General features: G+C 38.8%; 1 protein-coding gene and 1 pseudogene across 1 annotated transcript; both read left to right on the forward strand.

The window, feature by feature from the left end:
• The first annotated feature begins 45,939 nt into the window (after positions 1 to 45,939).
• Positions 45,940 to 111,521, forward strand: LOC149829704 (actin-interacting protein 1-2-like). Its single transcript, XM_090015266.1, has 6 exons — positions 45,940 to 45,944; positions 47,042 to 47,203; positions 51,277 to 51,460; positions 69,586 to 70,008; positions 107,711 to 108,118; positions 111,264 to 111,521. The coding sequence occupies exons 1-6, from the start codon at positions 45,940 to 45,942 to the stop codon at positions 111,519 to 111,521; spliced, it is 1,440 nt and encodes a 479-aa protein (XP_089871392.1).
• Positions 111,522 to 127,904: 16,383 nt separating this feature from the next.
• LOC149829705 (actin-interacting protein 1-2 pseudogene) lies at positions 127,905 to 138,585 on the forward strand (annotated as a pseudogene).
• Positions 138,586 to 144,179: the final 5,594 nt, after the last annotated feature.

Here is a 144,179-nt window from a genome sequence, read left to right on the forward strand (position 1 = left end):
ATAGTCCCCGTATCTGGACCTGAATGTGGTCTTTAGAACATCCTCTGCCCTGATTCACAACTGATGGTACCCGAAACAAAGATCTATCTTACAGAACCAGCTCCTTCTTCAACTCAACCAGCTCTGCAAGTGCCATGTGATACGGTATTCAGGAAACTGGTGTCATGCCAGGCATTAGCTCGATTGAGAACTTGATCTTTCTGTGAGGTAGCAAACCTGGCAAGTCCTCGGGAAAGACGTTCAAAAACTCATGAACCGCGTCCAACTGCTCCAAATGTGTCACCTAACTGTCTGTCGCAGACACACTGGCCAAGAACACCATACAACCTTGCTTATGGTACTTGGAGATCTTCAATGTCGAGACAATCTTCACCTCGCTCGTTCATCAAATCGCCTAAAACACCAATACAGACAAATCAGGGCACTCTAACGGAACCTCATTTCTCCAACACTAAAGAGTAGCATTGTATTTAGACAACCAGTCTATACCCAAAATGACATCATAGAAAGTCATGTTCAGTATGATCAGGTCAGCAAACAACTCATGCCCCTCGATGATCACTCAGACTGTAGGAAAATATTTCTCGCAAGAAGAAGATGTACCCATCGGAGACATCACGTAAAAAGCCTTCTCGAGGCTAGATGTAACAAGATCAAGCAAACTCGCAAAGGAGGAGGATATAAAGAATGGGTAGCACCCAAATCAAACATCACACGAGCATAGTGTTCAAAGACTACGAAAATACCTTCGAGCAGGTCATTTTGATTACCCTGTGTGGAAGTTGTTGCAGCGTACACTCTCTTGTTGGTCCTCTGTTGCGCCTATTGTTGAGGCCTATGTTGCTACTATTGTTGTCCTCCATGAGTCGTTGGCTTGTTCGGACAATAGATAATGATATGTTCGGGCTGTTGGCACTAGTAGCAGACTCCCTTAAAGAGTGGACAAGAGCCCTAATGATGACTCTTGTTGCACCTTTGACACATGAACAAAGTCTTCCCCTATTGCTTCCTCTGTTGGGGTCGAGCCTTCTGATGCCCTTGTTGTGTCCTCTGCCTCTTTACCTTACCCCCTGCCACCCACAGGTGGGTTCTTCCTCGCTTCGCCACTGGTGATGCCCTGGTTACCCCCCACTCTTCTGTGATTCATCCTTGAACCTCTTCCACTCCTCATTCAAGATGGATGCAGACTTGATCACATCACTGAATATAGTAGGACAACTCGTCATCACACGAACCTGGAGTCCGTCTTTCAGCCCACGAACATACTTCGTTGCCCTTGCCTTATCATTAGTAAAAAGGTTCAAGTAGTAGCGCTCCAAACTCCTGAATTTGGTGGTATAGTTCACCAAACTCATGTTCCCCTGAACAAACCCAAAAAAATATTGCTACATACGTTCTCGTGCATAAGCAGGGAACTAAGCATCTAAGAAATTCTCATTGAAAGTCACTCAAGGAATTACCTCCACTCTGTCGTATTTCACTCATCACAGGGTGTCCCACAATTTCTTGGCATCACCCTTCAATTGGAACATGCCAAAATTAGTCTGCCTATCCTCAGGCACAGGCAGGATACAAAACGCCATTTTAGTCTCCTCAACCCAACTCTCAGCTGCCTCTGGGTCGGCCTTCACTGAGAAGGTTGGAGATTCAACCTAAGAAACTTCTTGAACATCACCACGGTGGGGTTTGGAGTGACCTCGGCAAGATAGACACACATGATCTGTTGCGCCACCTGTGCCTGGACGTATGTGGTCACTATCGTTGTCAAGGTGTTCAGGGCATTCAACATGAAGTCCCTTTGCTCCTGTCAATCAGCGGGAGCACCAGAAGTCAAAGCTCGGGAGCGGGTATACATCTAAAACATGAAAAATAGTTAAAAAATTTGCACCCTTATCAAACCTACCCCCTTAGGATTGATCCCCTCAACAATCATAATTGCATATTCACATCAAATTCCTAATTCACATAAAAAGGAATTAAATTAAGCCATTCTCACAGTCTATCATATGAAATTTAAATAAATTGATATTAGTAAAAAAAAATACCAGGTAGCCCTTACTAGTGATGGAGACTGCTCTAGAATACAAGTCATGACTTTCTGATAAAATTTGGACATGGCTTGATTATCAAAAGAAAATTATGGTACACAAAAATGATTAAAATATAATATTTTATGGTCGACTCTGATACCAAACCTGTAGCGACCTCAACTCATCCCTATTGAAAAGTAATTTTTTTTTAAAGCAATCAAAGGGACTCTTTTAGAGACCTCACTATTTGGTAACTACCATATATAACTAAAATTTGGAATTAATTAATTAATTAATAATTAATAAATATCTAGAAAATTTCATAGAGTGCCTTATCCATCTTGGAGTCTTTTTAACCTTAAATTTCCTTAAATTAAACCTTTATACCGAATTGAAAGCTTTAATTTCGTTGGACCTAGATTTTAGATCTGGGTCCAGATCCAAGATGCAAATTCATATCCAATATTTATATGGATCTTGAACTGGATCAGATCCTAATTAATATGGGTTTTGGATTGAGTTCAGATCCATATTAACTTGGATCATACAGATTGGATTCGGTTTGATCCAATCTGGACCCGGTCCCATCGAGACAGACCCTTTTTTAAAAAATATGATTTTCGAGCAGACCATAGCCTGAGTTCAGAAAAATAAAATATAGTTGAATTCAACATTTTAAGGTACATCTAATGATGTATAACTTGAATTTAACCTGAATTTTGCTCAAATTTTGCTTGATTTTAAAGGTCAAAAATAAAAGTTTTTATCATATCTTGTTTGGCTCATTTAGGTCTTATCAATGACCCATGGGTCAAACCCAAACTCAATTGACGCTACCTAAAATCGAGGATTTATCGATTTTTTTATGGCACTTAGCCAAAACCTCAAATATCTCTAAATTTAATACACGATATTACAAGATCTCGGCACTCAAGCACACCCTCATAATTGTTAGGGAAAAGTAATATGTTTGACTCTATATAATTAGGGGTGTCAACGGATTGGGTTTACTTCGACCAAACCCTATAGGGTTCGGGTTTGGTGACAAAAAAGAATACCCGATTAAGACTCATGTCCCGACTTGAAGAACCGATTAATATATGGACCCGAGTATAGTTTGTGAAATTTTATACCAGACCCAAGCTTGACTCAAGCTTTGATTAAGACCATAAATTTTCAATGTAAAAATGATAAAAAATTATTATTTTATCAGGTATGATCTGGGTCTGGTTCATGTAGTTCTTATTGGATCTAGGTATGATTTATCTTATAGTAGGCTCGATTAGACCTGGGTCTAGACCCGGTATCCTACCCAAAAATATGATCCAAGTTTGGTTCCACCTAGGTCGAACCAAAGCCGACCTATTGACACCCTTACATACAATGTCGTAAGCTTAAAGTAAAAACAACCACGATCTAACATTAATGTAAAAGGCTGACATGATTCCTGAATGAGTAGATGCATCATTACGAAGGGCAATATAAGATGGGGAAAGCATTTGACCCTCTAATTGGAACTCACAGGAGAAGGTTGGTTTGAGCAAATGTATTCAACATGGTCGAATTCGTAAGAATGAACACTTAGATCATATTTTTTTATGTAAAAATATTATTTTTTGAAGGTTGAAAGTTTGGTACATTGTAGGCCGTTGATTTTTTAACCCTGAAAAAATCTCACATGCATGTTATAATAACATGTTTCAAAGGTCCTTTTCTACTAAACTAAACATGTAGATCGTGTCAAATGTGCAAAAAATAATAAAAATATTACAGTTTTTCACTGAGGGGTTCCTTACCCACGAGGGGTAGCAAATATTGTCACATAAAATGGTCCTGGTTTTTTTGTGAGCAAACTTTCTTGGATGACATCCAATCACTAAAGTGTCATAGTGAGTTTCCACTTTCTCAGTAGGATAGAGTGTGCGCTTAATTGTTGGGTAGTTCTGGGGTAGGACCTTGTCTCTGTGTGCTGGAATAGGTCGCTAAGGACAAATTTCACCATTGTGCGCTCAAAAAGTGACTATTTAGAAAATATTTAAAAAATTTTAATGTTTAATTCTTTAGGATAATGACGGCATCTATTTTACAATTTAACAATATTTTAATCTAAACTTTATTTTTTAATGACAAGAAAACCCGTATCGAAGACCAGGTCGCTTAATGGGCTCGGCCCACTGCGATATAAGACCCTCAAAGATTAAGACACAACCACCCTATTTTGTCGATTCTGATCGGGTGCAATCACATGGCACAAAATTTGTGCATTATGCACTTGACTGCCCTCCATCAGGCCCTGGGCCCCACAACTGACAGGCTGTCCTTAAGATGGAGGGTGATCAGGTGCTTAATGTTGGTGCAATTATATTGTATCTGATATTTTCATTGTTTTTATGTCCCCCGTACACCTGACGCCCGAACCGGATAAGCAATTCAAATCTTGTGCAGGCCCCTGTCAATTCCTCTGAGTTTCGATCTCGCGACCCTATCGTTGAAGTAAACTTTTTAGTTCAAACTTGATAACTGACAAAATCAATATGCTTCCCAGAAAGTGAATCAACTCACCATGTCATCCAGCCATTAGAATAATTTGGCAATCAAATACTTAAATTGTAAACCATTTTAGATCTCGAATAATTTGGCAATCAAGTACTTAAATTGTAAACCATTTTAGATCTCTCTCTCTCTCTCTCTCTTGTAGGGGAGCAATTCTCGTGGTCAAATATGAGGTCTCGCCCTTGCTTGCGGATACTTGATCGCGTTTTTCTCTCCCCAGAACTATTTCACGCAGTTCTGGATGTCACTGCTTGTCTGCTGCCACGGACCATGTCCGATCATGGACAAATGACTGTTTCGTGGGGCGCAGGCTTCAAGGCATGTCGTAGGTTCTTCTTTGAGGAATGGTGGCTTCGGATGCCAGACTTTCAGCAGTTGGTAGGTCAATCGTGGGCGCAACCTGCTACGGGATCTTGGGTGGCCATCCGCATCCATGTTAAGCTTCTTCGTCTTCGGAAACGTATTAAGGAATGGCTAAGTTTTAATAACCTGAACAAGTTTAGGTTCATTGGCCAGTGGGAAGCTGAGCTCTCTGATTTGGCCCAACGTCAGGTCGATCTTGTTGGTGTACCGAAGGGTCAAGTGCTTCAATTGCAGGAGCGTATCGTCGTACTCTCTACTCTCGTTGCAGAATGGAGAGCACGAGATGAGCTTAGATGGAAGTTGAGGGCTAGAGTTGCATGGTTGGCTAATAGCGATGATAATACACATTTTTTTCATATGAACGCATCAAATAAATACAGTAAGAACTGTATACTCTCGATCGAGATCGATGGATGCCAGTTTGGTCCGCACAATTGCCTGCCAGCTATTACTTCTTATTTCTCCAGGTTGTATTCGGCTGACTTAGGCGTCAGGGGGGTCATCGGCGATATGTGCTATAAGCAGTTGGCGGCAAACCAATTTGTTTCTTTGCAGGTTAGATTCACTGAAGTGGAGATTTCGAATGCTATTAGCGAACTATCGGGATGGAAGGCACCAGGCCTTAATGGTTTTCACATTGACTTCTTTAAAGCATTTTGGTCAACTGTAAAAACTGACCTGCTCCACTTGTTCGATGAATTCTATCGTAATGCGAGGCTGCCTAAACCATATCATGTGGCAGTCATCTCTTTGATTTCTAAGAGGCAAGGGGCATCAGACATATCCAACTTTAGGCCGATTTCGGTGATGGGTGCTCTGTATCGCATTATATCTAAGGTGTTGGCTAATCGGTTGCGCGCTGTCATTGATCAACTTGTTTTGTCCGAACCAGGGTGCTTTTATTCCAGGTCGAAGTTTGCAAGGATCCTTTATTTGTGCAACTGAGCTTCTTCACTCTTTACAGTCGACTGGATCACCGCACTTCATGCTAAAATTGGATTTTCACAAGACTTATGACAGAATGGCATGGGATTTTCTGATTGAATCTCTAACAAATATGGGGCTTGGCAGCCGATTTATAGCATGGGTTAAGGAGTTGGTCACAAAATCCGTATCATCAGTTTGCATCAATGGAATGAGAGGGGAAGAATTCAAGTTGGCTAGAGGTGTACGACAGGGTTGTCCTCTAGCACCTATCATTTTTAATATCGCGGTAGATGGTTTACCTATTCTCATGAAAAGGGCAGAAGAAACAGGCTTCTTGGAATCCTTGGGCATTCCTGGTTTTGTTTGTCACACAATTCAATATGCAGACGATACTTTAATATTTGGACATGCGAATGTTAATCAAATGTCTAGGTTGTACTTCATTATTAAAGTCTTTGCTGCAATTTCAGACCTTCGCCTGAACGAGAGTAAGTGCGCTCTGGTCTTACTCAATGCTGACCCTCTTCTCCAATCGGCTGCTGCAAGGATCTTCAACTGCCCAATATCCGACTTCCTGTCAATTTCTTGGGTCCATCGTTGCACTCTCTACAATCAGCGGGAACTTCTACTTGGATGTCTACCATAGAGCGGGTGCAAGGAAGATTGCAGGCTTGGAAGGCTCAATATTTATCTTTTGCGGGACGAGTGATGCTCATTCGCCATGTTTTAGCCCGATTACCAGAGTTTCGAATGAGCATGTCTATTATACCGACGACAGTAGAGCAGACGATCAATCGTTTGCTTTCGCACTTCCTTTGGTCTGGGAATGTGTCGCACAAAAAGTACCTGCTTGTTTCTTGTCAACAGATCATGCTTCCGAGGCACCAAGGTGGCTTAGAGATTCCAACTATGAGAAAGAGGAGCATCGTTTTAGTCTTGAAGTGGGCTTGGGAAGCTTCCATATCTCAATCTTCTTGGGCTATGATTGTTAGGCAAAAATATGGTAGTCTACATGAATCCCTTCTTTCCACGCCCAGTTCAGTGTGTCATTCGTCCCTCTGGCTAGAGTGGCGGAAGACACTTCGATCCTTCAGTGGCAGAGATTTTAGGCCTGTCCATGGCATGACATGGCTTCACTGGGCCATGGCGAGCGGAGATAGGTTCTCCATTAAGCAAGTTTACCATTCCTTGTTGCCATCCGGGATGAACTGGTTTCCCAGTGATTGTATGTGGGGTAAGGGGCCAGCTCCAAGGGCAAAAGCTTTGGCATGACTTGTGGCTCTGGATCGTGTTCAAACCCAAATTAATGTCAGGAAACGGGGGATTCAATTTCCAAGCATGTGTGTTCTTTACGAGAAGGTTGTAGAGGACACGACTCACCTATTTTGGCTCTGCCCGGTCATTCTAGACTTATTTTTTTAAACTTGGGGTGCGCCACTTGTTCAAACTCGTCTGTGCTCCGTTATTTGGGACCTCTTGCTTGGTCCCAGGATTGTACGACACAAAAAAAATGGAGATTACTGTGGCGGGTTTGGTTGCTTTCAGCATGGTGGGTCATATGGACTGAAAGAAACGACATCTTCTTCAGGGGCATCAAATTCGATTTCGAAAGGCTTCGACAACGGGTCATGTCTGATGTGTATCTGGCTCTTAAATTACATAGTAGGGGGGAGGGGCTGATCGGCTTGTACTCTGAACTATGTACAATCGCCATCTAGATTGTGGCTGTTTTGCTCTTATGTTTCTCTTTTGTCTCTCCCATCCAATATTCTGTTGGATGTATTTTGGTAATGTTGAATGGTGAATGTTCTCTCTCTCTCTCTCTCTTGTACATGCGCTACAGAGTTTGTAACCCAAACTGAAACTACAACACCACACGTATATTTGTGCGGATGCATAAACATGAAATTTTGCCCATCCAAATGGATGGGTTTCATAGATTTAGGCGATGTTTGGAAACTAGTTGTCAGAAGTAGCCAGAGTGGGAATACCAACACCAGAATTGTTGGTGATGGATGGAGTTGTAAGAAATGATGCAAGTGAGATGGTATTTGACACGTCCAATTCCACATTTTACATCCCACTTACATGAGGTGGTAGTTACCAAATACTACACCAGATCTCACACAGGTAACTGCTTCAACAACCTTCCTAATGTTCTTTCAGTATTATTTCCAACTTTTTAGTTGCATTCCAAACAGATGCACATGTGGAAGTGGTAAATCTCCCGTAAAATCAAAGTGGGCGATAAAGTAGTCGGAAGTCATAGGAAAAAAGGTTTCATTTCAAAAAAATTGCCTAGACCGGATATGTCTTATTTGCAAAATGGGACACCAGTTGATATGGCATTCAATCCATTAAGAGTACCTTCACGAACGAATGTGGGACAAATATTTGAATGCTCACTCGAGTTAGCGGGAGACCTGTTGGGCAGATATTATAGAATAACACCCTTTGATGAGATGTATGTTGGGTTTCCCTCCTTTGTGGGATCCATTGGTTCGATGCACATTCAGTATCACTGCAGAATTTCAAGCACGATGCTTGATCTTTTCGAAGATGATTTAGAGTATTTGCTGGATAGCGATTTGTAGAAGTCCTCTCAGCTAAATGACTATTCAACTGTTCAGAGTTTGAGGTTCAGCGAGTTGTCGATGACGATTTGTGGTGAGTGCCTTCAGTTGCATAGCGATTTGTGGTTAGCGTTATGTGTTTCAGTCGGATGACGATTTGTGGTTATCGTTGGATAGCGATTTGTGGTATCGCTGGATAGCGATTTGTGATAAGGCGCATCGTAAGTTATGCAAGATATTTAGTCTTCCGCATTTAATGTGAGTCTTGTCTTCTATTTAAGGGATGAATGAGAGAGCAAAAGCAATGGGAGAGAGCAAAAAAGGCAGAATATTAGGGAGAGAGTGTGAGAAACACTTTTAGGGCACCGAAAGGGTGCGAAGGAAAAAAAAAACAAGAAGTGTTGCGACACTTCTTTCAAGACAGCTTCGTCAAGCTAGTTCTTCAAATCATTCGTTCTTTGTTCCTCAGTGAGGCATATCCTCTTGTTCATTTCGTTACACCTTGTGTGTTTGTAAGGCTTATGCCTTTTGGCCACTTTGTAATCTTTGTTTGAAGATAGTGGAAGTTGTTGACCTATTGGTCGTCGTGGACATACCTCAGTTGAGAGGGAACCACGTAGATCGTTGTGCGCTATTTTTATTTTCGCAGCTAGTTTGTTTTGGTTTATTTTTCTACCACTATCATCATCGTATTGTTTTTATCAATTCACACTTGTGGGGAGACCCGGTACGTCCATTTTAACCCCAACATATGGTATCAGAGATTTGGTTAGTATATTTGTGTGTGAAGTCATGGAGAATAACATTGGGCGTATGATCAGTTTGAATGGCACAAACTGGATGGCATAGAAAACTAAAATAGAAGACCTCTTGGGTTATAAAGATTTGGATGGACCCATAGACGGTGTGAGAGGCAAACAAGAAGAGATGAAAGATGTCGAATGAAAAAAACTAGACCGAAAGGCGATCAGTTTCATTCGACAATGGATAGATGATAGTGTCTTTCATCATGTATCCATAGAAACTTTGACGCATGGTCTTTGAACCAAACTAGAGAGCCTTTATGATAGAAAGGCAGCAGTGAATAAGGCCTTTCTATTTCGAAAGCTTGTGAACCTCAAGTATAAAGAGGGCGGCTCTATTGCAGAGCATTTGAATGAGATCAAAAGCATTGTAAATCAGTTGGCCACAATGAAAATCACTTTTGATGATGAGTTACAAACTTTGTTGCTCTTATTTCCCTTCCTGAGAGTTGGGAAACCTTGGTGGTCACAGTCAGTAACTCTGCACCTGATGGAATGGTAACGATGAGCCAAGTTACCAGCAGTCTGTTGAATGAAGAGTCCAGGAGAAAGTCATTAGGTCCTTCTACCTCAAAGGCACTTGTGATTGAAAACAAGGGGAGAAGCAGAAGTAAGAGCGGGGCTCTGCACTACCATGGCAAATCCAGAGGCCACTCACACTCGAGCTCAAAGAAAGACGTCGAGTATTATTATTGCCACAAGAAGGGGCATATGAAGCGACAGTGCAGGAAGCTCAAGCTTAAGGAGTAGAACAGAGAGAAGAGCTCAGAAGAAAAATAAGGTGCCACAGTCACAGATGGAGAGCTCATGGTTGTCTGTGATGGCACTAGCATAAATTTGATCGATCAGGAGACCGATTGGGTGATTGACTCTGGAGCTTCATTTCATGTTACCTCACGGGTTGATTTCTTCACTTCCTACTCGCAAGGTGATTTCGGTAATGTCTGAATGGGAAATGAAGATGTGTCAAAGATTGTTGGCATGGACGACATTTGCTTGGAAACAAGTGTAGGCTGTAAGTTGTTGCTGAAAAATGTGAGGCATGTACCAGACATCCGATTGAATCTGATCTCTGCTGGAAAGTTAGATGATGAGGGCTATAACAACAGCTAAAGTGATGGAAGGTGGAAGCTAACCAAAGGCTCATTGGTGATAGCCAGAGGAACAAAGGCTCGTTCCCTTTACACTTTGTAAGCGAAGATCTGGAAGAGTGTTGTGAATGTTGTGGAGACTGGCTCGTCCACAAAATTATGGCATAGAAGGCTTGGGCATATGAGCAAGAAGGGGTTGCAAGTCGTAGTTAAGAAAGAGTTCCTGACAGGTGCAGCAGGTACATCTTTGGAACCTTGTGTTCATTGCTTCCATGGTAAACAAAATAGAGTTTCTTTCCATAGATGCATTGCATCTAGAAAATCTCATGTTCTAAATCTTGTACATTCTGATGTGTGTGGACCTTTAAAGGTCAAGACACTTGGTGGTGCATTGTACTTTATGACTTTCATTGATGATCACTCTAGGAAAGTCTGGGCTTATACACTGAGGACTAAAGACCAAGTTCTAGATGTATTCAAGCACTTTCAGGCCATGGCTAAATAAGAAACTGGCAGGCAGTTGAAGTGTGTTCGCTCGGATAATGGTGGCAAATACATTGGGCCATTTAATCATTATTGCACCAATCATGGCATCAAGCATGAAAGAACTATAAGGATGACACCTCAATAGAATGGGGTTGCTGAGAGGATGAAGCACATCATTCTTAAGAGAGTCAGATGTTTGCTGTCACACTCTAAATTGCCAAGATCTTTCTGGGGTGAGACAATGAGGACAACAATTGATCTTATCAACTTGTCTCCTTTTATTCCCTTGAAGGGAGATGTTCCAGAGAAAGTTTGGATAGGAAAAGAACCTTTCTATGGACACTTAAGAGTGTTCGGCTGTAGAGCATTTATTCACATTCCGAAGGAAGAGAGGTCCAAGCTTGATCCAAAAGTCAAGCAATGCATATTCATTGGCTATGGACATGAAGAATTTGGCTACAGACTGTATGACCCTATTGATAAAAAGGTGGTTAGAAGTCAAGATGTTGTCTTATTGGAAGATTAGACCATTGAAGACATTGGTGAGTCTGAGCCATCAGAGTCCAGTACAGGTGATCTTATTGATTTAGATCCCCTAGATTCGCCGACTGTTCATGATTTCGTGGAGGAGATTCCACCTCCTCGCAATGATGCAAAGGAAGGAAGTGTTGAGTCAGAAATTGAGGGGGAGCCAACACCCCAAGAGTCACTTCCTCAGACTCCGATAAGGAGATCCACTAGAGACCAAACTAGCTTCTTAGAAGCTTTTCTTTAATAAAATCATATACTTTTGTCTTTTTATTGAGATTTATTGGATAATAGATATATGATGTGCCTTAGTGCACTTGTTTCTTGATTGGTGGATTCATGATTCCATTATCTTTTGAAAGATACTCTAACATCATAATTTCATCACATCTATGTAGATTATTTATATTGGGCATGATTCTTGTCCATTATTTGCTTGTCAAAGTTTGTAAAATTTGTCATGAGACATCTTGTGTTGGAAGTGATTGCATCAATTGACATATTGTTGTGCATATGATTGAACTATATTCATTCTAAGTCTTCATCTACCTTTATTGGATTTGATTTAAAACTTTGTTTTTTCAAATCGGTACTTTTTTATATGAACTCACTTATTTGAAAATCAATTTCCGTGAGTATTTTTTGCCTTCTTTTGGCATTGTTTTTTGTCCATCATAGATTTTTCTAGGATGCGCCATTTATTTTTGGCCTTGTTGTTGGGTCAGAGTTAGCCGTTGAGGTGAGTTATGTGTGCACCTCATGTCATCTTACTAGTCTAGATTCCCAAAGGTTATGAGTGATGTGTTGTCACTTGTCTTGGGTTTGATTGGTATCTACATCCATGTTGCTTTTGTTGAACAAGAGATGCTTGTTGGGGTGAGTTGTGTGCACCTTGGTTTTCTTATCAGTATAGATTGTCGCCTTATAGTTTGGCTCTAATTGACGGTTGTTTGATCTCTAGTTCTATGAGTGTGTTATATCACTCATTTGTTTATTTGGACAATGTTATTATGAATACTTATAATTATGTTTATCTGTGATGGTTATCTATTTTGAAAATATGGTGTTTGAAAGATTGTTAAAATTGATACATTTATCCTTCTTGATGACATTAGTTTGTTTTTATTACAAGCTCTCTTACTTCGTGTCTTCTCCTATTATGTCTCTTATTTAAAAGATATTTTTGTGGTGAGTTATATGCACCCATTGGTTATTCACATTTTGTGTGTTTGTATTATACTCTTATTCTAGTAGCTGATGCACTTGAATATTGAGGTTTGTCTCTTATTTAAGTGTCATTTTACGTAGACAAGAAAGATTTGTTTGCAATGAGTTAGGTGCACTCATTGGTTATTCATACTTTTTGTGTGTTTGTATTATGCTCTTTTTCTAGTAGCTGAAACATTGAGGTTTGTCTCTTATTTAAGTGTTATTTTATATAGATGAGATGTTCACACTTTTTATGTGTTTGTTAAGCTCATAAGTGGCATTGTCATTGATCTCTTGTTCTAGCAGCTATTACACTTGAATTTTGAGGTTTGAAGGTCAAGCGAGGTAAATTGCTTATGGTGGTCGAACTATTGTGAAGGTTTGCAAAATATCATTTCTTGATATTTGTGGGATTTTCAAATCTCTCCACAAAATTTCTAAAAAAAATTCACTCATTTACCCTTGTCTGGGAAATGGTTATTGAAAATTCTTCATGCATTTTGCATTGAATATGTTTTAATTGCATGCTTAAAGATATTTTAAATGTGTTCCATGATTAGTTATCTTGGGTGATTTACATCATGATATGCCTTGGTTGCATAGGATGCAATATTTTGAGTGTATTTATAGATATTGTTTCTATTGTTGAGATTTAAATTGTTATTAATATTTGTCATTATTACAAAATATCTCTTGTTATGATTTGTACGTGGGATTTTGAACTTCCCCATTATTTCTGTTGTACATTTAATATGGCTACTTGTTTTGAAAAACCCTTCTTTATGAATATTTTTTGTGTGGGTTAAACTCTTTTGTGAGTTATTTATTCATGGTATTGATGTTGTTTGAAAATTCATATTTCATGCATTAATGTGCTTTTCGAGATAGATGTGTGTATTGACTTTCAATAATGCATGTTTTCATGAATGTTTAAAGTGATGAATGATTTATACGTTTATCTTTGAGATATTTTATGCATGCATCTCTTCTTTTGATAATATGCAATTGTGTTCTCTTATAAATCAAGAACTATGATTTCGTAAAATTATCTATTGAGGTGAGACTCTCAATGAATATTGTGTATAAAAATTTAATGACTTTCAAAATTGATGTTGAAAAATTTTCTTACTATTAAAAGATTTTGAAAATTATTAAAATGTCTTATTAAATATGTATTGTATTTTTGGCGTGTTTGGTCATTTATATATATATATATATATATATATATATATATATATATATATATAGAGAGAGAGAGAGAGAGAGAGAGACAGAGAGATGGGTGTGTACGAAATGAAATATGCGAATGAAATGTGCTAAATGGGTTTTTCTGCTCTTTTGGTGTGGGTTTTTTTTTTGCAGTTCTGACCCCATAAATGTGTTGGGCATGGTCAATTTACGAGGAATCCACACTTGGATCATGTGTTTTCGATGAAAAAAATGATATTTGGAGCCTAAAAATTAACAAAGATTTTGGAATGGTGATTTTTTAAACGTTATAAAAACCCGCTCATATATCAGAATCGAACACTTAAAGAGTTGAACCCTATAAAATCAAGTACATAGATCACATTTGTATGATTAGAATTTAAAAATAAAACAAAAAAACCCTGAAAAACTCATTTAGCATGTTTCATCTAGCATATTTTATTTAGCACGTACCCATTACTCTCTCTCTCTCTCTTTATATATATATATATATATATATATATAGTTATTTTTAGTTGGATTGCTCCTTTTGTACTCTTTAAAATATTGGCATTATTGATGATTCTAGAGACCTTTCGAGCATATCAAGGAAGATCTAGAAGCTCCTTCAAGAATTTGTATTATAGAAGAACATGTCGATATCTTGTGTAATGGGATTCCTTTTGTAATTGCAAACTTATAGTGAGTCAATGTAAGTTTGAGCGGGGGCGTTAACATATATCATGGTTGCCAGTCGAGGAAGCAGGAGCAGGAATGAATATGATGATGTGTCTTTCTATTATCCAATATGATCACTGAAATGAATATATTTCAATTCAATCTTGCACCTTGATGGGGTAGGCAATTTACACACTAGCTAAAATTACTACTCAATGTTGAGTCAGGCATAGTAAGCCAACAAGATCTTGTGTTCTAAATAAAACATGTCTTGAGGGAAAAGACTGACTAGATGTTCATTGCAATTGAATAACAAGAAAATGAAATCTTGCGTTGATGGAGAAATGTTAGATCCCTCAATATAGAAATGGTACAAGAATGTGCTTCACAAAATGCCCTTATGTGATATTACAAAAATAATTTTGGCATTTTAGAGAACAATGGAGTGAAAAATATAAAATATATAAAGAATATGAAAAGTGAAGTTATTGATGACTAGTATAGTTTTGTGAACTCCATGTATAGTGAACTGTGATAGTGTTAATAATTTTCTCCTGTGGTAAAGGAGCTTGATTGTAAATTATATTTTTATCAATAAAAAATGTCACTGCCTTTAAAAGTAGAACTACAAACTGCAAAGATTTTGTCATAAAATATGACAAATATTGAGATTAGGGGTGGCAAAACCTGACAAGACCTCCCAACCCGACCCGCCAACCCGCCTTTTAGGCGGGTTCAGGTTGGGCTTAAACTAACCCGTTTAATAAACGGGTCGACCCACCTTGATAGAAATCATGGGTTCCTTTCTTCATCTACAAGCAACAGCACAACATGGGGAGAGAGGACGTGGCTGCAGCAAAAATCCCTAATCAGGGTATTCATTTTTGCTTCTCTGATTAAATACACACAAATACAATAGCTAGGGTATGCCCATTACATGTTATGATAAAATTACAGCATGCCATTAATGAAACATTAATGAGCATGTGTTTAAAATGAAAGGAATTGGGTCTGGATTCTGAGTTCCAGACCTTATACTAAATGACAGTATCTTTTCACCCCCCCTCCAGTTGTACATGGTTTTGGACCATGAACATCCAAAATCTGTCCTTGATAAGTCCTTTTGTAAACAAGTCAACAACTTGATCAGCAGTCCGCACGTATTCTGGTTCAATTTCCTTCTCTTCAACCTTTTGTCTTACAAAATGTTGATCAATTTCAATATGTTTGGCACGACTGTGGTAGATAGGATTGAATGACATGTTGATAGCACTTTGATTGTCACACAAGAGAATACTTTTAGAAATCGATTCTCTTCTGTCAACAGGTGTCTGATCCATGTTACTTAGGCTGTAGTAGCTGACATTGATCTATATTCATCTTCTGTGCTCGACCTGGCTATGGCTTTTTGTTTTCTACTGCTCCAGGAGACAAGATTTAGCCCAATGAAAATGCAGTATCCTGAGACAGACCTACGTTCATCTGGATCTCCTGCCCAATCTACATCTGTGTAAGTAAGGAGTTCATGCATGTGATGACCAGGCATACTCTTTCTGTACAGAAGACCATCTCCAATAGTACCCTTCAAATATCGAAGAATGCGTTTAACGGTTTTCATATGCCCAATATGTGGTTCATGCATGAACTGAGATACCTGATTGACAGAATAGACAATGTCAGGCCGAGTGAAGGTAAGATATTGAAGCATTCCTACTATCCTGCGATATCCTGTAGGATCCTCGTACAAATCTCCATCTTAGCAACTGAGTTTCTGATGAAGTACATTGGGTGTGCTGAGGGGCTTACAATCTGTCATACCTGCCTTGCTAAGAACATCAATGGTATACTTATGCTGAGTAAGCGTCATGCCTTAAGGAGTCCTGTCAACTTCTACTCCAAGAAAGTATCGCAGTTTACCAAGATCCTTCATCTTGAATTTATGATTCAAAAGTTCTTTAACCTGTTCAATATGTTCATTAGAGTTACCTGTAATGATAATGTCATCAACATATATCAATAACAGGGTAATTATATCTTTGCATTTAAATATGAAAAGAGAATGGTCAAGAAGAGACCGACTAAACCCATATTTTTCTACTTCAAGAGCGAAACTGTCAAACCAAGAACGAGATGCCTGCTTTAGACCATATATAGCTATCTTTAACCTGCACACGTATTCTTTAGAGTTCCCTTTTGCATACCCAGTGGGCTGCTCCATGTATACTTCTTCCTTCGGAGTTCCATGTAGAAACACATTCTTCACATCCAATTGGTTGAGAGTCCACTGGTGCTCAACAGCCAATGATACTATGATGCGGATAGTTCCCATTTTCACAACTAGAATAAAGGTCTCATCATAGTCTTGTCCTTGCTCCTGTGTGAATCCTTTGGCAACCAGCCTTGCCTTATATCGCTCGATAGCACCATCTAGCTTATACTTTATCTTATAGACCCATTTTGACCCAACCACATTCCGATTATATGGTCTGGGAACAATATCCCAAGTGCCAGACTCATGAAGAGCCGCCATTTCGTTGTTCATAGCTTCAATTCATCGCTTAGAATTTATTGCTTGATAAAATGTTGTCGGTTGATCTTCCTTGCCCAAAGAGGTTAAGAAAAGTTGAAAATCCATTGTGAAGTTCTCATAACTGACCCACCTATCAATAGGATGCCGAGGTCGGGTAGACCTTCTGTGAGCAAGTGATTGAGTGGAAACATAAGGAGAATTATGCTCCTGATTAAAGCTGGGAGGTATCTCCTTCTCACGTCGAGAGTAACCAATGCCTTTATACCTTTCGGGGGCCAATAGTGATTCAGACGTTACACTTTCTTGAGTTCTTTGCGCAACAGTAGATACGTTTCCCTAGTCTCTTTGATTACATTAAGAAGAACATACATTATCAATACTAGAAAAGAGATCTGAGTTCAACCAAGGGTGATAAACTTCAATTTCAGGAGGAGTGCTAGCATTATGACCAAAATTTGATTCGTCAAACACAACATTTCTGGATATTTTTATGTGCTTGTTCACGGGATCATAGCATTTGTAGCCTTTGTAATCATCAACATACCCCACAAATCTGCACTTTAAGGCCTTATCCTGAAACTTGTGCCGCATTGAACTGTCAACATGAACATAACATACACCCGAATACACGCAAATCGTGATAATTTGGATGCACACCATGCAAAGAGAAATAGGGTGATTTGTTCTCTAAGATGTTCATAGGCAATCAATTTATGACATAGACAGTTGTGTGAAAAGCCTCTGCCCAGAAGGTAACTGGAAGGTTACTATCATGCATCATGCTCATTGCACTCTTGACAATATGACAATGCTTCCGTTGAGTAATCCCATTATGTTGAGGTGTGTGAGGGCAAGACACATATCTACTTATTCCATTTGTTTGGAGGAAATTTATGAAGTCATTTGAAGAGAATTCACCCCCTCCATCACATTGGAAACAAATAATATTCTGAGAGAATTGGTTTTGAACAAAAGAATGAAAATTCTGAAATAACTTGAAGGTTTTAGATTTACTTTTCATAAAGAAGATCCATGTATATTGAGAATAACTGTCAACAAATATGAGATAATATCTAGTGCCATACATGGAAGGAACTGGAGCCGGGCCCCAAACATCAGAACATATAATTTCAAATGGTCTTGAAGCTCTTTTATTAATGGAATGAAAAGGAAGAACATGACTCTTACACTGAAGACAACTAGAACACTTTTTATTATCGACACTTAAGTCTAGACTTGACTTGGGAATAAGACTACTTGAAACAAGCTTATCAATAAAGCGACTACTACAATGACCCAGACGACCATGCCAAAGATTCGACTCAATACATTCAGAAAGATTAAAAACACTCTCAGTAGAAACTGAAGATGATGATGTGAGCTTCAAGATGGAATCAACAGGTTGAACACGAGAGGAAGGATTCTCTTGGAACACGTACATATTTCCTTGACGTTTTCCTTCAGTGAATGTTTCTCTCGTTTGAAGGTCCTTAACACAAACAGAAAAAGGAGTAAACTCAACTGAAGCATTAATGCCATCTACAAGTTTAGAGACAGAAACAATATTTTTCTTGATATTAGGAGCATGAATGACATTTGAAAGTGCAAGAGAATAGTTGGACATGGGGATTACAAAATTTTCAATGTGCGAAATATGGTGGTGAGACCCATCTCCAGTGACTATACTATTTCTACCAACATAAGAAACAAGATTTAGGAGCTTACCAGCATCACCAGTGACATGAGTGGCTGCACCCGAATCAACATACCAAGTACCTTGATTATTCTGTTTGATATTCAATTCAGCCAAGGCAAATAATAGTAACTCTTTGACTTCTCCACTATTTTTCAATGTATCTGTTCCCTTTCTTGTCTCCAATTGCTTTCCTCTATTTTGCGGGTTAAACCAGCAATTTGCCTTTATGTGTCCCTTTTTGTTGCAGAGAAAGCAGGTAGGTATTGTCCTTTGCCTTTGCCCATTGGGAGGAACATTGGGTGTAGGTAGTATTCCACGACTTCCTTGTCCATTTCTTTCTTGACCCCATTTGTCTCGAAAATCATACCTACCACGTCCTCGCCCATAGGCAACTCCTGTGGCAAGAACATTGTGTGCTCCAACATGAGCATGAGTATCTTCAGAAAATCCTTTCAACGTCATCTCATACTGTAAAAGCTTGACACGAAGATCTTCAAATGTAGGTAAATCTGGCAAACACAATAAGGAAGTAACCATCATATGATAGTCCGACCCCAGCCTACTCAAAGTTTGTCGCATCATATCTTTGTCACTAACAGGGCATCCCACAATGGCCAATTGATCTGTAATAGTCTTCATTTTGTTCAAATACTCCATAATAGTCATGGAGTCCTTTCTTAGCATTTGAAACTCTTTCTTTAAAAATAATACTCTGGCTTGAGAAACTTGAGAATATGTCTGAACCAGTCGATGCCATAATTGCATTGTTGAGCATGAAATGAAATGGGGATCTTCGAAACACGAGCTTAGATTAACAAGGGCAAGTGTCAAGAATGACACTAAAGCATAACCCTTAAAAAGGGTATAACCGGAAACAAAATAAAAACAAAAATGTATTATTTATTGATATGAAAAACCAATTGCTTAAGAAGCATTGGAATGAAATACAAGAGGGGCTGCACCCCTTTATATACACAGCTGAAAGAGGACTCAATAGAGCTGTTGGACACAGTCCAACAGCTCTATTTAGAGCTGTTGGAATGTGTCAGTCCAACAGCTCTATTAAGAGCTGTTGGAATGTGTCAGTCCAACAGCTCTATTGCTAGTCAAGTCTGGACAGGACTTGACTAGCAACAGTCATTCTAGTTCAAACTGAACTAGATGACATAAAGACAAAAAATAAAAATAAAGGAAAAAAAATACAGAAAAGAAAGAAATGAAAAATGTATTTATATATATATATAATAATAATAATATAATATTATTATATATACATATGTGTACAGTTTTACATTTTAACATTCCCCCTCAAACTTACGGTACAATGAGCGAAAGTTTGTCTAAGAGAAAGTGAAATCGGGGAGCAGCGAGAGGCTTTGTAAAGAAGTCTGCTAACTGATATTCTGAAGTGACATATGGCAGATCAATTATCCCGTGTAGATATTCCTCTCTGACGTAGTGACAATCCATTTCGATGTGTTTGGTGCGTTCGTGGAATGTTATGTTACTGGCAATGTAGATCGCACTTTTGTTGTCACAACTCATTTGTGAAGCCTTTGTTGCTTCAACTCCCATGTCAGCAAGCAGTCGTCGGAGCCAAACTACTTCCATGGTCGTGGTTGCCATGGCTCTGTATTCAGCTTCGGTGGATGAGAGAAATACCTTCTGCTGCTTTTTACACCTCCACGAGATCAATGATTCCCCTAAAAAGACACAAAAGCCAGTGGTTGAGTGTCTGTTATTGGGATCACCTCCCCAATCAGCATCAGTATATGCAATTAAATCAAGAGAAGAGGAGGAAGATAAGAAAAGTCCTTGTGAAAGAGAGGACTTGATGTATATGATAATACGCATGACTGCTCCCATATGAACAAAAGTAGGAGCATGTTGAAATTGACTTGCTGTATGAACAACATGTGCTATATCTGGTCTGGTAATGGATAGATAGGAAAGTGCCCCGACAAGCTGTCTATAAGGAGTAGGGTCTGCAAGAAGTTCTCCATCATCAATCTTCATTTTAACATTAACAACTTCTGGAGTGTCAACTTTCTTATCATCAGTAATACCAGACCTGAAAACAATATCAAAAGCAAATTTAGTCTGAGATAATAAATATCCTCTAGGAGAATAAGCAACTTCAATGCCTAAAAAGTATCTCAACAAGCCCAAATCAGTCATTTCAAAATGAGATTTAAGAAGTGTTTTGATTGTTTCAACTCCCTGTTTATCGCTTCCGGTGATGATCATATCATCCACATAGAGAAGAAGCACAATGATCCCTGCATCAGAATTCTTAATAAACAAAGCAGTGTCAGTTAAACAGAATTGAAAACCAATATCAATCATAACATGACTAAACCTATCATACCAAGCTTTTGGTGCTTGTTTAAGTCCGTAAAGAGTTTTTTCTAAGCGAAGGACTTTACCCTTAGGAATACTTAGACCAGGAGGGGGTTCCATGTATACTTCTTCAACTAGCTTTCCATTTAAAAAAACATTTTTGACATCCATTTGAAAAATAGACCATTTTTTGATAGAAGCTAAGGCAATTAAGGTTCGGACAGTAGTCATACGAGCCATCGGAGCAAAGGTTTCTTCATAATCAATCCCATATTCTTGGGCATAACCTTTGGCTACTAAACGGGCTTTATATCTTTCAAGAGTACCATCACTCTTGGTTTTAATTTTATAAACCCATCGACATCCTATAGTTTTCTTCCCTGAAGGAAGATCTTGAATATTCCATGTAGAAGCCTTTTCAAGTGCATCTAATTCAGCTTTCATGGCTTCTATCCATTTGATATCATTTTTTGCTTGAAAATATGTGGATGGTTCTTCATATGAGTGAATTAATGCAATAACTGCCCTATATGTGGGTGAGAAAGACTCGTATGATACAAACCAGTGGCGTAGCTAGGATTGACGTGGGGGATGGGCAAACAGGGGTGTAGCAAAAAAAAAAATGGCGTGATAGTCGGGGGCTCGGGGGCAGCGCCCTCGAAAAAAAAAATTTGAGATAAAATAAAAAATGGCTACAATTATTAATAAAAATCTATTTTATATGGACAAATGAAACTATTTGCTGCAGTCAGGGCTGAGCTGGGCTAGGACTGGGCTTTTAAAAAAAAAATATTTAACTGTTTCGAGAGGCAGGACTGGGCTACAGCCCATTCCTGCCCCCTCCCCCCCCCCAGCTCCGCCTCTGACCACCAAGATTGGCCGTAGAACCCCGAAAAAGCTTTAAGCTAAAAAATGAATACATTTTTTATGACACCGATGATGACCAACATGCACCATATGCAGAATTCAAGCAAAAAGAGTATAAAAATGCCTGTTAGACAAAAAATACAGACGCCCAATTATTAAAATCTGTCAATGGCCACAGTTACTCACTACAAGAATCCTAGACAATCGAGAACAAGCAATTCACTCACCAACTATCTGGTAGATAAAGATACGCTATCCGTTGCCTTCGTTACATTGATAGACATCCATACCTTGTTTTAGCAGCAGGCACAAAAGGAGAGTCCTATGCACGCACGATGACCAAGAAAGGATAGCAAGATTGACTCTTCCAATGAGGTTGCGCCCAAAAAGGAGGAAAGAAACTAGACCCACGTTCAGTTGTGCCCCAAAAAGAAAGGATCAAGAACCAAATTGAAGGATTGGCCTGTATTGCTCCTGTAGAATGGATAATTGGATACTGTATCACCAGAGCCATTGAACATGAACAAAACCCACCCTCAAATTTAGGAGATAAGAGGGTCTTCTTCAAACTGCTAGCGATGGTTGCCGGAGATTGGCAAAGGTCCGACTGACTGCGACACCGGTGCCTCGCGTCGCCGGAGATTGCAGCCGAGAGGGAGAAGCTCGGAGGGGGGCACCGCCACCGCGGGTTCACCGAAGGGAGGCCGGCGGCACTGCAGAGCACAAGGGTTGCCGGCGAATGGGGTTGCCGTCTTGCCTGTGACTGAAGGGGAATGCTGGAACGGAGGGGCAGAGCTTTAGAAAACTGGCTAGGGTTTTACCCCTCGCCTCTTTTGGCAGGCTCTAGACTCATCGAGAGCCCGGGTCTCGGTCGACTCGGTTTCACGAGTCCCGATTCGACTCGGTTTTCCGAGTCATGAGTCGACTCGGTTTCAAATTTTAGGGTGGGCGGCCGCCCACCCATGCCCACCCCTGGCTCCGCCACTGATATAAACTTTCCTGGAGGCCTCGAGATTCGGGATGATTGTCTAGTTGGAATGTTAGAATATTTTTCAAGTGCACATGGAGGATTAGACTCTTGTCGCCTGGAATATTGAATACTAGTATCTCTATGAACTTCTTCATTTTCAACATTAAGATCAATAATTCTTTGATCATCATCAAAGTTACAATCAAGGTCATATTCATCAGATGTTGATATTAGATCTAGCAAAAAGGAGTACTCAGTGACGTCTTTTAATTTTCTAAAATCAAAGAAGCTCTCCTTTTTAAGAAAGGAAACATTTCTAGACACATATAGTTTATTATTTTTGAAGTCAAAACATCTATAACCTTTCTGGTTTTCAGCATATCCTAAAAAGGCACAGGGAATCACACGAGGAGAAAGTTTATCATTTTTGTCAGTAAATATGAAACATTTGCACAGTTTTACATTTTAACAGAGCAGTCATCTGGAATTGCCACAAGCACTTCTTGTGACAATGTAGAAGTGATATAGGCAACCAACGCCTGATCTCACTTCATCCAGGATACATACTCAAGATTTCTTACATAGGTAATAGAAAGATCTTTCTCACCATTCTTTTCTTCTTGTGGTATGAATTCTGGAGGAACAGGAACAGAACCATCCAGATGTCCAGAAAGGTCCTGACTTCTTATGAATGGTATGATTTGTTGCTTCCAAGTTAGGAAATTGGAATTGTTCAGTTTCTCAGACACGAGTTGGCTGAGAAAGTTTGAGGAAAGACCAGACTGAGAATGAGGGAATGAGTCCATATTCTTTTGAAGCCAAAAACAAGAAGGAATAAGATCCAACCAAGAGAAGGAATAAAAAATAAGAAATGGCCTTACGACAAAGACCCAACCACAATTGAATTCTAGTATAATTCAGAACATAAATTTTAGTATCAGAGAAGTCTAAAGACCAGACTAGTTTTTTTTTTTTTAACTGATGAACACGAGGCAGAAAAACAGGACTGCACAGTAAAGAATCTGTTCTGAATAAAATTCAATCAGTAATAGGTACGTTATTTTGAAAATAATGTGTTTTCCTTTTAGAATAATGAGAAAACAGGCAAAACAGAGATGAAAATGAATTCGAAGATGAAATTATTTTAATCAAGATAGATCTGGGCGTGCAGATCACAATCTGATCTGACGTCAATATGCAAATGAGTTGGGAGTGATCCTTTTCAACTCTTGTAATCACACATAGATCAAAAAAATTGATCTTGCTTGATTATTTTGCTTATGGATGGGTAAGATCACGTGCAGCAATGTGAAAGAAGTAGTAGATATGACAGAAGAACAACAGGGAATGAAAGAAGGAGGAAATATGCCAACGTGACCAAATTTCAGTTTTGGATTTTGGAAATAAGAGAAACACGTTGGCTTAAATAAAAAAGGGGAATCAAAAGAGGTACTTGAAGAAGACAATAAGCAGATTAATGATGTATTTCAAAAGAGCAAAAAGAAAGAGGAGAGTACGAAGAAGAGATTTCAGTCCGGACTGCAGATTTAAATACAAGAGAAATCGATAGGAAAAATGAGAAAACAGGTACCTTAGAAGGAGACAAATCAGTCATAGAAGGAACCGATCTTCAATATTGAACCTGCTGCTCTGATACCATGATAGAAATCATGGGTTCCTTTCTTCATCTACAAGCAACAACACAGCATGGGGAGAGAGAACGAGGCTGCAACAAAAATCCCTAATCAGGGTATTCATTTTTGCTTCTCTGATTAAATACACACAGATACAATAGCTAGGGTACGAAAATACCCATTACATGTTATGATAAAATTATAGCATGTCATTAAGGAAACATTAATGAGCATGTGTTTAAAATGAATTGGGTCTGGATCCTGAGATCCAGACTTTATACTAAATGACAGTATCTTTTCACGCTTAACCCGTTTATTAAACGGGTCGGGTTCGTGTTAGGGGTATGCCAACCCAGCTGACCCGTTTAATAAACGGGTTAGGCGGGCGGGTCAACCTGCTAACCTGCCAATCCGTTTACCCGACCCAACCCGTTTATAAACGGGTTGGCGGGTCGTGTTGGGTTACCCGTTTAATAAACGGGTCGGGTTCGTGTTTGCCACAGCCGACCCGTTTAATAAACGGGTCGGGTTGAGGTATGCTGACCAGCCAACCCGCCGGGTCGACCTGCCAACCCGACCCGATTGCCACCCCTAATTGAGATAGGCAACAATGCTTCATCTTGAGGTGTTGCAAAGATATCTATCGAATTGATTTATGAAGTCAAGCCTTGAACTCTCTTGGAGAATTTGCAATTCTGTTCAGAAAATTTGAAGTGCTAAACATCTTGAATGCAACTCTTTCTTATTAAAGTGGCAAGTCACCAATATATGGTTGCTTCTTTTCATAGATATTATTTATCACCATAAAGCTTCCTAGAAGTTTCACCTGAATCTCTGCCTTTTGTAATATTGCTTTTATATGAATTCTTTTCAAATGGCCCAAAAGACATGGCTTTGTAATTTGGCTTCAACATTTAAGCTTATGATCATTTGTCTCTTTTCTATTCAATGGTACGGAATTCACTCTCAAAGAAAATAAAACCAGAGGCGGTTCTTTTATGCACATACATGCAGGTCATCTATTTTGTACTTCAAAGGAATTGGCATAGAAGATTCCTTTTTGATGAGTAGCCTTCAATTTTTTGAATATTCATGGCCCATCTCAGTATCATTTCATTGTGCATGAATTGATTAATCAGGCTAATCGGATAACAGATATGTTAGTTAATTCACAAGGCTCCAAACTGACTAATAACAGTATCTTCCAACATATTCTCTCTAAAAGATAAATATACTCTTTGTTGTTCTTGTAACTTCAATCTCTAAGAGGTACGTAAATGAGACCAATTTCTTGATGTCAAATTCTTGAATTAGAAACTTAAATAGCCTTTGAAATTCTATATAATATTCCATTGAAATAGTTTGACCAAAATATGCAAGTAATATCATTTTCAATACTCCTTGAGAAGAAATAAAAAATGAATTGAGATTTGTTCACGCCCATGCTTGAAATGAGCAGTACTACATCTTTTAAGCAAGTAATTCAACTTTATGTTCATGTGGTGAAGACGAAGAATAGAGAAGAGATAACAGGAGGTACCACAGGGCTGTAAAGTGCCTCATATGGTGGGTGATGTCGCAGTCAACTCTCTTGTATGTTATGTCTAACTTTAGGTTAACCTAATTACACATATACCTTTTGAAAGGTACACCTTGCCATGTAATGATATAATATGACGAGCAGTGCTTCATTGGCCTAATCATAGCACTATGGATATTGTTTTGTTCTGACATTGTTACCGTGCCAGTTGTAATTTTGACATATAAAATGTCATGAGCGGAAATTCTCTTGATCCAATGTTCACAGCATAAGGAATTGATTTGTATGTGACAGTTGACACTATTTGTTATTCATTATGTAAGTTGTACAAGTGGAATTTGATTTTCGCACGTGCATGGTATAGTCAACCTCTCTCACGCTCTCTATAAACAGGCAACTAACTACAATTTGTATTCATACATGTGCATATATGTATTGGATAAACTGGGAGCTATGTCACATAGGTACGGGTGCAGATGCGGGGGCGGCGATGCGGCACTTTAAAAGAACTTGGGTGTGGGGGTGCGGGAGGGTATATATATATATATATATATTTTAACACCACCCCTTTACCCTTTCTCGCGGTACCCCATTCTCAAGCCCCATCCCTCTTTACCCCTTCTCGAGGTACCCCCTTATTTTTTTAATTGGGGGGGGGGGGGGGAGGGGGGTGCTCGAGGTAACCTTACCCATTATCGAGCCCTGTCCCTTTTTTTAATGGACAAAGTTAACCAAGTCCATTTTGGACAATGATAACCTTGGGTGCGGGTTGACCGAATTGGGTGCCACACCCGCGTCGCATCGACGTGGGTGCAGAGGCCTCTTTGGTGAGTCCCTGTGACATAGACTGGGAGCATGTCTGTGCTCGCTAGTATGTCTAATGGCAATAACATGTGAAAGATTTCCAAAGGCTATTCGGTTGGAGATTTTCTCCTCGTTTTTAAGTTATATTGTCCTAGTCCAATTTGATGATTTTATCAGGTGTTCTCCAAATATTTGGTCCTCTTCTTTGATGTTCGGATAGTAAATATCAGGGATAGTCCATATATTCTTGTCTGGAAAGCTTTCCAGCCAATTATAAAAGTTCAATACACGGTAGTATTGCTCACCAAGTCTGATGAATAGCATATTCCTTTAATAAGGAACAATTTCTTAATCTACCTGCCAAATTCCAATTGATGATATCCTGCTGTGGGGCTTATATTTTGCTGACTGTACAACAATTGTAGCTATGTACAATATGTTCAACTTGCTTTTGCTACAAGAGATGATCCTTTTCCCAAAATTTTACAGGTAAGGAGAATTTCGCTGCATGCTGATCAGTGTGGTGATGAAGAACAAATTGATATTGGTGCACAACCAAAGGACTTAAATATTGCACTTGATAAGCCCGAGCTGGCATTGCTTTCAACTGATTCAGGAGTAATCATGCTTCGTGGATCCAAAGTGTTGTCAACTCTGAATCTTGGGTTTGCTGTGACGGCATCTGCAATTTCACCTGATGGAAGTGAGGCCATTGTTGGTGGCCAAGATGGGAAACTCCACGTCTATTCTGTCAATGGGGACACTCTCACTGAAGAGTCAGTCCTTGAGAAGCATCGTGGTGCTATTAACGTCATTCGTTTCTCCCCAGATGCCTCTATGTTTATTTCTGGTGATCTCAATCGAGAAGCTGTTGTATGGGACCATGTCACTCGAGAGGTACCATCTCTCTCTCTCTCTCTCTCTCTCTCTCTCTCTATATATATATATATATATATATATATATATATATATATATATATATATATATATATATATATATATATGTGTGTGTGTGTGTGTGTCTGTGTGTGTGTGTGTGTGTGTGTGTGTGTGTGTGTGTGTGTGTGTGTGTGTGTGTATTTTCCATATGGGATTCTATCTCCAACCTCCTTTCCTAATCTTTCTAGATTTTTTTTGTTGACTTTTCCAACTCCTTCCTCTTTCTAATTACTTACTTTTTTTTTAAAGCAACCAAAGGGGCTCTTATAGAGACCCCACTATTTGGTAACTACTATATCTAACTGAAATTTCAAATTAATTAATTTTTAATAATTAATTAATTAATTAATAATTAATAATTAATAATTAATAATTATTCAAAAAATCTAGAGGGTGTCTTATCCCTCTAGGAGTCTTTTTAACCTTAAATTTTCTTAAATTAAACCTTTATACTAAATTTAAAGCTTTGATTTCGTTGGACCTAGATTTTGGATCTGAATTTGGATCCAAGATCCAAATCCATATTCAATATTCATATGGATCTTGAATTGAATCAGATCCTAATTAATATAGGTCTTCGACTGAGTCTAGATCTATATTAACTTGGATCATGCAGATCGGATCTAGTTTGATCCAACCTGAACCCGATCCTATCGAGATGGGCACCTTTTAAAAAAATGTAATTTTTGGGCGAACTATAGTTCGAATTCAGGAAAATAAAATATCATTGAATTCAATATTTCAAGGTGCATCCAATGATGTATAACTTGAATTTTGCCTCCGATTTTCACATGAATTTAACTCAAATTTTGCTTAAATTTTACTTGATTTTAAAGGTAAAAAATAAAAGTTTTTATCATATCTTGTTTAGCTCGTTCAGGTCTTGTCAATGAGACTTGAGCCAAACCCAAACTCAATTGACACCACCTAAAATTGAGGATTTATCAATTTTTCTGCAACACAACCAAAATCTTTGAATTTGACTGTGTAAAAACACACGATATTACATCCCTACCTTCTTAAAAGAATTTCATTCACAAAATTAGAACGTACTGAATAGGTGTGGGTAGTGCTCACGCATATCGACCTTGGGCTCCCAAGTGCACTCATCCAATCTGTGATGTTGCCAACACACCTTCACGAATAGAATCGTCCTACTGTGCAGTGTCCTCTCCTGGCGATCGACAATTTTCATCAGCTTCTCCTATGTCATCAAGTCAGGTTGTACATCAACCGCCTCATAGTGGATCACATGTGAGGGGTCAGTCACATACTTCTTCAAGATCGAGACGTGAAAGACATTATGAATCTAAGAAAACTAAGGGAGAAGTGTCACACGGTATGCGGTCTACCCAACACTCTCAAGGATCTCTAAGGGTCCAACATATTGAGGACTCAACTTCCCCTTCTTCCCGAACCGGAAGACACTCTTCGTGGGCGAGATCTGTACAAACACGTGGTCACCCATGGCAAAGTTGAGCTTCCTACGCCGCTGATTGGCATAGCTCTTCTGCCTGCTTTGTGCTGCGACCAACCTCTGTCGGATCAACCGTACCTGGTCTGAGTAGTGCTTGATGGCCTCCGGTGACTCCACTGCTCTCACTCTAACCTTATTTCAGCACACTGGGGATCTACATGGTCTGCCATACAGAGCTTCGTATGAGGCCATACCAATGCTGGCAGGGTGACTATTGTTATATGAAAACTCTACAAGCTTTACAGCCTATCTCACTCTCCTGCCCAATCTAACGCGCATGCTCTAAGCATATCCTCTAGTGTTTGTATCATGCGCTTTGTCTGACCATCAGTTTGTGGGTGAAAAGTCGTGTTGAACTTCAATGTGGCACCAAGGGCCTTCTACAACTGGTGCCAAAAACGAGACATAAAATGAGGGTATCGATCTGACATGATCGAATGTGGCACCCCGTGAAGCCAGACTATCTCATCCACATAGAGGTCTGCTAGACTCTCCAAGCTTTGACTGATCCTGATCGGTAGAAAGTGGGCACTCTTCGTTAACATGTTCACTATCACCTAGATGGCATCGTGTTGACAATGGGTCCACGGCAACCCTATGATGAAGTCCATTAAGTTGTCATCCCACTTTCACTCTGGAATGTTTAATGACTGAGGAAGTCCACCAGGTCTCTAATGCTTGATCTTCACCTACTGGTAGGTAGACACCGAGACACAAACTCTGCTACGTCCTGCTTTATCTTGTTCCACCAATACATCCGTTGGAGGTCCTTGAACATCTTAGTAGAACTTGGGTGAACAAAATACCTCGACCGGTATGCCTCACTCATCAGCTCCTTCTGCAGTGCCTTTGGAACCCACCATTTGTCTTTGAACATGATGGTTTCATCCTCCTCACGACAAAACTATGCATCATGCTTCTGGGCAGTCATGCACAACCTCTCAAACTCTAGATCGATTGACTGAAGCTCCTCAATGTGGTCTATAATCTTAGGTTACGCCTGCATCCCCGCATAAAGGATGCATCCAGAATCATCTGCAAATGGTTGTCATCTCACAAACTCTTTGATCATATCCCAAATATGCCCTATTAAGCTAAGTATCATGACTAAAGCCTTCTGCTAAGCGTGTCTGCCACTACATTTGCCTTACCATGGTGGTAGGTGATGGAGAACTTGTAGTCCTTCAGGAACTCCAAACACTTGTGTTGCCTCAAATTAAAATCACATTGTGTGAATATGTACTTGAGGCTCTTATGATCAGAGAGGACCTCAAACTATTTCGCATACATGTAGTGACACAAGATCTTCAGTGCAAAGACAATTGCCGCTAACTCCAAGTCATACGTGGGGTAATTCTTCTCATGCACCTTTAGTTGTCGAGAAGCGTACGCGATCACCTTTCTGTGCTGCATCAAGACACAGTCCAGTCCGGTCCCTGAAGCATCATTGTACACAATGAATCTACCTGTCCCAAAAGGTAAAGTTAATATTGGGGCCGTGGTCAACCTCCTCTTCAGCTTCTGAAAGCTCTCCTCACATCGAGGTGACCAAACCAACTTTATCTTCTTCTATAAAAGTCGAGTCATTGGAGCTGCTATACGAGAGAAGTTCTCAATGAATTGATAGTAGTAGCTCACCAATCCCAAGAAACTCTTGATCTCTAAAATTGTCTTCGGTTGCTTCCAAGACAACATTGCCTCCACCTTGGCTGGATCGACCTCAATGCCCTTCTTAGAGATCACGTGGCTGAGAAACATCACCCTGTGGAGCCAAAACTCACACTTCAAGAACTTAACATAAAGTTGATGTTCTCTCAGTGTCTGCAACACAATCCACAGATGCTCTCAGTGCTCCTCCACGCTCTCAGAGTAGATAAGAATGCCATCGGTGAATATAATGACAAAAGAATCCAACCATAAACTGAAGACCCGATTCATCAGGTCCATGAATGTTGCAGGGGCATTGGTAAGTCTAAAAGACATCACCAAAAACTTATAGTCCCCGTATCTGGACCTGAATGTGGTCTTTAGAACATCCTCTGCCCTGATTCACAACTGATGGTACCCGAAACAAAGATCTATCTTACAGAACCAGCTCCTTCTTCAACTCAACCAGCTCTGCAAGTGCCATGTGATACGGTATTCAGGAAACTGGTGTCATGCCAGGCATTAGCTCGATTGAGAACTTGATCTTCCTGTGAGGTAGCAAACCTGGAAAGTCCTCGGGAAAGACGTTCAAAAACTCATGAACCGCGTCCAACTGCTCCAAATGTGTCACCTAACTGTCTGTCGCAGACACACTGGCCAAGAACACCATACAACCTTGCTTATGGTACTTGGAGATCTTCAATGTCGAGACAATCTTCACCTCGCTCATTCATCAAATCGCCTAAAACACCAATACAGACAAATCAGGGCGCTCTAACGGAACCTCATTTCTCCAACACTAAAGAGTAGCATTGTATTTAGACAACCAGTCTATACCCAAAATGACATCATAGAAAGTCATGTTCAGTATGATCAGGTCAGCAAACAACTCATGCCCCTCGATGATCACTCAGACTGTAGGAAAATATTTCTCGCAAGAAGAAGATGTACCCATCGGAGACATCACGTAAAAAGCCTTCTCGAGGCTAGATGTAACAAGATCAAGCAAACTCGCAAAGGAGGAGGATATAAAGAATGGGTAGCACCCAAATCAAACATCACACGAGCATAGTGTTCAAAGACTACGAAAATACCTTCGAGCAGGTCATTTTGATTACCCTGTGTGGCAGTTGTTGCAGCGTACACTCTCCTGTTGGTCCTCTGTTGCGCCTATTGTTGAGGCCTATGTTGCTACTATTGTTGTCCTCCATGAGTCGTTGGCTTGTTCGGACAATAGATAACGATATGTTCGGGCTGTTGGCACTAGTAGCAGACTCCCTTAAAGAGTGGACAAGAGCCCTAATGATGACTCTTGTTGCACCTTTGACACATGAACAAAGTCTTCCCCTATTGCTTCCTCTGTTGGGGTCGACCCTTCTGATGCCCTTGTTGTGTCCTCTGCCTCTTTACCTTACCCCCTGCCACCCACAGGTGGGTTCTTCCTCGCTTCGCCACTGGTGATGCCCTGGTTACCCCCCACTCTTCTGTGATTCATCCTTGATCCTCTTCCACTCCTCATTCAAGATGGATGCAGACTTGATCACATCACTGAATATAGTAGGACAACTCGTCATCACACGAACCTGGAGTCCGTCTTTCAGCCCACGAACATACTTCGTTGCCCTTGCCTTATCATTAGTAAAAAGGTTCAAGTAGTAGCGCTCCAAACTCCTGAATTTGGTGGTATAGTTCACCAAACTCATGTTCCCCTGAACAAACCCAAAAAAATATTGCTACATACGTTCTCGTGCATAAGCAGGGAACTAAGCATCTAAGAAATTCTCATTGAAAGTCACTCAAGGAATTACCTCCACTCTGTCGTATTTCACTCATCACAGGGTGTCCGACAATTTCTTGGCATCACCCTTCAATTGGAACATGCCAAAATTAGTCTGCCTATCCTCAGGCACAGGCAGGATACAAAACGCCCTTTTAGTCTCCTCAACCCAACTCTCAGCTGCCTCTGGGTCGGCCTTCACTGAGAAGGTTGGAGATTCAACCTAAGAAACTTCTTGAACATCACCACGGTGGGGTTTGGAGTGACCTCGGCAAGATAGACACACATGATCTGTTGCGCCACCTGTGCCTGGACGTATGTGGTCACTATCGTTGTCAAGGTGTTCAGGGCATTCAACATGAAGTCCCTTTGCTCTTGTCAATCAGCGGGAGCACCAGAAGTCAAAGCTCGGGAGCGGGTATACATCTAAAACATGAAAAATAGTTAAAAAATTTGCACCCTTATCAAACCTACCCCCTTAGGATTGATCCCCTCAACAATCATAATTGCATATTCACATCAAATTCCTAATTCACATAAAAAGGAATTAAATTAAGCCATTCTCACAGTCTATCATATGAAATTTAAATAAATTGATATTAGTAAAAAAAAATACTAGGTAGCCCTTACTAGTGATGGAGACTGCTCTAGAATACAAGTCATGACTTTCTGATAAAATTTGGACATGGCTTGATTATCAAAAGAAAATTATGGTACACAAAAATGATTAAAATATAATATTTTATGGTCGACTCTGATACCAAACCTGTAGCGACCTCAACTCATCCCTATTGAAAAGTAATTTTTTTTTAAAGCAATCAAAGGGACTCTTTTAGAGACCTCACTATTTGGTAACTACCATATATAACTAAAATTTGGAATTAATTAATTAATTAATAATTAATAAATATCTAGAAAATTTCATAGAGTGCCTTATCCATCTTGGAGTCTTTTTAACCTTAAATTTCCTTAAATTAAACCTTTATACCGAATTGAAAGCTTTAATTTCGTTGGACCTAGATTTTAGATCTGGGTCCAGATCCAAGATGCAAATTCATATCCAATATTTATATGGATCTTGAACTGGATCAGATCCTAATTAATATGGGTTTTGGATTGAGTTCAGATCCATATTAACTTGGATCATACAGATTGGATTCAGTTTGATCCAATCTGGACCCGGTCCCATCGAGACAGACCCTTTTTTAAAAAATATGATTTTCGAGCAGACCATAGCCTGAGTTCAGAAAAATAAAATATAGTTGAATTCAACATTTTGAGGTACATCTAATGATGTATAACTTGAATTTAACCTGAATTTTGCTCAAATTTTGCTTGATTTTAAAGGTCAAAAATAAAAGTTTTTATCATATCTTGTTTGGCTCATTTAGGTCTTATCAATGACCCATGGGTCAAACCCAAACTCAATTGACGCTACCTAAAATCGAGGATTTATCGATTTTTTTATGGCACTTAGCCAAAACCTCAAATATCTCTAAATTTAATACACGATATTACAAGATCTCGGCACTCAAGCACACCCTCATAATTGTTAGGGAAAAGTAATATGTTTGACTCTATATAATTAGGGGCGTCAACGGGTTGGGTTTACTTCGACCAAACCCTATAGGGTTCGGGTTTGGTGACAAAAAAGAATACCCGATTAAGACTCATGTCCCGACTTGAAGAACCGATTAATATATGGACCCGAGTATAGTTTGTGAAATTTTATACCAGACCCAAGCTTGACTCAAGCTTTGATTAAGACCATAAATTTTCAATGTAAAAATGATAAAAAATTATTATTTTATCAGGTATGATCTGGGTCTGGTTCATGTAGTTCTTATTGGATCTAGGTATGATTTATCTTATAGTAGGCTCGATTAGACCTGGGTCTAGACCCGGTATCCTACCCAAAAATATGATCCAAGTTTGGTTCCACCTAGGTCGAACCAAAGCCGACCTATTGACACCCTTACATACAATGTCGTAAGCTTAAAGTAAAAACAACCATGATCTAACATTAATGTAAAAGGCTGACATGATTCCTGAATGAGTAGATGCATCATTACAAAGGGCAATATAAGATGGGGAAAGCATTTGACCCTCTAATTGGAACTCACAGAAGAAGGTTGGTTTGAGCAAATGTATTCAACATGGTCAAATTCGTAAGAATGAACACTTAGATCATATTTTTTTATGTAAAAATATTATTTTTTGAAGGTTGAAAGTTTGGTACATTGTAGGCCGTTGATTTTTTAACCCTGAAAAAATCTCACATGCATGTTATAATAACATGTTTCAAAGGTCCTTTTCTACTAAACTAAACATGTAGATCGTGTCAAATGTGCAAAAAATAATAAAAATATTACAGTTTTTCACTGAGGGGTTCCTTACCCACGAGGGGTAGCAAATATTGTCCCATAAAATGGTCCTGGTTTTTTTGTGAGCAAACTTTCTTGGATGACATCCAATCACTAAAGTGTCATAGTGAGTTTCCACTTTCTCAGTAGGATAGAGTGTGTGCTTAATTGTTGGGTAGTTCTGGGGTAGGACCTTGTCTCTGTGTGCTGGAACAGGTCGCTAAGGACAAATTTCACCATTGTGCGCTCAAAAAGTGACTATTTAGAAAATATTTAAAAAATTTTAATGTTTAATTCTTTAGGATAATGACGGCATCTATTTTACAATTTAACAATATTTTAATCTAAACTTTATTTTTTAATGACAAGAAAACCCGTATCGAAGACCAGGTCGCTTAATGGGCTCGGCCCACTGCGATATAAGACCCTCAAAGATTAAGACACAACCACCCTATTTTGTGGATTCTGATCGGGTGCAATCACATGGCACAAAATTTGTGCATTATGCACTTGACTGCCCTCCATCAGGCCCTGGGCCCCACAACTGACAGGCTGTCCTCAAGATGGAGGGTGATCAGGTGCTTAATGTTGGTGCAATTATATTGTATCTGATATTTTCATTGTTTTTATGTCCCCCGTACACCTGACGCCCGAACCGGATAAGCAATTCAAATCTTGTGCAGGCCCCTGTCAATTCCTCTGAGTTTCGATCTCGCGACCCTATCGTTGAAGTAAACTTTTCAGTTCAAACTTGATAACTGACAAAATCAATATGCTTCCCAGAAAGTGAATCAACTCACCATGTCATCCAGCCATTAGAATAATTTAGCAATCAAATACTTAAATTGTAAACCATTTTAGATCTCGAATAATTTGGCAATCAAGTACTTAAATTGTAAACCATTTTAGATCTCTCTCTCTCTCTCTCTTGTAGGGGAGCAATTCTCGTGGTCAAATATGAGGTCTCGCCCTTGCTTGCGGATACTTGATCGCGTTTTTCTCTCCCCAGAACTATTTCACGCAGTTCCGGATGTCACTGCTTGTCTGTGTCCACGGACCATGTCCGATCATGGACAAATGACTGTTTCGTGGGGCGCAGGCTTCAAGGCATGTCGTAGGTTCTTCTTTGAGGAATGGTGGCTTCGGGTGCCAGACTTTCAGCAGTTGGTAGGTCAATCGTGGGCGCAACCTGCTACGGGATCTTGGGTGGCCATCCGCATCCATGTTAAGCTTCTTCGTCTTCGGAAACGTATTAAGGAATGGCTAAGTTTTAATAACCTGAACAAGTTTAGGTTCATCGGCCAGTGGGAAGCTGAGCTCTCCGATTTGGCCCAACGTCAGGTCGATCTTGTTGGTGTACCGAAGGGTCAAGTGCTTCAATTGCAGGAGCGTATCGTCGTACTCTCTACTCTCGTTGCAGAATGGAGAGCACGAGATGAGCTTAGATGGAAGTTGAGGGCTAGAGTTGCATGGTTGGCTAATAGCGATGATAATACACATTTTTTTCATATGAACGCATCAAATAAATACAGTAAGAACTGTATACTCTCGATCGAGATCGATGGATGCCAGTTTGGTCCGCACAATTGCCTGCCAGCTATTACTTCTTATTTCTCCAGGTTGTATTCGGCCGACTTAGGCGTCAGGGGGGTCATCGGCGATATGGGCTATAAGCAGTTGGCGGCAAACCAATTTGTTTCTTTGCAGGTTAGATTCACTGAAGTGGAGATTTCGAATGCTATTAGCGAACTATCGGGATGGAAGGCACCAGGCCTTAATGGTTTTCACATTGACTTCTTTAAAGCATTTTGGTCAATTGTAAAAACTGACCTGCTCCACTTGTTCGATGAATTCTATCGTAATGCGAGGCTGCCTAAACCATATCATGTGGCAGTCATCTCTTTGATTTCTATGAGGCAAGGGGCATCAGACATATCCAACTTTAGGCCGATTTCGGTGATGGGTGCTCTGTATCGCATTATATCTAAGGTGTTGGCTAATCGGTTGCGCGCTGTCATTGATCAACTTGTTTTGTCCGAACCAGGGTGCTTTTGATCCAGGTCGAAGTTTGCAAGGATCCTTTATTTGTGCAACTGAGCTTCTTCACTCTTTACAGTCGACTGGATCACCGCACTTCATGCTAAAATTGGATTTTCACAAGACTTATGACAGAATGGCATGGGATTTTCTGATTGAATCTCTAACAAATATGGGGCTTGGCAGCCGATTTATAGCATGGGTTAAGGAGTTGGTCACAAAATCCGTATCATCAGTTTGCATCAATGGAATGAGAGGGGAAGAATTCAAGTTGGCTAGAGGTGTACGACAGGGTTGTCCTCTAGCACCTATCATTTTTAATATCGCGGTAGATGGTTTACCTATTCTCATGAAAAGGGCAGAAGAAACAGGCTTCTTGGAATCCTTGGGCATTCTTGGTTTTGTTTGTCACACAATTCAATATGCAGACGATACTTTAATATTTGGACATGCGAATGTTAATCAAATGTCTAGGTTGTACTTCATTATTAAAGTCTTTGCTGCAATTTCAGACCTTCGCCTGAACGAGAGTAAGTGCGCTCTGGTCTTACTCAATGCTGACCCTCTTCTCCAATCGGCTGCTGCAAGGATCTTCAACTGCCCAATATCCGACTTCCTGTCAATTTCTTGGGTCCATCGTTGCACTCTCTACAATCAGCGGGAACTTCTACTTGGATGTCTACCATAGAGCGGGTGCAAGAAAGATTGCAGGCTTGGAAGGCTCAATATTTATCTTTTGCGGGACGAGTGATGCTCATTCGCCATGTTTTAGCCCGATTACCAGAGTTTCGAATGAGCATGTCTATTATACCGACGACAGTAGAGCAGACGATCAATCGTTTGCTTTCGCACTTCCTTTGGTCTGGGAATGTGTCGCACAAAAAGTACCTGCTTGTTTCTTGTCAACAGATCGTGCTTCCGAGGCACCAAGGTGGCTTAGAGATTCCAACTATGAGAAAGAGGAGCATCGTTTTAGTCTTGAAGTGGGCTTGGGAAGCTTCCATATCTCAATCTTCTTGGGCTATGATTGTTAGGCAAAAATATGGTAGTCTACATGAATCCCTTCTTTCCACGCCCAGTTCAGTGTGTCATTCGTCCCTCTGGCTAGAGTGGCGGAAGACACTTCGATCCTTCAGTGGCAGAGATTTTAGGCCTGTCCATGGCATGACATGGCTTCACTGGGCCATGGCGAGCGGAGATAGGTTCTCCATTAAGCAAGTTTACCATTCCTTGTTGCCATCCGGGATGAACTGGTTTCCCAGTGATTGTATATGGGGTAAGGGGCCAGCTCCAAGGGCAAAAGCTTTGGCGTGACTTGTGGCTCTGGATCGTGTTCAAACCCAAATTAATGTCAGGAAACGGGGGATTCAATTTCCAAGCATGTGTGTTCTTTACAAGAAGGTTGTAGAGGACACGACTCACCTATTTTGGCTCTGCCCGGTCATTCTAGACTTATTTTTTTAAACTTGGGGTGCGCCACTTGTTCAAACTCGTCCGTGCTCCGTTATTTGGGACCTCTTGCTTGGTCCCAGGATTGTACGACACAAAAAAAATGGAGATTACTGTGGCGGGTTTGGTTGCTTTCAGCATGGTGGGTCATATGGACTGAAAGAAACGACATCTTCTTCAGGGGCATCAAATTCGATTTCGGAAGGCTTCGACAACGGGTCATGTCTGATGTGTATCTGGCTCTTAAATTACATAGTAGGGGGGAGGGGCTGATCGGCTTGTACTCTGAACTATGTACAATCGCCATCTAGATTGTGGCTGTTTTGCTCTTATGTTTCTCTTTTGTCTCTCCCATCCAATATTCTGTTGGATGTATTTTGGTAATGTTGAATGGTGAATGTTCTCTCTCTCTCTCTCTCTTGTACATGCGCTACAGAGTTTGTAACCCAAACTGAAACTACAACACCACACGTATATTTGTGCGGATGCATAAACATGAAATTTTGCCCATCCAAATGGATGGGTTTCATAGATTTAGGCGATGTTTGGAAACTAGTTGTCAGAAGTAGCCAGAGTGGGAATACCAACACCAGAATTGTTGGTGATGGATGGAGTTGTAAGAAATGATGCAAGTGAGATGGTATTTGACACGTCCAATTCCACATTTTACATCCCACTTACATGAGGTGGTAGTTACCAAATACTACACCAGATATCACACAGGTAACTGCTTCAACAACCTTCCTAATGTTCTTTCAGTATTATTTCCAACTTTTTAGTTGCATTCCAAACAGATGCACATGTGGAAGTGGTAAATCTCCCGTAAAATCAAAGTGGGCGATAAAGTAGTCGGAAGTCATAGGAAAAAAGGTTTCATTTCAAAAAAATTGCCTAGACCGGATATGTCTTATTTGCAAAATGGGACACCAGTTGATATGGCATTCAATCCATTAAGAGTACCTTCACGAACGAATGTGGGACAAATATTTGAATGCTCACTCGAGTTAGCAGGAGACCTGTTGGGCAGATATTATAGAATAACACCCTTTGATGAGATGTATGTTGGGTTTCCCTCCTTTGTGGGATCCATTGGTTCGATGCACATTCAGTATCACTGCAGAATTTCAAGCACGATGCTTGATCTTTTCGAAGATGATTTGGAGTATTTGCTGGATAGCGATTTGTAGAAGTCCTCTCAGCTAAATGACTATTCAACTGTTCAGAGTTTGAGGTTCAGCGAGTTGTCGATGACGATTTGTGGTGAGTGCCTTCAGTTGCATAGCGATTTGTGGTTAGCGTTATGTGTTTCAGTCGGATGACGATTTGTGGTTATCGTTGGATAGCGATTTGTGGTATCGCTGGATAGCGATTTGTGATAAGGCGCATCGTAAGTTATGCAAGATATTTAGTCTTCCGCATTTAATGTGAGTCTTGTCTTCTATTTAAGGGATGAATGAGAGAGCAAAAGCAATGGGAGAGAGCAAAAAAGGCAGAATATTAGGAAGAGAGTGTGAGAAACACTTTTAGGGCACCGAAAGGGTGCGAAGGAAAAAAAAAACAAGAAGTTTTGCGACACTTCTTTCAAGACAACTTCGTCAAGCTAGTTCTTCAAATCATTCGTTCTTTGTTCCTCAGTGAGGCATATCCTCTTGTTCATTTCGTTACACCTTGTGTGTTTGTAAGGCTTATGCCTTTTGGCCACTTTGTAATCTTTGTTTGAAGATAGTGGAAGTTGTTGACCTATTGGTCGTCGTGGACATACCTCAGTTGAGAGGGAACCACGTAGATCGTTGTGCACTATTTTTATTTTCGCAGCTAGTTTGTTTTGGTTTATTTTTCTACCACTATCATCATCGTATTGTTTTCATCAATTCACACTTGTGGGGAGACCCGGTACGTCCATTTTAACTCCAACATATGGTATCAGAAATTTGGTTAGTATATTTGTGTGTGAAGTCATGGAGAATAACATTGGGCGTATGATCAGTTTGAATGGCACAAACTGGATGGCATAGAAAACTAAAATAAAAGACCTCTTGGGTTATAAAGATTTGGATGGACCCATAGACGGTGTGAGAGGCAAACAAGAAGAGATGAAAGATGTCGAATGAAAAAAACTAGACCGAAAGGCGATCAGTTTCATTCGACAATGGATAGATGATAGTGTCTTTCATCATGTATCCATAGAAACTTTGACGCATGGTCTTTGAACCAAACTAGAGAGCCTTTATGATAGAAAGGCAGCAGTGAATAAGGCCTTTCTATTTCGAAAGCTTGTGAACCTCAAGTATAAAGAGGGCGGCTCTATTGCAGAGCATTTGAATGAGATCAAAAGCATTGTAAATCAGTTGGCCACAATGAAAATCACTTTTGATGATGAGTTACAAACTTTGTTGCTCTTATTTCCCTTCCTGAGAGTTGGGAAACCTTGGTGGTCACAGTCAGTAACTCTGCACCTGATGGAATGGTAACGATGAGCCAAGTTACCAGCAGTCTGTTGAATGAAGAGTCCAGGAGAAAGTCATTAGGTCCTTCTACCTCAAAGGCACTTGTGATTGAAAACAGGGGGAGAAGCAGAAGTAAGAGCGGGGCTCTGCACTACCATGGCAAATCCAGAGGCCACTCACACTCGAGCTCAAAGAAAGACGTCGAGTATTATTATTGCCACAAGAAGGGGCATATGAAGCGACAGTGCAGGAAGCTCAAGCTTAAGGAGTAGAACAGAGAGAAGAGCTCAGAAGAAGAATAAGGTGCCACAGTCACAGATGGAGAGCTCATGGTTGTCTGTGATGGCACTAGCATAAATTTGATCGATCAGGAGACCGATTGGGTGATTGACTCTGGAGCTTCATTTCATGTTACCTCACGGGTTGATTTCTTCACTTCCTACTCGCAAGGTGATTTCGGTAATGTCTGAATGGGAAATGAAGATGTGTCAAAGATTGTTGGCATGGACGACATTTGCTTGGAAACAAGTGTAGGCTGTAAGTTGTTGCTGAAAAATGTGAGGCATGTACCAGACATCCGATTGAATCTGATCTCTGCTAGAAAGTTAGATGATGAGGGCTATAACAACACCTAAAGTGATGGAAGGTGGAAGCTAACCAAAGGCTCATTGGTGATAGCCAGAGGAACAAAGGCTCGTTCCCTTTACACTTTGTAAGCGAAGATCTGGAAGAGTGTTGTGAATGTTGTGGAGACTGGCTCGTCCACAAAATTATGGCATAGAAGGCTTGGGCATATGAGCAAGAAGGGGCTGCAAGTCGTAGTTAAGAAAGAGTTCCTGACAGGTGCAGCAGGTACATCTTTGGAACCTTGTGTTCATTGCTTCCATGGTAAACAAAATAGAGTTTCTTTCCATAGATGCATTGCATCTAGAAAATCTCATGTTCTAAATCTTGTACATTCTGATGTGTGTGGACCTGTAAAGGTCAAGACACTTGGTGGTGCATTGTACTTTATGACTTTCATTGATGATCACTCTAGGAAAGTCTGGGCTTATACACTGAGGACTAAAGACCAAGTTCTAGATGTATTCAAGCACTTTCAGGCCATGGCTAAATAAGAAACTGGCAGGCAGTTGAAGTGTGTTCGCTCGGATAATGGTGGCAAATACATTGGGCCATTTAATCATTATTGCACCAATCATGGCATCAAGCATGAAAGAACTATAAGGATGACACCTCAATAGAATGGGGTTGCTGAGAGGATGAAGCACATCATTCTTAAGAGAGTCAGATGTTTGCTGTCACACTCTAAATTGCCAAGATCTTTCTGGGGTGAGACAATGAGGACAACAATTGATCTTATCAACTTGTCTCCTTTTATTCCCTTGAAGGGAGATGTTCCAGAGAAAGTTTGGATAGGAAAAGAACCTTTCTATGGACACTTAAGAGTGTTCGGCTGTAGAGCATTTATTCACATTCCGAAGGAAGAGAGGTCCAAGCTTGATCCAAAAGTCAAGCAATGCATATTCATTGGCTATGGACATGAAGAATTTGGCTACAGACTGTATGACCCTATTGATAAAAAGGTGGTCAGAAGTCAAGATGTTGTCTTATTGGAAGATTAGACCATTGAAGACATTGGTGAGTCTGAGCCATCAGAGTCCAGTACAGGTGATCTTATTGATTTAGATCCCCTAGATGCGCCGACTGTTCATGATTTCGTGGAGGAGATTCCACCTCCTCGCAATGATGCAAAGGAAGGAAGTGTTGAGTCAGAAATTGAGGGGGAGCCAACACCCCAAGAGTCACTTCCTCAGACTCCGATAAGGAGATCCACTAGAGAAAAACAGTCATCCAGAAAATACTCATCAAATGAGTATGTGATGATTACAGATCAAGGTGAGCCAGAAACTTTTGAAGAAGTTTTGGAGGATGAAAACAAGTCTGAGTGGTTTAAGGCAATGAAAGAAGAAATGGATTCATTGCATGCGAATCACACCTTTGATCTGGTAAAGACAACTAAAGGGAAGAAGGTGTTAAAGAACAAATGGGTCTTCAAGTAGAAGACTGATGAAAACAACTCTCAACCTAGATACAAGGCACGTCTTGTTGTGAAAGGTTTTGCTCAGAAGAAAAGAGTTGACTTTGATGAGATCTTCTCACCACTTGTGAAGATGCCCTCCATCTGAACTGTGCTCGATATAGCTGCAAGCATGAATTTGGAAGTTGAGCAGCTTGATGTGAAGACTGCATTTCTATATGGTGACTTGGAAGAAGAAATTTATATGGAGCAACCTGAGAGTTTCATTGACAAGGGTAAAAAGCACCTAGCTTGCAAGTTGAAGAAGAGCTTGTATGGATTGAAGCAAGACCAAGACAGTGGTATAAGAAATTTGATTTCTTTATGAATGAGCATGGATACTCAAGAACCTCCACAGACCATTGTGTGTTTGTGAAGAAATTTCCAGATGGTAATTTTATCATTCTCTTGCTTTATATGGATGATATACTGATTGTGAGCCAAGACATCAGCAAGATTAGCAAGTTAAAGTTGGAGCTAAGTGAGACATTTGCCATGAAGGATTTAGGTCCAGCAAAGCAGATTCTTGGGATGAGAATCGTTCATGACAGATCACATGAGATGATATGGTTATCTTAAGAAAAGTATATCAGAAAGGTTCTTGAGAGGTTCAACATGGACAAAGCAAAGCCTGTTAATTGTCCACTTGCAAGCCATTTCAAACTTAGCTCAAGACAATGTCCTACAAATGATGAAGAAGGAACAAAGATGCAGAAAATTCCCTATGCTTCGGCAGTAGGTTCGTTGATGTATGCTATATATATATAAAGTAATGCTAAGCTGCTTCGGGATTACCTACACACATAGTAAAATCATAGATGTAGTATCTTCTCAATCGGACTCCGTGTTCAACATAGTTATTTGATAAGAATCATGTTCAGATCATGTTTTTGGACATAAAATAAGATTTTTTAAATCATGAAACTTTGCTACATTTTAGGCCGTTGACTTTTTTAAGGTCTTAAAAAACCTATACAATGATTACAATAGCATGATCTAAAACTTGTTTTCTGTTTAAAAATGCATATAGATCACATTTATAAGGTCTTATCAACTAAAAAAAAAACTACAAGATTTGGAAAACCCAAACCTTTTACTAGATGGGAGTAGGTGCTCTATATATAGGAAGAGGGACAGTCCAACTAAAAGAAGGTCCAAAATCTACAACCAATGATAATCCACGGTGTTCTTTTTCTAACAACCGAGTTTTATATCGATCACATTTTTTCAACAAAAGAAACTTTTTTTAAGCTATGAAAAAATTAAGCATTTGTGACCATTGATTTTTGAATCACCAAAAAAAAAACACTTGCATAAACTGGATTCCCATGAAACAAAAAATTTGATCCCAACCAAATAGACCATGTAGATCATATCTATAAAGATTCACATAAAATAACACGAGCTATGAGATATTGCTCATTTCAACTCATTAATATTGTATGCACATCCCCACTAACTAACTAACTAACTATGTATATATTGTATGCACATCTCCACTAACTAACTAACTAACTAACTAACTATATATATATAAAAGGAAGACTCTATTAAACATCAAGAAGTCTTTTTTTTATGAGGAATGTTGAAACCACCTGCGAAATCAGACCCTGCGCTGGCTATGCATATCGCACATTCAGCCGTTGATACCACGGTGTAAACCCCCTGAGACACACCTTGTCTTTAGGGAGTCGTCTTGCTTCGGCACGAGCTAAAGGCATGATACCCTTACCCTTCATAATGCAAGGGGCTGACATTTGTGAGAAACTCTAACCACCCGCCTAGCAGCCAAGGGCCCTTCCATTACACAAAACCCTTTGGGGCTACCAATCCACGTCTCCATGACTTGCTACTTACTATATTTGTATCCATGACTTACCACCCAAGGAATTGGCATCCACGCCATCTTGTCCGTTGAAGGGCATGACCAGTCTCCCTAAGGATATAAATTAATGAGACATGATCAACTAGGCTAAGAGACTAATGGCTCTCACTTCTTTTTTTTGAAAGGCAAGGTGGGGTTTGGCAGACCCCATCAGTTATTCAACCTACCATTGGGTTTTGAACCTGCAACTTCCCACTACAAGGAGACATGCACTGACAGCTCCTACCAACAACACAGCTTTGGCTACTAATGACTCACTTAATTAGGAGCAAATATGTATTTTGGCAACGTCTTAACATAATCTTACTTAGGACAAGAAATAAATAGGAAGAGTTTGACTAGCCCTGAACCCATCATCTAGCTTGACTTGACCCATTGCTTGGTTAACTTTGAGTTTCTCATAGCTACATTTACAAACATAAAAAATGAACCAGAAGAGACAAATAAGCTGTGTTGATTGAGGGAGAATTGTCTTTTTCTTTTTATTTTTTTTTGCTGTTTGATGAGCAAGTTGAGGGATAACGCCATGAACCTGAGACCCCAATTTGTATATATTACATAATAATATTTTGTCAAAAAATAATGTTTTTTATATTTCAAAGACCTGTTTGTTCCATTTTCATGGATGGGAATGATCTATCATACAAAAATAGGCATCGATTTTTAAAAGCTCTTGCCAGTTCAATTTAATTGAGAGAAGTATGAAAGGATTAATAAAAGGTAACCAACGGGGGCTCTGCTTGTTTGGTAGGAGCTGTTAGTGCAAGTCACCATGTGATGGAACGTTGCAAGTTCAAAACCCAATGGTATGTAGTGTAACGGGTGGAGTCGGCCTAACCCCATCTTGCTTATTAAAAATAAGAAAGAAAAGGTAACAAAAAAAAAACTGAGACTCACCGATGCCAACATGACAATTTTAACTGTGATGTTTAAGGGGGTGTTTGTGTGTCATGGAAAATTCAAGTTTTTTCGCAAAAAATGCATCGATGGGCGTGCGTTTCTGCAGAACTTACAATGCCAAAACAAACATGGCGTATGGAAAAATGCCTCGACGGGTGTGTCATTTTACACACTTAACTCTCATTTTTCTCGAAAAACTGTTCTCATGTGGGTCCCATTTAGTTTCCGCCGCAGAAGAATCCACTAAAGAAGTGCCGCAGAACCCTATTCCTTGACAAGAAAACGCCGCTAAATGTTTGTTTCATCGTAGCCAAAAGACTAGAAAAAGAGGCGTCACATTTTTTAAATGCGGCCCAACTTTGACAATCCATGCAGCAAACGTCTGGTCGACTCGGAATCGTAGCTTTCTTAAAAGCCAGTCTGGTAAAAGGTCCCTCAAGGACAGAGTAGGACGCCGGACCCACTTGAATCCAGACCGAGTTCGTCCTATCGTTTATGAATGCCAATGGATTCACATAAATGAATGCACCATCTAAATCTAACCCATGGCCTAGTCTCAGAGTGCAAGCAAAATATGAGGGACCGACAATCTGCCGTCGGTGATGATTTTTTATTCTTCTTTGGATTATAAAAAAATATAATAGAAAAAAAATAGATACCAATGGGAGATCCGCTTATCTGGCAAGAGCAGTTAGTGCACGTCACTTGTGTTGGTTGTAAGTTCGAATCCCAATGGTACTGTCGAAAAAAAGGGAAAAAAAAAGTAAATGCGTGTGACCCTGTCCACTAATAACCTAACAGGCTTACACGTTTGGCACTCAGAACCGAACAAACTTTTTTCTCTTAAACAGTTTAATGTTGCTAATTCCATTTAGTGCACGTCACATGTAGTTTTTTTATTATTTATAATTGAATCATTTGCACACAATTAAAAAATGACAAAGCAAGCATGCATAATGTTGCTAATTCCATTTTCTTTTGATACCTCAAAGAGTAAGGAAAGGGTGATTTTTTTGTCTTTCTATCATTGACATTCTGTTTATGATAGAGATAATATCTTTTTTTTTTCTAGCATTATTTACCATATGTGAAGTTTGATTGAGATTGCCTTGATATTTTACATTTAAATTTGTTTCGGTTGTATTTTGTGCTTTGCACAATTTATAGTTTAATCCATCTTTGTCATGGTGATCTCCTTCTCTTTGTTGTATTTTTTGTTTTTGTTTGTAGGTGGGATTCAGGATCAACTGTTGGTGAGTTTGACGGTCATTCAAGACATGTCTTAAGTTGTGCATTCAAGCCTACAAGACCTTTTCGTATTGTTACATGTGGAGAAGATTACTTGGTGAATTTCTATGAGGGACCACCATTTAGGTTCAAACTGTCACAAAGGTTAGTCTTGTTTATGGTATTAAGAGATTGATTTATACTATATTAGGTCAATGATAGTGCAAATTTGCTAAAGGTTCAGCTGTTTTAACATAATTGTTTTGTATGAAGAATCCTTTGGTACATTGTCTTTCTTTTTTGGTAAAGGTATGAGGATCCAATGCAGGAACTGAAGCGTGACATGTTAGCCTGTCGAAGCAAATGAAATTCTAATAGCTATTCAGTATATGATTTGTTAGCTTTTAAGTAAATAATGACCATTCTCAAACTTTAGGAGTGCACTCTAGCTTGAAACATTACTATAACGTTTAACTTGCAATGGAATATAAAATCATGGTATAAATAAGTGTTCCTAGTATCTTCATGCTTGAATGACATTTTCCAAAAGCAATGCACATGATGTAAATAATATTTTCTCCAAATTGTAAGGAATTATGTGCTCTAGTGAGGGAGATGTATACCTGCCCTTTATCTGATGTGTAGTCTGTTTAGAACTAGTAAGAGAATTAACTAATAACATCCAAGGGGAATATATCAGGGTATTGAAGATAACATTTAAACTATTATTCCTAAAATGGCCAACACAGGTTTAAATTAACTGCACCGTCTAGGTAAATGTTTTAATATAATTGATCTTTGTTCTTGTAGGGACAGGACTACCACTTTTTCTACCAAAAATCTAAACAGATTTTTCAAGCCATAACTAGAGAGCTTTTCTGTCCTAGAGGATGGGCCCTGCTGGTTTCCAGATCACAGTTCATATCTTGATAATATTGCTTCAAAATACATTATAACTGCCAAGCCCCCTTCATGAGAGCGATATAGTTATGAATCTAGTCTGAGCACATCAGGAACACTTACTAATTTAGGTCTCTCTCCCTCTGTGTTTAAGGCTGGAAGGTTATAAAAATGGCAAAAAGCAGAAAATATGACAAGAACATGAGGGGCTTGGCAAACTTTCCTTTTCTTAACAGTTAACATAGGTTATGGATATATAAATGATAAAAGAGTAAGTTAACCGATAAGGGAAAAGGCTACTAACAAATGACGCTTCTCTAGAAAATCTAATTGCACATTCATAAAGGTTTAAGTTTCATATATACATATGGATTCATACAGTTTGAGGATTTGATTAACATATTTGTTAGATTTGAAATTAGATCAAACTAGATTAGCTTTCTATTCAAAGTAATTTAAACATGTATCTCTATTTGAATCTTTATGGCTATGGCCACATATGAGAAAAAATGGAAAGAATGGAGAATGGGGCATGCCAAGATTATGTCTTGGGTCATTAGTAGTCTTGATATCAAGAAGTGCTTGAGTCTAGCTAAATTTGAACATGCAAATAAATATTTGCATGAGACTATCTTAAGAAAATGTATTCTCTTAAATCTATGTCACATGGGTGCAGGTGCAGGGGCAGGGGTGCGACACTTTAAAAAAACTTGGGTGCGGGGATGCGGCAAAAAGTTGGACATAAATGACCCTGGGTGCATTGACTGCACCCAGGGTCAGGTTGATCGCATCGGGTGCGGGTGCGATGTGAGTGCGGCACCTAGTTGAAGAGTCCCTGTGACATAGTCTTAAAGATATTACCCACATTTGCAACTTGTAAGACAAGGTACACACTATGATTCAAGGAGAAAAATGTATTAGAGAATATTTTAGTAAGTTGTTCGACCTTTGGAATGAGTTTGCTCTTCTTGAGTCACAAGGACATTATCCCAAAGACATAGAACTCCGTCAAAGACAAATTGATGTGAAACATTTCTTTCAATTCATCAATGGTCTAAGACCGGAGTTTGAGTCTACTAAATCGGCTTTTCTTCATAAAGGAGAAGTTCTCTCTATTGAAGAGCTAAGTATAAAAGAAAATAGACTAAAAAAAAGACATTTAAAGATGATGATAATTCGGTCATAGCCGTGTCTAGGCTGAGAAACCATGTCCATGCTTACCAACTACTACATTATAACTATCACATTATAAGAGACCAAACAATGATAGCTATGGAAAGCAAGACAATGAGTTTGAAAAAAAAATAAATTATTTGCTATTATTGTCGTGAACCGGGGTATGTCAAGATATATTGTCCTAAACTAAAGATACCCTATGAGAAGAAGGTAGCCTCCGTTGCTCAACAGTCAAGTGAATTCAAAGCTACACAAGAATCAACTATTGAGAGCATGTCCTTGACTCAAATTGTAGAAGCTCTTCAACCTCTATTCAAAGGAGCTTCACCAACCGAAGCTACGGTCTCTTCTGTTGGCATCTTTGATCCCAGTAAGTCTCTTTGGCTTCTTGGCTTATGTGCCTCATTTCATATGACACTAAATTGTGATATTTTATTTGGATGTCATAACTCAAGCGAGTCAAATGTTTTTTATTGTTGATAGAATATCTCTTGAGATAAAGGGAATAAGAAATTTTGAAAATATTTTAAAGAGATTTTTTATTCAAAAAATTAGATATATTCCCAAGTTAAGCCTAAATCTTTTATTTGTCTCTTAATTATGTGACCTTTGGTATAATGTTTCTTTCTCTTCTATTGGTTTATGAGTGCGGGATCGTCTCTCAGGGAAGCTGATTGGAGAAGGCTGTAAAGAAGGAGGTTTATACTACATAGATTTTTTGGAAATACCTAAGAATACTTTTTGTTATAATGTTTAAAAACTGAATTTTGGATTTTGGAGCTCCCTAACCAAAATCTTCTGAAATATTATTTGCATGAATGCAACCAAAATTGATTGGAGCTCCCATGTGGCAGGTCATGAATCCCCTTGTCATTTTGTGGTTGATGTATGCTTCAAAATTTCCCTTCATATCTTCATCTGATCTGATACCATCTTCAGATTGATGGTAACATGATTATGTTCCTTTGATGTGTGAAAGAATATGTGGTGTGTGCGAACTGTGAAACAAGGTGAGAGAAATGAGTGAGTGAGGAGGAAGAAGAAGATATAGGAAAAGAGAGGAAGTGAGAAAAGACAAGGGAGAAAGAGAATAGGGGCTGGAATCGTGCCCTATCCCTCTCATATTGACCCTTATAAAGGTAATTTAAGTCAGTTTACAAAAATGCCCTTCATAACTATATCTTTTGACCTATTGGGTCTTGAATACAAAAAAGGACTTCACTAGCCAATCAATTTTGACTCTCATGTAATGCTTCCTTATAACATATTGTACTTCAAAGGATAAACCAGAGTTGCCAGTTGGGGAAGCGATTCGGGTAGCGGAAGCGAAAAAAGGAAAAAACAAAAAAAGGAAAAAACAAAAAAAGGAAAAAACAAAAAAAGGAAAAAAAGATACATTTTGGAAGCGCCACGTTTCGCGCCTCCGAAATACGCTTCGGAGAAGCATGCTTCCCCATGTCCTATGGTACTTCCGGTAACCCTGGGATAAACCTCTAAACTGGTCATCATGATGTATATGAACCCTTTATTTTTGTTACCTCATTAATTCACTGGTCTGCACTCCAGTTAGGCTAACCAAAACAGAAAAAGTGAAAAAGTGGAAAACTTCCCTTAAGTATCCACTAAACCTGCCATCTTCTGATCGATGCAATTGGATTGAGTGTTAGATGTCTTCATCCTTCTAAGATTTTAATTCATGGTAGCCTCTTGGTTCAAGATAGAACGCAGAAACATAACATTTATTCAAGTTTCCTTGCATTGCTTGTTTGGCCCATCAAATATTGTGCATTGGTGTGATTTGGCTACATTGTTTACAAGATGCCTTTCCCCATTAATTGTTGAAGCATACTCTTTATTTTGGAGCAACAGTCGTGTCCTTGATTTGCAGAGTCCAATGCAAAACTTCTGGAAAAATGTTCTAGGGTTCATATTAATTAACATCGAGTGCTTGGTATTTTTTCTTTTTTTTTTTCAAAATTTCTTGTAAGAGAAATGTAGTCATTATTTTAATTTTATGTCAATGATAAAAAACTCATTCATGACATTGTAGCAATGTAGGCTTGTGGCCATAATAAAATATAATGTGCTGAGGAAGATGTTCTTGATTGTGTCTTACCGAACAGAGGTTGTATGTAAAGGAAACATTATTGTTTGAAGTGCAGGGAACATTCCAACTTTGTCAATTGTGTAAGGTTTTCTCCTGATGGAAGCAAGTTTATCAATGTAAGTTCAGATAAGAAAGGTATACTATATGATGGGAGGACAGGAGAAAAGATTGGGGAGCTATCTGCTGAAGGTCACAATGGTAGCATCTATGCTGTTAGTTGGAGTCCTGACAGTAAAGCGGTATTTATGATATTCCTATGCTATTTTCATTATTGATTAATAATTATACTTCCAGTGGTGGACTTAGGATGCAAATATCTACATTGAATGATATCTACTTTTTCCTTTTTCAGATTCTTAGATTGATAATATGAACATTTTAATTGGAACACAATTAAATTTAAATGTTACTTATATAATCAAATGCCTGACTAATGGAGAGTTTTTCTTCTACTTTTTTGTTTTTTGGTTGATCGAAGAAGCACATTCATTTATCTGTTGAATGAAAGTTTTATACAATCTGGTTTACCTATATTCTAATGGTCTCCAGCACCATACTGGTTCTGATGGGGCTGTACTTGTCTGTATTACAGGTGTGAGTGGAAGTGTTAATCCAAAGTTTCATTGTGTGCTTTAGTCTGCTTTACTTTGGTATTGATAGAAATTCTTTCATATTTTCTGTGCAGTTGGATAAACCTGGTTGAGGTTATATTTGTCACAAAATGGCACGGATCCCAATACCCTCCATAATGGACTCCGAGGGTCAAAACATAATGCATTTGAACAAAAACATAAGAACTAAAATGAAACACAATAGAATGTGAGTAAATAACTTCATTAATAAAGAACAGTAAAAATACAAAAAAAATACATTTTAATCCTCATTACAATACACTAAAAAACACACAAGAAGCCTAAAACCATGGTTGCCAGTCGAGGAAGCGGGAAGCGATATGTGAAGTGGAAGCGGGAAGCGTGGCACTTTCAAAATTTTAGGAAGCGGGAAGCATGGGACGACTTAAAAGCGAATCAAGAATCGTCTCGAAAGCGAACCAGAAGCGAATCTGGAAGCGACCTAGGAAGCGAGGGGGAAGCGAAAAATAAAATAAAAATAAAAATACAAAAAAAGGGAGGAAATGCAGGGAAAGCGAAGGAGAAGCGTGCTTCCCATAAATGGGAAGCATGTTTCCCATAAAAGAGAAACGTGCTTCCCATAAATGGGAAATGCGCTTTTCAAAAAAATTGGCGCTTCTCAGTGCGTTTTGGAAGCGCGACGTTTTACGCTTCCGAAACATGCTTCCCCACTAGGCTAGGTGCTTCGAGTAACTCTGCCTAAAACTACTCATCACTCCCTCACCTTACAAAGGCACCCACCCACCCATATTTATAGAGAAAAGAAGGAAGAAGAGAGAGATTAAAGGAGAGAAAAAGGGAGACCACACTAACCATTGGACCATAAGTCAAACAACTAGTCCAAGTCAACCAAAGTTGACTTAACTTTAAAGTATATATATCAGAGTTACCGAAAGCACCTAGCCTAGTGGAAGCACGAAATGTTGTGCTTCCGAAACGCGTTGGGAAGCGCCATTTTTTTTGAGAAGCGTGCTTTCCCGTTGCTTACCCCGCGCTTCTCCTGCGCTTCCTCCCTTTTTTCATTTTTTTTTATTTTTATTTTTTCGCTTCCCCCTCGCTTCGTAGGTCGCTTCCGGTTCGCTTCCTAGGTCGCTTCCAAGATGATTCTTGATTCGCTTTTAAGTAGTCTCACGTTTCTCGCTTCCTAAAATTTTGAAAGTGCCACGCTTCCTGCTCCTGCTTCCTCGACTGGCAACCATGATATATGTTAACGCCCCCGCTCAAACTTACATTGACTCACTATAAGTTTGCAATTACAAAAGGAATCCCATTACACAAGATATCGACATGTTCTTCTATAATACAAATTCTTGAAGGAGCTTCTAGATCTTCCTTGATATGCTCGAAAGGTCTCTAGAATCATCAATAATGCCAATATTTTAAAGAGTGCAAAAGGAGCAATCCAACTAAAAATAACTATATATATATATATATATATATATATATATATATATATAGAGAGAGAGAGAGAGAGAGAGAGAGAGAGAGAGAGAGAGAGAGAGAGAGAGTAATGGGTACGTGCTAAATAAAATATGCTAGATGAAACATGCTAAATGAGTTTTTCAGGGATTTTTTGTTTTATTTTTAAATTCTAATCGTACAAATGTGATCTATGTACTTGATTTTATAGGGTTCAACTCTTTAAGTGTTCGATTCTGACACATGAGCGGGTTTTTATAACGTTTAAAAAATCACCATTCCAAAATCTTTGTTAATTTTTAGGCTCCAAATATCATTTTTTTCATCGAAAACACATGATCCAAGTGTGGATTCCTCGTAAATTGACCATGCCCAACACATTTATGGGTCAGAACTGCAAAAAAAAAACCCACACCAAAAGAGCAGAAAAACCCATTTAGCACATTTCATTCGCATATTTCATTTCGTACACACCCATCTCTCTGTCTCTCTCTCTCTCTCTCTCTCTATATATATATATATATATATATATATATATATATATAAATGACCAAACACGCCAAAAATACAATACATATTTAATAAGACATTTTAATAATTTTCAAAATCTTTTAATAGTAAGAAAATTTTTCAACATCAATTTTGAAAGTCATTAAATTTTTATACACAATATTCATTGAGAGTCTCACCTCAATAGATAATTTTACGAAATCATAGTTCTTGATTTATAAGAGAACACAATTGCATATTATCAAAAGAAGAGATGCATGCATAAAATATCTCAAAGATAAACGTATAAATCATTCATCACTTTAAACATTCATGAAAACATGCATTATTGAAAGTCAATACACACATCTATCTCGAAAAGCACATTAATGCATGAAATATGAATTTTCAAACAACATCAATACCATGAATAAATAACTCACAAAAGAGTTTAACCCACACAAAAAATATTCATAAAGCAGGGTTTTTCAAAACAAGTAGCCATATTAAATGTACAACAGAAATAATGGGGAAGTTCAAAATCCCACGTACAAATCATAACAAGAGATATTTTGTAATAATGACAAATATTAATAACAATTTAAATCTCAACAATAGAAACAATATCTATAAATACACTCAAAATATTGCATCCTATGCAACCAAGGCATATCATGATGTAAATCACCCAAGATAACTAATCATGGAACACATTTAAAATATCTTTAAGCATGCAATTAAAACATATTCAATGCAAAATGCATGAAGAATTTTCAATAACCATTTCCCAGACAAGGGTAAATGAGTGATTTTTTTTTAGAAATTTTGTGGAGAGATTTGAAAATCCCACAAATATCAAGAAATGATATTTTGCAAACCTTCACAATAGTTCGACCACCATAAGCAATTTACCTCGCTTGACCTTCAAACCTCAAAATTCAAGTGTAATAGCTGCTAGAACAAGAGATCAATGACAATGCCACTTATGAGCTTAACAAACACACAAAAAGTGTGAACATCTCATCTATATAAAATAACACTTAAATAAGAGACAAACCTCAATGTTTCAGCTACTAGAAAAAGAGCATAATACAAACACACAAAAAGTATGAATAACCAATGGGTGCACCTAACTCATTGCAAACAAATCTTTCTTGTCTACGTAAAATGACACTTAAATAAGAGACAAACCTCAATATTCAAGTGCATCAGCTACTAGAATAAGAGTATAATACAAACACACAAAATGTGAATAACCAATGGGTGCATATAACTCACCACAAAAATATCTTTTAAATAAGAGACATAATAGGAGAAGACACGAAGTAAGAGAGCTTGTAATAAAAACAAACTAATGTCATCAAGAAGGATAAATGTATCAATTTTAACAATCTTTCAAACACCATATTTTCAAAATAGATAACCATCACAGATAAACATAATTATAAGTATTCATAATAACATTGTCCAAATAAACAAATGAGTGATATAACACACTCATAGAACTAGAGATCAAACAACCGTCAATTAGAGCCAAACTATAAGGCGACAATCTATACTGATAAGAAAACCAAGGTGCACACAACTCACCCCAACAAGCATCTCTTGTTCAACAAAAGCAACATGGATGTAGATACCAATCAAACCCAAGACAAGTGACAACACATCACTCATAACCTTTGGGAATCTAGACTAGTAAGATGACATGAGGTGCACACATAACTCACCTCAACGGCTAACTCTGACCCAACAACAAGGCCAAAAATAAATGGCGCATCCTAGAAAAATCTATGATGGACAAAAAACAATGCCAAAAGAAGGCAAAAAATACTCACGGAAATTGATTTTCAAATAAGTGAGTTCATATATAAAAGTACCGATTTGAAAAAACAAAGTTTTAAATCAAATCCAATAAAGGTAGATGAAGACTTAGAATGAATATAGTTCAATCATATGCACAACAATATGTCAATTGATGCAATCACTTCCAACACAAGATGTCTCATGACAAATTTTACAAACTTTGACAAGCAAATAATGGACAAGAATCATGCCCAATATAAATAATCTACATAGATGTGATGAAATTATGATGTTAGAGTATCTTTCAAAAGATAATGGAATCATGAATCCACCAATCAAGAAACAAGTGCACTAAGGCACATCATATACAAAAGATCCAATGAATCTCAATAAAAAGACAAAAGTATATGATTTTATTAAAGAAAAGCTTCTAAGAAGCTAGATCTAAATCATTAGTCTACTATTAGACAATTGATGACAAACATATAGAGATTCACAAAGAGCTATATAACTATCAACAACCATGAACTCATATATATCATACAAAGAATTTTATCACAATGTAACAAATATAAAATCTTTAAGAAACATGCAATGAAGTATCAATGCACAAGAAAGAAACCACTAAGGGTTACAAAAGTGCACAAACACTCAAGTCACTAAGCTACCAAAAAGCACATAAAACTACTAAGGGCTAAGCAACAATCATACAAGAGTCTTTTAAAAAATATAAGTTTTATTCATAAAATGCTCAAGAAGCATACACAAGAACCCACTAAAAAATATAATGCATAATAGAGAAATTAAAATATGCATTCGAGTTCATGATGACAAATCATGCTTATGCCATCCAATAATAATCACAAAGGCTACATAATTAAAATCATGCATGGTCACATAGTTAGAATCACCAAAGAAACATCACTATATATTAAAAATCCCAAAGATAATCTATGTAAATACATACATTAAGAGACACAAAAAAAAATGTAAAAAATTAATATTTTGCAAAACATGAAACACATAAGATTTTAAGAAACCACATATTTTTGCAAAATATAATTTTTTCAATATACATATCCATAATCTAAAAAATATATTAAAAGACAATAATTTCTATTGAGAATGTAGGGTACGGGTCTGGTTCTAGACCCAAAATGATTCTTTTGTATTGTATTTACATGGTTGGTGTTATCTGGTCTGGGTTGACAGACCCGATCCAACTTGTATCATATATATTACATTGAATATAGGGCACAACCTCTCATTGAGAATCGTGCCAGTCATTGCTGCCTCTCCTTCTTGCAAATCCCTTTCTCTTCTGCTGTGGATGAAGATCTGGTCGAAGGTGCGTGACTTCTAACATGGTATCAGAGCAGGCTGATGTGATCATCGCAAAATTTTTCCTCTCGTAATATTCTCTCTCTTCCTTCTCTTTTCCTTTCTAATCCCTTATTTTCCTCCTTTTTGAAGGGAGAAAGATAAAAAAAACGGAAAGAAAGAGAGAAGAGAAAAGAAAGAAGAGAAGAGGAACTCTTTTGCGGGTCTCACTTGACCTTAATTTTGAAAAATATTTTGAAATAACTCGCCTCCGTTTTTGAAATATTTGCGGGAAAATTGGGAGACGGGATCCGCTCATCGGTACGAGGTTCGACCGTTCCTGGCGCCTTTACCAGGGGTAATCGAACCAAGGGTCGAATCAATGCCTTTTGCTTTGCTAAAAAATTATCTAAGTATTTATCCTAAGTCTAAAATGCACAATGAATCATGCTTGTGCAAATGCAAAGATGTATGCTTTTTTTAGAAAATGTTTTGAAGAATTCCCAAGTGAATCCAATAAAGTGAAGAAATGTTTTCTAACTTAGAACTTAAGATTAAAGTTCTAAGTTTTTAGAATAATCAAGAGCTTGGGAAAATAAATTTGGAATTTGGAAATTGATCTTGAAGTCTTGAAATAAAAAGAGAATGAAGGAAATTTTCCAAGTCATAAATGGACTTTGAATTTAGAAGTTTTGAACTTGGATGAATGTTTGGAATGGAATTGAATTCCACTTTTGAAGTTTTGATTTTAGAAGGAAATGTGGGAAATCTAAAGGAATCGAGGAATGGGATTTGTAACAGTTGGAACTTCAAGATGAAATCCGAATCCAAGTTCTGGATTCTGAATAGAGTTTTGAGTTGATTTTTGGATTTAGGATCTGAAATGGGAACTTGATCTGAAATCTGGAATGAAATGGAATTGGTTTTAAGAATTGGAATTTAAAGTGAAATTTGGATTTGGAATTTTGAGTGGAATCGGATTCAAGATTTGGAATCCAAGATGATATTTGGATTCGAAATCTGAGATCCAAGATAGGATTGGATTCTGGATCCCAAGATGGAACTGGACCTGAGGTCCAAAGTAGAATTGGATTCTGGATCCTAGAATGGATTTGGATCTGAAGTCTGAGATCCAATGTAGAATTGGGTTCTGGATCCTAAGAATTGGAATTTGGTTCTGAGTCTGAGACCCAAAGTAGGGTTTGATTCTGAATCCTAAGAATTGGAATTTGGATCTGAATCTGAGATCCAATGGTAGAATGAGGATCTGGATCCTAGAATGGATTTGGATCTGAAGTCCGAGATCCAATGTAGAATTGGGCTCTGGATCCTAAGAATTGGAATTTGGATCTGAATCTGAGACCCAAAGTAGGGTTTGATTCTGAATCCTAAGAATTGGAATTTGGATCTGAATCTGAGATCCAATGGTAGAATGAGGATTTGGATCCTAGAATGGATTTGGATCTGAAGTCCGAGATCCAATGTAGAATTGGGCTCTGGATCCTAAGAATTGGAATTTGGATCTGAATCTGAGACCCAAAGTGGAATGAGGATCCTGGATTTAAAATAGAACTTGGATCTGTGATTGGAGATCCGAGGCGAAATGGGGTTTATACTTGGAAATCTGGATCCAAGTTGAGACTAGGATTTGGATTTTGGGTTTTGAGAAGTCCAAGTAGGACCTTGAAATCAAATTTTTGAATCTTAAAATTAGGTAGAATTTGAATAGAGATCTGATGAAGAAGAAGAAACACTTGGGATTTTGAAAAGGAGTTTTTGAAAATACGATGCAATTCTGCCCTATATGATGAATGAATTTGACTAAGTTTTGAAATTTGGAATTTGAAAAGCTATTTCATTCTTTAAATAAATTAAAATAAGATTGAAAATATAATACATCCTTGACTATGGTCATTGAATGTATTATATACTAATCTATATTTAAATTCAAGAGAAAAATGAAACACTTTTGGTGCTTTTATAGAAGTTAAAATGGGATTAACTCTAAATATACCCTGACTATGGCCATTGGTATATATTTCGAATTAATCCTAAGTTAAATTCTGATAAAAGAAAGAAAATATTTTGAGAAACTATGATGAATTTTGAAAGTGGATCCAGTGTTATTTTGTAAAAGATAAAAATGCTAAGTTTTGTCCACACCCTGACTATGGCCATTTATGTGGATCATCAACTTAGTATCGATTACCTCTTACGAAATTGTGCACGTGCCATTCGTGTTTCACCATTGGTGAGAATTTGAGAAATAAAAAAAATGCATGAAAACAAGCAATTCATGATAACAATGCTCATTCATTCTACCTAAAGCAGGAAATGTAAATTTTTATTTAAATCTAGATATTACAACTCATTGAATCAAGTTTACAACTTCATACAATAGACCTTTTCACATGTCTCCTGTAAAATGATGTTAGCATGAAACAAAGGTGAAACATAGAGAGGATTTAAGATGCTATATTGAAACTGGAATGTATACACTGATAAATAAAAAAAAGTGCATGTGCTAAATGTTTATGAGAAAATGCATATTGGAATGTATGTATGATGCATTGAACTGAAAAAGAAATGAATGCTAAAATGACATATTGAGCTAATGAGATAATGCATGTTATAACACATATATGATGACAATGAACAACAAATATACATTTATGCCAATGATTGATGCACATATGATCTGTTATGTGTAAAATGGTGAAACATAAGGAAACAAGTAATATCAAATGATGCCACCAGATATGAACAAAATGCACAGATGATAGAAGCAAAATGAAATGAATGGTTAAAGTAAAAACTACAATCAGTAGTGTAAACAGCAGTTGGTGCCTAGGTGTTGCTGGAGTGTGGTGGGCTGAAGGTGGGCTGTGTTTAAAGCCCAGAAATGTTACTGTAGATGAATGGGATGGAGTACACATTTGTAAAATGGAAATGCTGGAAAATGGATAGGATAGGGTGAAGGTTTTTATATACAGGAGAATATAGGTGTTGTCGGGGTGCTACAGCAGATGAGTGGATTCTTAGTGGAGGGTGACAGCATATGGATGTTGAAAGTTATGTACCGATGGTAATGTAGGTGCAGCCTCACACAACTCAAAAAGCTTCATCTTCGGTGTATTTTTCTCGAAGACAGCATGGTTTTTCTGATGAGAGTCTTTGGCATTCAGACCCTTCATTCTTAGTAAAGGTAGGTATTGACTAGACAGTTACTAGCACATGACCACAAAACTATGGCATAAGGGACATTAGCGCATAATATTTTCACAACAATAAAATTCCTTAGCTACAGTCTAATGATGAAATTTTATAGGACTTCAGCATCGTTTCTTTATAGCCACAGGTAACATCAGATTGTATCGAATTCGTCAACTCTGGCTACACTTTTCTTGACTTCTGCAGGTGTAACTTCTGCAACATTGTAAGAATGCTGACGTAGATGCTATAAGGAGGCTTCAATAGACGTGGGCAAAGGGTGCAATGACCTGTTATGAATTCTTATGACAAGGTATAAGATATAACGAAACAGAAAGTAGCATAAAGAAAACAATATATGGTGCAACAACAAGGAAATCATGGATGTTATGAAAATATATAGGGACGATGATATTATAGTGCAAAAGTTGTGAGATATGAGAGGAAATATGCAACAACCGCAAGGCAACGTGGAAATGCAACAAGAGAAGCTGATGGCTTCCAATTTTTTTTTTTACTATCATTAACAAAATCATACATTCAGAATTTAATGCATTAAAACTATCATAACAGTCCATCATAGTAGATATCTCAAGAGTTTTTGCAAGGAAAATATAAACACCTACCTCCAAAATGTTGTTTGGCAGATTACAGGGGAAGAGGTCACCACTCACCTGGAGCAACAGAGGATTGAACAGAATAGATGACGCAGGTGGCACCTGACTGCAACTACCAGGCAAATTCTGAAGCAAGTAACAATAATTGTGAAATCTGGCTGCAAAAGTCCTTTGTTGGATTAGGCAGATTACTTACCATAACTCATGTGGAGCTATGCCCAACTTTTGGGCATACAATCTAAATCTTAGAATGCCTCCAATAGGCAAAAACCATCATGCTATAGAACCAGGGTGCTGGAAGTAAATTTGCTAAAACAACAAAAACCCATCAATGCCACAGAGAACAAATCAATAAGCTCGCCATTAGAACGCAAAATCACGCATACCCATAAGCTAAAAGGGAAAAGGAAAGAAGATGGAATCATAGGAAGCAAGGAGAATCCAACATAACTAGTATGAGAATTGAATAAAACAAGAGGATCTAAGAAATGCAGATATTTTAGCAAAGCTAATATACCGTAAAAGGGAAATTTTAATAGGATTTAATAATGACACAAAATTGGAGGATGAAATCTAAGATTGATGAAGGATTGTTACACAATGGCTCTAATCTGATACTAAAGCAGATCAGGTGTCCTTACTATATGTAACCTTCTACGGCCTTATGTAGGCAGTTCAAAGGGGGGGGTCTCTTTAAACTCTTACATATGCAGAGATGGGGAGTAGCTACCAGAGGGATGCACTGATGATGTTCAAATGTTACAGAAAAATACATGCAGATGCTGGTTAGATAGGTACCATACAATGGCCAACGTGAAAACAACAAATCAAGTATCAATCAGAGGTCAAGACGGATATGAAAGGAAAAAAAAAAAATGCAAACGAAATCAAAATGATGGTGGATGAAAATAGGAAATCAAATATCCAAGAGGAATGACTATGATGCAAATTGGAAATCGGAATTTAGAAGAAAAACCCAGGATATAAACCAGCAAGTCAATAATCCACAAAAAAAAAAAAAAAATATGAAACAAAACAGACTCAAATTGGAATGTTATAAGATGGAGGTAGGGATCAAGGAAAATGCAGCAAACATGGATCATGGAATCTTAAACAGATAGATGAGAATGTTGATAAATCAAGGCTTAGGTGGATTATCTCTAGCAGCAGAGATATAGTAACGAGTTATAAAAAAAAAATGTTGGATGCTAAACGAACTGAAGAAAACAAAATTTGCAATGCAGGAAAAAGATGTTGGAATTTAGGATTCCATTGATATAGCACATAGGTAGATCACTGTTGCTATAGACAACACGATCTTACCTATGGTGCTTTCAAAAGGGGTGACGCATGAGAAGATTAATGAAATCAGAGACAACATAAAAAGAGAAAGAAAAAGGGGAAGGAAGAAAAGGAAAAAAAAAAACGATGAAAAGAGAATATTACTATCAGACGAAATTAAAATAGAGGAAACAACCGATGTTTACCTGGTTCGCTGATCGAAGCATGAGCTTTGTCTTGCTTGTGATTCTCGGCTTATGAGATCAAACTTCAGTTGACAGGGAAGAAATTTGTGGCTTATGATTCAGGATTAAGACTCCCGATTGCGAGATTTCAACTGAAGCGGGAGTGGCGTCCCTCTGTAGGCTGTAACTTTCAGGATTGGTCAACTCCTCTTAGATGCAGAGGCTCTCGATGAAAGGGGAGCTACCGAATTTCTTTTGGATAAGGTCGAAGGAATGAATGTTGGAGAAGCCCTCATCAGATCGCTTGAGATTTCTGAAGCAGAGTCGACTTCCTCCAGTTGACGGGGAAAATAAACCAAGGGAAGGAGAAGAAGCAAAGAAGACGACTGAAGGGATAGGAGATGGGTCTGCTGTCAGACTCCCTTCAAAACGAAAGAGGAAGAAGATGCGAATGGGGAGGTGAAGAAGCGGTGGATCTTAGGGTTTCCTTGAATCCCCTTTTAAGGAGGAGCAGGGAAGATTCAGGAAGAGGAGGTTAGAGATGAAGGGTGAAGATGGCGGTTTCGTGATGGAGGGTGGAGAGAGACCCAGCGGTTCCGTGATGGAGGGTGGAGAGAGACCCAACGGTTTCGTGATGGAGGGTGGAGGGAGGTCGGCCATGGAGGGCTTGGGCGACGAAGAGGGTTTCGGGAGAGGCGGTTGCGCTCTTCTCCCATCTCCTTCCTTACGAAGGGTAAAAAAAAAACCCTAAAAAAAAACCTGTTTTGCAGAAGGGGCCCCTTGTTATTTCGAAAATTTACAAAGAGGGGGCTCCTGAGGCTTTTAGCAAAATATCGATTTTTAAAAGTCTCAAACTCATTCGTTTTTCTTGAAATTTTCCCAATTTTTGGTTTTTGGTGTTATTTTTCCATTTTTTTTGTATTTTTAAGTAAAAGTCCTAAGATTTGAGAAAATAAAAGATTAAAACTAATTTTTTGTGTTTTTGCAAAAATATTTACAAAAGGGAGTTTTTCTGAGAAATTAAAAGCTATTTTGAGAAAATTTCCTCAGAAATGGGTTTTTGATCCGGATTTTGAGGAAATATGGATTTAAAGTACTGGATTCGGATCCGAAGTTGATTTTGAATATATCAATATGGAATTCAATCCAGAAAATCTGAAGAATGATTGAATTTTAGCTTTGATTTTCTCAGAAGATGGAGTCAGGGGCAAAAAAGGTCATTTTTGGATTTTTTTGGAAAATTTGGGGTGTTCACAGCTGAGAAGTAAATACTAGGTCGAGTTCTCTTCTTCCTTTCTTTGATCCAAGATCTGATCTTATCAGATCAGATTCTATTCTCCTTCTGTCCTGAAAATTGATCTTATCATATTGGGTTAAAAATCTCTTTCTTAAAAATTTTAAACATCTTTCTTCCTCTCTAAGTTTTCGATCTCTTAAAACTGAATCTGTTCACGTCAAACAGTCTGGTCACGTCAAACCAGATCTGTTTTCTTAAATCTTGATTATTTTTTTTCCTCTTTGATGCTGGATCGGATCGTTCCAGATCTAGTGTTTTCGTTCCAAGCCAGACTAAATTAGATCTGGCCATGGCATATTGATTCTTCCCTTCAGCAGCGTTAAATCAAATCTGATCGTATCAGATCAGATTTGTGTTTCCATTTAAACCTAGATCTCTCTTTTGTCTTTCAAGTCAAATCTTATTCTCCAAAACCAAATCAAAGTTTCGGTCCATACAAAAAAAAAAATTCAGATCATTAATTTGTCGTGTTCTACTGATTATTTGTTTCCCTGCAATATTATTTTCGTAGCAAAAAGAAAAAAAAACAGATTTACATTGCTGGTAAATCAAACTGCTGGTCAGAGTGTTCTTTTGTTGTCCTTTCACATGGATTCTCCCTTCCAGTTTCCTTGGACAACTCATATAACTACTTAACCTGGAAGCGACAAAGTTTTCCTTTTATTAAGAGTCTGGATCTCTCTGGATATCTTGATGGAACGATCCATGCACCACTAGAATTCATTCTGCAAGAAGAGCGAGATGATAAAGGGGAGGTTTCCAACAAATTGATTCATAATTCAAAATTTGTAACATGAAGAAGAAAAGATCAGGCAGTTGTGGCTTACATTACCTCTATGCTTTCCCATGAGATATTAGTGGCCATCCTAGATGAATGTTCAGCCAGAGAGTTGTGGCAAATATTGGCGCAGACTTATTCACAGATTTCATAAGCTAGGATTTTGCATTTAAAGAGAGAATTTCAGCTTTTAAAGAAATAGAGTTTATCAGTGACATAATACATGAACAAAATCAAGAGTATTACATATCAACTAGCCATGGTGGGTTGCGTAATTCTTAACAAAGAAAAGGTTCAACAGGCACTGAATGGTCTGGGTTCTGACTACCACATGTTAGTCACCTCTCTTCTATGCCTCCCTTCATTGCCCAGTTTTGAAGATCTACGGACTAAGCTACTACAATATGAAGTTACCATTAGGGGCGAGAAGATGACCCTGAATTCCAACAACCATGAGGTACTTGTCACATGAGTAGTATTAGGGCGAGGACATGGGGGCTTTTGAGGCGGGCGTGGACATAGAAGAGGTAATCAAGGAGGCCGTGGGCTTTTTCCCATACCCTACATGTCACCTAACTTGTATCCAGGGAACCCTATAAACATCCCGACATGTTTTCAGTGTAATAAAATGGAGCACATTAAAGCAAATTGCTGGCATAATCCGCAAAACAAAGGCAAGTTTAATAGTGCTGGGCCTTCTACTAGGGGACAAGCAGGAGACGACCGTAAAGGAGATGAAAAGAAAAATGTGAAGAATCTTTTGATTTTCGCTCTTTCAGAATTGAGCTTCAAGCAAACTGAGTAGGAGACTTGGTACATTAACTCCGGGCTGCTGCACATGTGACATGTGATATTGGTAAGATTTATTAAAACCGGAGATGGTGTTCTTCATCCTATCTCTCATGTTGGAAATATTTTCCTTCTACTCCCCAATTCCTCATTACCTTTATCTGATGTTTACCATTCTCCTAGTATTGTTAAAAACATTGTTTCTGTTTCTAAACTTGTCGATGATACTAATTCTTTTGTCGAATTTACTCTTTCTGTATGTGTCAAGGATCTTCTCACGAAGAAGACACTCGTTGAAGGAGAACGACAAGGAAACATGTATGTCTTCAAGGAGTCTCTTCTAGTTCATGATGCATCAATAAATTCACAACCAGTTCGTCCAGTGTCATTCAAAGTTTGTTTTAGTCTATCTCAATGTAATAAGCCAGAGATTTGGCATCGTCGTCTTAGTCATTGTAATCATTCATTTATTGAGAAGCTTGTGTCTAGTGGACTTGTTCCGCAGTCTAGTTTGAATGTCGAGGCTGATTTTCTTCTTTGTTTCCGTTGTCAATTATGTAAAAGTCATGTTCTTCCATTTCATTCAATAAATCAAAGAGATTTTATGCTTTTTGAAATTGTCTATTCTGATGTCTGGAGACATGCCCCACAGTCTTCTTTATTGGGCAATCATTATTACATTACTTTCATTGATAGTTACTCTAGATACACCTGTATTTATTTTATCAAATATAAATCTGAAGTTTTCAAGCTTTTCTGCTCATTCTGTGCTTTAGTTTGTAATCAATTTTCAACTAAAATTCAATATTTTCATTGTGACGGTGGATGAGAGTACTTATCAAAGGAATTTACTGAATTTCTCTAAGATAATGGAATAGGTCGTCGAATATCTTGTCCACACACACCACAACAAAATGGTGCGGCTGAAAGAAAATACTGGCACATTGTAGAGAGTGCGCTGAGTATGTTGCATAACACTCACATTCCTTTAAACTTGTGGATGAAAGTTTTTCATTCAGCTGTCTATGTCATAAATCGACTGCCAATGAAATTGTTAGCAGATCAATCCCCTTATTTTACGCTATTTACACTATTGGGGGTTCATCCTGACTATAATAAGTTGCGAGTGTTTGGCTGCATATGCTATGTTCATATTGACAGTTCTTAACGTGATAAGTTTCAGAAAAAGGCATGCAGGTGTAGGTTTGTTGGATATGTTGATCAATATAGAGGATATCACTGCTATGACTCCACTACCAGTCGCATCAGAGTTTCATGGAATGTCGTGTTTCACGAGACTCATACTGATGATTCAGGAAGTACAGAGGGACACTGTAAGGATGCTAAAAGTTATCAGCCATGGCTTGTTGCTGAGGTGCTTGATCAAATGGTGATGCATGACGTACCCTCATGTCATACACTATCTGCAGAACAAAATAGTACAGTTGTACACCCAGAAAAGGAAATGTCGACAAACACACAAGATATTACTATGCCTGTCATTTCAGATGTTACAAAGTTTTAAGGGATTACCTATGTGCAGTGAAACAAAGACAAAGTTCAACGACCTATTGTGCAACCCAGGAGGCTTGAGAGGATTCACCATCCTATTGAAAGATGGGTAAGTTATGACAACTTCTCTACAGACTTACAACTGTTCATCTCCCAGATTGAAAAGCATGATGAACCTATCAGTTTCTCACAAGCATCTATGTCAATCAAATGGGTTGAGGTCATGAATGAGGAAATGAAAGCTTTACATGAGTGTGGGACTTGGGAGATTGTTCCTAGACCATCGAACAAGAATGTTGTAGGATCTAAATAGGTCTATAAAATCAAGTATAAACTCGATGAATCCATTGAACGCTATAAGGTGAGGCTAGTAGCGAAAGGGTTCACTCAAGAATACGGGCAAGATTATGCCGAAACATTTAGTTCTGTGATCAAGATGGAAACTATTCGATTAGTTCTGTCCTTGTCAGTTCAGTATGGATGGACTCTAAGTCAACTTGATGTCAAAAATGTATTTTTTGCATGGCACTCTCAAGGAAGAGGTGTATATGGAGCAACCCTCTAGTTATACCAAACATAGCCCCAACACACATGTTTGCAAGCTACGAAGAGCCATCTATGGGCTAAAGCAGGCCTCCCGCTCATGGTTTGATAGTTTCTCTATTGAAGTTCAGAGACATGGGTTCGATCTCATCTTGATCATTCGCTTTTTATTTTTCGAGATTGTCAGGTACGCACCTTAATTCTTATATATGTGGATGATATTATTATTACTGGGAACTCCGATGAACACATAGAAGCTACCAAGATCTTATTGAGTCGACAGTTTAAGATGAAAGATTTGGGGGTTTTGCGTTATTTCTTAGGGGTTGAGGTGGATCGACAGGATGAAACACTTCACTAACCCAACACAAATATACTTTGGATTTGTTGGATAAGGCAGGCATGAAGGATTATAAACCTCTATCCACCCCTAGTGTCCTTAATCATAAACTCGGATCCCGGGATGGGGAAGCATATGAAGATTCCAAGAAATATCGGAGTCTTGTGGGTATGTTCCAATATCTCACCTTCACTAGACTAGACATTGTGTATGCAGTGAATCAAGTTTCACAATTCATGCATGACCCACGAACAAAGCATATGAATGTTGTCAAGAGAATCCTTCGATATTTAAAAGGAACTCTTGGAGATGGTCTAGTTTATCATCAATCCAAGACTAAAGGGGAGCAACATCGACTGGATGTATACACAAATGCAGATTGGGCTGGAGTTCCAGATGACAGGCAGTCGGTTTCTGGATATTGTGCTTTTCTTGATGGGAACTTGATGGCGTAGAGTAACAAGAAACAACGTGCATTTGCACGATCTAGTATTGAAGCTGAGTATCGATCTATGGTGGCTGCTACAATAAAGGCCACATGGCTGAGACATCTTTTGACTGAAGTTGGAGAATCTATGCTACCCACCACTCTCTTGCGCGATAATCAAGGTGTCATACAAATTGCTTTTAATCCTATTCACCATAGTCGCACAAAGCATATAGAGATTGATCAATACTTCATTCGGCAAAAGATTGAAGATAGAGAAGTTGCACCTGCTTATGTTCCTACGGCTGACCAAGTGGCAGATTTGTTCACTAAGGGTCGTACCAATATGCGTTTTTGGTTCTTGAAGAACAAGTTGTCCATGTTGCAAAACCATGCACAACTTGAAGGAGGGTATTGAGAATGTAGTGTACAGGTCTAGTTCTAGACCCAAAATGATTCTTTTGTATTGTATTTACATGGTTGGTATTATCGGGTCTGGGTTGACAGACCCAATCCAACTTGTATCATATATATAACATTGAATATAGGGCACAACCTCTCATTGAGAATCGTGTCAGTCATTGCCGCCTCTCCTTCTTGCAAATCCCTTTCTCTTCTGCTGTGGATGAAGATCTGGTCGAAGGTGCTTGACTTCTAACAATTTCTACATATTCTAATTTCAAAAGAAGACATTCATTTTTAATATAACCCTTTTAAAACACCTACCATACATATAAAGATAGAAAAGCTAAAGATACATACCGGAATGCAAAATCCTTGAATCCATGCTATTCATTAATACGAATCTTTTTCAAGACCATGATGCCTTGCTCTGATACCATGTCACAAAATGGCATGGACCTCAATGCACTCTATAATGAACTCCAAGAATAAAAACACAATGCATTTGGATAAAAACATAATAACTAAAATAAAACACAATAGAATGTGAATGAATAACTTCATTAATAAAGAACATTAAAAATACAAAGAAAAATACATTTTAATCATCATTACAATACACTCAAAAACACACAAGAAGCTTAAAACTACCCATCACTCTCTTACCTTACAAAGGCACCCATATTTATAGAGAAACGGAGGAAGAAAAGAGATTAATGGAGAGAAAAAGGGAGTCCACATTAGTTTGACTAGCTGTTGGACCTAGTCCAATGGCTAGATTTCTAGCCGTTGGACCAGCAGTCCAACAACTAGTCTAAGTCAACCACAGTTGACTTAACTTTAAAGTATATAATATATATACAAGTATATATATATATGTATATATATATATCTTAACAATATTTGGGTTATATCATTTGAACATCTAAGACAAGTAGTTTGCATTGTATGCTGTATCTTAATAGCCTTTAGTTTGCAAACTTAATCTGTTGAAGTGATTATGTCACTATGAGAAATAGAGATGGTGAAAAGCCCTTCATTTTCCTTGTTAGCTTCGAATCACATCGGCTACTGCTGGATTTCTGGTTTTGACTGAATTGCCTGTTGCAATTTTACAGGTGGATTAAAGTGTTAATGCAATATTTGATACATTGTTTTTTCTTATTTTTAGGTCTTCAAAGAGAATGCACTTGCTGATTATGATTTTTTCTTTTGGTGTGACTCAACAGAAAGATACCTATTCATTCTTTGTTTTATATATTTATTTCTCTAGTAGCCAACTCTCATATCTTACTGCGAAAGCTTATCTTGCTGTTTCAGGTGCTAACAGTGTCTGCAGATAAAACTGCAAAAGTGTGGGAGATTGATGAAAATGGAAACGGTAAGGTGAAGAAGACACTTACTTCATCTGATTCTGGACTGGATGGAATGCTAGTTGGTTGCCTGTGGCAGAATAATCATCTTGTCACTGTTTCCCTTGGTGGCACTATTAGTATATATTCAGCCAATGACCTAGAAAAGATGCCAGTATCATTTTCTGGGCACATGAAGAGCGTCACTGGTTTGGCAGTCACCTCTGAAGGCAGCCAGAATATTATTCTATCTAGCAGTTATGATGGGGTGATTGTCCGATGGATGCAAGGAGTTGGATGTGCAGGAAGGTTACAGAGAAGGGAGAACTCTCAAATTAAATGTTTTGCAGTGGTGGAAGGAGAGCTCACCACATTTGCCTTTGATAACAAGGTAGCACCATTTCTTCATGTACATGTAGTAGTTGCCTTTATTTTTATATCTTGTGGTTTGTGTGCTTGCACCATCTTTTTGAAGCTGATTTTCTTGATGACTTATGATTGCAACTAGGCTGGAGAACATGATGATGTGTCTTCCTATTATCCAATATGATCACTGAAATGAATATATTTCAATTCAATCTTGCACCTTGATGGGGTAGGAAATTTACACACTAGCTAAAATTACTACTCAATGTTGAGTCAGGCATAGTAAGCCAACAAGATCTTGTGTTCTAAATAAAACATGTCTTGAAGGAAAAGACTGACTAGATGTTCATTGCAATTGAATAACAAGAAAATGAAATCTTGCGTTGATGGAGAAATGTTAGATCCCTCAATATAGAAATGGTACAAGAATGTGCTTCACAAAAATGCCCTTATGTGATATTACAGAAGTAATTTTGGCATTTTAGAGAACAATGGAGTGAAAAATATAAAATATATAAAGAATATGAAAAGTGAAGTTATTGATGACTAGTATAGTTTTGTGAACTCCATGTATAGTGAACTGTGATAGTGTTAATAATTTTCTCCGGTGGTAAAGGAGCTTGATTGTAAATTATATTTTTATCAATAAAAAATGTCACTGCCTTTAAAAGTAGAACTACAAACTGCAAAGATTTTGTCATAAAATATGACAAATATTGAGATTAGGGGTGGCAAAACCTGACACGACCTCCCAACCCGACCCGCCAACCCGCCTTTTAGGCGGGTTCAGGTTGGGCTTAAACTAACCCGTTTAATAAACGGGTCGACCCGCCTTGATAGAAATCATGGGTTCCTTTCTTCATCTACAAGCAACAACACAACATGGGGAGAGAGAACGTGGCTGTAGCAAAAATCCCTAATCAGGGTATTCATTTTTGCTTCTCTGATTAAATACACACAAATACAATAGCTAGGGTATGAAAATACCCATTACATGTTATGATAAAATTATAGCATGCCATTAATGAAACATTAATGAGCATGTGTTTAAAATGAAAGGAATTGGGTCTGGATTCTGAGTTCCAGACCTTATACTAAATGACAGTATCTTTTCACCCCCCCTCCAGTTGTACATGGTTTTGGACCATGAACATCCAAAATCTGTCCTTGATAAGTCCTTTTGTAAACAAGTCAACAACTTGATCAGCAGTCCGCACGTATTCTGGTTCAATTTCCTTCTCTTCAACCTTTTGTCTTACAAAATGTTGATCAATTTCAATATGTTTGGCACGACTGTGGTAGATAGTATTGAATGACATGTTGATAGCACTTTGATTGTCACACAAGAGAATACTTTTAGAAATCGATTCTCTTCTGTCAACAGGTGTCTGATCCATGTTACTTCGGCTGTAGTAGCTGACATTGATCTATATTCATCTTCTGTGCTCGACCTGGCTATGGCTTTTTGTTTTCTACTGCTCTAGGAGACAAGATTTAGCCCAATGAAATGCAGTATCCTAAGACAGACCTACGTTCATCTGGATCTCCTGCCCAATCTACATCTGTGTAAGTAAGGAGTTCATGCATGTGATGACCAGGCATACTCTTTCTGTACAGAAGACCATCTCCAATAGTACCCTTCAAATATTGAAGAATGCATTTAACGGTTTTCATATGCCCAATATGTGGTTCATGCATGAACTGAGATACCTGATTGACAGAATAGACAATGTCAGGCCGAGTGAAGGTAAGATATTGAAGCATTCCTACTATCCTGCGATATCCTGTAGGATCCTCGTACAAATCTCCATCTTAGCAACTGAGTTTCTGATGAAGTACATTGGGTGTGCTGAGGGGCTTACAATCTGTCATACCTGCCTTGCTAAGAACATCAATGGTATACTTATGCTGAGTAAGCGTCATGCCTTAAGGAGTCCTGTCAACTTCTACTCCAAGAAAGTATCGCAGTTTACCAAGATCCTTCATCTTGAATTTATGATTCAAAAGTTCTTTAACCTGTTCAATATGTTCATTAGAGTTACCTGTAATGATAATGTCATCAACATATATCAATAACAGGGTAATTATATCTTTGCATTTAAATATGAAAAGAGAATGGTCAAGAAGAGACCGACTAAACCCATATTTTTCTACTTCAAGAGCGAAACTGTCAAACCAAGATCGAGATGCCTGCTTTAGACCATATATAGCTATCTTTAACCTGCACACGTATTCTTTAGAGTTCCCTTTTGCATACCCAGTGGGCTGCTCTATGTATACTTCTTCCTTCGGAGTTCCATGTAGAAACACATTCTTCACATCCAATTGGTTGAGAGTCCACTGGTGCTCAACAGCCAATGATACTATGATGTGGATAGTTCCCATTTTCACAACTAGAATAAAGGTCTCATCATAGTCTTGTCCTTGCTCCTGTGTGAATCCTTTGGCAACCAGCCTTGCCTTATATCGCTCAATAGCACCATCTAGCTTATACTTTATCTTATAGACCCATTTTGACCCAACCACATTCCGATTATGTGGTCTGGGAACAATATCCCAAGTGCCAGACTCATGAAGAGCCGCCATTTCGTTGTTCATAGCTTCAATTCATCTCTTGGAATTTATTGCTTGATAAAATGTTGTCGGTTGATCTTCCTTGCCCAAAGAGGTTAAGAAAAGTTGAAAATCCATCGTGAAGTTATCATAACTGACCCACCTATCAATAGGATGCCGAGGTCGGGTAGACCTTCTGTGAGCAAGTGATTGAGTGGAAACATAAGGAGAATTATGCTCCTGATTAAAGCTGGGAGGTATCTCCTTCTCACGTCGAGAGTAACCAATGCCTTTATACCTTTCGGGGGCCAATAGTGATTCAGACGTTACACTTTCTTGAGTTCTTTGCGCAACAGTAGATACGTTTCCCTAGTCTCTTTGATTACATTAAGAAGAACATACATTATCAATACTAGAAAAGAGATCTGAGTTCAACCAAGGGTGATAAACTTCAATTTCAGGAGGAGTGCTAGCATTATGACCAAAATTTGATTCGTCAAACACAACATTTCTGGATATTTTTATGCGCTTGCTCACGGGATCATAGCATTTGTAGCCTTTGTAATCATCAGCATACCCCACAAATCTACACTTTAAGGCCTTATCCTGAAACTTGTGGCGCATTGAACTGTCAACATGAACATAACATACACCCGAATACACGCAAATCGTGATAATTTGGATGCACACCATGCAAAGAGAAATAGGGTGATTTGTTCTCTAAGATGTTCATAGGCAATCAATTTATGACATAGACAGTTGTGTGAAAAGCCTCTGCCCAGAAGGTAACTGGAAGGTTACTATCATGCATCATGCTCATTGCACTCTTGACAATATGACAATGCTTCCGTTGAGTAATCCCATTCTGTTGAGGTGTGTGAGGGCAAGACACATATCTACTTATTCCATTTGTTTGGAGGAAATTTATGAAGTCATTTGAAGAGAATTCACCCCCTCCATCACATTGGAAACAAATAATATTCTGAGAGAATTGGTTTTGAACAAAAGAATGAAAATTCTGAAATAACTTGAAGGTTTTAGATTTACTTTTCATAAAGAAGATCCATGTATATCGAGAATAACTGTCAACAAATATGAGATAATATCTAGTGCCATACATGGAAGGAACTGGAGCCGGGCCCCAAACATCAGAACATATAATTTCAAATGGTCTTGAAGCTCTTTTATTAATGGAATGAAAAGGAAGAACATGACTCTTACACTGAAGACAACTAGAACACTTTTTATTATCGACACTTAAGTCTAGACTTGACTTGGGAATAAGACTACTTGAAACAAGCTTATCAATAAAGCGACTACTACAATGACCCAGATGACCATGCCAAAGATTCGACTCAATACATTCAGAAAGATTAAAAACACTCTCAGTAGAAACTGAAGATGATGATGTGAGCTTCAAGATGGAATCAACAGGTTGAACACGAGAGGAAGGATTCTCTTGGAACACGTACATATTTCCTTGACGTTTTCCTTCAGTGAATGTTTCTCTCGTTTGAAGGTCCTTAACACAAACAGAAAAAGGAGTAAACTCAACTGAAGCATTAATGCCATCTACAAGTTTAGAGATAGAAACAATATTTTTCTTGATATTAGGAGCATGAATGACATTTGAAAGTGCAAGAGAATAGTTGGACAATGGGATTACAAAATTTTCAATGTGCGAAATATGGTGGTGAGACCCATCTCCAGTGACTATACTATTTCTACCAACATAAGAAACAAGATTTAGGAGCTTACCAGCATCACCAGTGACATGAGTGGCTGCACCCGAATCAACATACCAAGTACCTTGATTATTCTGTTTGATATTCAATTCAGCCAAGGCGAATAATAGTAACTCTTTGACTTCTCCACTATTTTTCAATGTATCTATTCCCTTTCTTGTCTCCAATTGCTTTCCTCTATTTTGCGGGTTAAATCAACAATTTGCCTTTATGTGTCCCTTTTTGTTGCAGAGAAAGCAGGTAGGTATTGTCCTTTGCCTTTGCCCATTGGGAGGAACATTGGGTGTAGGTAGTATTCCACAACTTCCTTGTCCATTTCTTTCTTGACCCCATTTGTCTCGAAAATCATACCTACCACGTCCTCGCCCATAGGCAACTCCTGTGGCAAGAACATTGTGTGCTCCAACATGAGCATGAGTATCTTCAGAAAATCCTTTCAACGTCATCTCATACTGTAAAAGCTTGACACGAAGATCTTCAAATGTAGGTAAATCTGGCAAACACAATAAGGAAGTAACCATCATATGATAGTCCAACCCCAACCTACTCAAAGTTTGTCGCACCATATCTTTGTCACTAACAGGGCATCCCACAATGGCCAATTGATCTGTAATAGTCTTCATTTTGTTCAAATACTCCATAATAGTCATGGAGTCCTTTCTTAGCATTTGAAACTCTTTCTTTAAAAATAATACTCTGGCCTGAGAAACTTGAGAATATGTTTGAACCAGTCGATGCCATAATTGCATTGTTGAGCATGAAATGAAATGGGGATCTTCGAAACACGAGCTTAGATTAACAAGGGCAAGTGTCAAGAATGACACTAAAGCATAACCCTTAAAAAGGGTATAACCGGAAACAAAATAAAAACAAAAATGTATTATTTATTGATATGAAAAACCAATTGCTTAAGAAGCATTGGAATGAAATACAAGAGGGGCTGCACCCCTTTATATACACAGCTGAAAGAGGACTCAATAGAGCTGTTGGACACAGTCCAACAGCTCTATTTAGAGCTGTTGGAATGTGTCAGTCCAACAGCTCTATTAAGAGCTGTTGGAATGTGTCAGTCCAACAGCTCTATTGCTAGTCAAGTCTGGACAGGACTTGACTAGCAACAGTCATTCTAGTTCAAACTGAACTAGATGACATAAAGACAAAAAATAAAAATAAAGGAAAAAAAATACAGAAAAGAAAGAAATGAAAAATGTATTTATATATATATATATATAATAATAATATAATATTATTATATATACATATGTGTACAGTTTTACATTTTAACACTCCCCCTCAAACTTACGGTACAATGAGCGAAAGTTTGTCTAAGAGAAAGTGACATATGGCAGATCAATTATCCCGTGTAGATATTCCTCTCTGACGTAGTGACAATCCATTTCGATGTGTTTGGTGCGTTCGTGGAATGTTCTGTTACTGGCAATGTAGATCGCACTTTTGTTGTCACAACACATTTGTGAAGCCTTTGTTGCTTCAGCTCCCATGTCAGCAAGCAGTCGTCGGAGCCAAACTACTTTCATGGTCGTGGTTGCCATGGCTCTGTATTCAGCTTCGGTGGATGAGAGAGATACCTTCTGCTGCTTTTTACACCTCCACGAGATCAATGATTCCCCTAAAAAGACACAAAAGCCAGTGGTTGAGTGTCTGTTATTGGGATCACCTCCCCAATCAGCATCAGTATATGCAATTAAATCAAGAGAAGAGGAGGAAGATAAGAAAAGTCCTTGTGAAAGAGAGGACTTGATGTATATGATAATACGCATGACTGCTCCCATATGAACAGAAGTAGGAGCATGTTGAAATTGACTTGCTGTATGAACAGCATGTGCTATATCTGGTCTGGTAATGGATAGATAGGAAAGTGCCCCGACAAGCTGTCTATAAGGAGTAGGGTCTGCAAGAAGTTCTCCATCATCAATCTTCATTTTAACATTAACAACTTCTGGAGTGTCAACTTTCTTATCATCAGTAATACCAGACCTGAAAACAATATCAAAAGCAAATTTAGTCTGAGATAATAAATATCCTCTAGGAGAATAAGCAACTTCAATGCCTAAAAAGTATCTCAACAAGCCCAAATCAGTCATTTCAAAATGAGATTTAAGAAGTGTTTTGATTGTTTCAACTCCCTGTTTATCGCTTCCGGTGATGATCATATCATCCACATAGAGAAGAAGCACAATGATCCCTGCATCAGAATTCTTAATAAACAAAGCAGTGTCAGTTAAACAGAATTGAAAACCAATATCAATCATAACACGACTAAACCTATCATACCAAGCTTTTGGTGCTTGTTTAAGTCCGTAAAGAGTTTTTTCTAAGCGAAGGACTTTACCCTTAGGAATACTTAGACCAGGAGGGGGTTCCATGTATACTTCTTCAACTAGCTTTCCATTTAAAAAAACATTTTTGACATCCATTTGAAAAATAGACCATTTTTTGATAGAAGCTAAGGCAATTAAGGTTCGGACAGTAGTCATACGAGCCATCGGAGCAAAGGTTTCTTCATAATCAATCCCATATTCTTGGGCATAACCTTTGGCTACTAAACGGGCTTTATATCTTTCAAGAGTACCATCACTCTTGGTTTTAATTTTATAAACCCATCGACATCCTATAGTTTTCTTCCCTGAAGGAAGATCTTGAATATTCCATGTAGAAGCCTTTTCAAGTGCATCTAATTCAGCTTTCATGGCTTCTATCCATTTGATATCATTTTTTGCTTGAAAATATGTGGATGGTTCTTCATATGAGCGAATTAATGCAATAACTGCCCTATATGTGGGTGAGAAAGACTCGTATGATACAAACCAGTGGCGTAGCTAGGATTGACGTGGGGGATGGGCAAACAGGGGTGTAGCAAAAAAAAAAAATGGCGTGATAGTCGGGGGCTCGGGGGCAGCGCTTCCGAAAAAAAAAAATTGAGATAAAATAAAAAATGGCTACAATTATTAATAAAAATCTATTTTATATGGACAAATCAAACTATCTGCTGCAGTCAGGGCTGAGCTGGGCTAGGACTGGGCTTTTTAAAAAAAAAAAATTTAACTGTTTCGAGAGGCAGGACTGGGCTACAGCCCATTCCTGCCCCCGCCCCCCCCAACTCCGCCTCTGACCACCAAGATTGGCCGTAGAACCCCGAAAAAGCTTTAAGCTAAAAAATGAATACATTTTTTATGACACCGATGATGACCAACATGCACCATATGCAGAATTCAAGCAAAAAGAGTATAAAAATGCCTGTTAGACAAAAAATACAGACGCCCAAATATTAAAATCTGTCAATGGCCACAGTTACTCACTACAAGAATCCTAGACAATCGAGAACAAGCAATTCACTCACCAACTATCTGGTAGATAAAGATACGCTATCCATTGCCTTCGTTACATTGACAGACATCCATACCTTTTTTTAGCAGCAGGCACAAAAAGGAGAGTCCTATGCACGCACGATGACCAAGAAAGGATAGCAAGATTGACTCTTCCAATGAGGTTGCGCCCAAAAAGGAGGAAAGAAACTAGACCCACGTTCAGTTGTGCCCCAAAAAGAAAGGATCAAGAACCAAATTGAAGGATTGGCCTGTATTGCTCCTGTAGAATGGATAACTGGATACTGTATCACCAGAGCCACTGAACATGAACAAAACCCACCCTCAAATTTAGGAGATAAGAGGGTCTTCTTCAAACTGCTAGCGATGGTTGCCGGAGATTGGCAAAGGTCCGACTGACTGCGACACCGGTGCCTCGCGTCGCCGGAGATTGCAGCCGAGAGGGAGAAGCTCGGAGGGTGTTATCGTCGCGAAATTTTTCCCCCACCTTCCCTTCCTTGCGGAAGAGAAAAAGAGAGAAACGCTTTCGCGATTCAAACTTTGACCGGATTTTGGAAATTGTTTTGAAATACTCGCCTCCGTTTTTGAAAATTGCGGGAAAATCCATGGGATGGGGCTCGACCTGTCGGTACGAGGTTCGACCGTTCCTGCCGCCTTTAACAGGGGTAATCGAACCAAGGACCAAAACTATGCTTGACTTAGTTAAATTATCGAAGTTATGTTCTATCCTAAATGCACAAAGAATTCAGGCATGTGCTATGAGATTTTGGAAAATGCAAGTTGGAAAACATGATGTATGCTTAGAAAATATTTGGAGTTAAAAAGATTCTCTCAGGAAAAAGCTGAAAGTCAATTTCTCAGGAAACTCAGATGGAAAAGATTCGAAATCTCAGGAAAGTTCATAAAGACTTGGGAAAATTATGAATGGTTGGAAATCCTGGGAAAATGGAAGTGATTCTTGAGAAAAGATGAACCTTTTGAAAAGGGAAGCACTTCTTAGGAAAACTTGGACTTTGAGAGTTTTCTTAGGAAAATGGTGGAAATTCATAGGAAAGCTCATTGGAGAAGGAAATTCAAAACTTGAGGAATCGAAATCCTGGGAATTTTACCTTTTGAAATACTTGGAAATCGATTTTGGATCTTGAAGAAAGATTGGAAAACTCTTTTGAATATCTTAAGAAAATATCATTTTCCTGGGAAAACTGTGGAAAAACTTGTCTTTGGAAAACCGATTTTGAAAAATCCTTAGAATTTCTTGAGAAATCGATTTCTTGAGAAAATCTTGAGAAAATCAATGATTTCATGATGTAAATGTCATGAGTGAATGAACGCACTTTGAAAAGATTTTCTAAGAGATTTGTCGGAAAAATATGCATTAAGTCAAGATAAATCCTTCACATATCCTGACTGTGGCCATGAATATGTTCAGAATTTAGTTGATTTGATGCACATGATTTTGAAAACTTTGGAAATATGATGTGCATTTTAAGATAGCCTAAGAGTGTAGGCTCAATGTGACTAGTAGAAAGATGACGGATCTGGGTCTCGTCCATATTCCGACTAGGGCCGTAAATATGGATCCCACCGAGTCCATCAACTCCCTAAGAGTTGGTGCACGTGCCATTCGTGAACATCCATAGTGCTTTTGAAATAAAATGCATGAATCATATAATCAGGATATTGCATAAATTCAAACTATATGACATGCATCCTAGTCTAAGCAGGAAATTAAATCTCTTATTCCAAAATTTACATTATTACATCACTAAATAAAGGAAATAAAAGAAATTTGCAGACTTCAGCTCCTTCTTTGGAATGTCCCTGCCAAGCTTGAAATAAAGTTAGCTCAAATATGTGGGTTTTTCCAAGATTTTCCAATAATATTATGAAATTATTGGACTTAATTGGATATAAACCCTATTCTCATGCTTCCTTGATATTTGAAATGATGAAAATGCAAGAAATTCAGTGGAAAACAGTTTGAAATTCGGAATTGGGTTCAAAATGACCAAAATACCCCTAAAATTAAAGTTACACCTTTAAAATCAGGGTTTTTTGGAGGAAAACTTAGTAAAATTGGGATTTCGAAATTCAAATTGAATTCAATGATGATGAAATGCAATATGACATGCTTCTAAACACATTAGGACAGTAAAATCAGAATTTGGTATTTTGCAATTTATCAAAAATAGCGATTTTCGCTTGTTTTTCGCTTGGATCTGGGTCCTGCGGGACCCTGTTTTGGTATTATGGATGATCCGAACCTCAAATGGATTCCAAATTGCACCAAATTCGGTATGAAGCATCTAAACACTCTGATAAACAGCCTAGAATGCTAAAAATCATGAAATGATATGATTTAAATGCCAAAATTCAAAGAAAGTCCTAAAATGATGGATTTTGCCTATGGATCCGAACCAAATGCAATGCCTAATATGATAATGCAAGATTTATACCATGGAAACTTCTGATATTTTGCAGACTGCTAAAAGACCCGAAATGGAACATTTTTGGTTTTTACAGCCTCGGGATTTGAGCCATGGTGAGTTCAATAACAGGGATTTAGTTCTGACAGAGGTAAAATCACCCTAATCTGATGTAAAATACCAAACAAATACAAAACAGCCATGGAAATTTATGAAATTGATCAGAGCTATGAACGACACCTACATGAACAACTTTCATGTTTATGACTTCGGCATTTGATCAACAGAAACACAGAGAAAAATATAACTATTCCTGCCTAAACTAACAGAACAGACAAATGTAGCAAAACAGAAGGCTGACAAGAAAAATCCGAAGCAGGGGTCAACACTGTTCTAAAAATTACAGGCTTTCAGATTCAAACATAGGACATCTCGGACACCACTTTCCCTTTTTACAGTTTCGGATTTGGAGCAACACACAAAGAGAAACCATAGCCCTAAGTCGATCCAAGATCTCAGAGGCCCAAATTAGGCTCTGACATGTGTACCGACATCTCGGATTTTTGTCAGACATTAAAAAAAATCAGAAAAATCGGATAAAATCATATTACAAACTAGACATTTTCCCGAGTTCCAAACATCTTTCGGATCGGAAATCGGATCTCCCATGAGGGATATATCGATTTTACAAGTCGGAAAATGATTTTCAAAACGTATCCCGAGTAAAAAAACCCGACTTTCCATTTTGAATGTTTACCGCAGTAAACAAATTCAAATGCCTCCGAATGTTTGGCAAAATTTTAGGGACACATAAGGGCGCATTCCGTGATTTTTTTGGGATTTTTAATAAAAAACAAATGCATGAAATGACGTGTGGACTGACTGACAAAAACAGAGACCTACTGAAAATAAGCAGAATTGAAATAAATGCTAAATTAATCCTAATTAATTCATGAAATATGCTAAATGAATGAAATAAAATGCAAATTAAACCTAGCTAACTATATGAATGTTAAAATCATCAAGGAAGCATAATGAAACATTTTTATATACGTCGTTTTACGAGAATAGCTCAATCCATCCCTCGGATGAGCTTTTTCTTCAAACGACTCCCGATTCGGATTATAGAGTCACATCAAGGGGAAAAGAAGTGCACCTTGTTTCATTACGCAGTGTAGGAGCTCTTGAAATGGGCAGCTATCACGAGCTTCCTTCGTCCTTCGCTCCAAGCTTCGGATGGTTCACAAAAATCGACCTCTGTTGGAATCGAATTCGCCACAGCACGAGCTCTACTCCACCTTTCTTCAATGAGCCAAAGGGGGCACGATTTCCAAAGTTCAAAATCGGATTTTAGGAAGGCTAGGTCGGATTTTGCAGGTTCACATGAGCTAAAAAAAATCCTCCCCTAGGCTGGGCGTGAACCCTTGTTTTTATAATTTTTCTGAAAATTTTTGAAATTCAAACAGGTTCAATCTGAGCCCTCCATGTGGCGCCATCTCAGGGGGTGCCATCTGGGGGTTTGAAATTCGAATTTGGCTTTTGCAGGGAGCCCTCAGGTGGCGCCACCTCAAAAGGCTATTTTGATTTTTTGAGAAAATAAAAATGGAAATTTTGTGGGTCAGACACCTCAGCAGGGGGAATTTGGAATTTTTTTTAAAAGTTTGCTTGATTCTCTCTGCAGGGAGTTCCCAGAAGGTGCCACCTCAGAGGGTGCTCTCTTGGAGTTTGAATTTCAAATTCACTTTTTGTAGGGAGTCTTCAGGTGGCGCCACCTCATGGTGGGCTACCTTTATTAAAAATAAAATAAAAATAAAAATGGAGCCAAGTGGAGTCCTGGAATGGTGCCACCTCAAAAGGTGTTTGACACATGTCAGAAGGACAGAGCAGTGGGCTCAGAAGGCGCCACCTCAGAGGAATTTGAATTTTGTTTTTTTCTGGTGAAAGGAGATCTGGACATGTGGCAGTCCAGGATGGTTCCAAGTGTCAGCCTGCTGGAGAGGCTTTCTCAAATGGCGCCACCTCAGGGAGAAGTTTGAAATTCAAATGGAGGTTGGCCCTGGAGGAATGGAGGATGGACATGTGGCGCCACCTCAGGGTGGCTCCTACAATGCCATGTGGCAAGAGGGAGGAAAAAGAGGGCAGTGACATGTGTCTCCTACTTTTCTGAAGAAATTAGGGAGAGGACATGTGTCCTCTACTTTTTCTGAAGGAATGAGAAGGAGACATGTGTTACCTACTTTTTCTAAAGAAGCAGAAGATGACACGTGGCAGAGGGATGAGAAGGAGGTAAGGGACATGTGGCGCCCTCACAGGCCATCTGGAAAAATCAGAGCTTCGGATTTTCGCCACCTAATGCCTTGTTTGAATTTTAAATGGTTTGCTTTTTCTGAAGAAGGCCAGGAGTGACATGTGTCTCCTACTTTTCTGAAAGAGGTAGGGAGAAGACATGTGTCCTCTACTTTTTCTGAAAGAAGCAAAGAATGACACGTGGCAGAGGGGAGAGAAGGTGGGCCAAGCCATGTGGTGCCATCTCAGACGGGATGAAAAAGGTAGGAGTTCTTGATTTTCGCCACCTATGAGGAGATTTGAACTTTTGAATTCTAGTTTTTCTGAAGAAAGCAGGAAATGACACATGGCACTTGCTTTTTCTGAGGAAATGAGAGCTTGCCATGTGTCCTCTGCAGGAGACACTCCAGATGGCGCCACCTCAGAGGAGACAAGCCTACCTTTTTTGTAGGAATTTAGGAGTGACACATGTCCCCTACTTTTTTTGAGAAAAGTAGGGAGAGACATGTGTCAGGCTACTTTTCTAGAAGGAGGGAGAGGTTGACACGTGTCCCCTGCAGGAGACACACTTCAAGTGGCGCCACCTCAGAGGAGACAAACTCCACTTTTTCTAGACAGGACAACCTATGACACTTGGCATCTTCTGGTAGTCTTTGAAATGACACATGGCAGATAAATGGGATGACATGTGGCGACTTCTGAAGGTAGCCCCACACTGACACTTGGCATGTGGATGAGAGGAGAGAGAAAGGACAAGTGGCACCAATCCAGGGGACAAGGCTCATATATTTTTGGGTTTTTTTCAAAATTCAAATTTTTCAAAAAAAAAAAAGCTTGTGTGACACCACCTCAGTGTGGGTCCCACATTGCTTCTTTGAAATAAGGATAAAATAACAACTTCTTTTTGGAATTTTCATAAACTCTAGACTAATGGGCAAAACAGGAATTTTGGAAAGAGTTGGCCCTTGTAGGGCGATTTTGTAAAAGAAAGATATTTGAAATTTGTCAAAAACGGCAAAATCTGAGGTGAAGTGACTGAAATCCACATTAAAAACTATCCAGATCGTTTTCCTGAGAAAATATTTTGAAATTCAGAGTCCTGGGGGTGAAATGGGAAGAATTGATAATTTTGAAGACCCAGGGTTTTGAAATCAATTTTGAAAAGAGTTGAAATTCTAATCTGGATTGAAAATTTTGAAATCAAGAGTTCTGGACCTCGAAATGACATGCTTTGCAATGCAGTGATTTGAAATGCTCATGCAATGATATGCAATGTCATGTCTTATGCAATGTAACCTTGAACCAAGACTCTGGAGATGTCTGTCTCCTGTCAGGAGTAAAATCTTGAACATCTGAGATAAAAATAGAGAAAATTTGAGAGTTTCAGATGAAATTTGGACTTTTGCAAGGTCCGGGCTCAAAAAAATGACCATTTTGCCCTCCGACGATTTCAGAGGTTGAATGATGATGTTTGGTGGAGATGTAGGGGAGGTGAGTGAAAATTTGGGGTGTTTACAGATGCCCCTCTTTGCTACTAAGCCGGCTCATGGCCGAGCTTAGTGGCAAAGAAAAACACACCAAATTTGGGCTATACATAAAAAAATGCCCCAGTTAGAAGGATCTGACTGGGTGTGAAGAAATTGGCCCGAGGAAGATGGTAGATATGAAACGAAGAATGGAGAGAAAAGATTCACTCTATGAGAGTGAAGTTCAGGTTTATGCCCTTAACCTGGATGGGACAGAAATACCTCGCATGGAACGAAGCTCAGGTTTGACCCTTAACCTGATGGGACAGAAATACCTCGCATGGAATGAAGCTCAGGTTTTGACCCTTGACCTGATTGGGGAATGGAATATCTCATCGAAATGAGACTCAGGTTTGTACCCTTAACCTGATCGGGCGGAAAATGAAATACCTCTTTGGATGAGGCTCAGGTTTGTACCCTTATCCTGATCGGGCGGAAAATGAAATACCTCTTTGAATGAGGCTCAGGTTTGTACCCTTATCCTGATCGGGCAGAAAATGAAATACCTCTTTGATTGAGGCTCAGGTTTGTACCCTTATCCTGATCGGGCGGAAAATGAAATACCTCTTTGATTGAGGCTTAGGTTTGTACCCTTATCCTGATCGGGCGGAAAAATGAAATACCTCTTTGATTGAGGCTCAGGTTTGTACCCTTATCCTGATCGGGCGAAAAATGAAATGGAATCCTCGAAGGAAGAGACCATGATGGAACCTTCGGATCTTGCACAATAAATCCGATAGGGTTTTTTTTGCAAAAGGAAGGAGAATGGGGTCCCTAAAGCTTGAAAAGGGATTGGTTTTGGGCGTCTCATTGCTGAGACTAAAATCAGCTTTTGAAATTGCCTTTTGCGAGAAAATGATTGGTGGTTCGACCTCAAACCGAAATGGGACTGTCTATGGTGGGACAGTGGGGACACAGGGAAGTGTGCAATTCTGAGAGTTCATGCTCTCAAAGAAGGGAAGGAATCAAGTCCTTAGGAGGGATTTAAAATTGGTGTCAGGATGCATCGAAGACGGATATCGAGCTCTCACTTCACGTCAGGATAGCTAGAAAATATTATCAAAATATTGAGAATTTTGTTGTTAATCCAAAGTATTTGAAAATGTTGCACATGGTTGCAGAGATATTCTTTCTTCTCTACCCAAAGCATTACCTCCAAATAAGGTTCACTTCGTAGAATCGAGATTTGAAATCCAAATTGCTCGCAATTGACCTTCTTCAAGGAAGTTATCAATTTCCTTGATATGAGCAGAAAAGAGAATTTGATATTATGAAAGCAATTGATGAAAGAATATTGATAATAGAATTTCACAAGATTAAAGAGGATTCTTGATAGATTTGGCAGTTTGATATCCTGAGAGCTTCTCTCTTGACAATCTTTCTGCACTCTTTTGGCTCTCTGGGTTTTTGCTACATTCTCCTTCATTTTGGAGATGTTCTGACTTTTTCTCTTTTTTTTTTTTCTCTTTCTCTCTTTTGGGAAAAGGGTACGTCACAAACTCCTTCAACTTGGAGATGTTTCGATCCTTCTTGGATGATGGGTTTGGAGATCTTTGGGCGATAGCTGAAATTAAATATCTTTTAGGGATTGTCGAGAGGTTCATCGCATCTGCCTTCATCTCGACAGTGCTTTGGACTTTCCCTGGAAGGATTCGTCACAAACTCCGTCATCTTGGAGATGTTTCGAAACTTCTTTGGCCCCGGGGGTCTACTCGCCTAATTCGCCTTCATCTTGACGACAGGTGAGAGATCCCTTTTGCGGATACTCAATTGCAGCTTAGGTGATTTTGAGGAGACAGGGTTTGGGTAAATGCTCTCTTTTCTAGCGCTCAGGATATTTCCACTGCCTCATCTTTGCAAGAATAGCCTTTAAAGATGTGCCATCGACTGCGATCAATATCGATCATCTATGGCTTTTCAATAACATTGAATCTTCTTTTCTGGCCATATTGAGGATTTATCCTTCATCCTTTTGGTTGGCCAATAGAAAGAATTTGAGTTTGAATCCCTTTTCGCAAAAGCTTCACTCTTTTGGAAGTGATGCTGAAGGTAAATTGAGATAGAGATTAGTGCAATAAAAGATTCTGAAATCAACAATTGATTGACAAATTTGACAAAATTTTCTTGAAATCCTTGGTGAAAGTGAGTATTTGAAATCCGGCTCAACACATCCGTGACGAAAATTCTCCTCTCTTTTTCCCTAAAAAGAGAGACTCAGGCTTAGCCCTTACCTGAATGGGAAATGGGAAATACTCCTCTCTTCCCTAAAGAGGAGGTGTTTGCAAAACGAACTTTCGAAGAGAAATTAAGCTTTCGTCAAAGCTCCCTAATATTAGGCTTCTCTTATGGAAAGGGGGCCGATAATAGTGAGGTCTGAAAATTGGGTCATGAAAGGAACGAGTCCATCACACTCTCCCTGCAAAGAGGGTCTTTCATGACGAAAAATGGCCTAGTATGAAATTGGGGGGTTACAAGAAAACGAGTCTCCGTCGAGCCTCTCCCTTTGAAAGGGTTCCTCGTGTGAAATTGGAAATTGTTTTGCAAACGGTTCACAAAGACGCGAGTCCCTTCAAACTCTCCCTAAAAAGGGCTAAGTGAACGAATTGGATAGCATGCGAAAAGAACGAGCTCCCTCGAACTCTCCCTAAAAAGGGTCTCTCGCAAGAGAAAATGATTGAAATTGGATATTGAGATTGATTGACCTAAAGGTCGTAATTGAAAATTGGAAAATTGGTTGCTGAAAATTGAATGACCCGAAGGTCGAAATTGGATGACCTGATGGTCGAAATTGAGAATTGATTTGACCAAAAAGGTCAAAATTGAGAATTGATTGACCAAAAGGTCGAAATTGGGTGACCCGAAGGTCGAAATTTGGAAATTGATTTGACCAAAAAGGTCAAAATTGGAAATTGGTTGACCCGCAGGTCGAGAATTGGAAATTGATTGACCCGAAGGTCGAGAATTTGGAAATTGATTGACCCGAAGGTCGAAATTGAGATTGGTAACTGAAATTGAGAATTGAAAATTGGGTGACCCAGAGGTCGAAATTGGAGAATTGCCTGATTTGAAGATTTAAATTGGAATTTGGAGAGCAAAATATCAAATTTGAGCAATTGACAGACCCTGATGATTGAAATGACTTGGATCAATAAAAGAGAATGATGAGTTCGAGTCAGAGCTCGAATAAAATATAGAGATCACGAGTCGGAACCCGAATCAATAGAGGAAAATGGAAGGCTCGAATCAGAGCTCAAATAAGATAATGAGATCACGAGTCGGAACCCGGATCAACAAAGGAAAATGAAGGACTCGAATTAAAGCTTGGATAAGATAAAGAGATCTCGAGTCGGAACCCGGATCAACAAAAGAAAATGAAGAACTCGATTCAGAGTTCGAGTAAGGTAATGAGATCACGAGTCGGAACCCGGATCAACAAAAGAGAATGACAAGCTCGAAAAGATCTCGAGTCGGAACCCGGATCAACAAAGGAAAATGATTTGTTCGAATCAAGGCTCGAGTAAATTAGAGAGATCACGAGTCGGAACCCGGATCAATAAAGGAAAATGAAGAGTTCGAGTCAAGGCTCGAGTAAAGTAGAGAGATCACAAGTCAGAACCCGGATCAACAAAGGAAAATGATTGGTTCGAGTCAAGGCTCGAATAAAGTAGAGAGATCACGAGTCGGAACCCGGATCAACAAAGGAAAATGAAGAAATCGAGTCAAGGCTCGAATAAAGTAGAGAGATCACGAGTCGGAACCCGGATCAACAAAGGAAAATGAAGAAATCGAGTCAAGGCTCGAATAAAGTAGAGAGATCACGAGTCGGAACCCGGATCAACAAAGGAAAATGAAGAAATCGAGTCAAGGCTCGAATAAAGTAGAGAGATCACGAGTCGGAACCCGGATCAACAAAGGAAAATGATTTGAATAAAAACCCGAGTCGGAACTCGGTTTTCCAAAAAGTTGGATCTTAGAAAAATGTACCAGCTTGAATACTGGATTTTGAAATAATACCAGTTCGAGCGCTGGGTTTTGGTTCAGTATTGGCGATGATCTTTGAATCATTAGAAATTGTGATGGGACTGTTTGTTGAAATCCCAATACTGACCGGATTGTTATTAATGCAATTGAATGCAAATGAATATGGGTTGATGCATATGAATGCACATGTGCATGAAATGAGGAATTTGTTTATCCTGCCTGCATATAGAACAAAATTTTAAAATGCCCCAGTGTAACTGGGAAAGAAAGTTGGATCATTATTTGAAGGAAACAGGAAGGATTACAAGAGGAGAATAAATGTTTCAAGTATAAAACTTTTTCAAGTGTCGAGCATTGATAGGATCTAGCAATTCTACTCCATCGGCATTGATGAGCCGATATGAGTTGCGGGGTAATGCTTCTTTGACAACATAGGGACCTTCCCAATTTGGCGACCATTTGCCGCCAGGACGATGCTTGAGATAAGCTGTGGATCGAAGTACTAAATCATTGACTTTGAATCTTCTTTTGATGATAGACTTCGCATATTGCCTGGCTACTCTCTGGCGATAGGATTGAGCATGCTCTGCTGCTTTTAGTCTTCTCTCGTCGAGTAAGTCTAGCTGCACTAGTCGCTGCTGCTGGTATTGATCAAGAGGTAATTGCAGAAGTGAAGCAAATTTCAGAGCGGGTTTCTGAACATGTAGCGGCAATACTACCTCTGTTCTATAAACCAGTTCTGATGGGGTAGCATTCGTTGGTGTACGAATGGTGGTCCGATAGGCCCACAGTGCATCGTGGATCTTCTCATGCCAGTCACGGCCTGTTTCCACAGTTCGCTCCAAAATACGAATTAAAATCTTGTTGGTGGCCTCTGCCTGACCATTCCCTTGAGGATAATATGGAGCGGAAAAATGGTGATAGATCTTGAATTTTGAGCAGAATGTCTTCATCTTTTCATTCTTGAAATGACTGCCATTGTCTGACACAATGTCATGCGGGACGCCGAAACGGCAAAGGATGTTCTTGTGAATAAAAGAGACCACATGTCGGCCTTCTACTGTGCGGAGACTGATGGCTTCTACCCACTTGGTGAAGTATTCTGTTGCGGCAAGGAAATATTTGTGGCCATTTGAAGCTGAAGGAGTGATGGGACCTACGACATCGAAGGCCCACATAGAAAATGGCCATGGAGAGACAACAGACTGTAAATAAGTTGCCGGAGCATGAATAGAAGGTGCGTGTATCTCGCATTGCACACACTTCTTCACATAATGATAACAGTCTTGTTGCATAGTCTTCCAGTAGTACCCTGCTCTTATGATTTGCTTGACAAGGGTTTGGTAGCCAACGTGACCACCACAAATGCCTTCGTGTGCTTCTCGCACGACTTCTTTGGCTTCGTCTTCATCTAAACATCTGGAATACTCTGAACTGAATCCGCGACGATAGAGGACATTGGCCAAAATGAAGTATCGAGTAGACATACGCTGGATTGCTCGCTGCTCTTTCTTTGAGAGTTCTGGAGAAAATTCGCCAGTTTCTATGAAAGTTTTGATGTTATAATACCAGGGCTTTTTCCTTTGCTCAGCCTGGTTTACCTGTTCCGCTGGAATGAAGGCAGGTTGGTTAAGTCTGCCAATTTCAAAAGAGCGACAAGATTCTCCATTCTTGAATGCCATAATGGAGCCTAAGCTGGCTAGGCTATCAGCCACTTGATTGAAATCTCTCTTGATATGGAAGAGCTGGAATTCTTCAAACTCGCTGATAAGAGCTGAAACAATTTTCTGATAGGGAAATAGCTTCTGATCTTTGACCTGCCATTCGGCTTGAACTTGATTAACCACGAGTAATGAGTCGCCATAGGCATGCACTCTCTTAACATTGAAGTCTAGTAGAATCTTTAGACCTTGAATCAGGGCTTCATATTCAGCCATATTGTGAGTGCATTGAAAGTCTAGCTTGAGAGAAAATGGAATCATCTCCTTTTCTGGAGTGATTAATAAAATTCCGATGCCTATTCCCGCCATATTCTTAGAACCATCGAAAAATAAATTCCAGACTGGAGATTGCTGGATGTTGCAAATTTGCTCATCAGGGAAGTCATCTTCGGCTTTCACTTCTTCGGTCAGAGGAAAATCTGCCAATTGATCTGCAATTGCTTGGCCTTTGATTGATTGTTGCGAGACGTATTCTAAGTCATACTGCATCAGTAAGACTTGCCATTTTGCGACTCGTCCGCTGAGGAAAGGTTGCTCTAAGATATACTTGAGAGGGTTGAGTTTAGACAAGATTTTGACTTCTGATGCTAGCAGGTAGTGTCTTAGCTTCTGACACATCCATACCAGAGCTAGGCAGGTCTTCTCTATTTGAGAGTATCTCTTTTCATAATCTATGAAAGTCTTGCTCACATAATGGATAGCATGCTCTATCAGGCTGCCTTCTTTGTATTGCGCCAAGAATCCACCGCATGCGACTTGATTGACTGAGATGTATAACAAAAGAGGCTTTCCCAATTCTGGCGGCTTCAGGATGGGAGGATTAAGAAGATACTTCTTGATCCGATCGAACGATTGCTGACACTCTGGTCCCCATTCGAACTTCACTCCTTTTCTGAGCAAGTGGTTGAAAGGCTCGCATCTCATTGCCAAATTGGAAATGAATCGCCGGATTGACTGCATACGTCCTTGAAGGCTACGCAGTTCTTTGAGATTCTTTGGGGGAGGCATATCAATGATAGCCTTTGCTTTGGCTGGGTCAATTTCAATTCTCTTTTTGCTTACCAGAAAACCCAACAGTTTACCTGATTCGACTCCAAAGACACACTTTTGCGGGTTAAGCCTTAACTTGTAAAGAATAAGTCTTTTAAAGACTTGATCAAGTGCTTCGAGGTGATCTTCTCCCTCTTTAGATTTCACGAGAATATCATCAACATACGCATCCATGATTTTGCGCATTTGATCGTGAAAGATAACAGCCATTGCCCGTTGATATGTTGCTCCAGCGTTCTTGAGCCCAAAAGGCATAACCGTGTAGCAGAAAGTGCCCCAAGGCGTAGTAAAGGAAGTTTTTGATTGGTCGCGGGCGGCCAACTTAATCTGATTGTAGCCGGAATATCCGTCCATGAAAGAGAACATGGCATGTCCTGTCGTGCTATCGACTAGAAGATCGATGCTTGGAAGTGGATAGTCATCCTTCGGAGTTGCCTTATTGAGGTCTCTGAAGTCTATGCAAATCCTTACTTTTCCGCTTTTCTTTGGGACAACGACGATATTGGCTAACCAATCCGGGTAGTCAATAGCTCGGATGAATCCTGCTTTGAGCAGATCTTCAAGTCCTTCCTTGACTTGCTGTTCTATTCTGGGATCCATTTTTCTCAGCTTCTGCTTGACTGGCTTAGCATCCGGCTTTAGGACAAGACGGTGTTCGACTAATTTGGGGTCTAATCCCGGCATGTCTTCATACGTCCATGCGAACACTTCTTCATGCCGCTTGAGAAAATCTATAAGCCTTTTCTTTTCTTCTGGACTCAGACTGGTTCCGATCTGGAGAATTTTTGGATCTTCCTCTGAACCGATATTGACACCTTCAGTTGGCTCTTGTACTAGAGGAGATGGTTCGTCCTGCTTCTGAACTGCGGCGAACTCCGGTAATTCCTGAAGAGACTGATCATATTCTGCACAATCATCAGACTGCTTTGCACTCTTGTCATTTCCGGTGCTTGCTTTGATTCTGTGAATTGCTGTCGGCTTCTGAAAGGCCTTGGGATTGAGTACGAGCTTCTTGATTGTCCGAGAAGTCATTCTGAAATTTTGGAGAAGAAATCTGGTTCAGACAAATTGGCCTATAGTAAGACAAGCAATCATTTGAAGAGAACCATACATAAAATGGCATTGAATTATAAAATGATGAGACAGACAAAAAGGGAGTAGATGGCATCCGGATAGACAAAGAAGCTTGGAATTTTATTGATTGAATGAATCAATGACCTTGGTAAAATGAGACATTTATTTGGAAAAGAATAGAAAGGAAATAACAAATGGTCTTCATTGTGCCCCTTTGACAAAAACAGTCTTCCTTGATGAGCTTCCTCCGGAGAACCCCAGTCCTGCTCTGTGGGGATGATGTTTCTGAATCATTGGCTCGATGCGGCCATCTTCATTCTTGCCGAGTCCCTTGAAGGGTTGATAGCCATGCTTCAGGAGTAAATCAAATCCCTTTCTTGACTTCATGAATTAAGGAAACAAGGGATGATCCTTAATGGTGCTGTAGTCGATTCGACCTCCAACCTTGAAGAATTGAGGACCTTTCCACTGTGTCGTGGCTACTGTGTGCAGAGATGGCTCTGATGGTGCCTGAAGTATTTCTCGATTCTCCCCGAGATTGATCTCTTCACTTTCCCTGATGCTGGCAATGTCTGCATTGAATGATGGCCGAGGAATCATGGGCTGCGGGAGCCTTTCTTCTGGGTCTTCTCCCAGTATTGTGGTTATCATTCCACCCTTTGACCATTTCACACATTGATGGAGGGTAGAAGGCACTGCATTAGCATTGTGAATCCATGTCCTTCCGAGTATCAAGTTGTAGGTTGGTGGTACGTTATCCACATGAAAAAGGACAGAGTGCACCGAATAGTTGATAAACACCTCCAAGAATATCTTGCCCTTGGCCGTTTGACCATGATTGTCAAACCCATAGATAGTGATGGGATCCGGAATATATTCTTCATCCTTGATCCCTAATGCTTTTGCGGTCATTTCGGGACATATGTTGAGGCTACTACCTCCATCGACCAGCACATGGGGAACCGTCATTCCTCTGACTCGAACGACAATATAAAGAGCATTATTGTGAAAGGAATGAGGCTTTGGAAGGTCCTCATCTGAAAAGGTGATTGGCGCATTGGTCATGGCAGAGTTCACAATCTGTGCCATGTCTTCAGGAATGGTAGTGGGCTTAACTTTGATTTTCCTGAGTAAATCATCCAGTACTTGCTGGTGCTTGCTAGAATTCTTGGCCAAGTCAAGGATGGAGACATTGGATAAGGCAGTCAGAGGCTTCTGACTTGACTTCTCTGGCCTTGGTCTAACGATTTGCTTGAAGAAGTCAGGAGTTCCTTTTGATTTGGGAATTGACTTCACAGGTGCTTCCGCAACTTTCATTTTACCGAATGCTGAAATTAAGTCCATCTTCTTAGAATCTGGAGCTGCTTGTCGTAGCACCGTCACCTGATGTTGAACTTGGAGGTCTTGCGCAGAACATGGCTTGATATGTTCATGCGGTAGAAATGGTTGTGCAGACACTACTGCTGTGGTATGCGAAGGGAAGGGGTGGTTGAGAATGTCCATTTTCTCTTCTTCTTCTCCTTCTACCAATAGATTCTTTTCAATGAGATCTTGCACGATGTTTTTGAGAACAAAGCAGTTCTCGGTATTGTGTCCCACTGTCCTGTGGAACTTGCAGAACTGATCTTTCCATTTCCCCATGGGCACAGGAGGATCGGCCAATCTGGGCAATTTGACCATCTCTTTTGATAGCATGTACTCGAGCACGTCCTCGAGCGATTGGTCAAGGGGAGTAAACTTTCTGTCGTAACTCCATCCTTCATGTTTGGTCTTCTCACGCAGTTTCGGCCCTTGATCCTGCTGAGGAGGCTTGCTGTATTGAGGAGCAGGCTTTGCTTTCTGATCCTTGTTGTTCGAACTGCCTCAGCTGTAGCAGTAATCTTTCTGCTGCCCTTTGTGCTGATTACGGCCTTTGCTGTTGTTGTTGGTAGAATAAGTGAAGTGAGCTTTCTTCTTCTGCTCACCATGGGAGTTGTTCTTGGAAAAAGTGAAGCCTTCATAGACTCCATTTTCCACACTCAGCTCGAGCCATTCGGCTCGTTCAGTCAGCTCAATGAAGGTCCTGGACGGCGCTGTGGAAATTAATCCTCTTAATGGCTGCGAGAAATTGTTGAGGATTAAGGACAATGCATGCCTTTCCGAGATAGGATCTCTCATCTTGTTACAGGCTGATCTCCATCTGTGAATGAAGTCCCGTGCTTTTTCATTCTCATTCTGCCTCAAATTGCAGAGATGACTTAATGTAGGCAGTGCTTCTGTGTTGAACAAGAAGCGTTCAATAAAGAGATTTACAACTTTATCGAACTCCTTGAGCTCGATGGGGTTGATATGCTCAGCATACCATTTGGTGGCAACTCCTTCCAAGCTGCGGGGGAAGCATAGAAACAATGCTCGGTTATCCCTTCTGAACCTCGAGCATTCTGCGAAGAAGGTGGCGAGATGAGCTTTTGGGTCGCCAGAACCATCGAACTTGATGAATTTACGAGGGAGATTCTCCAGATCGTCATCCCCTTCTAAGCCGTCATAGAAGTCCTCACTGGTGAAGACTTTCTTGCCCTTGTCGCGGGCTTGCAGATCTTTGACAATTCGGGCCATTTCTTTAAATTGCGCTTGCAAAGGCTCTTCTTTATCTCTGCTCTTGGATCTGCGGCTTTTACTTTGGCCACGCTTCTGAAATGCCGGAGGCACCTCATATTCTTCATCTGTATCTTCAGTGGAATCTGATTCATCTGAAATCTCTTCTGGCTGGATCTGCTTCTTGGGAGCCTTCTTACCCCTGTGACCATGGAACTTTTCTCTGAATGGGTTCCTTTCTGAGCTCGTCCCGGGCTGCTCACTCATCATTTTGTTCATCATTTTTCTGAACATGGCATACATTTGAGGGTCTATGCCATCGTCTTCTTGCTGCTGCTCTTGACTCTTCTCGGATCGAGGGGAACTCATCTCTTCTTCCGAGGCTGACGAGTACTGGGATGCTGTGGTTCTTTTGCCTGATCTTGTCTCAACCATCAAATGATATGGATGCTCTCTGCAGGGCAAAAGACCTGATTAGATTTTGAGGGAATTAGCTTTTGGAGGAAATATTTGCTGAAAATATGGTAGACAATTTGGAAAAGATGTCCCATTACTAGGGACTGAGTCGTCGTGGGAATCACGGCAATTGTGTTGTCATTCCTTCTGCAAAAGAAATAAACAATGAAAATGTGCCTTGTTACCTAGGCGAGGTCGTCAAACCACAATGGAAAGAGAGAATTTTATTAAAATGAGAAGAATAAGATTTTATTGATCTTGACAAAGAGGTGGGGGACAAACAATTTGCCACCATTCACGATAGTCGGCAGACACTCTAGGACCTGAAAAGATTTTAAGAGAGACAAAGGAATCCCAGCCGTAGCGGGCAGAATGATATGCCCCGGACCATTGCGCGGAGGTGAGATCGAACTCTGCCATAGCTCCTGATAACAGTCGGGCTTCAACGTACTGCTGCCTTTGAGAGAACTGTCGAACACATCTCTCTGGTTGATAATAAGTGCAGAAGAATGGTCCCAGCAACTTGAACCGCTTGCCATAAGCGTAGGTATATCTGGGGGGAGATATTTGCCGATCAAAATAGTCCCAAACAACGTCATCCTCTTGAATGTTGTTGATCATAGACCGGTACTGCGCCACTGGAAGGAGTTCTTGACCGTTGTATCTGAAAGAGCTTGCTCGGGCTGGAAAAACCAGGACTGAAGTGCGTAGATGCATCCTTCAACTAAAATGGACTCTCCAAGTGAGAATCGAGTTAGACCTCGATATAGGAAGGCGAGCGCTGCCATGGCTATGGAGAGGCGATTGGTTTGCCGACTTCCCCATCTTCTCATAAGTTGGATTATCCTGATGTCCATGTAGTTCTGTCCATCTGGGAAAAGGGACAGTCCTACAGTGCATAGAACCATTGCATTCTGAATCTTTTCTTTGGCTGCTCTTGAAAGCGAGCTGACTTCGACGAAGGTCCCGTACTGGCGGTACAACTCAAGTAGGTCAACATATTCATTTCCTTCTAACTGGATCAGGGGCCAAGATCGGCGGCCTGTCATACGAGCTAAGGAGTCTCGGGGGTCCAAACCCTTGACATTGATAAGGAATTGATGCTCTAATGGGTCGCTTGGTCGACCAGCTGATTCTGGCAACCCCATGATTTCTGAAAATTCATCCATTAAAACAGTCATCTCTCCCCACGGGAACCAGAAGGTACACGTTCGAGGATTCCATCGCTCCGCCATTGCATGGATCAGGTTGCCATTGATGGTCTGCTTTCCGACTGCTGATGTCAGCTCTAATCCGCACTCGCTCAAATGGTCCGGGAACATTCGAGAAAAGCTCTTTAGCCAGGAATAATACCACCGGGGAATGAAAGTTCCGGTGCTAAGGGCTCGATGTTCAGGACGACCTTGTCGCACCTCAAAGGAGATGTGACCTTCAGGAAAGATAGGATCGACTTGACTGGATGCCATCGAACTGAAAACAGAGAAAGACTCGGAATGAGACTTAGGAAAATATGAGAAATTTTGAAAGATTTTGCAGGCAGGATAAAAATGCCGCTAGAAATTCGAGATCCAGTAGAAAGGTAGAATGAAAAATCACCTGGAGTTTTGAAAGAAATGGGATATTTGAGAAAATCATCCAGGGTTTGAAAAAAACATCTTGTGGAAAATAAGGATGTTTTGAAAAAGGCCTAATGAGTTAAAACATTGGGAAATAAAGAATTGAGAAAATCATACATACAATCACATCCTGCACAAACATTTATGCACATTCAGCACTCCCTAAAAGGCTGACTCTAAATGCATCGATTTGAAAACAGCTGTAGGACCTTAATCCTAACTCTAGGTTCAGATCATCTTTGTCCAATCCAGTTATGCCGATATACCCGAATCGAAATCCGAGGTACGTGGCATAGAATTTCAACTCCGGTTCTAAGGTAAGGTTTTCCAACATCCTTGAGCGCCTACCGATATACTTCGGACTGTGGCCCGCGGTACGTGGTAGGGGGGTGTTAACCCAAATAGTTGGTCCAGTTGTGGGGCTCTGTCCCGAACTATGGTTCTGGAAGAGAGCCCAGCAACGTGAAGACCGGGTAATGATAGGTAATTGAGGGTTTTAAAAAATGATCACATGCAAGAAATAGAGGGCTCTAAGTCCTAGAGAGATAGATTTTGAAAATTTTGAAGAAGCATACATTGTTTGCATTCAGATCCTAAATTGAGGAGGGTTGTATTTAGACCTAAGTCTATGTGAGCATGAAAATATCTCCTCAATATGGTCCTACCAAACCATGCCTAAGCTATATGCAATCAATGTCAGCTAGGTCAGAATCTAGGCTCCTAGGCTCACATGATATTGAAAGTAAAAGAGCTGACATTTTATGAACATAATTTTGATAATTGAACTAAGTCAAGCATAATTTAGGTCAGACAAGGACAGGTCCCATCACGGTCGCCAAACCTGTTATCGTCGCGAAATTTTTCCCCCGCCTTCCCTTCCTTGCAGAAGAGAAAAAGAGAGAAACGCTTTCGCGATTCAAACTTTGACCGGATTTTGGAAATTGTTTTGAAATACTCGCCTCCGTTTTTGAAAATTGCGGGAAAATCCATGGGATGGGGCTCGACCTGTCGGTACGAGGTTCGACCGTTCCTGCCGCCTTTAACAGGGGTAATCGAACCAAGGACCAAAACTATGCTTGACTTAGTTAAATTATCGAAGTTATGTTCTATCCTAAATGCACAAAGAATTCAGGCATGTGCTATGAGATTTTGGAAAATGCAAGTTGGAAAACATGATGTATGCTTAGAAAATATTTGGAGTTAAAAAGATTCTCTCAGGAAAAAGCTGAAAGTTAATTTCTCAGGAAACTCAGATGGAAAAGATTTGAAATCTCAGGAAAGTTCATAAAGACTTGGGAAAATTATGAATGGTTGGTAATCCTGGGAAAATGGAAGTGATTCTTGAGAAAAGATGAACCTTTTGAAAAGGGAAGCACTTCTTAGGAAAACTTGGACTTTGAGAGTTTTCTTAGGAAAATGGTGGAAATTCATAGGAAAGCTCATTGGAGAAGGAAATTCAAAACTTGAGGAATCGAAATCCTGGGAATTTTACCTTTTGAAATACTTGGAAATCGATTTTGGATCTTGAAGAAAGATTGGAAAACTCTTTTGAATATCTTAAGAAAATATCATTTTCCTGGGAAAACTGTGGAAAAACTTGTCTTTGGAAAACCGATTTTGAAAAATCCTTAGAATTTCTTGAGAAATCGATTTCTTGAGAATGAAGTTTTCTTGAGAAAATCTTGAGAAAATCAATGATTTCATGATGTAAATGTCATGAGTGAATGAACGCACTTTGAAAAGATTTTCTAAGAGATTTGTTGGAAAAATATGCATTAAGTCAAGATAAATCCTTCACATATCCTGACTGTGGCCATGAATATGTTCAGAATTTAGTTGATTTGATGCACATGATTTTGAAAACTTTGGAAATATGATGTGCATTTTAAGATAGCCTAAGAGTGTAGGCTCAATGTGACTAGTAGAAAGATGACGGATCTGGGTCTCGTCCATATTCCGACTAGGGCCGTAAATATGGATCCCACCGAGTCCATCAACTCCCTAAGAGTTGGTGCACGTGCCATTCGTGAACATCCATAGTGCTTTTGAAATAAAATGCATGAATCATATAATCAAGATATTGCATAAATTCAAACTATATGACATGCATCCTAGTCTAAGCAGGAAATTAAATCTCTTATTCCAAAATTTACATTATTACATCACTAAATAAAGGAAATAAAAGAAATTTGCAGACTTCAACTCCTTCTTTGGAATGTCCCTGCCAAGCTTGAAATAAAGTTAGCTCAAATATGTGGGTTTTTCCAAGATTTTCCAATAATATTATGAAATTATTGGACTTAATTGGATATAAACCCTATTCTCATGCTTCCTTGATATTTAAAATGATGAAAATGCAAGAAATTCAGTGGAAAACAGTTTGAAATTCGGAATTGGGGTCAAAATGACCAAAATACCCCTAAAATTAAAGTTACACCTTTAAAATCAGGGTTTTTTGGAGGAAAACTTAGTAAAATTGGGATTTCGAAATTCAAATTGAATTCAATGATGATGAAATGCAATATGACATGCTTCTAAACACATTAGGACTGTAAAATCAGAATTTGGTATTTTGCAATTTATCAAAAATAGCGATTTTAGCTTGTTTTTCGCTTGGATCTGGGTCCTGCGGGACCCTGTTTTGGTATTATGGATGATCCGAACCTCAAATGGATTCCAAATTGCACCAAATTCGGTATGAAGCATCTAAACACTCTGATAAACAGCCTAGAATGCTAAAAATCATGAAATGATATGATTTAAATGCCAAAATTCAAAGAAAGTCCTAAAATGATGGATTTTGCCTATGGATCCGAACCAAATGCAATGCCTAATATGATAATGCAAGATTTATACCATGAAAACTTCTGATATTTTGCAGACTGCTAAAATACCCGAAATGGAACATTTTTGGTTTTTACAGCCTCGGGATTTGAGCCATGGTGAGTTCAATAACAGGGATTTAGTTCTGACAGAGGTAAAAATCACACTAATCTGATGTAAAATGCTAAACAAATACAAAACGGCCATGAAAATTTATGAAATTAATCAGAGTTATGCACGACACCTACATGAACAACTTTAATGTTTATGACTTCGGCATTTGATCAACGGAAACACAAATAAAAATATAACTATTTCTGCCTAAACTAACAGAACAGACAAATGTAGCAAAACAAGGGGCTAACAAAAAAAATCCGAAGCATGGGTCAACACTGTTCTAAAAATTACAGGCTTTCAGATTCAAACATAGGACATCTCGGACACCACTTTCACTTTTTACAGTTTTGGATTTGGAGCAACACACAAAGAGAAACCATAGCCCTAAGTCGATCCAAGATCTCAGAGGCCCAAATTAGGCTCTGACACGTGTACCGACATCTCGGATTTTTGTCAGACATTAATAAAAATCAGAAAAATCTGATAAAATCATATTACAAACTAGACATTTTCCCGAGTTCCAAACATCTTTCGGATCGGAAATCGGATCTCCCATGAGGGATATCTCGATTTTACAAGTCGGAAAATGATTTTCAAAACGTATCCCGGGTAAAAAAACCCGACTTGCCATTTTGAATGTTTACCGCAGTAAACAAATTCAAATGCCTCCGAATTTTTGGCAAAATTTTAGGGACACATAAGGGCGCATTCTGTGATTTTTTTGGGATTTTTAATAAAAAAAAAATGCATGAAATGATGTGTGGACTGACTGACAAAAACAGAGACCTACTGAAAATAAGCAGAATTGAAATAAATGCTAAATTAATCCTAATTAATTCATGAAATATGCTAAATGAATGAAATAAAATGCAAATTAAACCTAGCTAACTATATGAATGTTAAAATCATCAAGGAAGCATAATGAAACATTTTTATATACGTCGTTTTACGAGAATAGCTCAATCCATCCCTCGGATGAGCTTTTTCTTCAAACGACTCCCGATTCGGATTATAGAGTCACATCAAGGGGAAAAGAAGTGCACCTTGTTTCGTTACGCAGTGTAGGAGCTCTTGAAATGGGCAGCTATCACGAGCTTCCTTCGTCCTTCGCTCCAAGCTTCGGATGGTTCACAAAAATCGACCTCTGTTGGAATCGAATTCGCCACAGCACGAGCTCTACTCCACCTTTCTTCAATGAGCCAAAGGGGGCACGATTTCCAAAGTTCAAAATCGGATTTTAGGAAGGCTAGGTCGGATTTTGCAGGTTCACAAGAGCTAAAAAAAATCCTCCCCTAGGCTGGGCGTGAACCCTTGTTTTTATAATTTTTCTGAAAATTTTTGAAATTCAAACAGGTTCAATCTGAGCCCTCCATGTGGCGCCATCTCAGGGGGTGCCATCTGGGGGTTTGAAATTTGAATTTGGCTTTTGCAGGGAGCCCTCAGGTGGCGCCACCTCAAAAGGCTATTTTGATTTTTTGAGAAAAATAAAAATGGAAATTTTGTGGGTCAGACACCTCAGCAGGGGGAATTTGGAATTTTTTTTAAAAGTTTGCTTGATTCTCTCTGCAGGGAGTTCCCAGAAGGTGCCACCTCAGAGGGTGCTCTCTTGGAGTTTGAATTTCAAATTCACTTTTTGTAGGGAGTCTTCAGGTGGCGCCACCTCATGGTGGGCTACCTTTATTAAAAATAAAATAAAAATAAAAATGGAGCCAAGTGGAGTCCTGGAATGGTGCCACCTCAAAAGGTGTTTGACACATGTCAGAAGGACAGAGCAGTGGGCTCAGAAGGCGCCACCTCAGAGGAATTTGAATTTTGTTTTTTTCTGGTGAAAGAAGATCTGGACATGTGGCAGTCCAGGATGGTTCCAAGTGTCAGCCTGCTGGAGAGGCTTTCTCAAATGGCGCCACCTCAGGGAGAAGTTTGAAATTCAAATGGAGGTTGGCCCTGGAGGAATGGAGGATGGACATGTGGCGCCACCTCAGGGTGGCTCCTACAATGCCATGTGGCAAGAGGGAGGAAAAAGAGGGCAGTGACATGTGTCTCCTACTTTTCTGAAGAAATTAGGGAGAGGACATGTGTCCTCTACTTTTTCTGAAGGAATGAGAAGGAGACATGTGTTACCTACTTTTTCTAAAGAAGCAGAAGATGACACGTGGCAGAGGGATGAGAAGGAGGTAAGGGACATGTGGCGCCCTCACAGGCCATCTGGAAAAATCAGAGCTTCGGATTTTCGCCACCTAATGCCTTGTTTGAATTTTAAATGGTTTGCTTTTTCTGAAGAAGGCCAGGAGTGACATGTGTCTCCTACTTTTCTGAAAGAGGTAGGGAGAAGACATGTGTCCTCTACTTTTTCTGAAAGAAGCAAAGAATGACACGTGGCAGAGGGGAGAGAAGGTGGGCCAAGCCATGTGGCGCCATCTCAGACGGGATGAAAAAGGTAGGAGTTCTTGATTTTCGCCACCTATGAGGAGATTTGAACTTTTGAATTCTAGTTTTTCTGAAGAAAGCAGGAAATGACACATGGCACTTGCTTTTTCTGAGGAAATGAGAGCTTGCCATGTGTCCTCTGCAGGAGACACTCCAGATGGCGCCACCTCAGAGGAGACAAGCCTACCTTTTTTGTAGGAATTTAGGAGTGACACATGTCCCCTACTTTTTTTGAGAAAAGTAGGGAGAGACATGTGTCAGGCTACTTTTCTAGAAGGAGGGAGAGGTTGACACGTGTCCCCTGCAGGAGACACACTTCAAGTGGCGCCACCTCAGAGGAGACAAACTCCACTTTTTCTAGACAGGACAACCTATGACACTTGGCATCTTCTGGTAGTCTTTGAAATGACACATGGCGCAGGATGGATAGGGTGACACATGGCAGATAAATGGGATGACATGTGGCGACTTCTGAAGGTAGCCCCACACTGACACTTGGCATGTGGATGAGAGGAGAGAGAAAGGACAAGTGGCACCAATCCAGGGGACAAGGCTCCTATATTTTTGGGTTTTTTTCAAAATTCAAATTTTTCAAAAAAAAAAAAAGCTTGTGTGACACCACCTCAGTGTGGGTCCCACATTGCTTCTTTGAAATAAGGATAAAATAACAACTTCTTTTTGGAATTTTCATAAAATCTGGACTAATGGGCAAAACAGGAATTTTGGAAAGAGTTGGCCCTTGTAGGTCGATTTTGTAAAAGAAAGATATTTGAAATTTGTCAAAAACGGCAAAATCTGAGGTGAAGTGACTGAAATCCACATTAAAAACTATCCAGATCGTTTTCCTGAGAAAATATTTTAAAATTCAGAGTCCTGGGGGTGAAATGGGAAGAATTGATAATTTTGAAGACCCAGGGTTTTGAAATCAATTTTGAAAAGAGTTGAAATTCTAATCTGGATTGAAAATTTTGAAATCAAGAGTTCTGGACCTCGAAATGACATGCTTTGCAATGCAGTGATTTGAAATGCTCGTGCAATGATATGCAATGTCATGTCTTATGCAATGTAACCTTGAACCAAGACTCTGGAGATGTCTGTCTCCTGTCAGGAGTAAAATCTTGAACATCTGAGATAAAAATAGAGAAAATTTGAGAGTTTCAGATGAAATTTGGACTTTTGCAAGGTCCGGGCTCAAAAAAAATGACCATTTTGCCCTCCGACGATTTCAGAGGTTGAATGATGATGTTTGGTGGAGATGTAGGGGAGGTGAGTGAAAATTTGGGGTGTTTACAGAGGGGGGCACCGCCACCGCGGGTTCACCGAAGGGAGGCCGGCGGCACTGCAGAGCACAAGGGTTGCCGGCGAATGGGGTTGTCGTCTTGCCTGTGACTGAAGGGGAACGCTGGAATGGAGGGGCAGAGCTTTAGAAAACTGGCTAGGGTTTTACCCCTCGCCTCTTTTGGCAGGCTCTAGACTCATCGAGAGCCCGGGTCTCGGTCGACTCGGTTTCACGAGTCCCGATTCGACTCGGTTTTCCGAGTCATGAGTCGACTCGGTTTCAATCAAGGTTAGAATATAAACTTTCCTGGAGGCCTCGAGATTCGGGATGATTGTCTAGTTGGAATGTTAGAATATTTTTCAAGTGCACATGGAGGATTAGACTCTTGTCGCCTGGAATATTGAATACTAGTATCTCTATGAACTTCTTCATTTTCAACATTAAGATCAATCATTCTTTGATCATCATCAAAGTTACAATCAAGGTCATATTCATCAGATGTTGATATTAGATCTAGCAAAAAGGAGTACTCAGTGACGTCTTTTAATTTTCTAAAATCAAAGAAGCTCTCCTTTTCAAGAAAGGAAACATTTCTAGACACATATAGTTTATTATTTTTGAAGTCAAAACATCTATAACCTTTCTGGTTTTCAGCATATCCTAAAAAGGCACAGGGAATCACACGAGGAGAAAGTTTATCATTTTTGTCAGTAAATATGAAACATTTGCACAGTTTTACATTTTAACAGAGCAGTCATCTGGAATTGCCACAAGCACTTCTTGTGACAATGTAGAAGTGATATAGGCAACCAACGCCTGATCTCACTTCATCCAGGATACATACTCAGGATTTCTAACATAGGTAATAGAAAGATCTTTCTCACCATTCTTTTCTTCTTGTGGTATGAATTCTGGAGGAACAGGAACAGAACCATCCAGATGTCCAGAAAGGTCCTGACTTCTTATGAATGGTATGATTTGTTGCTTCCAAGTTAGGAAATTGGAATTGTTCAGTTTCTCAGACACGAGTTGGCTGAGAAAGTTTGAGGAAAGACCAGACTGAGAATGAGGGAATGAGTCCATATTCTTTTGAAGCCAAAAACAAGAAGGAATAAGATCCAACCAAGAGAAGGAATAAAAAATAAGAAATGGCCTTACGACAAAGACCCAACCACAATTGAATTCTAGTATAATTCAGAACATAAATTTTAATATCAGAGAAGTCTAAAGACCAGACTAGTTTTTTTTTTTTAACTGATGAACACGAGGCAGAAAAACAGGACTGCATAGTAAAGAATCTGTTCTGAATAAAATTCAATCAGTAATAGGTACGTTATTTTGAAAATAATGTGTTTTCCTTTTAGAATAATGAGAAAACAGGCAAAACAGAGATGAAAATGAATTCGAAGATGAAATTATTTTAATCAAGATAGATCTGGGCGTGCAGATCACAATCTGATCTGACGTCAATATGCAAATGAGTTTGGAGTGATCCTTTTCAACTCTTGTAATCACACATAGATCAAAAAAATTGATCTTGCTTGATTATTTTGCTTATGGATGGGTAAGATCACGTGCAGCAATGTGAAAGAAGTAGTAGATATGACAGAAGAACAACAGGGAATGAAAGAAGGAGGAAATATGCCAACGTGACCAAATTTCAGTTTTGGATTTTGGAAATAAGAGAAACACGTTGGCTTAAATAAAAAAGGGGAATCAAAAGGAGGTACTTGAAGAAGACAATAAGCAGATTAATGATGTATTTCAAAAGAGCAAAAAGAAAGAGGAGAGTACGAAGAAGAGATTTCAGTCTAGACTGCAGATTTAAATACAAGAGAAATCGATAGGAAAAATGAGAAAACAGGTACCTTAGAAGGAGACAAATCAGTCATAGAAGGAACCGATCTTTAATATTGAACCTGCTGCTCTGATACCATGATAGAAATCATGGTTTCCTTTCTTCATCTACAAGCAACAACATAGCATGGGGAGAGAGAACGAGGCTGCAACAAAAATCCCTAATCAGGGTATTCATTTTTGCTTCTCTGATTAAATACACACAGATACAATAGCTAGGGTACGAAAATACCCATTACATGTTATGATAAAATTATAGCATGTCATTAATGAAACATTAATGAGCATGTGTTTAAAATGAAAGGAATTGGGTCTGGATCTTGAGATCCAGACTTTATACTAAATGACAGTATCTTTTCACGCCTAACCCGTTTATTAAACGGGTCGGGTTCGTGTTAGGGGTATGCCAACCCAGCTGACCCGTTTAATAAACGGGTTAGGCGGGCGGGTCAACCTGCCAATCCGTTTACCCGACCCAACCCGTTTATAAACGAGTTGGCGGGTCGTGTCGGGTTACCCGTTTAATAAACGAGTCGGGTTCGTGTTTGCCACAGCCGACCCGTTTAATAAACGGGTCGGGTTGAGGTATGCTGACCAGCCAACCCGCCGGGTCGACCTGCCAACCCGACCCGATTGCCACCCCTAATTGAGATAGGCAACAATGCTCCATCTTGAGGTGTTGCAAAGATATCTATCGAATTGATTTATGAAGTCAAGCCTTGAACTCTCTTGGAGAATTTGCAATTCTGTTCAGAAAATTTGAAGTGCTAAACATCTTGAATGCAACTCTTTCTTATTAAAGTGGCAAGTCACCAATATATGGTTGCTTCTTTTCATAGATATTATTTATCACCATAAAGCTTCCTAGAAGTTTCACCTGAATCTCTGCCTTTTGTAATATTGCTTTTACATGAATTCTTTTCAAATGGCCCAAAAGACATGGCTTTATAATTTGGCTTCAACATTTAAGCTTATGATCATTTGTCTCTTTTCTATTCAATGGTACGGAATTCACTCTCAAAGAAAATAAAACCAGAGGCGGTTCTTTTATGCACATACATGCAGGTCATCTATTTTGTACTTCAAAGGAATTGGCATAAGATTCCTTTTTGATGAGTAGCCTTTAATTTTTTGAATATTCATGGCCCATCTCAGTATCATTTCATTGTGCATGAATTGATTAATCAGGCTAATCGGATAACAGATATGTTAGTTAATTCACAAGGCTCCAAACTGACTAATAACAGTATCTTCCAACATATTCTCTCTAAAAGATAAATATACTCTTTGTTGTTCTTGTAACTTCAATCTCTAAGAGGTACGTAAATGAGACCAATTTCTTGATGTCAAATTCTTGAATTAGAAACTTAAATAGCCTTTGAAATTCTATATAATATTCCATTGAAATAGTTTGACCAAAATATGCAAGTAATATCATTTTCAATACTCCTTGAGAAGAAATAAAAAATGAATTGAGATTTGTTCACGCCCATGCTTGAAATGAGCAGTACTACATCTTTTAAGCAAGTAATTCAACTTTATGTTCATGTGGTGAAGACGAAGAATAGAGAAGAGATAACAGGAGGTACCACAGGGCTGTAAAGTGCCTCATATGGTGGGTGATGTCGCAGTCAACTCTCTTGTATGTTATGTCTAACTTTAGGTTAACCTAATTACACATATACCTTTTGAAAGGTACACCTTGCCATGTAATGATATAATATGACGAGCAGTGCTTCATTGGCCTAATCATAGCACTATGGATATTGTTTTGTTCTGACATTGTTACCGTGCCAGTTGTAATTTTGACATATAAAATGTCATGAGCAGAAATTCTCTTGATCCAATGTTCACAGCATAAGGAATTGATTTGTATGTGACAGTTGACACTATTTCTTATTCATTATGTAAGTTGTACAAGTGGAATTTGATTTTCGCACGTGCATGGTATAGTCAACCTCTCTCACGCTCTCTATAAACAGGCAACTAACTACAATTTGTATTCATACATGTGCATATATGTATTGGATAAACTGGGAGCTATGTCACATAGGTACGGGTGCAGATGCGGGGGCGGCGATGCGGCACTTTAAAAGAACTTGGGTGTGGGGGTGCGGGAGGGTATATATATATATATTTTAACACCACCCCTTTACCCTTTCTCGTGGTACCCCATTCTCAAGCCCCATCCCTCTTTACCCCTTCTCGAGGTACCCCCTTATTTTTTTAATTGGGGGGGGAGGGGGGTGCTCGAGGTACCCTTACCCATTATCAAGCCCTGTCCCTTTTTTTAATGGACAAAGTTAACCAAGTCCATTTTGGACAATGATAACCTTGGGTGCGGGTTGACCGAATTGGGTGCCACACCCGCGTCGCGTCAACGTGGGTGCAGAGGCCTCTTTGGTGAGTCCCTGTGACATAGACTGGGAGCATGTCTGTGCTCGCTAGTATGTCTAATGGCAATAACATGTGAAAGATTTCCAAAGGCTATTCGGTTGGAGATTTTCTCCTCGTTTTTAAGTTATATTGTCCTAGTCCAATTTGATGATTTTATCAGGTGTTCTCCAAATATTTGGTCCTCTTCTTTGATGTTCGGATAGTAAATATCAGGGATAGTCCATATATTCTTGTCTGGAAAGCTTTCCAGCCAATTATAAAAGTTCAATACACGGTAGTATTGCTCACCAAGTCTGATGAATAGCATATTCCTTTAATAAGGAACAATTTCTTAATCTACCTGCCAAATTCCAATTGATGATATCCTGCTGTGGGGCTTATATTTTGCTGACTGTACAACAACTGTAGCTATGTACAATATGTTCAACTTGCTTTTGCTACAAGAGATGATCCTTTTCCCAAAATTTTACAGGTAAGGAGAATTCCGCTGCATGTTGATCAGTGTGGTGATGAAGAACAAATTGATATTGGTGCACAACCAAAGGACTTAAATATTGCACTTGATAAGCCCGAGCTGGCATTGCTTTCAACTGATTCAGGAGTAATCATGCTTCGTGGATCCAAAGTGTTGTCAACTCTGAATCTTGGGTTTGCTGTGACGGCATCTGCAATTTCACCTGATGGAAGTGAGGCCATTGTTGGTGGCCAAGATGGGAAACTCCACGTCTATTCTGTCAATGGGGACACTCTCACTGAAGAGTCAGTCCTTGAGAAGCATCGTGGTGCTATTAACGTCATTCGTTTCTCCCCAGATGCCTCTATGTTTATTTCTGGTGATCTCAATCGAGAAGCTGTTGTATGGGACCATGTCACTCGAGAGGTACCATCTCTCTCTCTCTCTCTCTCTCTCTATATATATATATATATATATATGTGTGTGTGTGTGTGTGTGTGTGTGTGTGTGTATCAATCCTTGAACACAAGCACACACACATAACAAAAAGAAAACAAGAATTGGTGTATGTACAGAGTCTACAGACAGTATGCGAGGGAGATGCACATTATAACACTTTGCAAACCATGTAAATCCTTTTTTTTTTGTCTAAGAGAAATAATTTAAGCCAGGGGATAAGAAATCTTTCAACAAGCTTACAGAATAGATCAAATTAAGATTCTTAACCACCAGTCCTATTCCGACCAATCCAAGCTAAATCCCCATCTGGCCATTTTATTGGCACAATCCAAAGCTTGTTTGAACAACCACTGAAATGCTGGATAAAACCAAAACAAATGCTCAATTGTTTCGTTCTCATCGAAACAGAAGTAGCAAGTACTTGCAAGCTGGAAACTTTTGTCTTTCAATTTGCACTGGTTATTAACCTTATCAAGTGCTAAGAGCCACACAAATATCTTGGCTGTAGGAGAGGGATGGAAACCCTGGACGGTGTCATTTGGAAAGTGGTCTACATCTTTACAGCCAAAAGCATGGCTAAATGAAGCTATAGAGAACATAACACATCCGTCACATTTCCATATAAGGAATTCTCGCTGTCAGAAATTTTCCATGGGCCTAAAAATCCAATAGCCATAACCAAAACCAATCTTCTACCTCTTGCTCCTTGAAATTCCTTCTGAATTCAGTGAACTAACTAGCTCTTCCTTTCCAACATTCACTTACAAGTATGTTGTTATCTCTGTTTATGTGAAAAAACGGTGGATATCTTTCAGCAAGAGTTACATCCCTGGACCATAAGTCAGTCTGGAACCTCAGCTTGACCCCTTTGCAAGCTTGATTTGAACCATAAACTTAATTACCAATTCAATCACCCCCCTTTGCAAGGTCGTACTCCCTTGAAGATTTGATTATTTGGTTCCAGCCAACCACACCACCAGCTGAGATAGAGCTACCATTTGCACGTACCAATCCATTTATCCCCTTCACCCAAGCCTATGGGACCAAAAAACAAGTTAGATTCCAGATTTGTTCAAAGCTAACAGTCAGATCTGCCTATGATTCCAGTAAGTGTTTTAAAATTTAACATTCAAAACAAAGAAATCTTCTGAAAAATATTAAATCCATAGAGAAGAAAGAGGTTAGAAGATTAGAGGAAAAAGCATGAAGATGAGATTAATAGATCACTTCGTCATGGCTGCTCTAATTCTGTGTCAATTTTTGTCATTTCAATTTGACTCAATGAAATAGGAAAGAGAAAATGAATATTCCAACTACAACAGGTTGATGTCCCAACTCATTAATCACATGGGATGATCTCTCATAATAGATTAATCCTCACTAGGATTGAGTTAATTTTTTTTTATTAGTCAAGCTAGGTTTGCCTGAATATGGCCCGGTTGAGATAGTGTGACTCCAACTGGTACTACAAATCAATTACCCGAGCCATTGATGACAATGATACAATACTAATGCATGTTACGTAAAGCAAAAATAAAAACACATATTGAAGAAATGCCACGTATCCTTACATCTTGTCCTTAAGAGTTAATTAAACAGAAAGATGAGCATTGTCAGGGATAGAATGGGCATGTTACAAGCTGTCTGAAATTACAGAACACAAAAAATTTGACATGAAGCAAGTTGAAGGAACTGGGAAAAGGAGGAGCCCAGTAAAGATTGGAGATCAGCAATAAGCAGGAATATTACTATTGGGGACCATAAGTTTAGCATTAAGCAACAATGGGATTACAAAGCAAATTGTGGTGCATAAGACAAATACCAGTTTTGATAATAATGGTGTACTTTGCTATTAATTGCATGTTCTGGATTTTCATGAGAAGGTGACAAAGCAATCAAGACCTAGAATGAATTGATTCGGCGCAATATCCCTGTTATGAAAAATGTAGTAGACATTCATTCTATTGTATGTCAATGGCATTCTAGATCCAAAAACCTTGAAAATTCTTAAGCATTTATGGCCTTGTGTGCGGTATTATAATTACCCTTGTTTTCCTAGACTACAAAATGCCTATGTCACACGGACTCGACTAGGGAGGTGCCGCACCCGAGTCAACACGCCCCGACACGGGTGCGGCTTCGGACTCGGCCCGGACTCGGTCAACGCCGAGTCGGACTCGGTCAACGAGTCCAGGCCGCATCCGTCCACATTTTGGACTCGGTCAACTTTGATCGAGTCCAAAAATGTCCATTTTTAAGACAAAAAACAAAAAAAAACAATTTTTATATATCTTTTTTTTTTAATATATAACCAGACTGTGCAATGCATGCAGTTGCACAGTCACAGACTGTGCAACTGCAACTGCACAGTCATTGCACACAGTCTGTGTGACTGTGCACAGTCTGCACAGTCACAGACTGCATTGCACAGACTGTGTGCACAGTCTGTGTGACTGTTTCACAAGTCACAACTTATGTAAAAATATGTATAAAACACGATAAAAGGTAACCCAACCATTTGAGATAGCTAAATAAATGCTTTTCCAGTTTAAAAAAATACTAGTTTCACAAGTATTAGAAAAGCTAGCTTAAGAACTACCATAAAGAAATGGGAATGCCAAATTGAAACTTTCGAAAAAATTAAGGTCATAGTTTTGGCTACTTAATTTTAATTGTTTACTAGAATTATATATATATATAGCCGAGTCCCCGTGTCCAAAATTTTTGAAATTGCGCCGCACCCGTGTCGCACCCGCACCCGCACCCATGTGACATAGCAAAATGCCATGGTTCAATTTATCAGGCACAATGTAAATCCTATATGGTTTTTTAATTTTCTTTTTGTTTCCTAAATTCTTTTTACACACATTAAAGTAGTGGAAGGCTGTCATGCTTCATCCATGTTTTTTTTTTCTTTATTTTTGATAGATTTTGTCACTATATTTAAGTTGTTCATACTTCTAACTTTTTGGTTCCCATTTGCATAGTCCATCTCTCTTTCTTCCTTTCCCTTCCGCATTAATCCTTTTTAGAAATGTAATGTTAATTACCAAGGTTTGATTTTTAACTTCCTGAACATTTGTCTCACTAACCAGTTGACTATCTTCTGCAGGTTAAGCTTAAGAACATGTTGTACCATACTGCTCGTATAAATTGTGTGGCTTGGTCTCCTGATAGCACAATGGTTGCTACGGGATCTCTAGACACAAGCATAATTATATATGAAGTTGATAAGCCAGCTTCAAGTCGTATAACCATAAAGGGTGCTCACTTGGGAGGTGTTTATGGATTAGTTTTCAATGATGATTGCACTGTTGTAAGCTCTGGTGAAGATGCATGCATTCGTGTGTGGAGATTAGTGCAGCAGTAACGGGATCGTAACTGCAATTGATGGTTGATTTGGTTTTGGAAGCAAGTTGTGTGGCCTTACATTTCTTGTTCTGTGCAGTCTTCGTCAAAAGAATTCTCTGTTTTGTTTGTAGGAAAACCCTTTCCAGTTTGTCTTTGATTGAAGACTAGAAGAACATAGCAGAATGGCTCGTGTTTTGATATGATTTTGCTGATGTGAGTTTTTCGCCTTTTTGGGTTATATTGGGTGTTTTTTTTTTTCCTTCTCCTTTTGTCGGTCTGATCAGCCATGCATACACCTAAATATTTTCCATGATCATATTTGTGTATGCAATGTTCATTGCTGGAATTGTGATGAAATAATAGAATGCTTAATCCCTTGCTAAATCCAGTTTTCAATGCAAATACAAAGGCCGTCTCACCTCCTTTCTCAAATGCATAAAGTGCCTTAACATCATTCTCTGGCACAACTGCCACTCAGTGAATCATATTTTTTATTCTATATCCGACCAAATTTGATTGTTCAGTTGCATTTGATAAGCTAAAACTATTCGAGTATAATTCGATTCTGATTTTGCTTTCAAATCTGATAAATATCCAAATTTGAAGGATATCTGAATCTGTTTATATGTAACATATAGCGATTACGTAATGATTTATTGTGATAGGTATTATTATGTACAGTGATTACTGTGATAGCGATTACTATGCATAGTGATTATTGTGACCTATGTATAACGATTAGTACGTATAGCGATTACTTTGATATTGATTATTGTGTATATGATTACAGTGATAGCAAGTGTGCAACGATTATTATATATAGGAATTACTGTGTATAGCGACATGTAAAAGTACAAATGAGAGTAATTTTGATTTGATACAAATAATATGTTATTTTGTGCTACACAGAGGTCAGAAGATAAGTAGAGCGCCAGGTGAAAAGCTCAAAGGGCGGTGTCAGTGGCCTGCAGTTCTGTCGTAATATGGACATCTGAGTGAATATCAGAATGATCAATTATGCAATATGCACTTCAGTGGCTTTCTCGTGTTGGAACACTATGACCCACCCGGTCAATAAGTGAAATCATAAGATGAACACATTCCAGTTTGATTCTTTTGAGATCACCATGACCCTAGAAGATGTGCCACAAATTACGGGTCTTAAGTGCCATAGAATTGTTGTCCTAGCATGAGATTCAAACTATAATGCAAGGGACAAGTGCACGACCCTTCTAGGAATGTCGATGGAGGATTGGGGTCAATGTATTTTTGGTGAAAGCAATTTCACATTAATGAAAGTTTCTTCTTTTCGTAATAAATGGGAAGGCCAGTCTGCTACATGTGCATCTGAAAGAGCTGACCAAGAGTTGCGCAACTTCCTTCTTTATTTTTTTGGACTTACTCTATTTTCGGATTTGTCTGGTTCGAGGTTAAGTTACCTGTGGCTGCAGTTCTTGAAAGACTTTGATGAAGTAGACAACTATGCATGGGGTGCTACTATTCTTGCATTCTTATGCAGTCAACTTTACCGTGTGAGTAAGGGTACAAAAACCGTCGAAGGGTTTTAGCCATTTGTTAAGGTAATTATTTATTACATATTTGGTAGTTATAGACTAATGTTGTTGAAGGTTATAGTCTTACTAATATATTATTTTTGTAGGCCTGAGCATGAGAGCATATTGTCGCCTTTTGTCCAAAGTGTGGCCCTGCGATTTATGGTTTTTCCAAGATCGACCGATAGGCTACAATAAATGTCAAGGAGGATAATGCTAAGGTAAATGGTTTAAAATCGTTTATAATCGTTTCAGCATTTATCATTCATTAGTATAAATTGTTGAAATGTTTAGCATTCTTAAGTAATCATCGCTGCAAGAATTTGTCTTCGTTAGTACAAATCATTATCGCATTAGCATTTAGCATTCATATATTTGGAAGAAAATTTATATATTTAGAAGGAAATTTGTATATTTAAGAGAAAAATATCATATATATAAGAGGAAATTCATATGTTTAGAAGGAAATTTACATATTTAGGATGAAATTCGCATATTCACATATTTTTTGTAGAATAATTTTTGTTCTCAAATCTTTATTTCTCATATCCGAAGTTGAAAACCTATATTTTTATAATAGTTGGAAAGCGGAAACACAAGACTGTAACTTTTATGTTTTAAGTCAGAACCGAAAAGCCCTTTAGGGTTCCCCTTTCTCAGTTTCAAAATCAGAACAGAAATATATTCTGCAGACTGAAACAACCAAACAATCTATCTTCTAGTGGATATTTTTCTCCAACCTTTCATCAGATTAAGGTGATCTTGGTGGTGTTGGAAAGCTAAGGCCTCAATCTGTCTCTTTTCTTTTTATTATTTTTTTGGATTTTTGATGCAGGTGGGCAGAAAATAATATAGAATAATCTGGATAAACACAATCACACCTATTCATCTCTTATTTTAGGAATCGTGTCAGGGTTGTTTCTCAATGCTTGTTCATTGTTTTTTAGCGAATTAGGAATCGTTCAAAATGTGTTTTGTCAAGTTTCTTTGGTTTTTTATGTATTTTTCAAAAATCCTTCATTTTCTAAGTAAAAAATTAATGGCAAATTCTAACACATATCTTAAATGCAATACTTTGACACATATTTAGAAAAAAAATCACATATGTAGGAGAAAATCACATATTTAGGAGGAAATTCATATATTTGAGAGAAAATTCACATATTTTAAATAAAATTTGCATATTTTTTGCATGACAGTCTTTGTTCTCTGATATGTATCTCTCTGATATGATGTTGAAAATTTACATTTTTATAGTTGTTGAAAATGAGATACATGCATGTAACTTTCTTGTTTTGTGTAACAACTAAAACCCCTTTAGGATTCTCGTTTTTGAGTTCTAAAACTGAAACAAAAACATGCTCTGCAGACTAGAATAACCAAACAGTCTATCTTTCAAAGGATATTTCTCCCCAACCACTCATTAGATTAAGGTGATCTTTATGGTATTGGAAAGTTAATGCCTCGATTTGTCTTTGTCCCTTTTGTTGTTTTTTCAGATTTCTACTGCAGGTGGTCATTAGCATAGAATAATAAGGATAACCACAGTCGTGCCTTTTCATCTCCTGTTTAGAAATGTTGTAAGGGTTGTATCTCAACATTTGTTCACAATTTTTCAGCGAATTAGGTATCGTTGAAATGGTATTTATGTCTAATTTCTTTGTTCTTTTGTGTGTGTTTTTGAAATCATTTATTTTTTAGGTAAAAAATCAGTGATAAGGTCTGTCATAAATCTTTGATGCAATACTTGGGAACATATTTGGGGGAAAATTTGCATATCTGAAAGAAAACCACTCATGCAAAGGTTAAAATGGTCTTTTTAATGACAGATATTTGCAATTTTGGACATCAAACAAATTTTTGAAAATTATAAGGTTTTTCGTGAAATGCATCATTTTTGTCGTACAATACTTATGATAATTTTTCATACTTTTATTATCTCCCTTTCTGCCCCTCTTAAAACATATTGGCATCAATGCACTCTTAAAAAGTGTTTGCCATGTAGAACATTTGTCGGTCGAACAAGCAAAGCGACAAATGTTCTGGATATAAGAATCTTGAGTGAGAGACAAATGTTTTGGACTTTTGCATCCCCTCAATTAAATTGAGCACATAACACACATGATAGGTGAATCAAATGCGGGACAACACCTCAGCAGGGAGTGTGGTGTCCCTCCAAGAGATTCTTCGGTGAATCAAACACCCCCTTAACATGATTGCACATCCACAAAATCATTTTTCGAGTTGCTGGTCCATAATAATTCTACATCCACACACAAGGGCTAGTACCAAGATCTAATCAGTCACCAGCAAGGCACAATCTAATCGGTCAAACCCACCATTAGGTGTAAAAAAACTAATAAAAATATGTAAGTGTGCACAAGTCTCTTTGAGTTTGAGATTAAAGGAGCAGCTAACAACCATGACTATATGACACTAGCCAATCACACGACAGCATTGCATGGCGCCCACAACTACAAAGTTTAGACCCCACGTGAAATGTTGTCATGTGTTTGCCTGTGTCAAATAGCCATGGCACTTAGCCATTCTTTGAAATACTGCTCTAACATCTTATGAAATTGGGATCCTCAAAGGATTTTTAGCTTGACCCCCTTGCCAAAAAGCCTTGCATTTTTGGCAGTTTTGAAGATTTTAGATCCACGGATTTGAGATCTCTCATTTTAGTAATTGGAGGATTTGGCATGAGTTACCAATGGGGCTCGGCGTGGTTGGTAAGAGCTATCAGTGTACGTCTCCTTGTGGTGGGATGTTGCAGGTTAAAAAACCTTAGTGGTACATTGAACAATAACTGGTGGGGTTATGCCTAACCCCATCTTGCCTTTCTAAAAAAAAGGATTTGGCATCTGTCGAATTTGACTTCAATCCAGAGATCTGTAACAAACCAAACTCATCCCTATTGAAAAGTGGATTTTTTTTTTATAATTGTGGAAACTCTACCCAGAGATCCGGAGCCTTACAGATATAACACAATCCAAACCACAAGGGATCTTACATTAACCCAACAATCGACTAATTAACTTTATTCATCAATAATTAAAGTTTAAGAACATAATCAAATAAATGTCCTTAATTATAGAGCCACACTGTCCCAAACAAAATATCAGAAAGTAGTCATGAAGCCTCATAAGCCCCATATAGTACATGTCCTCATCATTGGGCTTCAGGACCTATGAAAAACATAAAGAGCACAGGGTCAAAATTAAAGATCCTGTGTACGATTTTTTCTAAAGATACAAATAGGCAAGAGAAGTATAAATCAATTCATATAACATTTTTAGAGGAACATGACTACAACTATCTCATAATCCAAACAACCAATCATGCATTTAATAACAATTAGCATGCAACAACAATATCTCACATGAAATGAAAATAGGTAAAGGTGCATAAACTAATTTCAGAATAGTAAATATGCATGATATCAATGCACATGCATGAATAGCTTACTAAATTCTTGTCAGAGTTTTCTTTTGTATGCATGTCGCTATTAAATGTACACAATTTTAGTTTCACTTTTCATTAAAACCTGCGGATATGAAAAAATGGGCACAACAATTCCCGAAGTTCAAGATATCCTAATTATAGCTTAACACATAATTTGTGTTTTATTAATGGGTTTCAGATTTGGCCCTCGACCGATATCAAAAATCAATGTCATACATCAGAACATTAGAAATCAACATTTAATGTCGGAACACCAGGAAAATCAACATCTACAGATATCACTTTCTTGGTATACCAATAATAACTATGTCTGCACACCACCCTCAGGCAAAGTGACAGAAACTCCCTAAATCGTGGCTGAGAGGTGAACCACCATATCATATTTAGGAGCACAATCGCACACAGAGTTTTAGTATCCTTACGGTTCTCCAAAACCGCCATCTAGGATTCCCATAATGTAAAAGGAACATTCAAGAAGAAACATTAATTACACTATTTTATCTTTTTTATCTTTTATCAAAAGACATTCTTTTCAAAAGATTTATTTTACAAATCAACATGCAAAATACAACATGTGACCTTGGCCCGTTACAAAATTTAACAGTGCAATTAATTCGGAAATCAATAGTTTCAAATGGATTTTTGCAATGCATAGAATAAACTTAGAGCAACACCTGCTCATGGTCCACATGGCCTATAGTGGATCACATCTGACCACTGGTGCATCTTATGCAAAGTGAACATGTGATCACATAATTATCCAAACATGTTCACAAATGCACATTCATTCACACACAATACGAATGTGCATGAATAAACAATTTACATATGCATATGAACACATGCTTTCAATATACATTTTTATTTTCATGATTCATCTCATGCATAATATACAGACGTACACATGATCATGCTGATGCAACAACAATGTAATTTCAGAATTCACGTGTTCACTATATGCATATTTAAGCCAACACAAAACTCAAGTTCATGAGCATATGTAAACAACCACATCTTTACCAAATTCGAGTATGCTCGGGTTACCAATCAAAACATATTGAGCCTGAAGGTATGTTAATCATACACGGCATAACACTAAGACCTCATTGGCAATCGGTTAGGCTTAGGCAAAACCATCACAGCCTCAACCGATAACCATATGCAGTCTCATATTAATTTCTCCACGTATGTGGTGTCTCTTTACGACACAACCATATAAAAATTTTGTGACATTTTTTGATACAAGAACAGTCACATAAAAGCATGCATAATCAGTCACATAACATATTTTTAGTAATATTCATAAGGCATGACAATCCTGTAAAAGTGTGCATAACAGTCATATAGAAGCACACATTATGTAACGTTTTATAAAGCATGAACAGTCTTATCATGACATACATGAACAGTCACATGATTATGTATTTAACCAGTCCGATAATTTGTCATGTAACCAGCTGAAAATCAACTATATGACAGGCTGAAATTTTTGTTATGAAACAAGCCATAAACTGACTATATAATAGGTTGAAATTTTTATTATGTAACAGGCCATAAATGAGCTATATGACAGGCTGAAAATATGTCATATATCAGGCCAAGAATTCGGTAATGTACATGCAAAAAATCAACTATATAATAGGCCAAAAAAAATCAGACTTACTACAATTCATGTGGCAGCAACAAAACAAGCCATATTCAATCTAACAGTGGCAGCATACCTGATCTTAACTTAGAGTTCAAGATGAAACTTTAAAGGTTGTTTTGATGCTGGCCTAAATGGCAGCATCAAACAAAGTTGGATATGGGTCCTAGACGATGATAATCGACTGGGCTAAAACCCACTGACATCAGCTCCATTTCATCATTTTTTTTGTTTGAGTCTATCCCAGCTGACTGCAGTCAGCTGGAGTGCAACACATGAGATCTGCTCAGCTGACTACAGTCCGTTGGGCTTGACAGGCTTAGAAACTGCTCAGCCGACTACAGTTGGCTGGGCATAACAGATTATAAAATATGATCAGCCAACTGTAGTTGGTTGGGCACAGAAGTTTTTGAATTATACTTAGTCGACAACAGTTGGTTGGGCATATTAGTGTCTCGTATTATTTTTTGAACCCTGCTCAGCTAACAACACTTGGATGGGCCAGTGTACTAGAGAAACTGCTCAGCCGACTTTTGTCAGCTAGGTTGTTCACAGTTCATAAAAAAAATGAAATAAATTTGAAAATCAATACTAAAACCATAATTTACGAAATTTGGGTTTTGGTGACATAATGTAAAACATGAACAGTCTTATATAATGCATTAAACAATTATATTAGTATGTTATATAACCAGTCTGAACACTTATCATGCCACAGGCCGAGAACTGATCATGTACAGACCAAGAACCAGCCATATAATAGACCAATATCTTAATCATGTAACAGACCAAAAATCTAGTTATGTAACATGCTGAAAATCTATCGCATAACAAGCCAAAAAAAAAAAACAATCATTGACATCCGTAGATCCGGACCAAATTTGCACGTTTATGAGGCTTGTCAGATCTGTCCACCATTACAATAGGCAGATCTATCCACATTTGTCCATACACATGGTAGGACAGATTTATCCTTGTGAACAGTGGAACAAATCTAACTATATGCACCGAAAATCGAAACAGCATGCATAGGCTAAAAGAATAAAATTTATGAATGGTTATAATATATATATATATATATATATATATATATATATATATATATATATATATATATATATATTATAACCATATATATATATATATATAAAACTAATGTAATGTTATCTATCAATCTCTCTCTATATATATATACCTAGTAAAATCATATTCTCATTTTTTTCTTCTTTTTTCATTCCACCAAAAACATTACATAAACCTCATCTGTGCTATTTCTCTGCATTTGAATCAAGAAGGAAGCTTGTACCTTTTTTTGAAGCTCAAAAGAGACCAGAAGAAAGATCGAATGATCGGAGAGAAAAAGAGCCTTCTTCTCCTTCTTCTTTTCTTCTTATTTTTTCTTCTCTTTCTTTCTCTCCCACGGTTTCTCTCTCTCTCTCTCTTTGTTTCTTCTTTCTTTCTTTTTCAAGTTTTATATCAGAGGGGGCCTCTAGAGGGTGACGCCCCTCTAGGGCTTCCTCACATGGACAGGGGATAGAATTTTCCATATGGGATTCTATCTCCAACCTCCTTTCCTAATCTTTCTAGATTTTTTTTGTTGACTTTTCCAACTCCTTCCTCTTTCTAATTACTTACTTTTTTTTTAAAGCAACCAAAGGGGCTCTTATAGAGACTCCACTATTTGGTAACTACCATATCTAACTGAAATTTCAAATTAATTAATTTTTAATAGTTAATTAATTAATTAATAATTAATTAATAATTAATTAATTAATTAATAATTAATAATTAATAATTAATAATTATTCAAAAAATCTAGAGGGTGTCTTATCCCTCTAGGAGTCTTTTTAACCTTAAATTTTCTTAAATTAAACCTTTATACTAAATTTAAAGCTTTGATTTCGTTGGACCTAGATTTTGGATCTGAATTTGGATCCAAGATCCAAATCCATATTCAATATTCATATGGATCTTGAATTGAATCAGATCCTAATTAATATAGGTCTTCGACTGAGTCTAGATCTATATTAACTTGGATCATGCGGATCGGATCTAGTCTGATCCAACCCGAACCCGATCCTATCGAGATGGGCACTTTTTTAAAAAATGTAATTTTTGGGCGAACTATAGTTCGAATTCAGGAAAATAAAATATCATTGAATTCAATATTTCAAGGTGCATCCAATGATGCATAACTTGAATTTTGCCTCCAATTTTCACATGAATTTAACTCAATTTTTGCTTAAATTTTACTTGATTTTAAAGGTAAAAAATAAAAGTTTTTATCATATCTTGTTTAGCTCATTCAGGTCTTGTCAATGAGACTTGAGCCAAACCCAAACTCAATTGACACCACCTAAAATTGAGGATTTATCAATTTTTCTGCAACACAACCAAAATCTTTGAATTTGACTGTGTAAAAACACACGATATTACATCCCTACCTTCTTAAAAGAATTTCATTCACAAAATTAGAACGTACTGAATAGGTGTGGGTAGTGCTCATGCATATCAACCTTGGGCTCCCAAGTGCACTCGTCCAATCTGTGATGTTGCCAACACACCTTCACAAATAGAATCATCCTACTGTGCAGTGTCCTCTCCTGGCGATCCACAATTTTCATCAGCTTCTCCTATGTCATCAAGTCAGGTTGTACATCAACCGCCTCATAGTGGATCACATGTGAGGGGTCAGTCACATACTTCTTCAAGATCGAGACGTGAAAGACATTATGAATCTAAGAAAACTAAGGGAGAAGTGTCACACGGTATGCGGTCTACCCAACACTCTCAAGGATCTCTAAGGGTCCAACATATTGAGGACTCAACTTCCCCTTCTTCCCGAACCGGAAGACACTCTTCGTGGGCGAGATCTGTACAAACACGTGGTCACCCATGGCAAAGTTGAGCTTCCTACGCCGCTGATTGGCATAGCTCTTTTGCCTGCTTTGTGCTGCGACCAACCTCTGTCGGATCAACCGTATCTGGTCTGAGTAGTGCTTGATGGCCTCTGGTGACTCCACTGCTCTCACTCCAACCTTATTTCAGCACACTGGGGATCTACATGGTCTGCCATACAGAGCTTCGTATGAGGCCATACCAATGCTGGCAGGGTAACTATTGTTGTATGAAAACTCTACAAGCTTTACAGCCTATCTCACTCTCCTACCCAATCTAACGCGCATGCTCTAAGCATATCCTCTAGTATTTGTATCATGCGCTTTGTCTGACCATCAGTTTGTGGGTGAAAAGTCATGTTGAACTTCAATGTGGCACCAAGGGCCTTCTACAACTGGTGCCAAAAACGAGACATAAAATGAGGGTATCGATCTGACATGATCGAATGTGGCACCCCGTGAAGCCAGACTATCTCATCCACATAGAGGTCTGCTAGACTCTCCAAGCTTTGACTGATCCTGATCGGTAGAAAGTGGGCACTCTTCGTTAACATGTTCACTATCACCTAGATGGCATCGTGTTGACAATGGGTCCACGGCAACCCTATGATGAAGTCCATTAAGTTGTCATCCCACTTTCACTCTGGAATGTTTAATGACTGAGGAAGTCCACCAGGTCTCTAATGCTTGATCTTCACCTACTGGTAGGTAGACACCGAGACACAAACTCTGCTACGTCCTGCTTTATCTTGTTCCACCAATACATCCGTTGGAGGTCCTTGAACATCTTAGTAGAACTTGGGTGAACAAAATACCTCGACCGGTATGCCTCACTCATCAGCTCCTCCTGCAGTGCCTTTGGAACCCACCATCTGTCTTTGAACATGATGGTTTCATCCTCCTCACGACAAAACTATGCATCATGCTTATGGGCACTCATGCACAACCTCTCAAACTCTAGATCGATTGACTGAAGCTCCTCAATGTGGTCTATAATCTTAGGTTACGCCTGCATCCCCGCATAAAGGATGCATCCAGAATCATCTGCAAATGGTTGTCATCTCACAAACTCTTTGATCATATCCCAAATATGCCCTATTAAGCTAAGTATCATGACTAAAGCCTTCTGCTAAGCGTGTCTGCCACTACATTTGCCTTACCAGGGTGGTAGGTGATGGAGAACTTGTAGTCCTTCAGGAACTCCAAACACTTGTGTTGCCTCAAATTAAAATCACATTGTGTGAATATGTACTTGAGGCTCTTATGATCAGAGAGGATCTCAAACTATTTCGCATACATGTAGTGACACAAGATCTTCAGTGCAAAGACAATTGCCGCTAACTCCAAGTCATACATGGGGTAATTCTTCTCATGCACCTTTAGTTGTCAAGAAGCGTACGTGATCACCTTTCTGTGCTGCATCAAGACACAGTCCAGTCCGGTCCCTGAAGCATCATTGTACACAATGAATCTACCTGTCCCAAAAGGTAAAGTTAATATTGGGGCCGTGGTCAACCTCCTCTTCAGCTTCTGAAAGCTCTCCTCACATCGAGGTGACCAAACCAACTTTATCTTCTTCTATAAAAGTCGAGTCATTGGAGCCACTATACGAGAGAAGTTCTCAATGAATTGACAGTAGTAGCTCACCAATCCCAAGAAACTCTTGATCTCTAAAATTGTCTTCGGTTGCTTCCAAGACAACATTGCCTCCACCTTGGCTGGATCGACCTCAATGCCCTTCTTAGAGATCACGTGGCTGAGAAACATCACCCTGTGGAGCCAAAACTCACACTTCAAGAACTTAACATAAAGTTGATGTTCTCTCAGTGTCTGCAACACAATCCACAGATGCTCTCAGTGCTCCTCCACGCTCTCAGAGTAGATAAGAATGCCATCGGTGAATATAATGACAAAAGAATCCAACCATAAACTGAAGACCCGATTCATCAGGTCCATGAATGTTGTAGGGGCATTGGTAAGTCTAAAAGACATCACCAAAAACTTATAGTCCCCGTATCTGGACCTGAATGTGGTCTTTAGAACATCCTCTGCCCTGATTCACAACTGATGGTACCCGAAACAAAGATCTATCTTACAGAACCAACTCCTTCTTCAACTCAACCAGCTCTGCAAGTGCCATGTGATACGGTATTCAGGAAACTGGTGTCATGCCAGGCATTAGCTCGATTGAGAACTTGATCTTCCTGTGAGGTAGCAAACCTGACAAGTCCTCGGGAAAGACGTTCAAAAACTCATGAACCGCGTTCAACTGCTCCAAATGTGTCACCTAACTGTCTGTCGCAGACACACTGGCCAAGAACACCATACAACCTTGCTTATGGTACTTGGAGATCTTCAATGTCGAGACAATCTTCACCTCGCTCGTTGATCAAATCGCCTAAAACACCAATACAGACAAATCAGGGCGCTCTAACGGAACCTCATTTCTCCAACACTAAAGAGTAGCATTGTATTTAGACAACCAGTCTATACCCAAAATGACATCATAGAAAGTCATGTTCAGTATGATCAGGTCAGCAAACAACTCATGCCCCTCGATGATCACTCAGACTGTAGGAAAATATTTTTCGCAAGAAGAAGATATACCCATCGGAGACATCACGTAAAAAGCCTTCTCGAGGCTAGATGTAACAAGATCAAGCAAACTCGCAAAGGAGGAGGATATAAAGAATGGGTAGCACCCAAATCAAACATCACACGAGCATAGTGTTCAAAGACTACGAAAATACCTTCGAGCAGGTCATTTTGATTACCCTGTGTGGCAGTTGTTGCAGCGTACACTCTCCTGTTGGTCCTCTGTTGCGCCTATTGTTGAGGCCTATGTTGCTACTATTGTTGTCCTCCATGAGTCGTTGCCTTGTTCGGACAATAGATAACGATATGTTCGGGCTGTTGGCACTAGTAGCAGACTCCCTTAAAGAGTGGACAAGAGCCCTAATGATGACTCTTGTTGCACCTTTGACACATGAACAAAGTCTTCCCCTATTGCTTCCTCTGTTGGGGTCGACCCTTCTGATGCCCTTGTTGTGTCCTCTGCCTCTTTACCTTACCCCCTGCCACCCACAGGTGGGTTCTTCCTCGCTTCGCCACTGGTGATGCCCTGGTTACCCCCCACTCTTCTGTGATTCATCCTTGAACCTCTTCCACTCCTCATTCAAGATGGATGCAGACTTGATCACATCACTGAATATAGTAGGACAACTCGTCATCACACGAACCTGGAGTCCGTCTTTCAGCCCACGAACATACTTCGTTGCCCTTGCCTTATCATTAGTAAAAAGGTTCAAGTAGTAGAGCTCCAAACTCCTGAATTTGGTGGTATAGTTCACCAAACTCATGTTCCCCTGAACAAACCCAAAAAAATATTGCTACATACATTCTCGTGCATAAGCAGGGAACTAAGCATCTAAGAAATTCTCATTGAAAGTCACTCAAGGAATTACCTCCACTCTGTCGTATTTCACTCATCACAGGGTGTCCCACAATTTCTTGGCATCACCCTTCAATTGGAACATGCCAAAATTAGTCTGCCTATCCTCAGGCACAGGCAGGATACAAAACGCCCTTTTAGTCTCCTCAACCCAACTCTCAGCTGCCTCTGGGTCGGCCTTCACTGAGAAGGTTGGAGATTCAACCTAAGAAACTTCTTGAACATCACCACGGTGGGGTTTGGAGTGACCTCGGCAAGATAGACACACATGATCTGTTGCGCCACCTGTGCCTGGACGTATGTGGTCACTATCGTTGTCAAGGTGTTCAGGGCATTCAACATGAAGTCCTTTTGCTCCTGTCAATCAGCGGGAGCACCAGAAGTCAAAGCTCGGGAGCGGGTATACATCTAAAACATGAAAAATAGTTAAAAAATTTGCACCCTTATCAAACCTACCCCCTTAGGATTGATCCCCTCAACAATCATAATTGCATATTCACATCAAATTCCTAATTCACATAAAAAGGAATTAAATTAAGCCATTCTCACAGTCTATCATATGAAATTTAAATAAATTGATATTAGCAAAAAAAAATACCAGGTAGCCCTTACTAGTGATGGAGACTGCTCTAGAATACAAGTCATGACTTTCTGATAAAATTTGGACATGGCTTGATTATCAAAAGAAAATTCTGGTACACAAAAATGATTAAAATATAATATTTTATGGTCGACTCTGATACCAAACCTGTAGCGACCCCAACTCATCCCTATTGAAAAATAATTTTTTTTTAAAGCAATCAAAGGGACTCTTTTAGAGACTTCACTATTTGGTAACTACCATATATAACTAAAATTTGGAATTAATTAATAATTAATAATTAATAAATATCTAGAAAATTTCATAGAGTGCCTTATCCACCTTGGAGTCTTTTTAACCTTAAATTTCCTTAAATTAAACCTTTATACCGAATTGAAAGCTTTAATTTCGTTGGACCTAGATTTTAGATCTGGGTCCAGATCCAAGATGCAAATTCATATCCAATATTTATATGGATCTTGAACTGGATCAGATCCTAATTAATATGGGTTTTGGATTGAGTTCAGATCCATATTAACTTGGATCATACAGATTGGATTCAGTTTGATCCAATCTGGACCCGGTCCCATCGAGACAGACCCTTTTTTAAAAAATATGATTTTCGAGCAGACCATAGCCTGAGTTCAGAAAAATAAAATATAGTTGAATTCAACATTTTGAGGTATATCTAATGATGTATAACTTGAATTTAACCTGAATTTTGCTCAAATTTTGCTTGATTTTAAAGGTCAAAAATAAAAGTTTTTATCATATCTTGTTTGGCTCATTTAGGTCTTATCAATGACCCATGGGTCAAACCCAAACTCAATTGACGCTACCTAAAATCGAGGATTTATCGATTTTTTTATGGCACTTAGCCAAAACCTCAAATATCTCTAAATTTAATACACGATATTACAAGATCTCGGCACTCAAGCACACCCTCATAATTGTTAGGGAAAAGTAATATGTTTGACTCTATATAATTAGGGGTGTCAACGGGTTGGGTTTACTTCGACCAAACCCTATAGGGTTCGGGTTTGGTGACAAAAAAGAATACCCGATTAAGACTCATGTCCCGACTTGAAGAACCGATTAATATATGGACCCGAGTATAGTTTGTGAAATTTTATACCAGACCCAAGCTTGACTCAAGCTTTGATTAAGACCATAAATTTTTAATGTAAAAATGATAAAAAATTATTATTTTATCAGGTATGATCTGGGTCTGGTTCATGTAGTTCTTATTGGATCTAGGTATGATTTATCTTATAGTAGGCTCGATTAGACCTGGGTCTAGACCCAGTATCCTACCCAAAAATCTGATCCAAGTTTGGTTCCACCTAGGTCGAACCAAAGCCGACCTATTGACACCCTTACATACAATGTCGTAAGCTTAAAGTAAAAACAACCACGATCTAACATTAATGTAAAAGGCTGACATGATTCCTGAATGAGTAGATGCATCATTACGAAGGGCAATATAAGATGGGGAAAGCATTTGACCCTCTAATTGGAACTCACAGGAGAAGGTTGGTTTGAGCAAATGTATTCAACATGGTCGAATTCGTAAGAATGAACACTTAGATCATATTTTTTTATGTAAAAATATTATTTTTTGAAGGTACATTGTAGGCCGTTGATTTTTTAACCCTAAAAAAATCTCACATGCATGTTATAATAACATGTTTCAAAGGTCCTTTTCTACTAAACTAAACATGTAGATCGTGTCAAATGTGCAAAAAATAATAAAAATATTACAGTTTTTCACTGAGGGGTTCCTTACCCACGAGGGGTAGCAAATATTGTGCCATAAAACGGTCCTGGTTTTTTTGTGAGCAAACTTTCTTGGATGACATCCAATCACTAAAGTGTCATAGTGAGTTTCCACTTTCTCAGTAGGATAGAGTGTGCGCTTAATTGTTGGGTAGTTCTGGGGTAGGACCTTGTCTCTGTGTGCTGGAACAGGTCGCTAAGGACAAATTTCACCATTGTGCGCTCAAAAAGTGACTATTTAGAAAATATTTAAAAAATTTTAATGTTTAATTCTTTAGGATAATGACGGCATCTATTTTACAATTTAACAATATTTTAATCTAAACTTTATTTTTTAATGACAAGAAAACCCGTATCGAAGACCAGGTCGCTTAATGGGCTCGGCCCACTACGATATAAGACTCTCAAAGATTAAGACACAACCACCCTATTTTGTGGATTCTGATCGGGTGCAATCACATGGCACAAAATTTGTGCATTATGCACTTGACTGCCCTCCATCAGGCCCTGGGCCCCACAACTGACAGGCTGTCCTCAAGATGGAGGGTGATGAGGTGCTTAATGTTGGTGCAATTATATTGTATCTGATATTTTCATTGTTTTTATGTCCCCCGTACACCTGACGCCCGAACCGGATAAGCAATTCAAATCTTGTGCAGGCCCCTGTCAATTCCTCTGAGTTTCGATCTCGCGACCCTATCGTTGAAGTAAACTTTTCAGTTCAAACTTGATAACTGACAAAATCAATATGCTTCCCAGAAAGTGAATCAACTCACCATGTCAACCAGCCATTAGAATAATTTGGCAATCAAATACTTAAATTGTAAACCATTTTAGATCTCGAATAATTTGGCAATCAAGTACTTAAATTGTAAACCATTTTAGATCTCTCTCTCTCTCTCTCTTGTAGGGGAGCAATTCTCGTGGTCAAATATGAGGTCTCGCCCTTGCTTGCGGATACTTGATCGCGTTTTTCTCTCCCCAGAACTATTTCACGCAGTTCCGGATGTCACTGCTTGTCTGTTGCCACGGACCATGTCCGATCATGGACAAATGACTGTTTCGTGGGGTGCAGGCTTCAAGGCATGTCGTAGGTTCTTCTTTGAGGAATGGTGGCTTCGGGTGCCAGACTTTCAGCAGTTGGTAGGTCAATCGTGGGCTCAACCTGCTACGGGATCTTGGGTGGCCATCCGCATCCATGTTAAGCTTCTTCGTCTTCGGAAACGTATTAAGGAATGGCTAAGTTTTAATAACCTGAACAAGTTTAGGTTCATCGGCCAGTGGGAAGCTGAGCTCTCCGATTTGGCCCAACGTCAGGTCGATCTTGTTGGTGTACCGAAGGGTCAAGTGCTTCAATTGCAGGAGCGTATCGTCGTACTCTCTACTCTCGTTGCAGAATGGAGAGCACGAGATGAGCTTAGATGGAAGTTGAGGGCTAGAGTTGCATGGTTGGCTAATAGCGATGATAATACACAATTTTTTCATATGAACGCATCAAATAAATACAGTAAGAACTGTATACTCTCGATCGAGATCGATGGATGCCAGTTTGGTCCGCATAATTGCCTGCCAGCTATTACTTCTTATTTCTCCAGGTTGTATTCGGCCGACTTAGGCGTCAGGGGGGTCATCGGCGATATGGGCTCTAAGCAGTTGGCGGCAAACCAATTTGTTTCTTTGCAGGTTAGATTCACTGAAGTGGAGATTTCGAATGCTATTAGCGAACTATCGGGATGGAAGGCACCAGGCCTTAATGGTTTTCACATTGACTTCTTTAAAGCATTTTGGTCAACTGTAAAAACTGACCTGCTCCACTTGTTCGATGAATTCTATCGTAATGCGAGGCTGTCTAAACCATATCATGTGGCAGTCATCTCTTTGATTTCTAAGAGGCAAGGGGCATCAGACATATCCAACTTTAGGCCGATTTCGGTGATGGGTGCTCTGTATCGCATTATATCTAAGGTGTTGGCTAATCGGTTGCGCGCTGTCATTGATCAACTTGTTTTGTTCGAACCAGGGTGCTTTTATTCCAGATCGAAGTTTGCAAGGATCCTTTATTTGTGCAACTGAGCTTCTTCACTCTTTACAGTCGACTGGATCACCGCACTTCATGCTAAAATTGGATTTTCACAAGACTTATGACAGAATGGCATGGGATTTTTTGATTGAATCTCTAACAAATATGGGGCTTGGCAGCCGATTTATAGCATGGGTTAAGGAGTTGGTCACAAAATCCGTATCATCAGTTTGCATCAATGGAATGAGAGGGGAAGAATTCAAGTTGGCTAGAGGTGTACGACAGGGTTGTCCTCTAGCACCTATCATTTTTAATATCGCGGTAGATGGTTTACCTATTCTCATGAAAAGGGCAGAAGAAACAGGCTTCTTGGAATCCTTGGGCATTCATGGTTTTGTTGGTCACACAATTCAATATGCAGACGATACTTTAATATTTGGACATGCGAATGTTAATCAAATGTCTAGGTTGTACTTCATTATTAAAGTCTTTGCTGCAATTTCAGACCTTCGCCTGAACGAGAGTAAGTGCGCTCTGGTCTTACTCAATGCTGACCTTCTTCTCCAATCGGCTGCTGCAAGGATCTTCAACTGCCCAATATCCGACTTCCTGTCAATTTCTTGGGTCCATCGTTGCACTCTCTACAATCAGCGGGAGGCTTTGTAAAGAAGTCTGCTAACTGATATTCTGAAGTGACATATGGCAGATCAATTATCCCGTGTAGATATTCCTCTCTGACGTAGTGACAATCCATTTCGATGTGTTTGGTGCGTTCGTGGAATGTTCTGTTACTGGCAATGTAGATCGCACTTTTGTTGTCACAACACATTTGTGAAGCCTTTGTTGCTTCAGCTCCCATGTCAGCAAGCAGTCGTCGGAGCCAAACTACTTCCATGGTCATGGTTGCCATGGCTCTGTATTCAGCTTCGGTGGATGAGAGAGATACCTTCTGCTGCTTTTTACACCTCCACGAGATCAATGATTCCCCTAAAAAGACACAAAAGCCAGTGGTTGAGTGTCTGTTATTGGGATCACCTCCCCAATCAGCATCAGTATATGCAATTAAATCAAGAGAAGAGGAGGAAGATAAGAAAAGTCCTTGTGAAAGAGAGGACTTGATATATATGATAATACGCATGACTGCTCCCATATGAACAGAAGTAGGAGCATGTTGAAATTGACTTGCTGTATGAACAGCATGTGCTATATCTGGTCTGGTAATGGATAGATAGGAAAGTGCCCCGACAAGCTGTCTATAAGGAGTAGGGTCTGCAAGAAGTTCTCCCTCATCAATCTTCATTTTAACATTAACAACTTCTGGAGTGTCAACTTTCTTATCATCAGTAATACCAGACCTGAAAACAATATCAAAAGCAAATTTAGTCTGAGATAATAAATATCCTCTAGGAGAATAAGCAACTTCAATGCCTAAAAAGTATCTCAACAAGCCCAAATCAGTCATTTCAAAATGAGATTTAAGAAGTGTTTTGATTGTTTCAACTCCCTGTTTATCGCTTCCGGTGATGATCATATCATCCACATAGAGAAGAAGCACAATGATCCCTGCATCAGAATTCTTAATAAACAAAGCAGTGTCAGTTAAACAGAATTGAAAACCAATATCAATCATAACACGACTAAACCTATCATACCAAGCTTTTGGTGCTTGTTTAAGTCCGTAAAGAGTTTTTTCTAAGCGAAGGACTTTACCCTTAGGAATACTTAGACCAGAAGGGGGTTCCATGTATACTTCTTCAACTAGCTTTCCATTTAAAAAAACATTTTTGACATCCATTTGAAAAATAGACCATTTTTTGATAGAAGCTAAGGCAATTAAGGTTCGGACAGTAGTCATACGAGCCATCGGAGCAAAGGTTTCTTCATAATCAATCCCATATTCTTGGGCATAACCTTTGGCTACTAAACGGGCTTTATATCTTTCAAGAGTACCATCACTCTTGGTTTTAATTTTATAAACCCATCGACATCCTATAGTTTTCTTCCCTGAAAGAAGATCTTGAATATTCCATGTAGAAGCCTTTTCAAGTGCATCTAATTCAGTTTTCATGGCTTCTATCCATTTGATATCAGTTTTTGCTTGAAAATATGTGGATGGTTCTTCATATGAGTGAATTAATGCAATAACTACCCTATATGTGGGTGAGAAAGACTCGTATGATACAAACCAGTGGCGTAGCTAGGATTGACGTGGGGGATGGGCAAACAGGGGTGTAGCAAAAAAAAAAATGGCGTGATAGTCGGGGGCTCGGGGGCAGCGCCCCCGAAAACAAAAATTGAGATAAAATAAAAAATGGCTACAATTATTAATAAAAATCTATTTTATATGGACAAATCAAACTATTTGCTGCAGTCAGGGCTGAGCTGGGCTAGGACTGGGCTTTTAAAAAAAAAAAAAATTAACTGTTTCGAGAGGCAGGACTGGGCTACAGCCCATTCCTGCCCCCGCCCCCCCCAGCTCCGCCTCTGACCACCAAGATTGGCCGTAGAACCCCGAAAAAGCTTTAAGCTAAAAAATGAATACATTTTTTATGACACCGATGATGACCAACATGCACCATATGCAGAATTCAAGCAAAAAGAGTATAAAAATGCCTGTTAGACAAAAAATACAGACGCCCAATTATTAAAATCTGTCAATGGCCACAGTTACTCACTACAAGAATCCTAGACAATCGAGAACAAGCAATTCACTCACCAACTATCTGGTAGATAAAGATACGTTATCCGTTGCCTTCGTTACATTGATAGACATCCATACCTTGTTTTAGCAGCAGGCACAAAAGGAGAGTCCTATGCACGCACGATGACCAAGAAAGGATAGCAAGATTGACTCTTCCAATGAGGTTGCGCCCAAAAAGGAGGAAAGAAACTAGACCCACGTTCAGTTGTGCCCCAAAAAGAAAGGATCAAGAACCAAATTGAAGGATTGGCCTGTATTGCTCCTGTAGAATGGATAACTGGATACTGTATCACTAGAGCCACTGAACATGAACAAAACCCACCCTCAAATTTAGGAGATAAGAGGGTTTTCTTCAAACTGCTAGCGATGGTTGCCAGAGATTGGCAAAGGTCCGACTGACTGCGACACCGGTGCCTCGCGTCGCCGGAGATTGCAGCCGAGAGGGAGAAGCTCGGAGGGGGGCACCGCCACCGCGGGTTCACCGAAGGGAGGCCGGCGGCACTGCAGAGCACAAGGGTTGCCGGCGAATGGGGTTGCCGTCTTGCCTGTGACTGAAGGGGAACGCTGGAACGGAGGGGCAGAGCTTTAGAAAACTGGCTAGGGTTTTACCCCTCGCCTCTTTTGGCAGGCTCTAGACTCATCGAGAGCCCGGGTCTCGGTCGACTCGGTTTCACGAGTCCCGATTCGACTCGGTTTTCCGAGTCATGAGTCGACTCGATTTCAAATTTTAGGGTGGGCGGCCGCCCACCCATGCCCACCCCTGGCTCCGCCACTGATATAAACTTTCCTGGAGGCCTCGAGATTCGGGATGATTGTCTAGTTGGAATGTTAGAATATTTTTCAAGTGCACATGGAGGATTAGACTTTTGTCGCCTGGAATGTTGAATACTAGTATCTCTATGAACTTCTTCATTTTCAACATTAAGATCAATAATTCTTTGATCATCATCAAAGTTACAATCAAGGTCATATTCATCAGATGTTGATATTAGATCTAGCAAAAAGGAGTACTCAGTGACGTCTTTTAATTTTCTAAAATCAAAGAAGCTCTCCTTTTCAAGAAAGGAAACATTTCTAGACACATATAGTTTATTATTTTTGAAGTCAAAACATCTATAACCTTTCTGGTTTTCAGCATATCCTAAAAAGGCACAGGGAATCACACGAGGAGAAAGTTTATCATTTTTGTCAGTAAATATGAAACATTTGCACAATTTTACATTTTAACAGAGCAGTCATCTGGAATTGCCACAAGCACTTCTTGTGACAATGTAGAAGTGATATAGGCAACCAACGCCTGATCTCACTTCATCCAGGATACATACTCAGGATTTCTAACATAGGTAATAGAAAGATCTTTCTCACCATTCTTTTCTTCTTGTGGTATGAATTCTAGAGGAACAGGAACAGAAAACAGGCAAAACAGAGATGAAAATGAATTCGAAGATGAAATTATTTCAATCAAGATAGATCTGGGCGTGCAGATCACAATCTGATCTGACGTCAATATGCAAATGAGTTTGGAGTGATCCTTTTCAACTCTTGTAATCACACATAGATCAAAAAAATTGATCTTGCTTGATTATTTTGCTTATGGATGGGTAAGATCACGTGCAGCAATGTGAAAGAAGTAGTAGATATGACAGAAGAACAACAGGGAATGAAAGAAGGAGGAAATATGCCAACGTGACCAAATTTCAGTTTTGGATTTTGGAAATAAGAGAAACACGTTGGCTTAAATAAAAAAGGGGAATCAAAAGGAGGTACTTGAAGAAGACAATAAGCAGATTAATGATGTATTTCAAAAGAGCAAAAAGAAAGAGGAGAGTACGAAGAAGAGATTTCAGTCCAGACTGCAGATTTAAATACAAGAGAAATCGATAGGAAAAATGAGAAAACAGGTACCTTAGAAGGAGACAAATCAGTCATAGAAGGAACCGATCTTCAATATTGAACCTGCTGCTCTGATACCATGATAGAAATCATGGGTTCCTTTCTTCATCTACAAGCAACAACACAGCATGGGGAGAGAGAACGAGGCTGCAGCAAAAATCCCTAATCAGGGTATTCATTTTTGCTTCTTTGATTAAATACACACAGATACAATAGCTAGGGTACGAAAATACCCATTACATGTTATGATAAAATTATAGCATGTCATTAATGAAACATTAATGAGCATGTGTTTAAAATGAAAGGAATTGGGTCTGGATCCTGAGATCCAGACTTTATACTAAATGACAGTATCTTTTCACGCCTAACCCGTTTATTAAACGGGTCGGGTTCGTGTTAGGGGTATGCCAACCCAGCTGACCCGTTTAATAAACGGGTTAGGCGGGCGGGTCAACCTGCTAACCTGCCAATCCGTTTACCCGACCCAACCCGTTTATAAACGGGTTGGCGGGTCGTGTCGGGTTACCCGTTTAATAAACGGGTCGGGTTCGTGTTTGCCACAGCCGACCCGTTTAATAAACGGGTCGGGTTGAGGTATGCTGACCAGCCAACCCGCCGGGTCGACCTGCCAACCCGACCCGATTGCCACCCCTAATTGAGATAGGCAACAATGCTCCATCTTGAGGTGTTGCAAAGATATCTATCGAATTGATTTATGAAGTCAAGCCTTGAACTCTCTTGGAGAATTTGCAATTCTGTTCAGAAATTTTGAAGTGCTAAACATCTTGAATGCAACTCTTTCTTATTAAAGTGGCAGGTCACCAATATATGGTTGCTTCTTTTCATAGATATTATTTATCACCATAAAGCTTCCTAGAAGTTTCACCTGAATCTCTGCCTTTTGTAATATTGCTTTTACATGAATTCTTTTCAAATGGCCCAAAAGACATGGCTTTATAATGTGGCTTCAACATTTAAGCTTATGATCATTTGTCTCTTTTCTATTCAATGGTACGGAATTCACTCTCAAAGAAAATAAAACCAGAGGCGGTTCTTTTATGCACATACATGCAGGTCATCTATTTTGTACTTCAAAGGAATTGGCATAGAAGATTCCTTTTTGATGAGTAGCCTTCAATTTTTTGAATATTCATGGCCCATCTCAGTATCATTTCATTGTGCATGAATTGATTAATCAGGCTAATCGGATAACACATATGTTAGTTAATTCACAAGGCTCCAAACTGACTAATAACAGTATCTTCCAACATATTCTCTCTAAAAGATAAATATACTCTTTGTTGTTCTTGTAACTTCAATCTCTAAGAGGTACGTAAATGAGACCAATTTCTTGATGTCAAATTCTTGAATTAGAAACTTAAATAGCCTTTGAAATTCTATATAATATTCCATTGAAATAGTTTGACCAAAATATGCAAGTAATATCATTTTCAATACTCCTTGAGAAGAAATAAAAAATGAATTGAGATTTGTTCACGCCCATGCTTGAAATGAGCAGTACTACATCTTTTAAGCAAGTAATTCAACTTTATGTTCATGTGGTGAAGACGAAGAATAGAGAAGAGATAACAGGAGGTACCACAGGGCTGTAAAGTGCCTCATATGGTGGGTGATGTCGCAGTCAACTCTCTTGTATGTTATGTCTAACTTTAGGTTAACCTAATTACACATATACCTTTTGAAAGGTACACCTTGCCATGTAATGATATAATATGACGAGCAGTGCTTCATTGGCCTAATCATAGCACTATGGATATTGTTTGGTTCTGACATTGTTACCGTGCCAGTTGTAATTTTGACATATAAAATGTCATGAGCAGAAATTCTCTTGATCCAATGTTCACAGCATAAGGAATTGATTTGTATGTGACAGTTGACACTATTTGTTATTCATTATGTAAGTTGTACAAGTGGAATTTGATTTTCGCACGTGCATGGTATAGTCAACCTCTCTCACGCTCTCTATAAACAGGCAACTAACTACAATTTGTATTCATACATGTGCATATATGTATTGGATAAACTGGGAGCTATGTCACATAGGTACGGGTGCAGATGCGGGGGCGGCGATGCTGCACTTTAAAAGAACTTGGGTGTGGGGGTGCGGGAGGGTATATATATATATATATATATATATATATATATATATATATATATTTTAACACCACCCCTTTACCCTTTCTCGTGGTACCCCATTCTCAAGCCCCATCCCTCTTTACCCCTTCTCGAGGTACCCCTTTTTTTTTTAATTGGGGGGGGGGAGGGGGGTGCTCGAGGTACCGTTACCCATTATCGAGCCCTGTCCCTTTTTTTAATGGACAAAGTTAACCAAGTCCATTTTGGACAATGATAACCTTGGGTGCGGGTTGACCGAATTGGGTGCCACACCCGCGTCGCGTCGACGTGGGTGCAGAGGCCTCTTTGGTGAGTCCCTATGACATAGACTGGGAGCATGTCTGTGCTCGCTAGTATGTCTAATGGCAATAATATGTGAAAGATTTCCAAAGGCTATTCGGTTGGAGATTTTCTCCTCGTTTTTAAGTTATATTGTCCTAGTCCAATTTGATGATTTTATCAGGTGTTCTCCAAATATTTGGTCCTCTTCTTTGATGTTTGGATAGTAAATATCAGAGATAGTCCATATATTCTTGTCTGGAAAGCTTTCCAGCCAATTATAAAAGTTCAATACACGGTAGTATTGCTCACCAAGTCTGATGAATAGCATATTCCTTTAATAAGGAACAATTTCTTAATCTACCTGCCAAATTCCAATTGATGATATCCTGCTGTGGGGCTTATATTTTGCTGACTGTACAACAACTGTAGCTATGTACAATATGTTCAACTTGCTTTTGCTACAAGAGATGATCCTTTTCCCAAAATTTTACAGGTAAGGAGAATTCCGCTGCATGCTAATCAGTGTGGTGATGAAGAACAAATTGATATTGGTGCACAACCAAAGGACTTAAATATTGCACTTGATAAGCCCGAGCTGGCATTGCTTTCAACTGATTCTGAAGTAATCATGCTTCGTGGATCCAAAGTGTTGTCAACTCTGAATCTTGGGTTTGCTGTGACGGCATCTGCAATTTCACCTGATGGAAGTGAGGCCATTGTTGGTGGCCAAGATGGGAAACTCCACGTCTATTCTGTCAATGGGGACACTCTCACTGAAGAGTCAGTCCTTGAGAAGCATCGTGGTGCTATTAACGCCATTCGTTTCTCCCCAGATGCCTCTATGTTTATTTCTGGTGATCTCAATCGAGAAGCTGTTGTATGGGACCATGTCACTCGAGAGGTACCATCTCTCTCTCTCTCTCTCTCTCTCTCTCTATATATATATATATATATATATATATATATATATATGTGTGTGTGTGTGTGTGTGTGTGTGTGTGTGTGTGTGTGTGTGTATCAATCCTTGAACACAAGCACACACACATAACAAAAAGAAAACAAGAATTGGTGTATGTACAGAGTCTACAAACAGTATGCGAGGGAGATGCACATTATAACACTTTGCAAACCATGTAAATCCTTTTTTTTTGTCTAAGAGAAATAATTTAAGCCAGGGGATAAGAAATCTTTCAACAAGCTTACAGAATAGATCAAATTAAGATTCTTAACCACCAGTCCTATTCCGACCAATCCAAGCTAAATCCCCATCTGGCCATTTTATTGGCACAATCCAAAGCTTGTTTGAACAACCACTGAAATGCTGGATAAAACCAAAACAAATGCTCAATTGTTTCGTTCTCATCGAAACAGAAGTAGCAAGTACTTGCAAGCTGGAAACTTTTGTCTTTCAATTTGCACTGGTTATTAACCTTATCAAGTGCTAAGAGCCACACAAATATCTTGGCTGTAGGAGAGGGATGGAAACCCTGGACGGTGTCATTTGGAAAGTGGTCTACATCTTTACAGCCAAAAGCATGGCTAAATGAAGCTATAGAGAACATAACACATCCGTCACATTTCCATATAAGGAATTCTCGCTGTCGGAAATTTTCCATGGGCCTAAAAATCCAATAGCCATAACCAAAACCAATCTTCTACCTCTTGCTCCTTGAAATTCCTTCTGAATTCAGTGAACTAACTAGCTCTTCCTTTCCAACATTCACTTACAAGTATGCTGTTATCTCTGTTTATGTGAAAAAACGGTGGATATCTTTCAGCAAGAGTTACATCCCTGGACCATAAGTCAGTCTAGAACCTCAGCTTGACCCCTTTGCAAGCTTGATTTGAACCATAAACTTAATTACCAATTCAATCACCCCCCTTTGCAAGGTCGTACTCCCTTGAAGATTTGATTATTTGGTTCCAGCCAACCACACCACCAGCTGAGATAGAGCTACCATTTCCACGTACCAATCCATTTATCCCCTTCACCCAAGCCTATGGGACCAAAAAACAAGTTAGATTCCAGATTTGTTCAAAGCTAACAGTCAGATATGCCTATGATTCCAGTAAGTGTTTTAAAATTTAACATTCAAAACAAAGAAATCTTCTGAAAAATATTAAATCCATAGAGAAGAAAGAGGTTAGAAGATTAGAGGAAAAAGCATGAAGATGAGATTAATAGATCACTTCGTCATGGCTGCTCTAATTCTGTGTCAATTTTTGTCATTTCAATTTGACTCAATGAAATAAAAAAGAGAAAATGAATATTCCAACTACAACAGGTTGATGTCCCAACTCATTAATCACATGGGATGATCTCTCATAATAGATTAATCCTCACTAGGATTGAGTTAATTTTTTTTTATTAGTCAAGCTAGGTTTGCCTGAATATGGCCCGGTTGAGATAGTGTGACTCCAACTGGTACTACAAATCAATTACCCAAGCTAGGTTTGCCTGTATAAATTGTGTGGCTTGGTCTCCTGATAGCACAATGGTTGCTACGGGATCTCTAGACACAAGCATAATTATATATGAAGTTGATAAGCCAGCTTCAAGTCATATAACCATAAAGGGTGCTCACTTGGGAGGTGTTTATGGATTAGTTTTCAATGATGATTGCACTGTTGTAAGCTCTGGTGAAGATGCATGCATTCGTGTGTGGAGATTAGTGCAGCAGTAACGGGATCGTAACTGCAATTGATGGTTGATTTGGTTTTGGAAGCAAGTTGTGTGGCCTTACATTTCTTGCTCTGTGCAGTCTTCGTCAAAAGAATTCTCTGTTTTGTTTGTAGGAAAACCCTTTCCAGTTTGTCTTTGATTGAAGACTAGAAGAACATAGCAGAATGGCTCGTGTTTTGATATGATTTTGCTGATGTGAGTTTTTCGCCTTTTTTGGGTTATATTGGGTGTTTTTTTTTTTCCTTCTCCTTTTGTCGGTCTGATCAGCCATGCATACACCTAAATATTTTCCATGATCATATTTGTGTATGCAATGTTCATTGCTGGAATTGTGATGAAATAATAGAATGCTTAATCCCTTGGCCTATTCGCACTCTCTTCTTTGTTCAAGCATGGATATTGCTTTCTTTTCGGGAGGGGATTAAAGAGACACTCTTTCGTAGGAAAGAGAACTTTTACTAAGGGAGGTGAAACAAACATCTCCATGGAAAACATGTGGTGGTGTTTACATAATAAAGGCAAACAAGCATCTTTCCTGTCAAAATGGGTTCACACCACTGTTGTCTGTATCGGAATCGGACTTGTATCGTTTGGCCCAATGATTCAGGTGAATCCTCCAATATCCATTCTCAAGTGAATTATTCTGAATTGGCCAAAAAATAATTAAAAAATATTGTGTCAATCAGAACGTGACACATGTTAAAGCCATTAAAATAATATAAAAAATTAATTTTAATCTATTTTTTACATTTTATTAAAAAATAGCCAATTCAGGTCAGTATTTTCTGGTGCATCGACATTCAGGCCAATATCGACAACACTGGTTCACACCTTCCCCCCATGGGAAAGGACTTTTTCTCATGCGTCCCTTCAAGAAGTGGCTTCCCTTGGGTGGGGATGCAATAAATGCCCTCTTGATGATATTTCGATCTTAAGAATGTGAAATAAGTCTCCATATGGGAACTGGTAGTTGGAGGGAGTTTATGCATTTGACAAAGTGGCAGCAGTCCATTTCTGGATTTGGCATCTACCATTTTATGAGGTGGTAGTTGCTAAATCCAGTTTTCAATGCAAATACAAAGGCCGTCTCACCTCCTTTCTCAAATGCATAAAGTGCCTTAACATCATTCTCTGGCACAACTGCCACTCAGTGAATCATATTTTTGATCCTATATCCGACCAAATTTGATTGTTCAGTTGCATTTGATAAGCTAAAACTATTCGAGTATAATTCGATTCTGATTTTGCAATCAAATCTGATAAATATCCAAATTTGAAGGATATCTGAATCTGTTTATATGTAACATATAGCGATTACGTAATGATTTATTTTGATAGGTATTATTATGTACAGTGATTACTGTGATAGTGATTACTATGTATAGTGATTATTGTGACCTATGTATAGCAATTAGTACGTATAGCGATTACTTTGATATTGATTATTGTGTATATGATTACAGTGATAGCGAGTGTGCAACGATTATTATATATAGGAATTACTGTGTATAGCGACATGTAAAAGTACAAATGAGAGTAATTTTGATTTGATACAAATAATATGTTATTTTGTGCTACACAGAGGTCAGAAGATAAGTAGAGCGCCAGGTGAAAAGCTCAAAGGGCGGTGTCAGTGGCCTGCAGTTCTGTCGTAATATGGACATCTGAGTGAATATCAGAATGATCAATTATGAAATATGCACTTCAGTGGCTTTCTCGTGTTGGAACACTATGACCCACCCGGTCAATAAGTGAAATCATAAGATGAACACATTTCAGTTTGATTCTTTTGAGATCACCTTGACCCTAGAAGATGTGCCACAAATTACGGGTCTTAAGTGCCATAGAATTGTTGTCCTAGCATGAGATTCAAACTATAATGCAAGGGACAAGTGCACGACCCTTCTAGGAATGTCGATGGAGGATTGGGGTCAATGTATTTTTGGTGAAAGCAATTTCACATTAATGAAAGTTTCTTCTTTTCGTAATAAATGGGAAGGCCGGTCTGCTACATGTGCATCTGAAAGAGCTGACCAAGAGTTGCGCAGCTTCCTTCTTTATTTTTTTGGACTTACTCTATTTTCGGATTTGTCTGGTTCGAGGTTAAGTTACATGTGGCTGCAGTTCTTGAAAGACTTCGATGAAGTAGACAACTATGCATGGGGTGCTACTATTCTTGCATTCTTATGCAGTCAACTTTACCGTGTGAGTAAGGGTACAAAAACCGTCGAAGGGTTTTAGCCATTTGTTAAGGTAATTATTTATTACATATTTGGTAGTTATAGACTAATGTCGTTGAAGGTTATAGTCTTACTAATATATTATTTTTGTAGGCCTGAGCATGAGAGCATATTGTCGCCTTTTGTCCTCAGTGTGGCCCTGCGATTTATGGTTTTTCCAAGATCGACCGATAGGCTACAATACATGTCAAGGAGGATAATGCTAAGTTCATTTTAGATGGTCTGCAATTAAATGAGGTAAATGGTTTAAAATCGTTTATAATCGTTTCAGCATTTATCATTCATTAGTATAAATTGTTGAAATGTTTAGCATTCTTAAGTAATCATCGCTGCAAGAATTTGTCTTCGTTAGTACAAATCATTATCGCATTAGCATTTAGCATTCATTAGTATAAATCGTTCTAATGTTTAACATTCTAAAGTAATGATTGCTTATAAGATTTTGTATTCCTTAGTACAAATCGTTGTTGCTTTAGCATTTAACTTTTATTAGTGTAAATCTTTGAAATGTTTAGCATTTTTAAGTAATCATCGCTGTAGGATTTTGTCTTCGTTAGTACAAATCATTATCGTATTAGCATTTAGCATTCATTAGTATAAATCGTTCTAATGTTTAACATTATTAAGTAATGATCGTTGCAGGATTTTGTATTCCTTAGTATAAATCGTTATCGCTTTAGCATTTAACTTTTATTAGTGTAAATCGTTATAATCTTTAGCATTCTTAAGTAATGATCGTTGAATGATTTTGTCTTCGTTAGTACAAAGCGGTATCATTTTAACATTCATTATTGTAAATTGTTGTAATATGTAGCATTCATTAGTGTAAATCATTTTAATACAAAACATTCATTAGCAACAATCGTTGTAATATATTTAGCACTCGTTATTATAAATCATTTTAATATTTAGCATTCATTAGCATGAATAATTATGCCTATACCTAAACCATAATCTCCAATGTACTGGTTGTGTGGAGACTGTATGAAGATGGGGAGGACGAGGACCAAGAGGTTATTGCTGAGGCTGCGAGACTGTCTGGCTGCAATATTTGGCTATTTAGCAAATCTGAAGCCAAGTTGCAGCATGGTAGTCAAGTTCTCCTGTAAGCTGGCTTGGGACAGTCTACCCCAAAGCAGCTTGTGGAAGTGAGAAGGAAGATGAATAGTGGTGGGGTCAGGAACGAGAATTAGCACGAACGCTTTAGGAAACAATTGGATAGCTGGAACAAATGAGGTGTTTGTAACATAGCATATGATTATAAAGAACGACAATATGACCTCAACTTTTTAAAAAATATTAGGAACCCATGCATCAAAATCTGGAGATTGAGAAGAAGCAACGTGAAAATATTGGGAACCCATGCATCCCTCCCATCCCCCAACATGTCATCTCCCAGCATAGAAAAAATGTTCATCGTGTCCCTCTGCCTACAACAACGATTCCCTCAGTTGTAGTACACGGTGAGGAGCAAACACAACTCACAAAAAAGAAGGTAGTCTCTGTCACAAGGTTAGAGATGTTGGAGAGAGAGAATAAGGAGTTACGGAAGTAGGTGCAGAATTTGGAGAGATAAATGCAATCACAATATGGTACACTGGTAGAGATGATTACCAGTGGTTTGAATAAGTTTGAGGAAACCAAGAGGCCACCCAGAAAAGAGAGTCCACCAAGGAAAAGAAAGAGGCGATTTGTATATCATAGTCCATCTGAGTCGTCAAGTGCTACTGAATAAACATTATGTGATTTTTGTATCCCGATAATTATTTATTGTAATTCTATAATTCTTTGTTGTAATTCTATAATTCTTTTTTGTAATGTGACATTCTATAAATATATAATTCTTTTTTTAATAAGTTCAACACACAAGTGCTACTGAATAAATTGTTGTAATGTTCGGCCTTCATAAAAAAAAATTGAAGAAGCATTTAGCGTTGTGTACTACAGAAATTATGATTTACTTTTACGACCTTTCTTCCTATCGTGATTTACACAAAAAATGATAAAAGGCTGAAAGGATTTGTACGTATAAAGGCTACATGTTATCGCGATTTGCTTGATACCGATTGGCTTGCAATCAGTTCTATAAGAGATCGCGATTTATTTTTTATAGAAGAAGTGTTCTATCACGATCTGTACACCCATGAACATAAAGCAAAAATGATTTGTCCTATCGTGATTTGTGTTTACGAGCTTTGTCTATAAGAATGATATGCCCTATCACGATTAGGGTTTAGGTTTTTGTGTTTTAAGGGTTTAGGGTTTTAGAATTTAAGGTTTAGGGTTTAGGGTCTAGGGTTTAGGGTTTGGTGTTTAGTGTTTTATGGTTTAGGGTTTTAGGTTTTAGGGTTTGTAGTTTAGGATTTAGGGTTTGGGGTTTGGGGTTTAGGGTTTAGGGTTTAAGTTTTGGATCTATCTATATTTCAAATGGATCATCTTAAATAAAAAAAATTTGGGTTTCTTTGATACCCAAATAAATTTAATTAAAAAATATATATGTAAATGTGTATATATATATATATATATATATATATATATATATATATATATATATATATATATAATAGTTTAGATTGGGTTTGCCTTTACGAGCTTTGTCTAAGTGAACGACACGTCATATCGCGATTTACACAATGACTGATTCATAAAAGGTAAAAAAAGAAAAATAATAAACAAATCGAGACGATGTTTAGACTTAGTAAAGAACAAATCGAGTTAACTTCAATGATACAAATCAATGTAACTTTATAAATACAAATTGATTTCGTTCACAAAGACATATCATTGTCGCGGTAACTTCATAACTACAAATCGATGTGATTTACAACCACATTCATTTACAAAAAATATGAGTATTTAGTTATAATACATCATAATCAATGGTTTGGCTTAGATACAATACATGACCATCATGGATATGGAAATAGTTTAGACTCAGATCAGGGTTTGGACTGGACCTATAAGAGATTTGGATCCGTTTAAGACCCAAATAAATCTAATCTAATGTAAAAGTATTTTAGATCCATTTAGAGACCAAATTGGATCCTACTAAGAAAATAAGATATCGAATCTACTTAAAGTCTCAATTTGATCTCATTATGTATATTAACATTTAGACCCATTTGGAGATCCAATTGGATTCCAGTAAGTAAATAAGGCTTTTGGATCTACCTGAGACCTAAATGGTTTTCATGAAGGTAAAATGAATTTGTTTAAATCTGAATTCAATTCGAGGTCCAAATAACTCCTACTTAAGAAAAAAAGAATTGGATTCACTTATGATCTAAATGAATCATTTTAGTGTACTGTGAATTTTACTAAAATATAATAAGTTTTTGATCTATCTAAATTCCAA

Source organism: Nuphar pumila, chromosome 8, assembly GCF_984573655.1.
Source record: "Nuphar pumila chromosome 8, dmNupPumi1.hap1.1, whole genome shotgun sequence".
NCBI classification, from domain to species: Eukaryota; Viridiplantae; Streptophyta; class Magnoliopsida; order Nymphaeales; family Nymphaeaceae; genus Nuphar; species Nuphar pumila.

Excerpts from the sequence above, each read along its gene's own strand:
- LOC149829704 (XM_090015266.1), top strand. Across the intron at positions 47,204-51,276 it reads AGGTTCAAACTGTCACAAAG|GGAACATTCCAACTTTGTCA; the intron begins GTTAGTCTTGTT and ends TTTGAAGTGCAG. Across the intron at positions 108,119-111,263 it reads GGGACCATGTCACTCGAGAG|GTTAAGCTTAAGAACATGTT; the intron begins GTACCATCTCTC and ends TATCTTCTGCAG.